Source organism: Idiotropiscis lumnitzeri, chromosome 5 (genome assembly GCF_059441095.1).
Source record: "Idiotropiscis lumnitzeri isolate Australia: NSW breed Sydney's pygmy pipehorse chromosome 5, RoL_Ilum_1.0, whole genome shotgun sequence".
NCBI classification, from domain to species: Eukaryota; Metazoa; Chordata; class Actinopteri; order Syngnathiformes; family Syngnathidae; genus Idiotropiscis; species Idiotropiscis lumnitzeri.
In genome coordinates this window covers 19826732-19970910 of record NC_142395.1, presented here as the reverse complement: position 1 = coordinate 19970910, position 144179 = coordinate 19826732, and the positions used below count along the sequence as shown (strand labels likewise).

Genomic DNA, 144179 nt, shown 5'->3' with positions numbered 1-144179 from the left:
TGAGGCGATGACTGTGGCCATTTTTCTAGAAACGACTGAATTCTTCCACTCATCCTGCACATTTGGGTTATGTCCGTCAAATGCTGGCTGAACCTAAACGGCCTTTTATTTTTGCGGAATATTGTTAGTCTGGTAAATAAAACACTCCTCAGAGTGTTCTCGCATATTCCTGCAGGGGCGCCGAATCATCTGCCATGTTTGAAGGCACAGTCACCTTACAAAAGACGTAGCATGGCCATTATATGCATGTACTGTTTACATAATTTTGACAGGATGGGACGTGACCGTGTGCAAAAGATTGACACTGCTATTCTTACTTTAGTAATTACTTTTTGTTTGTTTTCATTGGTTATACATTTAAGGTTTCGAACTGGCTGGGGGAAATGTCGCTTCTGTGAATGCTACTACTATGTCGCGTGCTCACAAAAGTAGTTTCGACAAGCTATTTGATGTTAATAACAGCGATGCTACTGAAAAATGTGGTTGCGCTCGTAATGCAGCTATTTGAAACACCACTCCTGCTCAACGCAGCAAATCAGGATACGCAAATGTCAGTGTTGAGTTTCCGTCACCTGGCTTGTCTGCCACTGATGTTTGAGCCGTTAAGGCATAGGTGGATGCCATTCTGCCCGCCCGTAGGGCAAAAAAAATAAATAAAATCTTCATTCCTGTAGTCAAGTATGTTCAACATTTTTGACACTGATGAAATATTTTTTTTAATGAAAAACAAGCACACTGATTAAACTCAAACAATTACACTGATTTTTTTTTAATCTCATATATTGTAACAGGAGGAGGAAAGGAAACACTCTCACGTCATCTCGCTCACCAAAGTGACACAAGAACCTGCTGTCTTTTTGTCACTACATTATATTCTGCATGCTGGAATGTACTAATCATTCATACATTTTTTTTTTGCTTTATAACTATAGCAGAAATAAGCATATATTAGGTATAGTGTGTAACAAAACATAATTTTGGCGATATATATTATTTTTTTAATAATATTATAATTATTTATTATTATTATTTATTTATAATTATTTTTCCATGTACAAGTTTGTGTCTATGTTCAAGGTCACCAGGGAAGCTTTCCCACTAGACTTTGAGATAAGAGCTGGCTGCACCCTGGAATGAATAACAGTCAACTTGTAAAATTTGGGAAGAAAATGAAAACTGTAATTGTTATCATTACTTTCCCCTGCAGACAGCTATTATGCGATGTTTCTAAAAAAACTTGCTAACGACTGCCAACATTTATTAATTATAGAGTTATTATTATTGGCACTGCATGAAGTTATTGGCTGTGGAGGACTGTATACTTGGACAGTTGTTGTATTTGGCATAATGTTGTGACTCATTTGGAACAAACACTTTTTTGTGGTTGTGGGAATGCTGAGAGTATTAATCATCCTCACCGCTGTTGTTCTCCAACAACACAAACACACAAATTCTCAGGGCTAAAGGTTTTTACAAAACTAAATGAAGTCGCTGAGATATTATTACCCGCCTGACAATTTTCAACGCATGTCCAAGCTTTTGGATAGACGGTTTGCACCCAATTTCCAAAGGAATTTCTGAATATCACAGTTCTTTATAGTTGAGGTGTGATTAAAATGTCCTAAGATTGAAGAAATTGGAATGTTTGTAGAAATGATTTCATCCATCATTTAGCAATACAGTACTCTATTCAGCCCACATCAAAGGTTTAACTCATACACATTTATTGATTTATTTATTTATTTGTTCGTGCTTGTAAAACGCTCACGCTCACTTTTCTGCCGCCGCGATACTTATAGCTCGATCCATCAATAATGTATATTTATGGAAACCGTGCATTACAGTATTAAATTATTTCATTTCGTTAAAGTTGTTGTGGTTCTGTCTGATGTTTATTTACAGGCACAGAGTCTTCCTCCAGGAATATGGCACATAATATGCCAGGAGAGGCTTTAATTATTGTCTCACCAGAACGTTGCATGTGCCTTGTGTTGTATCTGATTAGTGCTAAGGGAATCAAGGCTGTAATTGTTTGTGTCAAGTGTGTGCGCAAGCGTGTTGGCGTGTGCGTGTGTGTCCGCGTATGTGTGTGATGAGTGGTTGTTCACCCATAGGGCTAATGTTTCTACTTTGAACAGAAGAGAAGTGATTTATTCGCTGGGGGCCTCGATGTGCATCCAATCAGCCCCTAGGACCCTCGGTGACATCGTCACGGTCATCTCTTCTGCAGGAAATGATGCAAGCTTCACAGAATTATATAGTGTGTGAGAGCAACAAAACCGGGCCTATTCTTGTCACTGCATCAGATAAGGACCGGCTGCTGGATGCATCGTAGCAATTACTGCGCTCTTCAGCTGTGGGATTGGGAAATGATCATCTGTGAAGCGCAGTGGAGTACCATCGCCTCAAGCACAATAACTCAACATGTCCTCTTGGCTATGCCCTGGGTGCATGAGGTCCAAAGGGGAAAGTGACTAAAACCAACGGAGAAAAAAAAAAAAAAAATATTTGTATGAATCTAATCTGAGCAACGTGTTAAGAAACACAAGTGAAAATGAAACACTGAAGCAATGTGATGCCGATGTGGACATCACACCTAAAGAATAAGGCAAACAGACAATTTATGTGCGGCAGAAGCTTGAAAGGGGAGGCGCAGTGGGAGGAATGGCTGAATATGAAGAAAAATGAGCTGTTTCGGCATTTATGCAGTGGGTTGGATAAGCATTGTATTGTATCTTAATATAACAAGTAATATAACAATAGCCAGGCTAAGGGAGGTCAACATTAACAAAAGCATGGATTACTCTCTGCTCAGTGACACTTTATCCATTACTTACAGTAAAGACACAAGTCACATTATTCATTGAAATGCTCGAATAGAAACCGTTGGACCGATTCCCTCTTCCCACCTGACCTGAATTTAGGCGTCAAAAACAAATGAATAATTTTGCTCCCTTGTCTTTGCTTTGGCCCACTAGATAGCATCACTGGCAGTGTTTTAATTCGACTTTATGCAAAGAGAATTGCATTTCTAACTGATTAGTCATCTGACACGTTCATTTGTTCTAACGTTCATTCTAATGAGCTCCACTGCATGTTTTCTTTTTTGTAACGTTGCCATTATTAACTATAATAATGAAATAATGGCAAAGAGGTTTTAAATAAACAATATGTTAATCGTGTGGCGTTGTGTATTTATTTAATTTTTATTTAATGGTGTAAAACTGTGGTGGAAGAAGCCTATCTGGGAAAAAAAAAGGACTGACCATGTTTCTTTATTTATTTATTTTTTCAAACACCTGAAGGTCATACAATTTGGAAGGAAAATATGTTGTCAAATTTCTACAAAAAGGCCCACCAGAAACCCCTGGCTCAAGAAGTGGAGCACTGTTTGCGCACACACTTCACATATCTCCAGCATGTGTGTGGGATGCAAAAAAAAATAATACAGCAAAGTGAAATGAATTTGGCTTTGAGAGATGGAAAAAAATCATACTGAAAAGGGGTTTCTGTCATTTTTTTTTATTTCAGTTTCTGATTTCGGATCTCCTAACTATGTATTTGGCTCATAAGTTCTGAACATTATACCAAATGGAGCTGCAAGTAGAACTAAACCGAATGTACCAAGACTTGGATGGATCGGCTTTTAAGATTTCATGATGTCGAGTCCCGTGTGGCACACACTATCTCTAAATTGTGACCATTTCCGAGTCTGCTTCACGTCTCGTAAGTGAGAATGTCTGCTTTGACTATGTTTGGTTGATAGGACCAATGTGACGCCGCGTGAGTACTGATGGCATTTTTGTGTACGTTTTCAAAACGGGTTAGGGAAACGTAGCAGAAACATTTTGCGCCACTGACAGTAACAGATCTTTCTTAAGGTTTCAAGAAAAGAGGAGGCGTACAAAAAGATAATTTCACATGATTTGATTGCGCGTTGTAAAATCAACCATAAAGTACACTAGTCAAATAATTAGGATCTAATTAAAGTTGCATGTCATGTCGCTTATGTTTAAATTGACATGCTTTCTGCTCATGAGGGAACATTTGTTTTATATAATTGCTGGTTGAAAAATATAAAGAACTCATTATCAGTCTGAATAAATCAAATAGTATCGTTATAAGTAATAAAAATAAATGGGTAAGTGATAATTCATAGACATTTTTTCCTACTGGCTCTCACTTGATCATGCAGGTGAATCTAATGTGTTGCTTCAATCAATCATATTGATACAGAATCTATTTTGGGAGCTATTTAAAATGATTTCCAAGATAAATGCAGTCGAGGCATCTTCTGTCCCCTTGCCTAGCAGGTGAAAGGTGATATTTTGCTGTTACAATCGCTCATTAATTTTTGAGGTAGAACCTTGGAGATAACCTTGCACCGGAATTCGTCACATTAGCCTTTATTATGAAAGCTCATTTATCCCTCTCTTCACACAGGCCAGAAAAGGCGAGGAAATACACCTTCCAAGATTTTAATTAATTTTTTAAGGAATATTTCATGGTTATTTCTGAAAAGAACCGTGTGGTTTCTCACTACCTGACTGAAACGCTCTCCCTGTCCCTCCCTCCTCCCTCCTCGCTTGTTTGGGGTCCCACCGTCGGGAGCTGTCAGTTGTGCGATCTTTGATGAAGCGGACAATGGTAACGCCTCATCAGCCTTCCGGCATGCCCTGTGGCCCCTGATGGCGCCACAGCTGGGTGGACGGACATGATCATTCACTCACAGAAAGGATTAAGCCACCCCTACTACATCTGTCTTTGCCATCCTGTTTCTCTTCTCTAAGCCCTTGTACGTCCTTACATGGACTTGTCGCTACACCTGTTTCATGACAAAGCGGGGTTAATTGCAAAAAAAAAAAACGGGCATATGACTAGTTAAAAAAAAATTATTTCATTGGAACCAGTCAGTTTACAATACAGTTTACATGTTAAGGCAGTGTCCTTTTGACCAATGCTGGGTATATATATACATATATATATATATATATATATATATATATAGAGAGAGAGAGAGAGAAGCAATATGTGCAGCTGTGTGAAGAAGCAATTGAGAGCCAAAATAAACAACTTAAGTTTCGTTAATTTGAACAAAAGTGACCTGTGACAATTAGATCAGCTACCTCGATACAAATGTTAAATCTTGACTCAAGACAGATTTTTACACTCTCTCGTTAGTTGAATCACACCTAGTATGTTCACTGTATAGTATACTATATATGTAACACAGTATATATATATATATCATATAGTATTTCCACAAACATCACAAACTGCATCTTGGCTGTAAGCGAAGCTGAAATGGAGGCACACATGACTCCCATTTACGCACTGCCATTATGCCATTGTGCAGAGTCAGACTGAGTGACTGACTGAGCAGTGTAGCAAGCTTTTCTGTATTCCGCTGTCACCAAGGCAGAAGAAAAAGTGCTGCCGCTCCCACAGGATTTAATAGTTTAGTTACTTTCCACTGTCTTCTTGTTAATGCTACACGTTACCTCAAATCCTGTGTCTAAAGTATTGCTTTGTTGATTTGAGAATTGGGTTATATGTAACATGCGTGGCGGTTCGAGACACTTTTTACTGAAGGGGAAAGGTGAGGGTCAGTATATTTTTGGGGCGTTTCCCCCCCCCCCCCCCCCCCCCAGAGGGACACATTCAATAACTTTACATTACCATTACACAAAACTAAGTCAGACCGCAACAGTAGCCTAACATAATACGAGGTCCTCTCGCTTTTGGTCTCTCGTTCAACATGGAGAAAAAGGACATTACTTCCTATTTCTGCACTGTGAGGATGAATAAGAATGAGAGCGCTGTGAAGAGATGAAAGTTGAGCGCGCCACAGATAGCGAGTTGGAGCACTTGGGAGACAATGGTTTTCAGACAAAAAGAGTCAGATGAAGAGTCTGACAAGTGAGGAGTGCTGAGAGTGAGATACGAGCAGATTGAAAGAGTATACAGCTACTGTATGTGCATTCACAAGATCTCGTCCATTACGTCTACGATACTGTGAAAACAAAACAATTGCCTGTTAATGTGTTTTTCTTTTGATTTTGACCTTCTTTGCAAAGTACAGAGATCTAGAAAATCCTTTGTAACACGGACGAGTCTACGTCGTACTGTATTTATCAGTTTACATAATATATTGTTTCAAAAGCAATACAATTGTTGCCATAAACATGAGACTAATACTTACTATATCCGAAAATATTTATTAAATAAAATGCTATGAATCCAGTAATTGCTTAGAACTATTTGTGTAATTGTTTGAACAACGTACCGTATTTTTACGGCCAAAAGTCGCGCTGTATCAAAGGGCGTAGCACCAGTTGAGGGTGCTATTTCTGTATTTAATACTTAGACTGTGTTAGTATGCTAGCTCGCGCATGTTAGCTCGCGTATGCTAGCGCGCGCATGCTAGCTCGCCCATGCTAGCTTGCGCATGCTAATGGCTATTAGTAGCAGCACTTCAGCACAGACCGATCAGGGATGGCAACACATCTATTTGACTACGTCAGGGGAGGGATGTCGCTGGTCACCACACTCCTTAGGGTTTCAAATCAAAACCATAAATATCTCTCAACACCATACAAGCAAATAATGAAACAAAGAAATACAATTAACACAAAACATGCATCTTTCATGCCATTCCTATCACCAAAAGAAATAAAAATAGCACTAAAACAGTACTGAGGCATTCTGGGATCTTATCAGCCTTATCAGGTTAGAGAGATGTGAGAGGTGCAGTCGGTTGTCTAAACATGTGATGTTTCTTGCTTGCAATAACATGAACGATAAGACAGACTATGACATTGTCGACAACTGCCCTTTTGTCCAGCTTTCTCTTGCACCGTCACTGAAAAAACATATTCACATAATGTATTTGTTCAGTCTATAGCGTCGCATGACAAGGCGCATAGTTTGTTTTGGGGGAAATTAGAGACTTTAAAGTGCCCCTTATGGTCGCGAAAATACGGTAACATTCACAATTACGGTTCTTACTTATATCTACATATTTAGGATTTATTTATTTATTTACAATAAAATCACACAATGTATTGAATACGATAATAATAACACAATTAACAAATTGCAAGAATAATTAAACATGGTTAAGCAACTCAATGTTAACTACAGCCAAAAAGCAATGAAGAGGAATACACAACATGTCAGCAATCCAGTATATAAATAACATTTAACATAATAGGCTACCGCTGCGGGCTGGATTTGCTCTTGTGGTGAGGTTAAATTTGAGTTACCTCGAAGCTAGGAAAGGTGCACTGGCCTTGCTAACACTGAACAGCAAAAGGAAAAAAAAAGTGTGAGAAAGTGAAAGTTTGACAAATTACCTCTTAAGATTCTGCTGCTGCATTATTTATTTTTTTGCCATCTTTTTTCCACTTCCCTTGCATACATCAATATCTATATGTTTGAAACAATGCAGCTCATGTAAGGCTCTGGGCTTGTTTTGACAGAAACACAAAAGAGTATTATTTGACATTCATTGGTTTAAAACAGCTCCAATTATTATCTGCAAGACTGCGATCTGACACTTGCTATCAGGACAACTACTGGAAATGGATTTCTTAGTTTGAATGTTCCTTTTTCCATGATAAATGGATGTGAACACGATTTAGACGATCCTAATGAGACGGGAGAAAGGCCATTGTCTTTGAATGAGATCTGAACTATACCCAAGTCATAAAATTTTCATTGTCTTCCTGTCACATGAAAGGAACCTGCATATCCCTATCAGTAATTATTAGTCTATTGTGATAGACAGTTCCCCACAATTTTATGTAGAAAATTGTATATAACTGAACAATACACTGTAATGACGTATAGCGGTGACAAGCGAACGTAAATTGAAGTTTCAAAAAATGCGGTTTAATCATAAATTATGAGATCTGGCAATTCCCGCTGAGCACAGAGAGAATCTTTAACTGGATTGCAATGTGATATGCGGCGCAGTCTTCAAAGCTTGTAGAGTTCACCGCAACGGTCGTTAATACTTCCTGCAGGCAGCGCTGTAGCCCGACAGGCAGGAATGCATCTAAAGCTGCCCTCTACCATACGAGCTCTGCCTACGCTAGCTGAGCATTTGTGTTTAGCAAAAGGGCGTTTGAGGCTTGGACAGATACATGTTTCACACTTGACAAAGGAGTTTACGAAAAAAAAAAAAATGTAGATCAGAAGTGACTAGTTGTGCACAGTCATTGTCTGTATCCCAGATTTTTGTCATTGAGAGAAATGCTTCAGTCACTAAGGTCTTGACACAACATATTTTTTTTCTTAGCCCGCAAAGTTTTTTTTTGTTTTTTTTTTTTTTTACTTAATCCTGTTACCAAACTAACATGCTAACAAATAAAATGGCTGCTCCTTACTCGGGGTAAACATTGTTTAATCTCACATTTTGTGGTGTTTTTCTGTTGTTTTTTTTTCTTGCTGACCAGTAAGTTTTGACAATTAAGGTAGCGATTGGTAAATGAAGCTTCAAATCGACTTCATGAACCAGTTGTAGTTGTTTTGGACTCCAGTAGATGGCACTCTCTGTTCAACATTGGGCTGAAAGCACACTGACTTGGCATTTGGCATTTTTTTAAACCAACAGTGCCATCTACAGGACTCAAAAATACAACAACTGGTTCATGAAGCAAATTTGAAGCGTCATTTTTCGCATCACTAAATTAAGGATAAGACTATTACGCGAACCGCTATTCTTGGGAAATGCCTCGGCATGCCACCCTGCCTCTGGAATGATTATTCTCCATTGTAATCAGAGTTGTTTGGCACCCCCGAAAAATTAGATTAAACTTGTAATTCCCCCAGACGTGAACAAACAGCATGACTTAAAGCATGGAAGCATCCTTGCTCAATTTGTTAGTCTGAATACATCTTGTGATGTTTTTTTTTTTCCCCCCGCAGCACCTTCTTGAGTTAAGAGGTAGCAGATGTGCAACGTGCACGGCCAATTATTGGACGACTGTAGTGAAACCAAGCGACCAGCGAGATGTTTTTTAACAGCAGGTGTGATACAGCGCGCTCATTAGATGCACAAAGATGAAATCCCGACACAAAACAACAGAGGCACTATTCTAAAGTTAACTGGAGTCGATTTGAGTTGTATAACATCAAAGAATTTTGGACTTTGTTTTAACTAATGCCTCTCCATTTTCTTGGGTGATCATTACGCGCAAAACTCATGACGATTCCCTAAGGAGGCCTCATATGATTTCGATAGATCTTATGTTTTACTCTGATCCCAAAAGAGCGATACAGCGTGAAAAACAGGCCAGCAAAACATTATTATTCTCAATGATCTCGATCATAAACACATTTGTCGGAAAGAAAACACAATTTCATTTTAATTTCATAAATGATCAGTTCTGAGTCAAAATAGTTCTGTATTATAACTGAGAATGCCCTAAAATTAATTTGCCAAAATTATGTTCAACTTGAACTCAAGTTGAAATGAATAAAAAGTCAGAATCAAAATGCCCTTTCTTGTCATTGTACTCAATGTACAATGAGATTGGAGAGCTTCCTTCTTCAGTGCACTATAACAAATAATTTAATGAAACATGTCAATCTAATTAATTAAAGATCAAATAATTAAATTAATAAATAAATATAAAATGAAATAAATAAAACCCGTAGTTCTACAAGGTAAGGGTAGTTGTGTGTGTGTGTGTGTGAGTTCAGCATGGAGTTGGCTCTCGGGGAAGAAACTCTTTTTCAGTCTGTTAGTCTTTGTTTTCATGCACCTGCCGCGCCTGCCAGAGGGCAACAGGTCCAAGAGGTGTGAGCTCGGGTGTGTATTGCCCTTGATGATCTTGTGAGCTCTGCTGAGGCACCGGGTGGTGTAGATGTCCGCCAGGTATAAACGGCGGGTAGATCTTACCTGGGAGTTGTCTTTTCAAAATGAAACAATATTGCGGTATCAAATATTCATAAACAACCATGATAAACAATCCAATACGCCATCACTGATCCACGTCGGCCAAACTGCAACTGCGGGTAACGTCTGCACAAGGCATCAGCGGCATGTACAATTACGATTGAGGGATGTGCAATCTGACAGCAATTTCAAAATCATACGCAGACGCTAGACGGATTTTATGGTACGTGAAGGTGAAATATGAAGCACCTATTTGTGGCATTGTAACAAACACTGCTTTTACATAAATATGATTGTTGCACCGGGGACTCTTCCAACCTGACATCTTATTTTCTGTGGAGACAGATGAGTGATGTTGCAGGAGGTGCGACAGCAACAGGGATGCAATGGTGAGGGTTTTTTTTTTTTTTTTATTATTGTTGTTGGCGGGAGTAGGGGTGGGGTGGTATCCGGAGGCAACTTGAAACGTTCTAAAGAGAGAAAAAAAATTCAACCGAACACATGACAGAAGGCACAAGGATCCTCTTCCGTTTACTTTTGTTTGCTTGGAAAGCAAAAGCCCATTTATTGCTATTGTGAAGCGAAGATTCAATTGTGCATTCAATGATGACATCTATGTGACAATGGGAATGGAATGGTACGAAGACATAATGTGCCTTTTTCCCCTCAAACAAAGCTTGTCTGCATCTTGTAATAAACAGACACATGCTGAGAAGAAAAAAAAGCTCAGATGTCCTCTCTTGTTGTCCTTTGTTTACCATGTCACATGTTTTTTTTTTTGGGTGAATTTTATTGTACTGATAAGATGATGCATGCCTGTTTGCCTCACAGCAAGACAGTTCTCGCTTTGAATCTCCGCTCAGACTTCTAAGCGTTGTGGTTGCTTGTTCTCATTTTTCTGCTCGTGTGGGTTTTACTGTTGGGTAATTGATCAATTTCCTCTTGCGTTTAAACAATATGTATATGTTGAATACTTGGAAGTAGCCTTAATGTAGGTGGGAATGTGTGTGTCAATGATTGTCTCTCAATACTGTTTATGTTATAAAAAAAAAAAAAAAAAAAAAAAAAAAGAAATGCCCATGCGATGTGGATGCTATTAGTGGCATGGCTTTTTTTTTTTTTTTGGTTCCCGAAAAGTTGTCAGTTCTGTGGACCAGTGCACCTACTATAGATGCAGTATATAAAATCATTAAAAATCTTCTAATAACAAATCATATAATTTCCATTCTGAGTTGTTTGAACAATCTATGATTTATTGCAGTCTTAAAACAACAGTATAGTGCATTCATGTTAAAAAAAATATACCTACCTACTAGGTGTCATGATCCGTTTCTGTCATGCCTCATGTTTTTGTTGTTGCACGCACCTGTTGCCCATTGACACCATGATTACCTTGCCATTTAAACGCGCCGCGCTGACGTCTCAGCGTCGGATTATTCCCTTGTGCTCATGTCCATGTTCCAAGTGTTTACTCTCGCCATTCTTCTTAACCTCGTTTCCGCCCATTGACTATGCACCCAGCCTTTGTCCTTCTCGGCCGTGTTTGCTCGCCAATTGGCTCATCTTACCCTTTTGTGGTAAGCGATTTTCGTTCGGTTTTTGTTCCTTGCCTTTTGCAAGCCTTTTCTGTTTTCCGCGTTGTTTTCCTGGTGTGATTTTTCCACCAGCGATTTATGTTACACTTTCGGTACCGCGTGATTGTTTGTATGGATCTGTTTTTTGTATATAGATTTTGCTACTGGAGTAATATATTCCTTGATCACGAATCTCTCTTCTCTGAGCCTGCGTTTTTAGAGTCCACTCCTGCTTTTCTGGAAAAGAAGACCCAACACTAGGAAAAAGACAACAAATAAATAACAAGGTTGCTAATAATCCAAGGATGAGCTTGTAAACGCACTCCAAAAGCTATTTCCGTGCCTCTTCAAATTTCTCGCAATTGAATCTAGTGTGGTATATGTGAATATACATATCTTAGTTGACAGCCAAAATGCAGGATCAGTTCATAAAAGAACCCGTAGCAATGCAATTCCACATCACTACAGACAGCTTTAATAGACAATGCAACTGTGACAGTGACTGCGCACAGATGTTTTGTTTATTTCATTGTGTACACAAGTCAGTTCCAGAAAAAAGTGTCTCACATTAACTTCAAGCAGATGGATGCTTTGTGAAGCGTATGAAGGGTCAAATTACGTAATCAAGATTGTATAAATTGAAAATATCATTGTTTTGCTAACCGTATAAACGCTTCCGTTTCATGTAGTTAGGCAAACGCTATCATCCAAGTGGATCAATCTACTCTTTAGAATTCCACATTGTTATCCATATTAGATTTGAGCTTCGTTTTTGTTATCTTATACACGTTAGTGTTGCCAAGCGTGACTTGCATGTAGCCAAAGGGTATGTCTTGATCACAGTTGGTTAATTCATGACTTAATTAGAAAGATTCTGCAAATACAGCAGATGGGCCAAAGAAGAACCATTCAAACAAGTGTACAAAGGGGAAATGTAGTCGTAAAACGATTCAAATGCTGGCGTGTAGGAAAAAAAAGCAGGTTCCAACTTTGTGTAAAATGGATGTTATTGACAAACGGTTCCTGTCAGAATAAGATGCATAGACTATATAGAGATATTCAGATAAATAAAAAATAAATCATAAATATGTAAATAAAGCAGGGAAATTCTGTTAAATGCTCATTTTGAGAAGAATATTTTCAAAATCATAAAGTTGCATCATGGGACATATTACCAAACTTCCCCCAATGGGAAAAACAGCATCAGTAGCTCACCGTAGAATTTCAAATTTGTACAGGGCACCATTCAAGTTTATTTGGAGAAGGTGCTTCAAAATCTATCCAATATTGTCGCTCTTATTTCAATACCTTTGTTTATTTACAGTTGATATATTCCAATTTAATTAGATATTTCAAAATGAAGCAGTAAAATAATAAACTTAGCGGCTTGATCAAAATAACATCAACACTGGATTAAGTGTTTCCATAATGAGGACCAGAGTGCCCCAAAGGGACAATTAGGAGCAATGAGAGAATTCTGCTGACATTGCTTATCTGTAGAATAATTAACACCTCTGCCCTTTGTGTTATCCCTGAGGAAGGCCCGTCTTCATCCCTGCTGGGTAAATCAGTTGGAAACAATATAGTGGTGATCTTAGTCACAAGTTCACATGAATACACATCACCTTGAACAACACACTCGGAGCAATGCGTTTAAACGGCATCAAATATGCGCTTAACGTACACATTACAATGTAAGGCAATCGGGCACTCTACATTCCAGCAGCAGTTGGTCAACATTAATTATATACATTATAAAAGACTGCAGTGAATGTTTGCAAAAGGTTTAAGTTGTGTCTCCTTGGTAATGAGGCAGAGCCTCCAGTCCAGCCAGTCAAAGATGACCCCATTCCTTCAGTGACTAAGAAATTCTCACAGCCATTAAATTGAGTTGACTGTCTGAAGATAAAAAAAAAAAAAAAAAAATGTTTGATCACTGAGAAATCTCAAGCTGTTTTCCAATCCCCCCAATACACACGTACTGTAAATTTTTAAATAAATAAATAAATGCTTGAAAATGCTTAAATTACTCGCACAAATCATTTGCCTTGTTTTTCCGGTCCTTCACTGTGCATCGATCATTTTGCTTTGGTAGGTTACCATTGAGGTTGCGCTAATTAACAATTAGGTAAGTGCTGCTGTGAGGGACACTCAAATTGTTTGCTGAGCACATGTGTTAAACTTTAATCATAAATGCTAATTTACTTTCATTTGAACATATAAAGCCTAAAAATGTTTACATTTGTATTCCTATGAATGAAAAGTCATGAATCACAGATAAAACAGAAAAGATAGTAAACCTAATGATTGATGAATCGCATACAATTGGGATCATCTTATTTTACTGTTCTCATTTCTTGTTTGTGCCGAAGGCCCGTAACCCGACTTGAATCTGATTTAAACTCTAAAGCTGAAAAAAAATGCAGAAAAAGAAAATTCCCTCGTTGCTGTTGAGGCCTTTTTAAAGTTTGGAGAGAAAAAAAAATATTTACATAATTTTCTTTAGAGTGATTTTAGGTCGTCTCCACAGTAAAATATGTGCTTTGTTGGGTTTAAGTCTGGAGATCTACTACCAGTCTCACTCTTTGACCACAGTGAATTTGTTCGTTTTTTTTTTAAAGAGTGTTACGGGTTATCATCTTGCATCACAATGTCAGATCTTCTAATCAGTTTGGTTGCATTCTTCTTCAAATTGGCATTACCCATACTGATGACATACCATCAGGAGCAACTGGGGCCTCAGTATCTTTCTCTAGGATACTTCAACGTGGTCACAAAGGCCGGGGATCGAACAGACATCCTCTCTGTTGGGAAACAACCACGCTAACACTGAGCAATGTTGCTCGATATGCTTTGACCAATTCTGATGATTGAGATTTTATCTTCTCAGTCTGAGCTATAGTGAATCAATCTTTTCCTCGAGTTGACAAGTCTTTTAGTCTTTTCAGCCACAACCAATAAATGAGCACTAACAAAGAGGAGTGACAACAGTGAAACTACAATAATGCATTGATTGTAAAAATCACAATTCATGTCTAGGCTGTGACTAAAAACTTTTAGACGTGAGCCGGTGGAAGACAGCCTGGTTAGTTGAGTCTCAGATACAGAAAAAATCGCTTTAATAAGAAGCTGAAATATTTATCTCAATTTTTTTGACCGGCTGAAATCTGGGACGGGTAATGGTTTAAATCTGAGCACGGGCATCTTAGCCTGGGTGTTCGTCATTTTGCTAATGCACACAAGTCACTACATGTAACAAGAGGCAGTTTGCGCTGTTGTGGGTGTGAACATCACCAATCAGTCATTCCCTTAAAATGTGGTACACTCATGTCCCACATTGGGACATTTCTGTAGAGAAAAGGATGCAGCGATTTGTGCACGTCTGGGGTATTGTCCATATTTTTAGCTGGTGGAAGCGGGTACAATCATTAAATACAGGATGAGCTACTAATCACCGTTTGCAACATATTTTTTCCCGCAGATCTCACGTATTTAGCATTTAGACAAGGGCTGAGCAGATTTAACTTTGGACCCATTTTCTGCCACTAAATTGTCATTACACTTGGCACGAAAATCAGAATACGGCTGCATCGTCTTTCAAAATAGAGCCCATAATCGCATTTCCCCTGCATTCCTTGTCAACTATTTAATCACCTAATTATATCAACTGTTTCCTTTTGATTGTACGCAAAGTATACTTTAGAGTCACACTTAAATAAACTAAAAAAAAAATGTCACAGTGGGCTTATTTTCTTATGGCTCATCGTTTGCAGCCTTGACAGACACAGTAAGGAACCAGAGGAATTAAGTAAAGTTCTACTGTATGTTGGCAAATGTGTGCAAAGCTAAAAGTTGTGGGGTGAGTTAAGAGGACCCTTGGCAGTAGCGCTAAGAGCCATAGATAAAAGTGAGTAGGTAATGTGACTAGGCTGTGCTAGGTGAGATCAGCCTAAAGGAGAGATAATTACACAGGAGCAGAGGGATTATCGTGATTCTAGATGAAGTGGAAAAGCTATGCAAAGCACATTATTCTGATGAGAGGAAGTCAAACTAGATCTTTATATCCTTTATCCTGTGTGGCAGAAAGCAGGTAGAGGGGATGAAGAAACCTATTTATCTTACTGAATTCAAAGAATTCAGGCCCCAAAAAAAACATACTTAAATGAAATCAATGTCACATTTCCCCAAAACATGACTGAAAAGCAGAAACATGAAAACATAATTGCTTTCTGCTTTATATGCTTGCATTGTATTTCAAATGTATAATCATTTATTCCATTATTTGAGTCAATCGCAATTTAAGGTTCTTCCTTCTGATCTTATACAGTCGAGATGATACGGTATGAAAATTACAGAGCGCAATTACACTGAGCAAAGATATCAGTTGTCAGTATAATCACAATGTTGGTTAAAGAAATTTAGATGACGGATTGAACAAACAGCAAACTCCCTGCATTAGTGTATCATTTTGTGAGGTGTCGCGCTACACTAAATGGCTGCGAAATGTGATGAGTTGCACCCATTTACTGCACCTTTCGTCCCGCGCACACTGCGGATAGTAATTTTCCCTCAGCATCTTTAAAAAAAGAAATTTGGCATGACCTGTGTCGCTCACTCCATTAGAACTAACGCCCTATTGCCCCTTTTTAAGAATTTCTTTATCTTTATCTCTTTTATTGTACATATTCTGTTGCATTTATTTGTGGCATTTTTTTTGTTCTCAATGAAATATTCATGTCTAAATTACACATATAACCGGCAATGACAGCACTTTCTTTGTCCCGATAGACATCAGCGCGTGGGCTTGCTCGTTAAAAAAAAAATGTTGCTGTAGATGGGGAACAACGGGGGGACTCGGATGTGTTGAGCAAGTCAGCCACTATACTTGCTTTGGTGAGGGGCGTCGAACCTCGTCTTTTTTTTTTTTTTTTTTTTAAACAAACGTTTCACAATTGTATCAGTGATGTATCGTCAATGTGCAAAGGCAGCTACTTGCGCCATACTGTAATGTCTTTCTTTCCTGCTGTTTTTGTCACCATCTAATTAGCCATGGTAGGAGGGCTAATTAGTCTCCCAGGAGTGTGCAGAGCTTTAGCTTAGCATGATGTAACGCGTGTTACACCGAAAGGCTCCCACAAACAGATATTTGTGGTGATTAGATCGAATGTTCTGCCTTGTCAATCCACCCATTAAGCAACTATTTTATTTATGACTTCAGGTGTAATGACGTGATGATTGACTTGGTTTGAGAATATACAGTTTATGTACGGTACTAAAGCGAGGTATCAAAATAGCACTTGACATCAGAATAACAAGAAAAACCCGACCCTTACCAGAAAAAGACACCCAATATATCGGGTGACATACATACAGTACCCTTGAGCTGTTTGATGGCTGTTGAATTATTGATGAATCCGTCATATTCTTTTCAGGTAAAAACAAGAAAAAAATATTTTATAGGTGAATATAACTATTATCAACAAATTTGATCAGGAATTTATTCCATTGCCAGGTGCTGCTTCAAGAACATTTTGATTGTGGTTGGTTATATCGCACGTTTCACATGCAAGCTTAATTGTGCTTCACACAACCAAAAGCACTTCTAAAAGCATTAAGAAGCAGTACAACTGTAGACATTTGCAAAGCAAAGAAAACAAAGGTAGCTTATTAAAATTATTAAAAGATAATTTACGCACTTTTACAATCAAAACATTTTATGACATTTATAATAATAATAATGCCTTTATTAGTCCCACAATGGGGAAATTCGAGATTCGAACCCAGGCCTCCTGGGGAGACTGGGTCCGGAACGCGGCGCCTTAGACCACTCGGCCATCCTGGCAGCCAAAAGCAAAGCGAAGAAATAAAATTGCTTTCAGTGGGCCAAAAATTGTATGTCCTTTTCTGTTCTGGATCCTGGCGCATATTACACAATGTACAGCAGAGTCTCAAAAGTTAAACTACAACTGTGGGCTCATTTTTCATGCTGTCCTGCTCAGACACATTTAGTTTTAGTTTTTTTGTTGTTGTTGTTTTTTTTATTTTTTTTACACCTAATCAGCCCACTTTCAAGTTCCTCATCCTGACAAAAGATTCAGAGAGTTCACAGTTTAAACGCAGACTTTTGCACGGTTAATTGCATTGTTATATGTGAAGTATCCCCCACTGAGAGAGAGAGAGAAAGAGAGAGAGAGAGAGAGATGGCTTGTCATAGAAAGACAAGAACCTGAATGGCAGAATTGAAGAAGAGGCAAACATTGGAAAAAAAAAATAATTGAAGTTGGTTATCATGTAACTTAATAATTGAGCAGACAATTTTAAAGGAGCTCTCATTTGAAGTTGTCTCTAAATTCAAGTTGGCTATATTGAAGCCTTTAAAAGCCCGGCACTTTATCCTGAGCAAAAAACAAAAATGTTATTACAATTTAGATTAGACAAAGGTGTGACAAATATTCTTGAATAACATTGAGACAACAAGCCAATTTTCCTGACTATAACTCCGAGTCAATTTTTTCTGCTCTTTCAGACAGTCACTCAGACAAATTTGGCTTGCTTTTATCGAACAGTTGTTTTCCATCCTTAGCCCTGTTGTTCGCGCTTGCTGCAACATGGTCGCATTTAAATGATATCATCGGCTTGTATTGTTCTGCTGATAAGCCTTGACGCTTTGTTGCACATGACCATTCTCTTCTCCGTGAGCAGGAAAAAAAAATATCATCCATGGAGTCAAGCAATTTGCTTCCTACATCCCATTCTCACTCACCTTACACATCGTAGAAAGTCTACACATGCACAACACTGGAAAAAGTTATTCCGTTACTTAGTTATTACTTTAATTCTTGTAATATTATTACCAGACGTTAATCAAAATTGGCGTGTTAAAAGTCCCTACAAATTCAGGAATACCAGATGATTTAAAGAAATCTACAAGAGTGTAATTACATTGCGTCAAGTCAGCTGGTTAACATTGCAGTTCCCTCTCATGCTAAATAAATCAGCAGACTACTGGGACCACTCTCCTAAACGGCAAGAAAATGTCATTGCCAATAAAGACAGAAATTTGATACCTTAAGATAACAGAAATGATATAACCCACAAAGCAGAACCGAGAGCTGTCAGAAAGGAGATGGAGTGAGTGATTGCCCCAGTTATGCATAGCTGATGTATCCCATTAGACTTTGGTGGAGGCGCAAGCCCGGAGCTTGTGCTGCTGAGGCTCAGGACCGGTTATTGGCTGACACGAAAATTTATTTATCAAGCGTAAAATGTCAGAAAGTAGGATTGATGCTGCTGCTCATTAACGCCCCAGCATTTTGGATGGTTCAGCTTGAAATGAAAACGAGTTAAGAGGCAGCCCGATGTTTCAACTGATAATCGGAAATTATTACTTCATATGATCAATTCATTGTAAAGAGAAATAAGAATGTATGAGTAAAATGGCTTATGGCCAAAGAGGTTTTTGTATCGGACAAACATCTGGCACATTTTTCCATGTACAGTAAGAAATGGCTGCAGGCTTTTGGAAGCTTTCTGGAGTGTGACAAAATGCATCCGCTCAAATATGATCCAGCCCTCTGTGGCACAAATCAAGATATTTTATAAGCTGCACTATGAGGACTAACCTCAGAAATGTGCCACCTCCTTCTGTTGCCAAAGGAACACTCAAACGAGCCATATTGAAGGGCACAAAAGTAACGGGGTCCATTGCGGAAAAATTAGTTTAGGATGAGGTTTACACTTGAGTACCTATATTTGAACGAGGATAATATATTCAGTCATGACAGTTTTCTATTGAAAAATCACAGAATTGTTTTTGTTGGATGGCTTTACATATGAAACTTGACAAAGAAATCTAACTAGGGCTCCGTGAAATCACAAATGCAATGAGAACACCCACATCAGGCTGTGATTTCTGGAGCGCTTCTGACTTTTTTTTAAATGTGATTCTTTGTCATGGAGGATCATTATTTTTGGGTTACAGCAGGCATGAAGTACAGAAGTAGGCAAACCATGGGCGTTTAGATGGATTTATAAAATGCCATTGGTGGGAGAAGAATTACAATTTATGGAGTTTGGTTTTCCAGTATTGTCTTTTGTCCATTTGAAGATAAAGAGGAATTTGTGCTGCAGTTATTTCTTCTAAACTTCCTTTCTCCTCTTTTTTCACTGCAGCCACAGTGTGAGCTAGGGCAGGTTTAAGTGCATTTTTTATGACGCAAATCATTGCTTTCAAAGTAATTGCTTTGCTTATTTGCTTTGTGGAACTACTCCGCTAAAATTATTAGCGTGCTGTTCCTGAGGTCGAGAGACCCTCAAATATGGAGACCTATTAGGTTAAAAAATCATGAGGTGAAACGCTCCATTGTAAACATTTGACCCTGTAAGGAATTAGTGAGTTATCATTCATAGAATCAACATTATCTCACATGAACACCAGAATCAGTAGACGTTGTGAATAACAATTTGTAATATTGACTGCCCTCTGAGTCGTAGGTTGTGGTCCAAATAAAAATTGTAATGAAGGTAGTGATTATTTTTGTACTACAATAGATGAACATGACTGATTAGGTATAAAAAAAAATTTTAAATGTAAAAAAAAAAAAAAAAAAAATACAGTCGCTTTTTGCACTAAAGGGCATAATGTCACATACGTTGCATTTAAAAAAAAAAATCAGTTTTGCTTGATAGGACCGCCATACTCAAAATAATCACGATTAAACAGCCAAGTGTGTGTCTTAAAGGGGTAGTCAACCCCAAAAATGTCTTAACAGGGATATGTTCTATGCAGCCCCACAAGCTGACACACATCCATCTGATTCAGTCATCTAAGTTATACATTCGCTGAATTAGCTGAAATACATCTATATAAATACTCATCTATTAGTCATCAAATGGTCACAACTGTCCGTAAATTATTATTAATTAGTTGCGACAATTCCAGCATCTGTGCTGAGTCTTTCAGTCGTGCTCGTAGGAGAATGTCCATCGTGCATGTGACGAGAGGATTGTGTCATTTCAATTTTCGGCCACAGGTGGCAGTAGCAAACTCAAAGTCCTGCGCAGTGCAGCTTTAAAGTATTGCTGTTGTCAATGAAATGTTACTTAATTTGCAATACGCTGATTGTTAAAATCAAATATTTGATGATTGTGGGCTGAGGAGCCTTCCGTTCTAATCCCTGCCAATAACTCCCCCTTGCTTCACACTGTGTCAAATGAGACAATTGTCAAACAGACAAGACAAGCACCTTATTGCAAGATCTTGCAGACAGATTGGACCTCCTTTCCCAACAGGTGATGAGGTTTCTTCATAATACTGGGTCTTTTTCAATGATTCAGTTTTGTTTATAACTTCTTAAATTGGGACTCACAAAGAGCTCTTAAATGCCATCACATAATACTTACAAATATAAAATGCACATTGCCTGTTTACAGGCATTATGCTGCAGGCTTTAAAATATTTTCCTCCAGCAATTTCTATACAACTTTGTGAAAAGAAGAAAACACTGATTGGCCTACCAGCGACAGGACAAATGTGTTTTCCTATGTGCTTGCTTTTATCTACACTTGAGCTTCCATCTCTGAATCGATTAAATAGTTTGAATTTTTGTTTCTCGCTTGCTTCCAATAACACTACCATTATTATTTCAGATTTACTTAAAATATTTTTGGCCATTTTGAAGTTCTGTATTTTTCTTTTGGAAAGTTCGGGGAAAGCCAGGAGTCAAGGCATGATTTATTGACTGCAGGAGGGCAACTGTTAATTTCAAGGCCGGGTCTTGACAAGGCATGTATGAGGAGGGGGCAACTACAAATCTTGAGGCGGCATTGTGCTGCATTGTATATGTAACCTCAGAATGACCAGCAGAATTTAATGCAAGCAATCTCTGCGCGAGTTTTCTGTTGTATGTCACTTGTTTACAAGGCTGAGTCCCTGAAAAGAATGATACACGAGGTTGGAGCAAGTCTGCTGAAAGTTTTGCAGGAGTGGAAAAGTGAAGATAGGATTGTAAGATTTCAGACAGATTGCAGAAGCTGGGTGGAGGCGGGGCTTTTTTTTTTTTTAGGTGTCTGCATGTACAGATAATTTGTGCTCAGTCTGTGGCAGGGAGCGGACATTACTCTCTCCGTGTGCTGTGACACATGACAGGCAAGTGAGCACATCCATCCTGCAGTTTAGAAACAAGAGGAATTTGGTGATTTGGTTTTGGTTGTTGTTGTTGTTGACTGAACAAATAAAGATTTTCAAGAAAAAAAAATACAGTTTTTATTCTATGATTACCAATTAAATATTTAACTATACAAAACAGAATGAATAAATGTAACATAGCTCATCGCTGCAGACAGCTCTCCCTAACCGTGAGCAGGCCGATATTCTGAGCAGAGTGAAAAGGGGAGATGGAACGAAGTCGAGAAACACCACGCCAGAAACAACTTTAGCTATTTTATATTTGAGGGGGCAAGCAAGACATTAATCATCATTTACTCCCAATGACGGATAAAGACGTCAAAGATCCATTTTTTTTTACTCGGCTGGTATTGAATGAGTTAAGACAGTAAAAAGTGGAGCGGTGGAGACTGGCATGAAATTAACAAAAAATATGGGAAATAATATTTTTTAAAAGATTTAGTTTGAGGGGGCAAAATATGTATTTGAGGGGGCCAGGCCCCTTCTTGTCCCTGCCTGCACCCGGCCCTGGTTCCTTTCATGCAGGATGGCAAACGTGCCTTTAAGTCACAGCCATCCTATTTTACATTTACTTTCATCAGTCAGCATCTGCTTCAGACCTTCCATGGAGAACAGGGGGTGTTACCCTTGTTAATTAGGACTAGCGGGCAGGTGCTTGCAAGTAACAAGACTAACCTTTAAGAAGTAGTAATGAGTCTGATTTAGATATTTGAGAAAAAGGAAAATGCAAATATATTGATCAATGCACTGTGAATAATTTGCGATCTACAAATAGTGATCACTCTAGATCACTCGTAATTAGCTAAATTGCAAATCTTGTTTTCATACATTTGCATGAAATTAATATTAACAATACAATCTCAGTACTCTTAGGTTCTTAGTATATTGATTCAATAAAAAAATCACAAGACTTCTGCAATTTATTTAACGAAACACACTACAGTGCTTTATTTAGGCTGTGGAAAAACAAGTTTGTTTGTCCTGTCAATCTGTTTCCAGACTCCTATTGCAAGAGTTAGGAGATCAAATGTGGATATTTATTTCAGCAGGAATTTGTCAACGCAGAAAAAAAAAGTCTTGTTACCAGTGTGTTTTGTTTTTCTGTCACCAACGTAAAGTAATTCATTCCACGTACATCAATATCCTATTGTGTTTGCCCTCACGAGTGTTGCATATCCCAGCTCTATTTGGATGAGAGGCGCTGTACATTTTGGACTGGCAGGCAGATGGGCTTTCCACTTTACTACCCTGCTGTTTACAGACCTTCAAGTGAATAGATTTCCATAAATCCCTTCCATTGATAAAGCAGACAAATCTAGGTAACACATTGCCTTTCCAAATTTGGCAGGATTTATTCACTTTTCTCCTTCTCTGAAAAATGCCACGGCGCATTGAAGTCTATAACCTCAAGGCTCAAAAACTGCTTCCGCCAACAAACCACCCACCCACGGTATGAACTTCACCACCTTTACGCATAAGTGCAGTGTCATGAACAAAACTTGTGCAATATTGTCCAATCACATATTTGTTGAGTACTTCAGTGTCGATAATGGCCCTCCTCCTATATCACAATATGGACATTTTCCCAAATGTGAGCAACCGTGGGTTCTCGAAACAAGTGTGTCCTTTATTTTGTCTTTGATTATTCTGTGCTTATATTTTTTTACCTCACAATTACAAATTCTGAGATGCATGACTGATTTTTAGGTTTCCTGCAAAAATATTCTCTTATATTTTAGTACATGCCTGCCGGTAATTAAATTGACTCTAATTTACTTCTATAAAAGTCAAATGATATTCTGTTTATCATGGTTCCGTGACATGAGTTGCATCTAAGAACTGTTGTGGTCCACTCAGACTACATGCGTTATTGCGATCTTGACACCATTTGCTACATCGCTCTACATAGACAACATTGTCCCTCAAGTGAAGTATAATTAGTCAGACGAAAAACTTTGTCAGAGAATCAGTGGAACTGAATATTATCTAACACGATATTAATTTATGATGTTTTGAGGGCTGGTCTTCTGAGATTTGTGAAGGATTAGAAAGGCAGGTGCTTTGCTATGGCTTAGGGTAATGAAGGTTTGTTTAAATAAGCTTTCCGTTCTTTCGTACCGGTAAATGAGACGTACATCTTAATTTAAGTCGGAGGGTCACGTGGGTGCCACCCAAATAAAAGTGATGCCCATCTGTAATTCAGAACCAAAATCTGTTAAAACCTCAACCAAAATGTTAAGTCGCACCTTGAGATCTTAAAGTTGAGCGATAAGAAGGCGAAGGTATTACGAAACAGAAAAAGAAATTCAAATGTGTGTTCTATTTAAAAAAAAGTCATTAAATGCAAGTGTCTAACTCATAAAAAATCTTTAAGATGTGCAAGATGAAAGTCGTAACTGCAACGTTATAGTTCAAAGGTTAAACTCTCAATATAATCACGACCAGATTAGTTTGGTGATATATCCTTTAATTCATATCTTTAATCACCTGTGAATGGCTGCCTTTGTTTTGTAAATGTGGCAATCACTCTCAGGCAAAGAGATCTAGTTCAGTGGCCCTCAACTTTTTTTCCGTCGCAACCGGTTCAAAGAAGTCCATAACCGTGCAGTCTGTTTTTTTTGTATTTTCAATTGACTGTATGCTACCAAAGTGTGCAAAAAACTTGAACACAAAAGGCTAAAGAAGCAATAGTAGGCATCAACTGTTAAAGTAACTCATACTATGAGAAATCAAGATTTTATTTTGCTCTTCTTTATTCAACCTACGCGTGCAAATGAGGTCATGGACTTCAATTCCCTTCGTGGTTTGTTCAAAATCTGGCTTTAAACATTTTACCATGTATATTATTCGCAAGAATATAATTGGCCGCATGCCCTTGAGATATTAGTGAGATTATAATTAATTCTAAATGTATGCCACATTTGAAAATATCCCACCCACTCATTCTTTCCGTATACTATTTTGCGTACAATGCATTTTACTCCCTCTTGCAAAGGACAATACAGGCAATACAACTGGAGTAAAATTGGAATTAATTGGAAACATAGTGGTCTAACTTGTACTCACTTGAGTTGCATTAAAAAAAAAAAAAGAGACCCAATACAGAAATGTGGCTTAGGATAAAAATGGGGCAAGAGGTGGACGGCTAGCAACATGCTGGTGCATTTAGTTGAAGCAGGTTAGGCCAGCAGTTTTAAAACTTTTCTTGCAATGCCCCATGGTGTACGCTAAAAAAAAAGTCAAACTGTTGTTTACTTTAATGATTTAAAAAAAAAAAAAAAGTTCCAATGCCCCATCAATGTTCTTTGACAACTTTCCCTCAGACCAATAGAAAGTAATTACATTTCCACCAATGACCTTTTAACCTCCTCCTTAAAAAAAAACCCTTTTGGAAAATAATTACTTTTAACGGTAGAACTTGCCCCTCCTCCAGTGGGACTATTAACACCACCCTTTGGCCCATGTCCAAAAGTGTGTGTGTACGCCTATGTGAACACACGCACTCGCGTGTGTGAGGCACGCTTGCAGATGGACAACAATAGAGAAGAGTATAAAGTGCGGCTCAGCCCACTTTCAGAATGATTTTCTTCGCTAACTTGGTCAATAGCCAAGATGATTTTATTCCACTTAATAACACAGCTGCCTGCCTGTTGACACTTTATAGTACGTCGCATTATTTATATTGTTATGTAATGTCATGAAAGCTTCAGTCCAGCCTTAGCAGTAAAGTAAATGAGTCGCCAAGTAGATTAATTAAAAGTTGATACAAAGAGAGCAAAGTGGAAGGAGAAGCTGAGTACAAAAAATAAAATAATGAAGTGACTAACATTTTTTTTTTAAAAATATTTAAAAAAGTTACATCCATAAATGATCCTTGTAACATCTTAAACAGCTAAAATATAGGTCAAATTAGCAAGTAAAAATATTCATGCATGTCTCGTATTCTGTTGCTATCAACACAGTACGTGAGGTCACAAGATCGTGATGCGATTGGTGGATTTTTAAAGCATCACTTTCATGTTCCTGTTTGAATGATGCAACTGCCAGACGCCCAACTGACTGGGCCCCCCCTCTTTGAGCACCGGATTGCCAAGGAAACCTCCTCAACCGTTGAAATACTTTGAGGCCCCCGTCACTCAAGATCAATGGTGCTAAGACAGGATGTCATGTTGTTTTCTGCTCAGCTGATGCTCACTGTGAGGGTGAACAATAGCAACAATAGCGAGCACACGTGCTCTATTGTTGCAGTGAAACTGAGACGCAAGGCTTTTCCCCTGGGCTTCCTTCCACCTCCCATCTGTCAATGTTTGTTCAACACCATTTGGCTCCAACGGTGTGTTTGAAGCAACTTGAAGATCAATGGAAATGTTTTGGTTTAAAATCATCTTAATGAATGTCATATCTTATCATTCAGATGCACGCACTCATTCACATTCTAACGTCGTAATAAAACAGTAATAGCAGCCATTATGTCGAGTCAGTGAGTTTAAGCTTGAACATGAAAAACGAAAAAAATAATTACATGTATAATAAAAATAAAATACTAACAAACAAGAACAATGAGCATAAAACCACATAAGCGCACCCAACAAAGTTTTCCATGCTCAAAAGGGATAGGGAAGAAGTCTAGATTTATTAAATCCCACCCCTTTTCTATTTTTCTTCATTTATAGGTCTATAATAGTAGTAAAGTAATAACACTAATAATGATTATAAAAATGTGTAATCTAAATTCATTTTGGTTACAAACGAGTGAAAAAAGCTTTTCTTTTTGGAGTTTTGACGTTACAAGTGACGCATATAAAACTTGCCGGGATGAGAATTAAGCCAGCTACACACATAACGATAATCAGTCAGTTAATATCTCACTGATGTGTTGGTTGCGTGAATGATTTTTCTTCCCCGATCTGTTTGGAAAAATGGACCGGGTGACAATCGTAAATGTTAGTCATTAGTGGGTGGTGAACATGGAGGTCTGTCAATCCTCATCGTGACGATGAGCCATTTACCACCATAAAAATCACAAAGAGAAGATCTTACTACCACGATGTAGTTACCAGTTGAGATTAGAGCTAGCCTTTCTTTTTCTTGCCCTGGGCTACGACACTGCCTGTCACATGCGAGTCTCGATACTATAACAGACATCTAGCGTGGTGGAGGAAACTCGCAATTTTGTGGTATGCAGATTTCGTCATTTCAAGTACACCACACACAGCAAACACAAACGTGCCAATTTCACTTTCACGTATTAAAAATATGGTTAAAATGCTTGCTTGGGCCACATTGGCTGACTCTGTAAGGACTCGGGCTTTGGAGTCAGACGGCAAGGTGGTGAAAACTATTTGTTGGAGAGTTGCAAGTCTGCTTGCTGGCTATTGATGAGTTGCCCTTGAGCAAGGCCACCACCACAGGTTGTGTGTGTGGTGCAGCGCTCTTTGCAAACCCCAAGCCAGGCATTCATCTTCTATGCCGCTTAGCCTCGCGGGTGTGCTGGCACCTATCCCATCTGATTTTGGGCTGGAGGCGGGGTTCACACTTCACCCGTAACATCCACACTTAATGCAAGGACAATTTAGTCTTCATTGAACCTAAGAGAACGTAACATGGGGCGAATCTTTGCCCCCCCTCTTTTAATCTTAATCTCGCCTCTCATGCCTGCATTATTGCGATCTGCTTACGACACACGGGGTGTGCAACGCAAAGAACACGTCACATTGTGAGTTGAAATCCCCTTTGAGGGAAAATAATGAGTGTAATGAATTAATAGAAGTTTCTTTTAGAAAAAAAAAATCAAAATTGTTCTTTGTGAACCAGACTTCAGCTGTTGTTGGCTTTAACTTGCTTCTTTTCTCCGTTATCTGCAAACCAGCTAGAGACCGAAATAGAGTTGCTACCATGGAGTCCAATAATAAGCCCTCTGACAAGATGTGTCACAAACAAGAAGAAAGAAGAAAGCCAATGCGTTCTCATAAGTATATCACCCAGTTTTGCAGTTAAAGAAAAACTCACCTTGCTGTAAAATGTATATAGTACAGGTTTCCCAAAAGGCTTGTGTGAAACACTACACACACACGCACGTACACTCAGATATTTATTTTTTCCATTTTGATGGCAGGAATAATCTCTTCCTTAACCGTCATTCAAACCTACATGCACAGATTGGAAACTGTCAGTTATTATTATAATATCTCAGTGATACACGTTTCCATCACTGGGATTTGAATCCAAGGACAGAATGCAAACACATGGCCATGAATTTTTGTGTGACTGTGATCATTTACAGGTGACATGCATCTTGACATTCTCTGTTTGTTTTTTTACCATTGTACAGATCACAGATGGATTAGCGTTGTTGGAGGTTGTCATCGATGCGTTTGGCGCAGGTGTTTCCAACTGCAGTCCTTGAAGGCCTCTATCCAACTGCTTTAGATATTTCCCCTCTCCAACAAATAATCAGCTCATTAACAATCTCGGGAAAGCTCGATAAGGATCCTGATCATTTATTTGATTCAAGTAGGTTGGAGGAGGTAGACAGCCCCTGAGGGCCAGAGACGGTTACCCCTGTTTTCCAGCATTCATTTCTTGTGATCTAATTCAGGAATTGTTTGGTCAGACAGATTCCTATCTCTAAAAACATGGTCAGACAAGTAAAGTACCGTACATTCATTTGTATCTTTGATCCCAATTCTGTTTGCACAGGTAAAATTCGCGCAATGGATTCCTAGCCTTTCGGACGGTCTATACAACTCTACAACTGATGAATCGAAGGCTTCCTGGTGGATTTTGTTTGCACAAAGGAATAGCCCGTCGTAAAGATTTATTGTTCCCAATCCTAATTTTAACACCAATATCTCACATTCGTCACCTACAATTATTCAAAAGCAAGTGTTTACTTCATTTACGGACAATGACAGCTGCGGCAGACGTTTAATGTGTGTGTGTTTTGAATGTGTGTGTGCGAAAGAGTGAGGGAGAGAGAGAATTCGGCCAGTGGACACCCTGGACTGGTTACGACCAATCGTGGGGCACACATAAACAAAAGACCACCTATAAGACCAATTTAGTGTGTTCAGTCAACCTACCTAACGTGTTTTTTGGGGTATGTGGGCGGAAACCAGAGTACCCAGAGAAAACCCACACAGACATCAAACCCTCTGAACCGGGAGGCCATCGTGTTAACCAGTTGTCCACCGTGCCGCCCCTTGAAGTATCTTGAGGTGTGGATCACGATTGAGGGAAAAATGGAGCAGGAGGGTGTAAGGCGGAGTAGCGCAAAGTGAACAGTGATGATTCCTCCGAATCTGTCTTGTGGAAGTGAAGAGGGAGCTGAGGTCCTCTCAAGGTTTCTTATTTTTCTTCCCATTTGGGATTTTTGCGTTTTTCCTTTCCTCCTGGGGAGTTTACACGTTTACGTTGAAGCCCTTTGAGACTTGTTTGTGATTACGGGCTATATAAATACATTTGACTTGACTTGACTGAGCAGAAAGGGGAATTTTTCAATTTTCTGGTCGATCACATTCCCACTCTCGCCTGTGAAAACTGAGATCGCGGATACGAGTGGCAAAAATGTGTTTCCCCTGCGAGAGTGTCTGGACTCCCCCTTCGAGATAGGGTGAGAAGTTTGGTAATTTAGGAGGAGCTGACAGTTGAGCCATTGCTCCTCCACATCAAGGGGAGCCAGATGTGGATGAAATGCCACCTAGACACTTACCTCTCGTAGTGTTTCCGGCTTTTCCCACTGGGAACAGGCTCCAGGGAAAACCAATGACACACTGGAGACACTAAGTCTCTCAGATAGCCTAGGAAAGCCGAGAATATCTAGATGAAGTTTCTGGGAAAAGGGAATTCTCTGTTTCTGTGTATAGGTTATTGCCCCCCGACCCCTAATTAGCAAAAATGGATGGATAGATAGAGGCACTAATAAGAACAGAGGGCTTTTTGTTAACTAAAAGGATTTTTCCATTCAATTTGAATTCCCATGCACGCTAAAACCATTCTTAAGAGGTACATAATGATAAGAAATTTGGTTTCTCAGCGCAAAAGCCCTCCCACTCTTATTTTATACAGATTGTTCAGTCTGGCGCGTGGAATTTGCCTGCCATTCACGTCATGAACTGCGTTTAATGCATTAGGTGATGTGTGGTGTTGAATTCAAGGTGAGCAATAGAAAGGCTGCGACTTCCAGAGAGAACACACGATTGTCGCCGTTCCTCCTCTCTCTGCATTAATGACTGGATCTTTCCTATTACCTGCTCTGAGCCCTGAAGATGGGATTCCTGCGGTGCAAGCCGGGAGCTGCGCTGCCGTGCTGCATTGTGATGAGGTCTCTGCTCATGTCTTTCCGCTCATGCTTCTCCAGCTCTGCTGGTTACACTTATTTCCCTGCCTGTCTGTGGCCAGTGTATAGTCGTTTTTTTTTTCAGTATGTATTTTTTTTATATATATACACTCATCTTTTTGTGTGTAAATGTATGTGTGTGCGTGTGTTTGTGGCAGAGTGCATGTTCTACTGATGCACTCTGCCAGGTGTGTGTTTGTGTGCCGCTATGAGTGAGGGGAAGCTATATGTATCAAATCAAACAATGATTACATTTCTAAGTGCACAAAGTGAGATCACTGAGCGACTCCACTCGTTTAAAACGGTAACTCAATGTGGAATATATGTGCGTAAGACAGAAAAGAAACTGCCACCCCCTCTTCACATAAATCTGATTTTCACGTTGTTTAACTATTACTGTTACAGTATAAGGTGAGTTGAAAAAAAGTAAATCCAAATTGTCGTGTCAAAACGTCACAATCTGACATATTTTAAAAGAAATTATTCTCTAATGGCTGTGGAGGTGTGTAGGCATGATGGATGGGATAAGAAAAGAAAATGATGCAGGCATAGTGGCAATTTGGCATAATTTGAGCATTTTCCCTCCCTTTTTGTTCAAAGAGAGCCAGGGCACAATTCTCCGATTCCTTTATGATATTATCCTGAAAGATATAATGTGGTGTAGGGGGGACAGAGGTTTAATTCTCTACGCGAGTGTGCTCGGAAAATAGCCCACATTTTGAACCTGTTCAATATTTACTAAATCACAAATCCTTATATATGAAATAAAAGTTAAAAAAAATGAATACATGATAATAGGAAACAAGCCGAAGCTTTTGAGAAGCAACTGTTTGTGTTGAGTGTTTTATAACTTGTCACGCAAGACAAACTGCCTTTTGCCACAATCTTGTCTTCTTTGTATTTCCGTGGCTGCCTGGATGCTTTGTGGCAGATAAACAAGTAAACTAAAGTTTATTTATTTTATCTATTAACGGAAGAAAAATATTGAAAGTTACCTGGCTCTGTGTGAAAAGGTACTGCGCCGTACTCTGTGACGATATCATGATCCACTCTTCCTTGCAACTTTTTAAAAATCAGCAACCTTGGAGTGTTGTTCAAGCTATATAATTCCAATCACACTCAAGTAAAGATTTTGAAATGTGCGTTAAGCTTCAGGATGAAACTGATTGATGGACATTCTCCCTAAAACTGTACCACTAATGAGCAGAATTCATGGCTGCATCAATCACAGCAAGTTGTCCAGGTCCTGGAGTAGGAAGCAGCCCCAGATCATCACGCTGCCGACATCATGTTTCAACTGTTAGAAAGATGAAATGAGCCTTGATGTTTTTGGTCAGCAGTGATTTTCACCTTTCACCTGCCATGCCCGCCGCGCCGGATCATCACGTTGTCGTCGTGCGGTGGCAGAGTACCCATACGGGGAAACCAAGAATGATCCAAAAACCCGGCGTCCGAACCGAAACTCTGTTTCGCTCCCGGACCCACACCTCTATGAATAGAGGTGTAGCCATACGAAACTTACTTACCTGCCATGCTTCCTTGTTGTTGATTTATGAACAGTGAGTGACCTTAAGTGAGGTGACCAAAGTGTACAATTCTTTGCATGTTGTCTTTGTTGGTTCTCTCTTGGTTTTGCCGTCTGTTTTCTCTTGGGCTAATTACTGTTGGCCGGCCAATCCAGGGAAGGTTCACCACTGTCCCATGTTTTCTCCATTTGGGGATAATGGTCCTCACCAAGGTTCACTAGAGTCTGAAAGTTTTACGGATGCTTATCTTACCTATTCTTATACCATATGGCCAACTTTATTTTGTCGAGTGATTTCTTGTTGAACAGGTTTGGAGGCAACCCGGCTCAGGTGTGGTCACTTCAAATGAACTCAGCTCGCCCCCATACTGTGATTAGCTATGTTAAATTAATGATTTAGCAAGCTGGGCTAGTTCTTTTTCATTCAGGGCCAGGTAGCTTTGACTATTTTATCCCCTTGATAAATAAAAGCGGCATAAAATAATGCGTTTTAACCTGGGTCATCGTTGTCTTTAAAGAGGTTTGATGATCTTGAACATTTGAGTGGGTAAACTATGCCAAAAACCTTTTTGCCTAACATCTTAAGCATCAAATTTCCATAATATACAAAGCATATTAATATGTAAATCTAAGAACCTTTTATAAATAGTATGTTTAGAGGTTTGCCACAAGTCAAATGACAAAACCGTTTGGTTATAAACTTTAGTGACGAGGGAAACTGACACTTCTCATCCAATTTTCACGTGTCCGCCCCATCGTTCTTCTCTGTATGTTAATCACTCCCTGTGTAGTTATTCCGCATCCTCCTCTAAAACAATGACTGTTTCATCTGTTCACACCCCCTTGGGAAGCCCGTTTGTCTGCTTATTCCATCAGCGTCAATCTCCTCTACCACGGCCTCATACTTTTGCTTCCTCTCCCAGGAGTCGCCTGTCGCTTTCTGTGCCCCCAGTGGTTTATCTTTGCACAAACAACTTGGAGGTGTCTGAATACTGTGGACAGAATTAAATATAAAAACTCACAATGATCTATTATGTTGTATCGTTTGCGCAAATAGAGTGTGTATGTTAATTTAGTGCATGTCCCACAGATGGACTCGATAAAGCCACAATGAAGTCCATATTCCCCAAATGGCTTCTGACTGCTTCCGCGGACTCCGCCCTCCCCTACTTTTTCACTTGATCTCTGGGTAGTCCTGACATGGGATCCTTTTCTGTGGGGACTGACAGGATCCAATATTTTCCCCATTTGGGTGTGTGAAGTCTGGCTCGCTCATCACAGAACTGGCTGCCTGACAGCTCATCCATTCAGGCTGGCCCCGCAAGACTTTGCCCCACTGCTCACTGCTTTAACTGGGCCTCCATAACAAACCTCTTCGTATTAGTGACTGCGGGAAGTGTGGGGGCAAGAGGCGGAAAGTTGAGCGGGCTGTATGGCACAATAGCCTCGAGGGCTGTACAATGGCTGGAGTGGAGGAGGGAGGGCAACAAGGGTGAGAGAAAGAAAATGTCAGAATGAAGAGAGATGTTAGAGTCAATAAGCAACCTAATACAGCAGGGGTAGGCAGAACGGGCATTTCTCTTCCGAGTCCCTTGTGCTTTGCACAGAGAACAATTTTTCAAGCAAAGAGAAGGATTTGGGTTAGACTTGGAGGCCCATGAGAGTCAATGTGGCATTTGCACTATACATTGCACCTTCACGAAAATACATTATTTTTTACCACAACTATAAACTTAAGCACAGTACAGAAGCAAAATGGGAAAATAAATAAATATATCTGATGAAATAGAGTTAGCGCTCTTTGGTGTATGGGCGTCATTAGAATGTATCCAACGCAACACCATAAACACACCATATTCCTGAGGAATGTCACTGCAAGACAGTCTTTTAATCACTTAGACCTAGATTCTGAAGAACTCCACTAAAATAGCTTGTATTCCGCCCCTCTTATTCCCTTATGTCTGAGTGGGTGCACCGTTACTGAATAACCTCCTTCACGCTGCCATGGTGGCCAGCGTTGACTAGTGTTGGAGGGAAAAGGACAAGGATGTGTAAAAAAAAAAAAAATGGTACAGAAATAGGACAAGATTGGCCTGCAGCAAATAAAAGAGACAAACAAATCAATTTATTAATTTATTATCAATGATTAATTTGGCTTGACCCCTCTGCACTCAATATTAGTAATTTCATTACTGACTGAAGTTTAATTAACCTACATACTAAATAGCAACAGTGCATAAAAACAGAGATAAGGACTTTATCTGATAACTGCAAATGTTGTTGCACAATAAAAAAAAAAATCACCACATTGTCTATGTCAGGGGTGGGCAAACTTTTTGATTGGTGGGCCACAATGGGTTCTAAATTTGAGAGAGGGGCAGATGGATGTAATCTCACCTCATCGGAGAAAAAAAAATCATTTAATTTTCAATGAAAATGAACAAAAGCATTACAACAATAAACATTAATTTGAAAAACCACAATTTTTACAAAATAAAACATTAACAAGGTTTATTCATTCAATTTTTTTTCAAGTTTGACGGGCCGGATTAAAACGTTTAACGGGCCGCATTTGGCCCCCGGGCCATAGTTTGCCTACACCTGGTCTATGCGGTTCTTCTTCCTCATAGTTTCACACTCAAATTATAATGCTTTTATAGAGAAACACACACTGCATTACAATGATTTGACATGTTACTTTTAAGTGCCATTCATTCATTAGTCATCATCTAGGGTGCATCTTCGAGAGGGTCACAGATGATGTTACATGAGAAGGACGGCAAACTCATGACGGGTCGCTAATGACATGAAGAAAGCATGTACGGCTCGGGGTCATTTAGCGGCACGTTTACCGCTTTTTTTGCCACGTAAATGAGAAGAAGCCAACAACAAAACAGTGTTGCCGCTTAAGTTGTGCAAGTGACCTTTGCAAACAAGACAGTGTTCGGTGCAAGTGATGCCGTGAACCAAAATATACACATGTAGAAACGGTACAAGTTTAATATTGTGAAACCCTCTCAGTCTGACATTTCCATGCATGTGTTGCGTGTTCCGTACAAAAGTAGCCACATTTTTGTTGACCTCTTAAGGACTCATGAGTTAAATTCATGTAATTTAGTGCAATTATGTAAAATAGGTTGGAAAGGAGGATTGTTTTTGATTAGAGTGAATAAATACAATGCATTACAAAATAATTGATCAAATCATCTACAGTATTTATGTGAGTAAGAAACAGAATGGAATAATCAAAGTGGTATTGAATAACGCCATGAATAAATCAATGCAAAGGAAATGCTAGGTTGCCACTGAGACAGCAAATGGAAGGATTCCTGTTACATTGAGCTAAAAAAAAAGAAATCAGGAAAACATTGGATTTAATTATGGTCCTCTGTATATCCTCCCCATACATATTAAGTATTGTTGCTTTTTCTCCTCTTATCTTCTCTCTTAAATACATATATTAGCCTTTCATTATTAATGAAATATTTCTGTCGGTTGAAATCCACTTGCTCAACATCTGTGTTTTTACTCTGTGCAATGTCGTTTCAAAATAAATGTTACTGTATGTGTACAATACATGTTATTGATCACATCGATACAAATGGTGTTGAAAAATGCTCAAATATTATTTCAGAACCCGTTGGCTTTAAGTGATCTCAATATAATTGGTCCAACATTTAAAACAAAAATATTATAAGTCATTTACAAAAGAATGTAAGAATTGTTTTCAGAACTCCAAAACAATGTGGAAAATGTGACATAGTATGGCACTTTTTTCTTCCGAAATCGTGCGGCTTTACATCTAGCCGAACTGCCATATGCTAACTTTTAGGGATATTAAATTAAATTAGTTTAACAAAGAATTCATAAAGACAATATTTTCATCAGGCACATTTTAGCGTTTTCTACCTGTGATCATTTTTAGGCAGCCGTTGGCCCTGACATTAAGATGTTGGGCCTCCCCAAAAATGACAGCCACGTTGACCAAAAGAGATGGAAAATTGTTAGCGCAGTCATCACCTTCCTGAGACAAAAGGCAACCTGGAAGCAGCAAAGAAACCCACATGCAAAATATACTTTACATGTCACATCTACCTTTTCCTATAATGGATATGAATATGCAGTATTCATTCATTCATTCCGTCCTCATTTTTTTTTTTCACCACTTGTCTAGTTGAGGGCTGGAGCCCATCATCGCTGAATTTTTGGCCTGGGGCAGGGTACACCATGGACTCGTCACTAGACAATAACAGATGAGGGAAATATTGTCAATTTTTAATGTTTCTGTCATCATAAGGCATTTAATTGGGCACAGCAGCCCTGGTTAATGAGATAAAAAATTGTATTTATTTATTTTTTTATTTTATTTTTTTAATAAAATGCTGCCTTGACTGAAATAAAAATGCAGTGTTGAATTTCGACAAGTGGCTGCCCAACATAAATTCATCTCGATCCAGATGAACTTAATAGATGTATAGTCTTCTTAAAAAAAAAAAAATCACCTGCCCCTTCCTCCCCAAGGTATGCATAAAACTAAGCATGACCCAATGCGGATCATGTCCAACAGCCACACTGCTCGCTATAGTCCGATGAATATGTTTTTCGCTCCGGTGGGAAACACAGTCAAACCCTCTCACCCTCCTCACTTGAAATGTTGTGACAAGCCCTCATGAATAAAGTGAAAAGTGATGTCCATTTGTCATATTGTCAGAGGAACATCATCTTTATTTATATTTTACAATCCTTTTTTTTTTTTGCAAATGACCCTTTTTTAAAAATGTAATGTACGGTAAATCTTTTATTTTTTATATTTATAGCATGATGATAGGTCAGTAAAATGGAGATTGATGCAGCAGTTAAGAACCCGACTCAAAAAGTTAGCATTTTCAATTCAAAGAAAATCAATTGAGGAGAATAAAGTGAGGACGGCAGAGTAACATGATATTTTGTCACAATTGCATTCCTCTGCCAATTACTGTAATATCAGTATATTGATAATCTATTAAAACCAAAACTTCATCCAGAAGAGATGCCTAATGCCTTGCTAACTTTCCGATGCCTCACTTTGCTTGGATAAGTGCAGAGTCAGCTCATTGATGTGTTTTATGCGGCGCTTTAATTCGACACAATTGCTTCCCAGTAGCTTTGAGCACATTACCAGCACGTTAGTGTTCAGATGTTGGCGTTAGCCATTTCCCTTAAATGGGCGTTCTAGTGGGAAAACATCCTGTAAAATTGAGGTGCCAGGTGTAAATGTCATCAGCTTTTTAAAATAAATAAAATAAGACAAACGAAAATGTTTTCAAATGACGCTTCAGGAATTTAGACAAGCTTAGTGGCTTTTTTGTGCACGGTTCAATTTAAAAATCCCTCTCACAGTCAGTCACTATTTCTTGTTTACAAAAGTACCACGCAGGAAGGATTACGTCACTTTCTTTTCAGTCAGTTGCCGGCTTTGACAGGAGATCAATAAGACATGCTGCATCTCCTCTTACTGCGTTTGGGGAGCTTGTCAGAATGGAGTGATGAATTGCTGGAGAACAAGCTCAACGGTGGAGGAAAATGAGCTGGACACGGAACATGGAGGTCAGCCAGGTTAATGATGTTGGCCGTGATTATTTGCAGGTGAGAATAATCCAAGATTAATCATTTAGGGTTGAATGACAGGAGGTGAGAAATGGCGATCATCAAACGGGTGGAAACATCCATGAGCTCCCTGCAGGACATTTAGTCAAGTGGAACACACCGAAGAAGTGATGGAAAAGTTGCTGCAAATGTCAGCAGAAAGAAATATTCCAGTAAATAAAACTGTGAAGGTTTTTCTGCACCACTGCACACAGCAACGTTTACATTATATTGGTCACTCTTAATCCTGATTATGGAATCTCACACCCCTAATAACACAAAGCTATTCATATTTTGTAGGCTGACTATTTTATTCGGGACCATTTGTTTTAAACAAAACAATCTATAAGGAATAGTCTATTTAAAAAATGAATCAAATGAGCTTTGGTGCACTCGAGGACAAAATTGAAAAAAAAAAAAAAGGTAATCCACGAAAGCTGTCGCACGTCCCTGCTCGTGGAAATATTGGAATACTTTCTGAGAATGTGTTTATAACAGTTGCTTAGAATTAAACACACACATGTCATTGATAAATGTATTTTTTTACACATAGAAATCATTAATAATGGCTGTAAATCGATTAAAATTTGTAATTGAGATTAATTGCATGGGTTTTGAACACACGCACACACACACTCAAACACTTATTTGCTTTATTGATACTAGTGATGGTTAAATGAAGCTTCAAATCTGCTTCTTGAACCAGTTGTAGTATTTTTGGACTCCAGTAGATGGCACTCTCTGTTCAACATTAGGCTGGAAGCACAATGAATTGCCATTTTTTAAACCATCACTCCCATCTAGAGGACTCAAAAATACAGCAGCTGGTTCATGAAGCAAATTTGAAGCTTCATTTTCCCATCACTAGTTAATCCATATTCGGTAATGACAAACTACATATTGGATTTCATCATACATACAAAAGCTATATAAACTTTCAGAGCCATAAGATTATCAAGTTGTGAACTGATCTGGATTCCTTTTCACGGATATAATTGTTGATCTAGTTTTTTTTGGGGGGGGGGTGATTTCACCAGATCTGTAGCTTTGAATGCATGACACCTTGAAAAACATTGTTTGTGTGATCCTAATCTCTCAGCCATGGTGTACACACAAACAAAATAATTAAATCCATCGCTCTCAAAATCTTTCAACATCGTTCAACGTTTTAGTAGGTAATGCGCTATTGTAATTTCAACATCACTTCCTGTTTACAGCTAAAAATAATGATTATCGAATCAAAGCACACATTCGCACTTTTGACGAAAGGCCTGCGAGGAGGCTCAGTGTAACCAACTTGTGATCTGATTGGCTATTGCAACTGTCTAACAACAGTAAAAGCCCGCTTGTCACTGCTGGCTGAATTGTGATTGGATAAAAACTCTCACCTAATAATGCAACATGAATGTGATTCTTAACCTAAATATCACGATTTCTTGATTGTTAGGCCAGCAGAGAAGACCTTGAAGGCCTTGACCGTCCACCACTGGGGTTTAGTTACCCTTCAAAGTAACAAGTAAAGGAAATCTATGTTGACACAGAAGAGACAGATACAAACAATTGTCTGTTTGGTAACTTGCGCGGCAGTCTGACATGACTCATGAACTATACACTCACCTGATTTATTCCGAATAAAAGGTGAGTACTCAGCAGAGAGTACTTCTCCGCTCATTCGCACAGACTCTGGGTAAATGTACAGCACCTTAATTAATGAGCTTAGTGGAGGATAGCACATTTGTTTTCACCGTTGCTCTTCCAAGGTGAACCCTTGCTCTGTGATACATGCTTCCTGCAATAAAACGGCCCTTGCGTCTGGCGCCAGTCCAATGAACAGCTGTCTCCAAAACAAAAGGGAGGGTTGACACGCTTCAAAGCAAAGCCACAGTTTAGTTCATAGCAATGTGTCTAATGACAATAACGCATGAACAATATGGAGTGTTTCACTGATAGTGGCGTGGTTCACTCATCGGATCTGTTTAGGTCACACTCAGCGACTGTGTGAAAGCGAGTGTAAATTATCTGTCTCTGCATGTGTCTGGTGGTTGGCTGCAAATAAGTTCAGGGTCTACTCCATCTTTCGCCCACAGTCACTTGTGATAGGCATTAGCCCTCTTCGACCTTGCACTAGAACATTGACGGATGGGAAAACACACTTTTGTGTTTTTCACTTCCAGAGAGTTCAGGAAGTAAGAAAGTAGTACAGCACATGCAGGAAGTGTGTACACACACTTCTTCGGTTCGGCGGCTTCTTCTTTGGGTCAGTAGACTAAATTCACAAGAACAGTTCTTGAGTGCTCCAAACATGCTATGCAATGAAGACAAAAGACAGTTGGAAATATTTAGAAATGGGTATTTGTCCCTGGGATGAAAAGGAATATTTGCACTCGGACTAGAATGAAATCTTATAATATACGGTCTGTCACTCTATCTCGCTCTGTCTCGCATGCACGGGCTCCAGCAAGCGAGCGAACTGGAGAGGGGGCTGTGTGAAGAAGCAATTGAGAGCCAAAATAAACATTTTTAGTTGTGTTTAATTTGAGCAAAAGTTCATTAAATAAAGCCATCTCTACGATGTAACCCCGGTCCGAGCGTGCACATCTATGGAAACGTACATCCATTATCCAAGCCGCTTATCTTTATGAGCATCCCGGGCGTGTTGCAGTCTATCAACTGTCTTTGGACAGTAGGACGGGTACACCCTGAAATGGTTGCCAGCTAACCACAGGGCATACAAAGACAAACAACTACACTCGCTCGCAATCACACCTTGGGACAATTTGATGTAATAAACCTACCACATTTTTTTAATGTGGGAGAAAACCAAAGCACCCAGAAAAAACCCACGCATGCTCAGGTAGAACACGCAACCTCCACAAAGGAAGGCCGGTGCCGGAATCCAAGCCTGCATCTCCGTACTGTGAGGCGAACATGCGAATGAGTGATCATCGTGCCACTCCTGTTGGAAACAAAATCATACATTTACAATACAGGTCAATGCTTTTGATCATGTTTTGTCCAGCAGATAAGGCTTTGAAGGCTCTTGGGGCATACCACGGGGTTTAGTCATGATTGAAAGTTGAAGGGTTTCTTTTGATATGCACGACTGCCTTCCATTCAGTCGAGCTCTGGCATTGAATATGATCATCTGATTTCTGACTACATACATAAACAAATATATATATATAGTAAAATGTCAAATATCTTTTTGGTGGTTTTATTTTTTTTGGCGGGGGGGGGGGCATATAAAATGTCCCTCAGTTGCAAACCAAATAAATGGTTATGGTGTTTCTTTCTTAGTTTTTCGACAACAGGAGTGGAACAAACATTCCAAACAAAATGATGTATTAGTATTCTGAAGGAAAATGCAAAACAAGGGCAAGTTTTGAATCTGAATGAGATGTTTACGCTACAGAAATTGTGAAAGAAATGTCTGTTTGTGGTAGATTATCAAATCCTCATGCCAATCAAAACATTTATTAAATAAATTATCTTTGCAGAATGTTTGATGTAAACATTGTTTTGGTTCTAATTACCATGTGTAGGTGGACTAAATACCCGGAAAATTGAATTTTTAATGTTGTTAATGACCAGACAATTTTATAAAGTATAGCAATTGCCATAGGCATTTTTTTTAAGTCGCATTTGTGAAATTCAAAGTTGAGCTCACTGGCCTATTTTCCCTCCAAAAGAACTGAATGTATACATTAACTCAACTTCGCTTTATTTGTAGAGCACTTTAAAAGAAACCACAGTTGCATACAGAGTGCTGTCATAAAATAAAAATCAGACATATAAACTGAGAAAGTTAAAACTGATTAATAACATAAAAACACTAAGCACAATAAAACACTAAAACAACACCAAGTCGCATTTTGAGTCCAAAGCCAAAGAATAAAAATGTGTTTTGAGAAGAGTTATAAAATTGGACAGGGAGGGTGCTTGCCTAACGTTTAGTGCGAGGTCATTCCAAAGGAAAAAGGTTGATCCCCTCAGAGGCTCCGTTTAGTCTTTAGTCTGTCCAGTAGCATCTGGTCCGCTGACCTGAGGTGGATGAGCTCAGAGCGCAAAGAAAGGGTAGAGGGTAAATGCATTTCAAGTTTTACAGCCAAATAAAATCATCTTAAAATTAACTCTAAAATATACAATGGGCCAGTGAAAGAAGGCCAGAATTGGATTTAATTGATCCCTCCTACGAGGTCTAGGCAGCGAGGAGTAGCGATGGGAAAATGAAGCTTCAAATTTGTTCATGAACCAGTTGTTGTATTTTTGAGTCCTGTAGATGGCACTGTTGGTTTAAATAAAGGGTTTAAAAAATGGCAAGTCAGTGTGCTTTCAGCCCAATGTTGAACAGAGAGTGCCATCTACTGGAGTCCAAAACAACTACAACTGGTTCATGAAGCCGATTCGAAGCTTCATTTACCCATCACAAGCGAGCAGCATCAATTTGGACCAACTGGAGACGCTTGTCGGAGGGCTGGCTGACTCCAAAACAAACGTCCATGACAGTAATTTACTTGAGATGTAACAAAGGCATGGATTACACGGTCTAAATGGTGTTGTGAAAGAGGAGTCTATACTTTAGCCAGCTACTCAAGATTGTTTTTAAAAAATGGATTGAACGGCACCACCAATTTGCTTGTCCAATTTAAAATGCAAATTGGAGATTTTCCCATTCTAATAAGCATGACATGAACAAGGGGAAACTATTGTCTTAGTCTATGACAATAGAGGGCTTGGTGCATGTTGAAAATTAAGTATCACCTTAAAACACAACCTTGCACAGACACATTCTAATTTATTCTGGTCGGAGTGCCAGCAGTACATGCAGGCCCACACACTCTCCCCTCATCCCACTCTAACTAATGAGAAGCAATAAACGAGGAGGTATGGGTAGTGTTTATCTGTGTGGCTCCGAGGGGGCCAAGGTGCCCTCACACACTGGAGTGAGTGGAGAGCGGGTGACGGCTCGGTCTTCCGCTTCACACATCAGCTCCCGCTCACATATGGCGCTTCCAAGCTCTGCTCCGGCCTTTCCTATCTTCGTCCCGTTGCTTGTTTTTCCTGGGCTGCCTCCGAGTTCTTCTCATGTTGCCACATCGCATCTCAAGCCAGCAGTTTAGTCATTCCATGCACCACTCTTTATTTTGTGAACAAGCCCAGTCATCTTCTCAGCCTCATAACCTTCCCCTTGATCCCTCCCCCATGGATAACTGCCCTTGTCCTGCCAAGCCTGCTGTAGGGTCACATCTGGAGTGGAGAATTATTGCTGCTTTTCCTCTATCCACAGATGGCCTGTTGATTTTAAGCCCACTAGAGTATGGTGAAAATGGAAGAGGTGGCGGGTGGCAACAATGACTTTTTTTTTTTTTTTTTTGTTTACTTGGAAAATAGTTTATGCGAGAGTCTTCGAAGTCCAGTTGGAATAAGAATCAGACTTTGCGTTTTAAAAATGGTGTGCTAACTTGACTGGCATTGCTGGTCTTCTACCGTTTTTTTTTAATTAAATCTTTGAGCAATGGAAGGACTGATGGATGACATTTTTAGCCATGTCCTGTGCTTCTTTGAACACGGCAACAGCAAAGTCCTGTATGTGACAGACAAGCCTTGACCGTCGGCTTTGGCGACGATAGCAATGCCCCGCCCACCCATCTCAACAAAAGGAGGAACAATCACTTCTTCCTTGACATGCTGTCTAGACGGTGACACGGGTGAAGATTTTTACTCCCGTAATATTGAATTTTTAATGTCATTGAATTTTTTTCCCCACGTTTAAATAAACATTCATTCACTCACGATGACACCAGGTGCAAACAATCCATGTTGATTACTTGTGGCAGCAGCTTACTTCTAGTGGCAACAAAAGGAACTAACAGGACAAAACGCAAGGAACCATGACAGAACAAATGTCATGACAAAAGTCCAATGAAGACCGAACAGAAAAGACGGAAGTAGCTACATGCCGACTAATTACTGGACCAGACAGCTGAGCAGGACACAAGGGAAGTAACGAGCTGATTGCATGTGACACAAAAGGGGAAGGGCAAGCAAATGAAACCAGGTGAAACTAATGACAGACATCGAACAGGCACCCAAGGAGTGACACGAGAGGCTTGGCGGCAATGGATTGGATGGATTTACGAACAGATGCTTTGGAAGTAATTGAACAACTGTGACGTGAGAGTTACCAGCGTTCCATATGTTGGGCTCACATATGACGGAACAAGATGACAATTTTAGAACATACTGCTAACTGTAATGTTAGAATCATGAGGTAATCATGGATGCTGTTTATTATTTAGTGATCGGGATTAATGAAAAAAAAAGAAGGTAAAACGAGTTGCAACGTACCTGACAACTACTAATTATAATACATAAGCCTTATGGAGCTTTTCTAGATTTGCAAAGAAACAATTTACAAAGGAAATAGTTTCAACATTTGTCTTCATAATGTCTCATACATAAATACAATTTAGTTTCAGGAGCCAAAATGTTATCCTCCACTCTCGGCTGTAGGTGTCAAGGTTTGATTTGTGAACAGATCATATTCATGATTAATTAAGATCCTCAAGCAAACTCAGCTTTAAAAATTGCCGTCTTATTACAGATGACTTATCGTTTTGGTTCTAGATGTCCAAATCAGAACAGGACAGTTCTAGTGGAATACAGGGCTCCAGACCACACGAAAATCATGAAAAATTAAAAACTGATCTACTACATAATTCAATACACAATTCCGTCACAGATTGGTTATAGCGTGTTTCATAAAGTTAGAGAATGTCAAAGTGGCTATAGGAATAAAAATATATATTTTTTTGTGAAAAAAAAAATCAGCAAATAGGGAAAACTGCAGGTGCAGAATAGTGAGTATGCAGGCATATATATATATATATATATATATATATATATATATATATATATATATAGAGAGAGAGAGAGAGAGAGAGAGAGATAGATAGATAGATATCAAATCCCCAACCTCTGAGTTGGGAGAATATCACTCTACCATGGAGCCATGCCACCCCTCGGCATAAGTGGCTTGCGGCATCTTTTTTTTCCATAAGCTGTAAGATTGCAGTCAAACAATCCTGACTCAAGCGGTGCCCTCTAAGTGCCCCAACCTGCTGCTTCCATAATTTGATGTGTTGACAGGTAAGGAATAGTATGTTGAATCCAACACATATAGCCTTGTGGTATGTGACATTTCCATATTATAAAAATGAGAGATGAATTCATTACTGCAGCCAGTCAGCTATTGCAGTGTGCCTTGCATGCATTTACTTTGACGTGAATCATGCCCTACGTCAGCATGAAAACAAATGCATGATTGCAGGATTCAAATTTATGTTCCTACAGAAAAAACACTAATCATAATTAAAAAATATAGAAATAATAAGCTTAATGCCTCCGATGCATTTCGGGTCGATCCTAATTTTAACCCTTGGATGCTGCTTCACCGAAGGGGTGTTGCAATAATCAGAGGACTTGGCATTCCAAGTGGTAACAACACCGAGCTATAGCCGGGGAGTGAACGAAAAGAGGCCAGATCTGAGACCGAGAGCACCTCTCTGAAACATTTCTGTCTCTGCCACTGGTGAGCGGCGAAAAGAAAACATAGAACGAACAAGAAATCACAATCAATCAAATTACCATGCGGACAATACTTCACTTTTTAATTGAAAAAACGATCAAATTTGATGCGATTAATTTAAATGTTTCTATCTTGCATTTTTATGTACAAATACATGGACTCCTGCAGATTATACACAAGTGTGACCTCAATAATGTTTGCTCTTTTATTTAAATGTCACGGGTGTGGCTCACGGTCAGATTCGCTTAACAACCCAAAAATGACCATACTTCCGAATTGTTTGGTGTCTGTATTAGTTTTTTTTGTTTCAAACATGTACTGTGGCTCAGTGGTCCCCAACCACTGGTCCGTGGCCCGGTAGTGGTCCAGTTTGGTTATTATTGGTTGAAAAATCTTTGCATTTATCACCAACTTCTCTCCGTTACATCGATAAATGAAGGACCATTGACGCATATCAAGATACAAATTGTCTCGGTAGCACTACACTAATATTCATCCCACAAGCTAGCAAAATGAATAAAATACAAATCACGTACAAAGCCCGCTGTTTTTAGTCAATCTGCTCTTTACCACCACCTAGCTGGTTTCGGGTTATGGCACACACCCCGTTGTGAAATTGTCACCTATCAATTGATTCTATAGTGGTGACAAATACCCTATAGTCAATAAAGTGAGTCAAAATTGTTCCTAAAGCAAGATTTACCTGATAACAAACGTGCTACCAAATATTGTATGCCAGTATAGGCTGCGCTACAGCCACCAGCCAAGTTGCTAACCTAATTCGCTATTACTTGGCACCGAGTTTGAAAGTGCTTTCCAAAACAAGCTTTGATAGTTTTCTCGGTGTTGCACTCTTGACTTGAGTAGCAGCGTGGATCATAGAAAGAAAGAATAATCTGTGTGAAGATTTGCCAGTCCTGGAAAGACAACAAAATGGTGGGTGAATAACAATCTGATCCTCAATGGTTACGATCTTGAGAGCCGTTGTGCAAAGTGCTGAACTATAATTTTGTTTGGGAGCAGCACGGATGCCAACAAGAAAAAGTCATGATACCGGGCAAATGTGAGTATAAAACCTTGTGTGGGTGAAAACAAAAACTGGCATTAGAACAAAAATATTGTAATGCCACACAAATGGATGCGTTATTGTATTGAGGTAACTCCAAAAAAAACAACAAAAAAAAAACACTTACAAGTGGATCTGCCCAAGAAAAATATATGGTAACCATGGAAGCATGATTTATTATTCATAACATCACCTTGCCTCCTTTTGTATCATTGTGCGGATGGAGAACGATGTGAGCCGACTACTGATGTACCTCCGTTTTTCATTTGGAAGTCACAACATTTTGTGTTATAACAGCTCTCTGAGGCTGATGGAGGGGGGGTGGATGGGATTCCTGCATGCTTGGATGTGAATAGAGGCAAGAGCCTTTTTTCTCATCAACACCTGGGATGAGTGGGTGCCATCGGCTTTGACTGACAACAAAATGCTGAGGCCTGACATATATGTTGGGAAGGGAAGTGACGTGATTGAGCTCAGAAAACAGCGATCCATGAAGCAGAGGAGTTCAAGCTTACTTGGTTATGGGAGGAAAGGAAGAAGAAACATAAAAGGTGTGGAAAAGCAATGTGGATGTGAAAAACAAGAGGAGAGAGGAATGTAAAGTCAAGAGGAGCAGAGCTGGAAATAATGAAAAGGAAATGTTCAAATGAGGACGAAAGAATGCAGCAGACGTTCAATGCTATGGTGACTTAAGCTTGCACTTATATGGACATTGCGTAAATATATATAATTTCCGACATGTTCTTCTTGATGTTGTATTTGTTTGTACAAATGTTGACATAATTTTTAATCAACCACTGCAAGCAAAGAAAAAGACAATGAATTATGGCTTCACCTAATGCATTATAGAGTACATTCGCGTCTGTCGGCTGCAGAGGGATGCGTGATGGATGTAGGTTACTTTATAATTCGGTAATGCGGATAATTGACAGCCAAAGAAAGGAGGACTTGCACTCTCTAACGTGTGTGAGTGCGTGTGAAAAAGAGCGTTTGAAAATGATGAAGCCAGGTGAAGATGACTGAAGTTATGTTCCAGCGATGACTGCTAATTTACAGCTTAGCCTTTTACATCCAATGTTTCCGCAAGATGCGTAAGAACTTAGTTTTTTTAGTTTCATCAATCAATGCACTCAACTACAGGTTTTTCCAGGCTAGAGTGGAACAAGGGATCGAACCGTACAACAATAATTTCCAAATAGGGTTGGCCAACAAATTACCTTGATGAAACGAAAAATTACATTTTTATTTAGGAATGTGTTTATGTATGACTAGTGGCTGATCCTCTTGTATATAACATTAATTACATTAATTCCAAACTATTATTCAAGTAAATATCTATTCCAAACAAAAAAAAATATTAGTTGAAAAGTGTGATTAATTGCAATTAATATATATAGTTTTGAGAAATGTTTCGAAAATATATGTCAGCAAAGATGTCTCCATTTAGATCGTATTCAAGAATCCAAGAAAGCTATTAGAACAGTCTTTGAATTAAATATACTTCATATTTGGTGATTTTGCATAAATTCCAAGATATTATTCAAGTAAATATCTGTTGTAAGCGTTGCAAAAAATAGTAGTTGAAAAATGTGATTAATCACGATTAATCATGGAATTATTTTGTGATTAATTAGTTAAAAAAATTAATCACTTGACAGCACTAATATATATATATATATATATATATATATATATATATATATTATAGCAAGCTGTCAATAGCAGTACAGCAGTTGATGAAGTGTCGTGGCAAGAAATCCATGCACAACTCGCCAAATTGACAAATAAAAGCCCTTGAACCTAGCTGATTCTCCATTTTGTTTACATGTGGTATTGTGACCTCTTTTGAATAAGGCAGCAAAATCACCAAGATTACACTACACAAGGCTTAGAGAAAATGCATGTTCATACTCCTTATGCCTTTGTGAGATATTTCAAGCAGCAATTTGTATGAGTACCTGTCACACATATTGCCTCGCTTGAAAGAAGTCATCCATTGGCAGCCCCCCCTTTTGTAACAACGGGCCTTCGGTTGTCATTAGATCGCTTCCAGCTTGTGATCTGAAGCAAGAAAGTGTTCAGTCTCACAGGACGGCTTGGACATACCTTGATGTGTCAAGTGACCCCCATCCTCCCCACACCCATTACGGGTGAAGAAAGAGCTACTTTTTTTTTTTTTTTTCTGTGTAATGTCTCAGTGTGCGCCTGGTTCATACAGCATCTCATTATCTTTTGAAACTATGAGGTTCTAAATGCATGCATGGCTTTACATTTCCGTCGTCACGTGCTGTACCGACCGTCAAACGCTTTGGGTTTTCTTACTGTGTGTCTCAGACTGCTTTTACCGCTCGCAAGTGACACCAACAAAGCTAAATCTGACTAATGGGATAAATAAACTCCTCTAATCTCAGCAAGGAGACTGGCGCCCAAAATCAAAGGTTTTATGCAAATTAACATCTTTATGGGGTCTTACAGTCATCCGAATATGAAGTCACATCAGGTAGTAAGCTGGACAGCTTTGAGCCTACGATGTAAACAAGTGTCAGGCTGTGTTGCTGTTTGCTGAGACCCCACCGACGTTCTCGTGTCAAAAGCAGACTTTTTCTTTTCGGCGAGCACCTTTTGCACTGACGCCTCATCTTCTGCAAAGGGGTTTAAGTTGTTAATAAAACGTGTTGGTTGAATAAGTCACTTGCTCAACTTGTTGGAGCTGCTGTGACCTTAAAGCGCTTAGTACACAGTCCTTACTTCCCTTCTTGAGCTCCATAGTCTAACATATATATTTATACAGCATTATTAAACCGATATCTTTGCACATTTATCATTATTTGTTGCAAAATCCTACAACTGGACTCACACATGACATGTTTGTCATTTTTTTTTTCAGCCTGGTCAATAGTACTCATATTTTCTAAGCATTGCATTGCTTTATTTATTCATCTCTTACTAGCGCGGAAGTACATTATTATGTTTTTATTAGCAGTAAAAGCATTTAAACATTAACAACAATGCATCAGGCTATATGGGAGCTGTCACCGTGAATGCTCCAAGTTGGTCTTGGGAACACATCACCAAAGCACAGCTGTCTTGTAAGCGAGATTAGGTTCAGTGCAGCAGAAAGACAAAGCATCACTTTGCAGTATTTATGAACAGTTTTTAGAGTGGTGGCACTGAGTGCTCTCCTTTGTATTTGCCAGTCTGCATATCCTGGCCTACATAACTTATGTGTGACAACAACAAGCAGTTGTCTGTTGAGCGCTGTCTGCTCTCCAAGCGGAAGTCCTGTTTTCCCCGGCACAACACTCGCAGCACTTTCCACATGTTAAATATGCCGTCGTTGATTCATTGAAATACACGCACGCACATCTGCGCACGCACAAACACGCGCTTAAAGGAAGAAACGTTTATTCAATGTAATTACATAAACTGTTGTCTGCTTCATGCTCCTGATTAATGATTTTAGGATGTCTTCCTGCTACATTGCAGTCAATTCTCAGTCAATTGACTGCCCATCAACATATACATTTACGTACGATTTATTCAGTGTCTGTCATTTTTATTTATTTTTTTTTTCGAACGCGCTGGCGCTTAAAAGTGTCTCTACGGGCCATAAGCATTCGGATAAAATGAAAACTGAAAACGCATCCCTGTAACCAAAAACCATGGGTGACAGAAGCACTAAAGATCTCCACTGAATGTAGGTCAATACATTTGCATAAGTATAATACATAAATGTGTAAACATATTGTTCCATTCTGTATTGCTTTATTACAATAACCAGATGATTCATTTAAATATTGGGCCATGTGATAAACTGTATTTATGTGATAATATGATCGCTAAGGCTATAGCGCTAACCTCTTAATATTAAATGCGATTAACAATGGAACACGACTCACTGTGGTGTTGTTCCTTTTTGCAAAGGAATAAAGGGGCGGGCAAACTTTTTGATTGACGGGCCACAATTCGAAAACCTGACAGAGGGGCCGGACTTGGAGTGTTTTGGTAACCTCACCTCATCTGAGAAAAAAAATACATTTAATTTGAAATGAAAGTGAACAAAAGCATGACAACAATAAATGTGTCTTTGAAAAACCACAGTATTTAGAAAATAAAACATTAACAAGGTTTATTCATTTAATTTATTTCAAGTTCGGCGGGCCGGATTAAAACGTCTAACAGGCCGCATGTGGCCCCCGAGCCGTAGTTTGCCCACGCCTGGAATAAACAAAACTTGTCTCAGGACTCATGAAGCATGACAATTTTAAGATGGTGTCCGTAATAACGTGAAGATTCACTGCCATTTTTTTTTTATTTAAATTTTAAATTCAGTAACTGTGTCCCACCTTCTGTATGTGTGCTTTTGTTGGAATTTGTTACATCTTGAATCGATAGGCACTGTCATTGTGCATCACTCTTTACCTCTGGATTGATGCCATCAGGGATGGATACGGTCTACATCTCACACAGGCCTCACAACTGCTTGAAATTTCACGGTCCACCTAAGATGGTTCTGAACCATCTGGTGCATTTTTTTTTTTAATCAAACTGAATTGCCAAAGAGTTTAGTAGCACTAGCGCAATACATTTTCTAACAATATTTTCAGGAAAACCTCCTTCCATCCTTGCATGTTGCGATCCCAGTCAAAAATATGACCACCCATAAGAGAACTATAGACATGAGAAAATACAACCCTGTTTGAAAAATTTCTTTCATGCTTCCTTCATCTGATACTAACAAACTCTAACAAGAGTTGGAGACAAAAAGAAAAAGAAAAAAACGTACTGAAACACGTTCTTCTCATGGTCAATATAATTGCTGCTAGAGAAATTTAATATTTTACAGTACAGCCCCAACGTGACCTTTATGTCTTTGTTACTTTGTAAATTGTTAGCTCCTGAATACATGAAAGAAATGCTGATTGAATATAAAGTCAATGGGGATATGAGATCGGCCGACTTAGATCAATTAGTAAATCCCGGAGTTCAGAGTAAACATGGTGAAGCTGGATTTAGCTGTTATGCTGCACTCAAATGAAATAAACTTCCAACAGAGATAAAGTCAGCTCCCGAGTGTAAATGTTTACAAATCCAGATTAAATAAAAACATGACTTTTATTCATACCTGTGATGAAGGTCCTCTAAACTATTTTAAAACCATGTTTGAGTTATTTTCAAAACCTACAATAATGTCTTTATTTTACTTTTAAATGTTTTTAAAGATTTCCACAAATGTGTTTCTAATGTCATTGTACATTCTTTTACTTGTTTGTAAGCGGCTTTTGTTGTCTCTGCTTTGCTTCTGAATGTCCCTAACTCTAGTGTGAGTAAATACTTGTAGGTGTTGTGTTGCCTTGTGTATGACATGGGCTCTAAAAATAAAATGAAATAATAATAAAAATCATTCATTTCTCGTCGTTTCAATTCTAAACATTGCCAGTATGCATTCAGTTGTCATCCTGACACGAAACATCTCTTCAGTCCTTGACATTGGTGACAAGAGCATCATGTGTTTAGTCAATTGCCTGATCCGTTGAGTAGGCATAAGCTCAATACATTGATTGGTGAATAAATCAGTCAGAACACGCATCATTGTCAAAGACTCTGTGACCGAAGCCAACTTCACATCCTTCATGGCAAAGTGAAAGCTTATTGTCAAATGGTGTCAGGCATATGATCTGACACAGGACTGCCACGGAACTGACACTTGAAAAGAGGGTGTTCAGATGTGCACCGGGCTGTGATATGCGCTATGACACAGGCCAAGATGCACAACACGTGCACGCCGACACACTCGCTCGCGCACGCAACCGTGTGCTGAAAGGCTGGGTGGTCCGGAAGAAAGGGGAGGAGAGGCAGAACGCGAGCAAGATGTCTGAAGGGCAGAAACATGAAAAGAGAGACAGAAAGAGACATAAATGGAAATGGAACAGCATTTTTTTTGTTGTATAACCCAAGGCTAACATGATTTCATGGTGACTCCAAAAGCTCATCTGTGGCGTCAAAGTTAATACATTCCGTTTATGCAGGTTTGAGTCAAACGGAATGTATCCTCTATAGTTTGTATTCATATAATGTGGAGGTGACATTCACTAACTTAGGAAGGAGACGGTTATAGGACAGAAAAAGCAAATGCATACTAACGAACAATTTTACAGCCATATCGTCACACCGTAGCGTTGAAATAAAACGTGAAGACTAAAAAAAAGAAAAAGAGAAATCTTTGTTGTCAGCACGCAGGTCGGGCGGGCCGTGCATTTCACATGTAGGCCTACACTGAAGTCGTACTTTGTCCGTCTTGAATAAACCCCCCTCGTATTGCCATCATTTATGACACTACAGCTGGAGAAATAATATATAGAAAGACACTTACACAGTACTGAGAGTTGGACGACCTCGCTTCTCTTGAAAGGTCCGTCTTGAAAATGGCCTCGCAAGTTCCTGGCATTAAATCTACACTTTTCCCTCCTTCGGCCATTGTGGTTTAAAAACGCAAGAATATAGTTTACATTTTCGAACGGTCGCCAGTTACGACTTCCGGGTGAGATGATTTCGCATAGCACTGCCCGCTAACGAGTGAGTATCCAATCACAAGATGCGTTCATCACCTTCGACGTAAGGCCAGCGTGAAAGCTCGCTGTAACCAATTCGTGATTTGATTGGCTACCGCAAGTGTCTAGCGACTCTGAAAACTCGTTGACTTTGACAGAAAAATGCCCGCACGATTGAATCTGAAGGTCTCGGACGAATAGTGCGTGCTACTGGTATTGTGAAATCTGCCTGGCAACACGAAATAGCTGAATTCTGATTGGATAAAAACTCTCACTAAAAATACACTAGGATATAATATGACATCAATGTGAAGAATATGATCATGATTTCTTGATTATGTTAGGCCCGCAGAAGCCCTTGACGGCCCACCACTGTTAGCACATCTCTAAGGAATTTGTTATTGAAACACTCGTATTCCACCCAATTCAGTTTTGTGTGGATTTACTTTTTTTGACGACAAGGCCCAGAATGCACTAAATGCTAACTGTCAGACACAGCTTTTTAAGTTGCTCAAGGTAAAAAAAAAAAAAACAGATATTTCTGAAGCCATTATCTAGAGATATAGGCAGCTTTGTTTGTTTTATCTTCCGTTTGATCATTCGCGCTTGAGTCCAAACATTTTTTCATAGCATGTCAGTGTTAGGGAGAAGGCGTTCAAAGCTCTAATGGGCAGTCTAATTGTATGAGGGCAGCATATCAGAGTCTTTAATCGTCTTTGTCTGCCATGTCTGAGTTCAGAGCAAGGTCGGTATCTCTGCATGCTACAGGGTGCTATGCATCTAGCGGACATACAGTACATAACTATCAACGCAAAGGGTAGGAGCCGAATTCACCACTTTGATCAGACTTAAAGTTAGCAGCTGCCACTGATGTGCCTTGAACATTTCACAAGGTCTGTCGTTGACCAAGGCTAAATGTTTGAACTGGTGCCAAAGGACAAATAGCTCAAAGATTTTTTTCTGTGTGTGTTCAATGGACATTAAAGTGACTTATTCTTGAGGAAGAAATCCCCCAAGCACAAAACTTCTTCGCGTGCTACCATCATTACCGCTGGTGCAACACCAATTTGAGTATTAATGCAGGGAAAAGAAAGTAAAACTGGCAAAAATGATCGTTGAAAAACGGCAATAATGGCACTGATATGCATTTTGTACAAAGTCTACCTCCAGATTCTTTGACATGTAAGCAGTAATACAAGAACTGCAGCCACATTATAAAATGAATATATTTCTATCATCGTCAATCAGTACAGAGCATAATTAACTCCATGTGATTATGGGACGTCGCACTCATCATGGATCCAGCAATTGCTTGGAAATGTCATGTGCATCCTCATTCTTTTAGGGAATAAAGTGTAGCAGATAACGGTACATTTAATTATTATCTCCACTAATTCATTTCTCCAGTGATGGTCTTAACCATGTATGCTTTGAGCATGATTTAAGTATGTGTTAAACTGTAGTTTGAAGCAAAAAATGAGTGACCGCTACAGTTTTTGACAATTTGGTCGAGGGATGTGTATTTCTTTGAATGTAATGGCCAACCATTCATTTGTTTTATTGATACTAAATATGTTGTTTTGATTTGTACAGCCCCAAGGCAAAAAATATTTAAATTTTTCTGAACGATTTTATACACACTTTCAGTAATTCCTCTTCCAGTCCCTTCTGCTTCAACCTTCAAAAGTTGAAGGTCATCATTTTTTTAAGCAATGAATATCAGGAAAAAATAAATAATACAATAAAAAAAAATATATAAGGGGAATTAACCCCAAGAATAATCAGAAGATTCAGATTATTTCCGATTATTTACAAGTTGTACCGTAATTTGTCATTTCTTGAGAGTGACATAGAAAAAAAAATCCATTTTGAGGGGTAGTACAACAACAAATTCAGAAAATTCATCACATTAAATTTACCCATAGCTAGGGGTTGTAAAAAGGTGAACATTCATTCCACGGTAGTGCGCGCGATAGCCGTTGAGTACATACCGCAGTCTTGTGAATTCAAACGTACAAAGTTCCATTGCATGGTTTAAAATACATTTTCTAGAATAAATAAGTAAACAGACGCTGATTAATAGGAAATGCACATTTTAAATACAACAGAAAGTTGCAACAGTTTGCAGCAACAACAGGTCCCCTTTACCATTACGGGGAATGCAAAATATAATAATGCTCATGTTGCAAATGTTCAATGTATCAAGTATCTAGGAGGCCTGTAAACAGCCTTCGCAGTGATGTCTAATACATCTGGAAGTGATTCAGAAGTTCACTGATAACAGGTCACATAGTTGAATCCAATTGGTTTTGAAGTCGTGGTGGCATTTCGTAAAATGTCCTTTTAGCTTTTATGTGTCCAACCACTCAGACATTGGCTATTAATTGATTTAGCAGCACCAGTCATTCTTGCACTTGCCCCGGGGTGCTAATCCATAGGATGGAATTCATACATCTACTTCATATTAACTGTCCTATCTTGCTTATTGACCTTTTCATCTAGCATTTCCATTCACTGATTTGCGCAGGCTCTTCACAGTCGTTGATGAGAGAGATTATTTTGCTGCTTCTTCGTCTGCATTTGGTGAGAAGTACAGTTCAGGGGCGCCTGACACACAACTGCTCCTAAATGTTCCTAACCGCTACAACAAGCTTGACAAATAAATCATGAAGGCTAATGCAGGCATGTTATTTACGGTCTTTCTGGTTTGATGAACTGCAATTTATCCCGGCACACTTCACTGGCCCGACTGCCAAGGAACAGTTCCTGTTGGTGGGCTGTTCCTCTGCGTTCAGCACCATCATCTCGAAGCTTTCCGCTATCTACTAGTGGATTTACAGCTTCATGACTGGCAGGATGCAGCAGGTGAGGTCATAAAAAAACCACCTCATCCACACGCATCATCAGCACCGGGGCACCCCAGGGATGTATCCACACTCCACTGCTATTCTCTCTCTGCAGGAACGACTGCACCTTAATCAACGAGCTGTCAAACTCCAATCTAGAGCTGAACGCGCTCAAGATAGTCGAGACGGTTCTGGATGTCAAGAAGCATCCTTTGCCACAGCTGTCCCTCACTGTCCTGTGCAACAGTCAAGACCTTCAAGCACCTGCAAATTGTCTCTTTGGGTCTGAAAGGCTATGTTAGCCAAAACTCCATACTCAAAAAGGTCCAGCATCCAGCCGCAAGGGGTCTGGTCACGGGGCAGAAGCTTTAGCAAGGAAGTCTAGACTTCCCTCTCCCCAATCACTTGTTCCAGCTCTTTCAGCGGGCGACATAGTCTCTCCAGCGTGGCCTGCATTTTCACCGTGGGGTCCTCCCAGTAGGACGTGCTTGGAAGGCTCCATCAGGGCATCTGATCAGGATTCCTTTCGGATCAGATGGCCGAGCCACTTCATCTTCTCAATGCGGAGGAGCCGCGGTTCAACTCTGAGGCCCTCACAGATGACAGAGTTTCTCACCTTATCTCTAAGGGAGAGCCGGGAGACCCTGTGGAGAAAACTCATTTCGTCTCTTGTATTTGGGATCTCACCACTCGTGGCCATAGGTGAGGATAGGGACGTGAATCGATTGTGAAATCGAGAGCTTCGCCTTTTGGATCAGCTTCTTCTTCACTACGGCAGAATGATACAGAGTTTACATCACTTCAGATATGCCCGTCGTTTTCCTGCTCTGTTTGTCCCTCACTCAAGAACAACAACAACAACCCCAAGATGCTTCACCTGTTCCACTTAGGACAGGATCTCATCGCCGACCTGGGTAGAGCATGCCACGCTTTGACGACTGCGTTTTCTGAATTTCTAGGAATCATTGCGTTTGAAAGTCAATTTTACCCTCAAAGATTTTTGAATACTTCACTTCATTCAGCAGACACTTTCTGAGTTATGTCTTGATGAGTTACAACCTAGACTGTAAACTTCAAACAGTGGGCAATGTAATTGTGACAGTAATTATTTTTATCTTAATATAATAATCCTCTCCAGCAGTTTTCAATCCTGTTCCTCGAGGGCCACTATCTCTACCTGCTCCAACACACCTGATTCAAATGTTCAGGATCGTTATCCAGCTTCTGAGGACCTTGCTGATTATGCGATCATTTGAATCAGGTGTGTAGCAACAGGGAGAGATGGGAAAACAGGCAGGACAGCAGCCCTCTAGGAACAGGATTGAAGATGCCTGCTCTTAAGGTTAAAGTTATTTTTCAAGGGATCAAGGTTCCCTTTGTGACCCTTTTTCAAGTTATTTATTGAAAAGAGTTGAAAGCTGGGTGGAACATGCAACATGATGTTCTGAAATTATTTTGATTGGAATCAGATAATTTTCCTTACCGTTTCATGTCTGTAAAAGTAATTCCTGTAATTTACATCTAAATATATTAAAATGAACTTAAAGTGCTCAATTGTTGAGAAATAGTGATAAACTCAGTTTGATTATTTCAGATTTCTATTTTTCTTGGTATATTGTATGCACTTGGGCTTTCTGGCAGAAATCGTCCCGCCCTCACTTTATAAATACTGAAAGCTGTCATTCTAGCAGTGGCTGTTCGGCACAACTACAAGTTCCTTATTGATAATAATGTGGCCCATTTCTACCATCAGCTAGGTAGCAAGCCATACCTATTATCCGAAAAATGCTTCTTCCCTGGAATGAACAGTCCCGTTTTGTGATTTAAATTCCCAAGTATTATTTATTTTGTGCTGTTCTGTCTTGGACAATCCAAATCGTAATTTTCATCTGATTTCCAGAGTGTACCAACATTGCTTTAACATTCCCTTTCCAGGAAATTCAAATTGATTATATTTCTTGAGGCTTTTTTTTTTTTTTAATTGAATGCATTTTATGTAGATGGTGTCACAAGAGTTCACATTTCTTTTAACCAGCATTTCTTAGTTAATAGGGGAAGGTCCTCACGGTCAATTGTTTGCTTCACCGTTTTTTTGCTTCCTACACAGGCCCACGCTACGGATAGTTTTGCCTATTCAATGTTTCCACTCATATTATTAATGTGTAAACCTCCCTCTCACACAAACACACGCACACACTGCTATCTATTATTATACTCCTTAAAGGCTAATGCAGAAAGAAAAATATCCTTGGCCCATATATTTTCTTTAGAAACCTGTGTAGGGGAGAATATATAATCAGCTGGGGAAGGTTAAAACATTGGTTACAAAAAAAGATAATTACATGAATATAATAAGAATAAAAAAAAATAAAACGATAAAGACAAGAGAAGATTATTATTAGTTTTTTTTTATTTGAATTTTTCATCTTTTTTTTCACAATGAACAAAGCCTTTAGACAATAGCGGTTGAAATAATCCACGTGGATTTCTCTGGTCTTCACCAGTTGCCTGTTGTAGCGCTGTGCAGTGCAGGATTTTGGGGAGCGGGCAAAGATGACACTGACAAACACTGGATGCTAGCTGTCACTGACCAACATGACCTGTTGTGGGTGTTTTGTACCTGCAACGGTGTGAGTGAGACTATGGCGGTGGGCCACATTCAACAAGGCCTTGCCCTAAAAACTTGGGAAAACCAGACGGTGCGCTAAAATAGCCCATTTCGGATTGGAGAAATACACCGCCAGCCGGGAATGATAGCATGGCGGGAGAGGCCTCGCATTATGCTGCATCTCCTATTATGTGCTGACCTCAGCATCAGGCCTTGCGCTATTAGACAGCAAATAGCCCAGGAGAGGGGTCATGGCTTTAAAGAGTACCTTCCCTACACAACAACCAGCTCCTTTCCGGCCTGTCGTTTTCACATGAACAGACGGTTGCCGGACCGAGGAAACACCATTAGAGGGGACAGCACTCAGCTGTGGCTGTAAAACTCGCATAATTTTTTTTTTTAAATCTTGCAAATGATCCCCCAGACAAGAATTGCAGGAAAATTATGTTCAAACCGTAAATAAGTTTAACAGCAAGAAAAAAGATGTTTTGTTCATCTTGACATGGAAATGAATAAAGCAGAATGAAAATGTTGGAAACAATACCTGATTCTGCATAAAGATAGAGCACAATGAGATGAAAAGGGAAGAAATACGACAAAGACAAGTTCACAAGAAGTGCCACAGTTGCTCTGCCCTCCTTTTCACCCTTTATTTTACCTTTAAAGGCCTTTTGCATTTAAATGAAAGGCAGTGTGTTGCTGAAGTGGTGGCTGCTGTGTGCGGGGGTAATTTGAACAGCACATTTGAAGTGTTTCTAGTGTGCGCATGATGCAAAGTTGTCAGGCTTACTTGATTTACGAAAAGAGGCAATAAAAACTCCCATTTTAAATAACCATGAATACTTTTCTCCTAAGCCAAATCCTCCAAGCCTGCGCTGATATCTCTGAGTTAGGTAAATCACAACTCAAATACTTTAGGACTAAAAACAACTTTCAAATGCAACCTGGTATTTTTCATAGGCAAGAAAACAAATACCGCAACAGAAGGACAAAATAGGCAAATAAAGAGAATGTGAGGAAAGCAGCATGACACGAGGATGTTTAAAACTAACTTCATTAAGAGTGTGACAGGGGGAAAAGAAATCTATTCTTACGTGGCTTGCCATGCAGGATGGAATGTTATTATTCTTGCTGTCAAAACTCACATTACACACTCCCTAGTATGACACACCAGGCGGGAGCGAAATAAATACACAGGAAAGTAAGTCACCGTTCCCTCTCATTGATGCATCGTACATGGATTGGTGGTTAAAACACATGCTTCGTGTCGGGCTGATTTTTTTTTTTTTTTTTTTTTTTTTACCATCGAAGAACATTAGAAAAAGCACCTCTCATTTCACAGCATGGCCAAAAATTTGCCAAGATTTGAAAAAATAAATGTCTGTCATTATTCTTAAGAAAGCCTCAATGTGATTCTACGACTGTGTGATGTACCTAAATAGCGAAGACATCAAGTTCAAAGTAGAGAGAATTTCAGATGTCCAGTTTCTAGGAGAATTCTAGCATGTGTTGAGAAGCAGTACATACAATAAATATCAGGGACTGCTGAAGGGGGACCTCCTTTGGTCCTTTATAGAAAATGCACATTCTGGTGGACCGGGGTCTCATAAGCAGTCATAAGCTCCGAAGATAATGTAAGCTCTCCGCAGAGACAGTAAGGCAGTTTGATGATCACCAAGAAAATCACTCCATTTTCATTATGGCAGGTTTCTTTTTTTTTTTCTTTTTGGGGGGGGCAATTAAAAGTAAAAACAGAGTGAACACAAAAATATGCATACGAGCTCTTGTTAAAGAAAATAGCTGCCCGGAAAAATCGGCTTCGTAAAAATACCCCAATAGTATTTTGTGGTCGTTGCTTTTTTTGTGTTATTGTTGTTGGTTTTTGAGTTGTGTTGTAAATCAGCTGGCTGGCTCATTAAGCGTTCAACAGTTATTGTGTGGGATCCAGCTGAATCTCAGGGAAAACATCTCGAAAGCACTGAAGCCGGTCGGCAAAGATGCAGAAACGGGAGGAAAACAAATCACCAACAAAAACCCAAACTAAAGCAAACTCACAGAGTTCGACAGCTACTAAGGCAACTTTTGCCAAATACAATATAAGCCCATGTATATTGCAACACAACTATATATTAATTTAATAAAATACACAATATAGCTTTTGTACACGTAACATTTTGGCTCAAATGCACAGAAATTGAAATGAAATCAATAAAAATATGTCTTCTTTTTTTTTTTTATGACGACACATTTAACTTGAATACATTTACACATATAATGATCGTATGTATAGTGATAATGTGAAGGGACATTTTATTTATTATTTTGGAATATTCGTCATCAAAACAGAAGCTAAGTCCTTTGAGTTGAGTTCTTACGCCACTCTTGGCCTTCACTCAAGGACACTTTTTGCTGAGATTCCACATTTCTTTTTCTTAAATATAAAAATGTATAAATATTTTATTATTAGGACATTTTACATGGAATCTTACATATAGGCATCTATATAATCATATAGATCTTTTTTTTTTTCACAGTTGAGGAAAAATGTCCCTTTTTATACAACTTGTGATTGCCTTAAGGCGTTGCCACGCACACACACGGAAATTCACTGTACACAAGGGACTGAAAGCTGATGATGTACATGTATACGACAATTACACATGTGGCCAGTAGTGTGTGTGTAGTGCAGGGCGTCAGTGCTTGTGAGTGTGTCGGCGTGTTGTGCTCGTGTCGAAGTGGTGCGTGTGACCATCGTCATGAATGTTTGAATAGAAGCGTGAGACGGACACAGCTTACACGTGGCTACAAACGGTAGGTGAAAAACATGGTTCCTTCGCAATTCTTGATCCATGCCCGCTAATCCTGAGCGGTTCACAAAGATCGCAAGGCCTGATTACCAATCCCTTCAGGTTCACACAAATAATCCATCAAGGTAAACACCTACATTAAAGTCACCAAACGTTCAGGTCGTTTTGCGCAATTTGGCCAGTTACTGTCCCGATAGGATCCATTTGTCTCTCATCGCATAGATTGTCATGTCTGACCTTATTGAGTCCTTTCTTCTATGGCCGTCACACTTAAAATAAATTCACCTACAAACACAGATGTAGGATTTCACGAGGACTCGGGGAAAAAACAAACTCATGAGCTGGTGGGCACTTAGATATTATCTTGCGAGGTGCCAGAGGCTCAATCCTCTGCTGTTTTCTTGAAAATCCCAAGCACAAGGAACATAAAAAAAAAATTCAGCAGATGTCCCTGCGGTTTTTTTTTTCTTGGTAGGGGTTTTGTCATTTGAATTGCTGCCAAACGACTCATAATAATTGTTCTCATAGTCACTTCAGTGTGGGTATTTTTGCATACCGTGAGAAAAGCTCATTTCAATGTTTGTATTACTTTTGGTGACAGTTTTGGCATGAGAGTTTTTCGAGTAGACTCCTATTCCGTACTCAACGTTCCTTTTCTCCCTTCCTATTTTGTCTTTTCTATCACTTCCTCAGTGTGCCGGCGGCCTCGCTTCCTCTGCAGTCATGCAAAAGCTTGTCAATGTCTCTCACCACCTGGTCTGCATCCATTCCATCACGGCTCACATCAGGCTCCACCTGCTCCAGCACACACTCCATTTCACCTCTGCTCTCTTGACTGATTCTGGAGCGCGCCTCGGCAAGCACCTTGGCCACAGGGTCTGAGGGAGGCAACGGCGGGTAAACCCCCTGCTCCCTATTTTGTTTGGTAGGTGACAGGTACTGGCCATCAGGAGGTCCGTAATAGCCGGAGCAGGTGGCAAGAGGAGGCTTGCCTTCAGCCCCGTCAGCCGGGCTCTTGACTGAGGAGCATGTGGTGGAACAGCCCTTGACGGGGCTGCTTGACGCCGAGGGAACCTCCTGGAGCAACGGACTAAGGGCCCGCTTTGCCTTTAAGTAGGGCTTGACGTTTGCGATGAGGATGGTGTGATCACGCCGCTCCTTGCCAAATGTACAGAAGGTCTTTTTGCCATTGGGGTTGACAGTCTCATAGGTGTCTGACTCAGGCACGCTCTCCATCCCCGCTGGCACAAACACGTTGTTGCGGTAATCAACGCCCTCTGCCTGGTTTCCACCGGCCGGGAACTGTGGCATCCAGCAGCGGTCAGAATGGCCCAGGACTCGGCATTCCTCAGTACAATTCAAACAGTCCTCATCTGCAAAGAAAGAGGGGAGATGAATTCATGTAAGGCTCATGAAACTCAAAGATAAACTCAAGCAAAATTTATAAAAGTCAAAAAAGTCCCAGCAAAAGGATATCACCACACACACACACGCCTTTCGACAATACTTGGAAGGGGACACCAGCTAGCATTTTCCGAGCTCTGAACAAGGAGATGGCAGGGTATACAGGCGTGATGGGGATGGAGTGAGAGAAAAACAACAACAGTTGAGGTTTGGCAAAGGCATTGTACCGTTATCATAAATTCATGTCAGTGGGCTTTGAAGCCTTCCCTTGACAAAAAACGCGTGCCAAATGGCTTGCATTTTCCCCCATGTTTGGTGTGTGCGTGTGTGTGTGTGCATTCTTTTCTTTCATTTCTATCAGAAGGATGCACACTTTGGCTGATTATGGGAAGTGTTCATGCCCGTGTCAAATGAATCCAAAAATTAAAAAAAAAAAAAAAAAAAAAATTTTTCTCCTCCTGGGTTTAAAGAGAAAAAAACAAGATGAAAAAGCAGATGGCGTCCCACAAATATTTTTGGGATGGGATGGAAAGATAAGAGAGAGAAAACACACCAGTGGGCAATAAATGAATGAATTTTGTGTGGTCAAATCGAGATCAGATTGTATTTTTCTGAAATTGTACCTTTATGGTTTGTACCAAGATGGACAAAAAGTCTTAAAAGCGTAGTTTGCTATCTTTTACGCTTCACCATTCAGGCAGACACAATGGATCCCTGTTATTAAGGGGAGTCAGTATGATTACAGACAAAGCAACATGCTTCACAACTATTGATAATATACAAGACGTCTTGTTGAGTTAAAATCTATGTTTTTAAAATAAGTCATTCATTTTGTGAAAAAAATAAATAATTGAATCGAAAACGGCAAGAGAAAATCGAATCCGGGCTTGAGTGAATGCTTAAATCCCTACTGCTGAGCCATCTTAACATTGTTTGCGAGTGATGTCAATTGCTTTTTCTTTTGTATGTAATTATTACAACGCAATACCTACTTGTGTACAAAATACACGCGCACACACATAACAATAAAGTCCACGTTTGAATAACGGATAATTTTGTTCTCAGTGGCACAATTAGCACCGAACAATACGAAACAAAGAACATCCAAAGAATAATTGCTGTTGAATTAATATTGTTGATCTCCATGAAAAGCCTGTTTGGATGCTTTGTGAGAGGTGTGTCACCTGATGAATTTGAGAGGACTTCAAATGTTTACACTTTCCAATCCAAACTAATATGAATTGGGTGCCTTTGAGCCTAAAGCATGTCCGCTATTGTTCTGGAACAAATGGAAGACTACTGAAAATCAATGACATTTTGCAATCTACAGTAACCTCCACCCAAAAAAGTTGCGTCTAATACTTTTTTTTTTTTTATTGGCGCGATGCCGAGTGAATGTGCTTGAGTGCACGTGTTGAGGTTGTCTTTGCTGTGTCGCAGGTCAGCAGCGAGCAGTCCTGAGAGACTTGGCCCCGAAGGAACGTATAGAGAAGAGCTTAACACTTTGCAAATGATTGAAGAAGCCAAATAGGCCTGGCAAAGGGAGCCTGACATTTCCCATGCTGAAGCAGTCATCTGAGGAGGAAACAAGGTGGGCTGCTAAGAAAAGGTCAGCGTGGGTGCATCTGAAAATACTGCAAATGCCTCCCACATTTCGTGGGTACCTGTGTTTATTAGCACTTAATTGCAGAAGCAAGAAAAGAATGATCAACATGTTTTATAGAGAATTTGAAAAAAAAAAAAAGGAAAATTTTGTGTATTTGATTAACCATGACTGCAGTCTCAAATTGAGATTCAATCCAAAAACACTATCACTGTTAGGAAAATGTGTTAAGCACTTTAACAGCATGATGCTAAAAAGGACTCAATTCTGCAATTTCACTTCACAATGAATTCTAAAGAATGCTTTCAAGAAGTAAAATCAAAACAACTTTCCCGCATAATGATAATGTAATTCAAAGAAAAACAGGAATTAAAAAATAAGCCATTTGTAGTCTGAGTTATTTGTTAGCTAAATGCACGCAATGTACCTATTCAATTTAAAATGGAACATTTTCTTTCTTTCTCTTATGTAGTCCTGTAGAATTCATGTGGCTCAAAATTGCTTTCCATTTTCCAACACATTCAAATTAAATTGAATGATGTTGCTATTAAAAACAAACAAACAAAAAAAAACACTGAATTGATCAAAAAAGAAAAAAACAACAACGACAAACATTTTGTTGAGTGGAAATTTGCAGTAGAATCATATTTGAGCATGCACAATTTAGGACGAGAATCATGTCATTACACAGCATACAACGGATTTTAACACAGTTTTAAAATAGATTTTCATCTTGCCAATAGATTTGTCAGTATCTGGGTAAAAAAAAAAAAAAAAATCAAGCAATTATTCTACTGAGTCTAATAATGTCTCTTATCTCTCTCCAGATTATACAAAATGATCCACACTTTCCCTTACAGAATAAAAGGGGGAACAAAATCAAAGCTTAATTAAGAAGGGCCACATGCCATGAGAATCGCACAGAGCTTTTCCTCAACACACGCACACACACACAAATCCCAAAAATCTGGTCCCCATTCCCATAATCCCATGATGGTTTTTCCTCCTCAACTTGAGTCAATATTTCCAATTTCTAGGTCAAGCTCTCAATATAGTACGGCGAGCTTGTGCACATCCACCAGTGAATTTATCAACGTGTTTGTGTATCAAGCGTGTGTCATAAAGCGATGTGTGATTTCCCTAACCACACTTTTTTTTTGCCACCATGGCCCTTCCTCCCCAAACCTCTTCGCGTTATTACCCATCCATGTGATTAATGTCCCTCTGTCACACGCTGCGGTTCATGAGCAGGGAGTGTGGGAGTAAACTGCGTTACAACAAGGTGAGCATGGGACGGACTGGTGGGTTTGTCAGGATTGAATAGGAAATGGGATGAAAGGTTAAACATTGTAATACCATAATCCCTCGCTTAGCTTCACTTTTTGCGACTTTAGTGATGTGCGAATTTTTCCAAAATATTCATCCAAAAAAAGCCATTTTGTGGAAAGACACGTTGTTTCAAATAAGTGAGTTGAGTCGGAGGATTTTTACATACACACGGGCACATGATTGGTTCCAGGCGCGAGATGGAAAAATGAGAGCACGATCCTGTGAGCTGATTGGCTGCGATGACTCAGTATCTTCCTTTGTTGTATCTCGCCAGTCTCGCCCACGTTAATGAACTAGCAGCACTTTTGAGCTACGTTCTGTTCGGAAACTCATGCGATTCAAACGTCTAGCGGAGAGTGAACAGCTGTGTTCAAAAGCTGTGAATGGACCGTTCTCAACCATCCGATAAGCACGCCTCGCTCAGCACGACGAAACATCGGAAAATAAAATGTTAAAAGTTTGTCTTAAAACAGCTTATCTAGAATCCTGCATTACATTTTATCCAAAGGTCCTTGTTGATGTTATTGTGCAAAGTTAAGTTAAGCCATGATTAATTACTTACTTATTACTTAAGTAAACATCAACAAGGGCCTCTGAATAAAATGCAACGCGGGATTCAAGTTAAGGAAAGCCAATTTTAGGATTGAAAATGACAACTTTTAACATAGATATTAGCCAACGTTCCGTCGTAATCATCCGGCAGCGTATTGAAGGCGTAAATCCCCTAAAAAAAAAAAAAAGAAGACTATTCTACCATCATAAGAATTGTTATCCCTGGGTGAGTGTGATCCCCAGTGAAGCACTTACAAAAAAAAACTAGAAAAAAAAAAAATATGGAGAGAATGCATTTTAAAGTCACCCCAAAAACAGTTTCCTTCCGACTTTTCATTCAGAATTATCAGCCCCATCATAATATTTATATTAAAAAATAATATATTCTGCTTTCCAGGCTGACACACAAGTGTCCCAAAACACAGCATTATCGTCAAGCGTCATATGAAAGTGGAGGATGTGTGTCAGTTAATACCCCGCCCCACCACAAAGCAGGGTGGACAGGAGGAATGGCAGCTGACAAGTTGCAGAGAGCATCTGTGACAGACCACGGACGCACCTGCTCACCTAAGGGAGCCCATGGAGTGTGTGTGCGCGTGTGTTATTGTCTTTTTAATCTCTTCGCCTACTGCTGTTTAGCCCATCTGATGCATGCACGCCTCTCTTCTTCTGCGCCCACCAATCAAATAACTAAATATTTGAACTGCACAGATGAAAACGTCCAAGCCAAATGTTAAATAGATAACAGGCCTCAGTTCACCGGTTGATAAAAAAAAAAAGTGATCATTGTAAAGTTCACGGCAGACTATACACTTTATTTACAGAGTAGACCAATTAATGTCCCAGCTTGAAAAAGGTCAATTTCTAATGCATTTATTGAAAATGTCTGAATGTGTTTCATGTGGAAAAAAAAATACTTCCAAAAAAAAAAAAATGCAAAACGGTGAGTGTGAAAATACAGGCCAAAAATAATGTTCACATTTATGCTAAATAAAGGTGAAAGTTACTCCCATTAAAGTGGTATTCAAGTACGACCACTTTGTTCTGATATTTTTCACCACATAAGTATAAATAAGGGTTGTGCTCCTCTTTTGTTTGAGGTCATACAAGTATATTTACACTGGGCTGCGGATTTTCTGTTTTTGTTTCACTCTCTTATGTGGGAACTGTCCCTTTTATAGTTAGACCTATGTCAAATAAATACAGTGCCGCATTTATTTATTCATACTGCTTTTTAGAAGCGCACGCAAAAGATGCGGGAAAATGCCGCCGCATCAAACAATATTTGTGCAAAGTATTATGCCAGTATATGTTGTTGCTTGACAATATTAAATAGATAATCCCAAAGTCCTCGAGAATGTGGTCAAGTATAGGGGGAATAGGATTGTGGGTGGTTTAGCCGGGAATTAAGAAGAAAGGCATACATTATTTTGGGTGTGCATAATAGCTTTTATCACAGTGGGAGGCAAGAGAATGGCGATGCAAAGCGGGAAATGCTTGGCAGCAGCAGTAGGGGAGCCTGGCGGTTGGTGATACTGAAACGCAACCAAGGACATATATCTCAGGATCAAACATGTCCTCTCATCAGGCATTCCGTCACAAACCACAGGGCCCTCCATCAGCTAATGCCCGGCTAAGTTGTTCAAAGAACACCCTGAGGAGAAAGCATTTACGCAGAGCAGAGCGAGGGATACAAACTGAAGAGGAGCAGGACAGGGGAGTGTGAGCTCATATTCAAACAAAAACAAACACACAAAGCCTAATCAATGATGAGCAAGCAGTGCTGTCTGCTGCGGGTGGCGGGACGAGGTCTGTCGGTTGTGGGGAGGTGGCGGAGGTGGGCTAATTGCCACACAATCGCTCATTCTGCTTTTTGCACCGACCACAAATGACAACATTAAAAGCACAATGCGGTCCCTGAAAATCAAATACTGTTTCCATGTTAACAAAAAAGCCGAGGCAGATCTGTGGTGTGCATGCGGATGAATCAAATGGCGTCAACGGTTGCTTTAATATGACGTTAAAATGTGTCGGGTGAAATATGAACGTCTGATACAACCCATTTTTATCGGCGTGTGAAATAATATTTAAAATAGGAATAAGAATCCATATCACAACTATACATCATGAGTTGTCAGGTTAGGGTCCTGTCATGTTTGTTTTCGTAACAGTTCACAACCCAAGGTGGGAAAAAGTGAAATCTGAACAAACCGGTTTGCTACCCATGGGAAAGCGTCCACGGCTGAAGGCGCTGGGAACAGGACAACTTAGCGTTTATCTGAAAACGACATCAGCGACGTGTGGCAACAGACTGGAAAAATTCCCACTGCTTTTTGAACGTGCGCACAAAGAGAACAAGCCAAAGTCACTAAAATAACAAGGAACTGACAAAAGTAATATTCAATTAAAAATAGATATCATCTACTTAACAGTATTCAGGTGTTGCTTTTGTGGTCCAACAAAATTAAAAACAAAGAATTGCAACAGGTCAAAAAATAATATTTTTAACATTTTATTTTGTTGCGCAATTCTGCAAATAATTTCTGTAACTCACCATGAGACTTGTTCAGCTGACGACAGATATTTTGTCTGACTCAACTACTTCAATTGTCTCAAGTTTCCACAAAAGATCAAAAGGATTTATTTTGATCAGGAACAAAAGGTGAATAGTGATGCACAACATTTAATCTCTTACATCTACTACAACAACTATTTGGATACGTTGCAATCTATTCATCAGAGTAGCGCTTTAATTCACATGCTTTTTATTTATACTTGAGTGTTATTTTTTTATTATTATTATTATTTTTTTAATGAAGAAGCAATACTTCTATTCCATTTTATTTTTGCCCTGGACTTGCAACTACTTTTCTTTCGCCCATCTTGCGCAACCAATTTGCTTTAGTTTGTTCGAGAGATTTCCGTCTCGGGTGCTGTCACTGACAATTTGACCAATCCAAAGTAACCGCTAGCAACATTCGACATGGCCGCAAACAAAGTCTGCGCGGCCCCGGGCTAAGGCAAAGTTTTCAAAGTGGCTAATTTACGTGATAAATGTCAGAAACTACGAAGGAAACGATGGTGTGTGTCTCACAGTCAAAAAAAGGCAAGACACCCACATGGAATCTAAAAACCTCAAATTAAATTAGATTCAATCTCCCATCTGAAATTTTGGCAATGTGAAATTGAATCTATAGCCAAAAATCAGGTTATGATTTGAGAAAAATATTTCAGACGGCACAGCATTAATGGCTTTAGTGTCATGATGAAGCGTACAGTCCAATCACATGCCAGTTAAGCCATACCACATGACCTTCCTTAGCCTAACAAGTTTATCATGCCGGACGAATCGCATGCGATGCACACAGATCAGACAGAAATCCTGAGTAGGGGTGAGAGAAAGAGACTTAGTGCGGAAGATCATTTAAAGATAGAAAAAGGGAGAGCGTTCAGAAAATTTCAAAGGAAGAGAAAATTTTAGACAATGTGCTCCAAAAGAGAAAAAAAAAACAAAAAAACTAAATGTTATCCATTATTTTTGCTCTTGTTTAAGTTCTCACAGGGAGTTTTTATTTTATATTTATTTCACAAATTCTTCCAGGGTATCATAAGCACAATGGTACATATCAGCAGTTTTACTTCTGTATAGTCAGACAATAATACAAGCCAACATGTTTTTGAATTCATTCAATTTGACTGAGAGATTGATTCTCAGCAGACGTTACTTCAACAACAAGGTTGCTTCAATATAGATCACAATTCACAAACACTATATGATCTTCCAGACATTTGCTTCAAATTCTTTTCTTACTCTGGACCTTTTGAAATTATAGCTCAATACCCGTGAATCCCCGATCTCCTACTGTAGGGCTCCACCAGTCACCTGAATTGGAAGGAAGTGCTTCAACCTTTTATACCGAATGCCGAAATTGGTGGCACATAAAAGCTATTATTTAACAGCAAAACTGTTCCTTGTGAAAATGCTGAGTGGCTACAAAATTTCAGGGAAACCATTAGGCATAGTGGCTTGTGAGCAAAAAAAAAATAAAAAGTTTAAATCAAGCTCTGATTGGTTTTGTGGAAGTGACAACGTTGGGTACTATGTGAATTTGTAAATTCTTATTTAAGATTTTCGTGTATTTGATACTGCTCCGATAAAAAAAAAAAAAAAAAATCAGAAGTTACTAACTCAGTACCTGAGTAGTTCTTCCCACTGGATAATTAAACTAACTCCAGTAAGTTCCATGCAGTTTCATCAACTGAATTTTGAATGAAGTCATTTTTCTAAAGTAACAAAAGTGTAATTTTGTACAATTTTTGGCAACTCTAACCATCTCAGCTCAGAAATGACCAGTCACGTTCAGAATGTTTTGTTCTTTGTTACGGGACCATCAACAACAATCTTTTTTTCCAGGTGTAGCAAAGCAGCCCCAGAACAGAATCAAGCTTTTATCCATGTTTCACAATCGATATCGTTTGTTTCTTTGGATGCTTTATTTTTACATCGATAAAAATAGAGCTGATGTGCCTTGCCAAAAAGATTCCATTTTGACTCATCTGTGCGAAGGACATTCTCACAGAAGCTTTGTGGCTTGTCATTCTACATTTTGGCAAATAGCAGTCTCATGGGTTTCAAGTTATTTCAATGACCAGAGTATGATTTTCTTTCGAACACAGAGGGATGACTAATTCTGTCTGCATGTAGAAAAAGCATCTCAGTACTTCACAAACACGAACTTGATAAACACAACAAAATACATTCCAGGAACATGGACGGCATCTTCCAGCGTTCACAGTGGATAGAATTTTCTTAGCTTCATTTTAGAAGCACCGTTAAGGAAGGGTCAAGCAAGGATATCGCTTGGTTTTAAGTCACGTGACGAAAAAAGACCGCGTGTCCTCAGGCCATGGCTCACTTTTCAACTCCTCTTTCTCTCACTCCTTGAGTGTTTTAATGATGGAGCAATTTCACGAGAGCAGCCACGGGCCAGCTATTAGCTGTCCATGTCTGAGAGGACCAAAGTTTTCTCCTGGCGCCATGTTGCTGCTATCAAACATTATCTAGCCATAGTTGGTTTAACTTTGATATAGAGTGCACATAAAGTTAGTCATTTTAAAGTGCACTAATTCATAAAACGACTCATTGTGCAAGAAAACCTGCTTGTTGGAATTCTACCTCTAATGTCACATAAAACATCAGGTTCCATCCAGCCATTATCCGAGCTGTTTATCATCACGAGGGTCGCGGGCATGCTGGAGCCTATTCCCGCTATCTTCGGGCAGTAGGCGGGGTGCACCCCGAAGACAACCAACCACTCAAGCTCACAATCACAGCTAGGGACAATTTCGAGTGTCCCATTAATCTGCCATGCAAGTTTTTGGAACGTGGGAGGAAACCTGAGTACCCGAAGAAAACCCACGCAGGCACAGGAGAACATGCAAACTCCACATAAGAAGGCCGGAGCCAGAATTAAACCCTGCACCTCCGAACTGTGAGACGGACGTGCTAACCAATTGTCCAACGTGCCGCCAACATCAAGTTCCTGTCATGAAAACTTTTTTTTCCCCACGGTCAGGTTTAACCAAAATGAAAGCAGAGTGTTTCTTAGCAGGTCTCCTTTAAAGTGATGCCGTTGTTTCTATCTAGTGTTGAAATATAAATTATGACTGCGTGAAAATGCTTCAATAGCTTAATAGTAGTAGTGGTTTGCTGTTTGGTTTTGAGCTTCTTGAAGCCATCCCTGTATTTCTCTCAGAAGCTCCAAGTTGTATGTTATTGGCCTAGATAAGTGTAAACATTGAAGAACGCACAAAGCCAGCAAAACAGGGTGAAGCCGCCGGTTAATTGTAACCTGTGACTTTTACCTGAGGCGAGACATGGGGGTGGCACTAAGGATGGCGACAAGGGGACAAGAAGGGGACTTATTAAAATATGAGGCGAGAAGCGTGGTGAATCAGTAGCTAATCCGTCGCTTCCTCTAAGCCTGTGTAATTAGGACATGGGGGATTGCACCGTGACAGGGGATGCTTCTGGACCGCCTTGCTCTTTTTTCTCCTCTTTTTTTGTGTGTATTCATCCCTTTAGCTGGAGTTTATGGCAGATTGTCATCTTAATATAGCAAGGGTGCATGTGCCTCGGCTTTATTGTGTGCAGCTCAGCGTGTTCAGTCATAAGCAACATAAACAGCACAGCTTGCCCGCATCATGACTTATTTCTCACGACTACTGTTTACAGACGTAAATGAGAGAACACTTTCTTTTTCGGCTTTGGTCACCGCGTGACACCCTCACAGTGTATATGGGTATATTTAGCAAAACCAAATGGGCTGTCAGTCATATCGCAACCTTTTATGCACCACGTAGACACAAAACTATTTTAGTCTATGACAAAAGATACTCAAGAGAGCTAGAACGAGAGCGATAAGTATGGGCCAAGCATGAAATAGGAAACTATACAGCACATCTGCCTGTCTTACAATCCCCACATGGGGTTTTATTTAGCCAACCCATACAAAACGAAGCTCAACCAGACGACATGCAATCCTGTCACAGTGAGTGAATTAAATCATTTTCTTTTATACTTGTTCCCCGTCTGCCTCTCTGTTTGTCGCTCTCTTTTGAACAAAAGGATTTCAACAACTCCGGGTGCCATGGCTTTGTGCAAGTAATCATCCCCATGTGTACTGCTTTAGCAGGATTACGAGGAGTGCTTCATATTGTCAGTTCCAGAATCATCACTGTAATGCAACCCCACATAGATGCAGTACGCTATAGAGCGGGCACGTATCAATATTGCTCAAGTATAATGCATGACCTTCAGCAGGGATTGAACACACACTACAACACGGTTTCTGTTTTATGGTGTCAGGAATAACCAACAATTACTTCAGAACTTAACAGAATGAAATGAATTACATTTTCTTGATTAAATATTCAATCCTTATACAAAAACAGGTATAAGCAGAAAAAATAAATAAATTATTATTGAATGACATAATACATCATAGTTCCTCTAAAAAGAGAAATCTTTGAATGAAATATGCTGGATAACATTAAAGTCTAAAAATTCTGCTATCACTGCCAATTTAAGCACACCTGCTTTCGCACCAGATAGATAAATCCAGCAAATCTGTTTCAACGAGTGTGCCAATTAATGCATGATTTTTTAATAATTAATTTTTTATTTTTTTTTTGCACCCCAATCGCAGTCGAGCATCTAAAATGCCAATCAACATTCCTCACACGCGGCCATAATAAAACAAGAATGCATGTTATGTAGCCGCAAGAACATAAGGGCAGGCAATTTTTGAACTGGTAACCTTTCAATTTGCAGAAGGTCACTTTACTTCCTGAGACATGACGCTTTATTTATTTTCAAGAGTGAATTTTTTTTCCAGCGTCATAATATTCTACCACATGCTCCAGTGCAGCTAAATGGCAAAAACCCTCGATCAATCACGTCACAAAAAAATGACCGGCCACAAAGAACACATAAAACAAATACAAATAAAATTTGCCTTGAAATAGTAAATTACGTTTACTGATTACTTCGGGTTTAAAAGTAACTCGGTTAGATAACGAGTTACTTCATTAGTTGCGCAGCGTTGCCAGTATTTTATTGGAAGGCGATAAAAGTAAAAGAAGCCTTCATCCTAACAGGGCAATTGATTGTGGGGAGCTGAATATCCAGTTTCAAAATTCAATCTGTCCCCAAATCTCTACTCTGAAAGTGTCATTGTTTGCAAAGGCAGAGCCGGCCGGGCTCCCTTTCTTTGAATTGACTAACATTTTGTTGTCAAATCCGTTCAAATCCCCATCAGTCCATAACCCTTGGATTTTGCTTTTATAGCCTCCATCTTGTCCTGCCCGGCACTCTGACACAGCGTGTCAAACAACAGACCACGCTTGTGGCACCCTCGAGCGTGAATAACTGAACGGCACATTCCAACAACGTTTTGGGTTTCCGAATAGTGCAGCAGAGAGGAACGTACCCTATCTCTTGTTTCTAATCATTTTTATAGTTTTTTTTTTATTATTTTTCATGCGTGGATTTTTTTTTTTTTACATGGAGAAAGAAAAACACACATTTTATTTACATTTCAGTTCAATTAGTATTAGAATAAAAATAAACAATATTTTTGGTGATTTAAATTCCCATCTGGTGTGGGAGTTTTCTTCCGGTACTCCGGTTTCCTTCACATTCCAAAAACATGGTAGGTTGAGTGAAAACTCTAAATTGGCCCAAGGTGTGATTGTGAGCACGAGTGGTTGATCGTCTTTATGTGCCCTGTGATCGGCTGGCAACCAGCCCAGGGTGTACCCCAACTACTGCCCGGAGATAGCTGGGATAGGCTCCAGCACCCCCCACGAGCTCAGTGAGGAGAAGCGGTACACAGAATGGATGGATGGATGAATTCAAGTATTCATCCTTTTTGTTTTTAAACAATGGAATTTCATCAATCATTCAAAAAAATACTAAAAATTTGTCTGCCTACTTTTAGCTACGGCCTGCCCCCTATCGCTTCTGGCAGCCGTGTGTACCTCCAAGACTGTGTAGATCGGGGGTGGGCAAACTTTTTGATTGGTGGACCACAGTGGGTTCTAAAATTTGAGAGAGCGGAGTAGCAGATGGATGGAGTGTTTTGGTAACCTCACCTCATCTGAGAAAATAAATACATTTAATTTGAAATGAAAGTGAACAAAAGCATTACAACAATGTCTTTGAAAAACCATAATATTTTGAAAAGAAAACAATAGCAAGGTTTTCTTTCACTGAATTTTTTTCAAGTGTGGCGGGCCGGTTTAAAACGTTTAATAGGCCACATGTGGCCCCTGGGCCGTAGTTTGCCCACACATGTATTAGAATAACGTGTTGGTATTTATCGCATTACTGACGACAACATCCGGCAAGCATCATCATTAGACAACCACGAGTAAGAAAACAGAACATTGTGTTGGCATTTGATAATTTTTTTTTGCCCGTGAACAGGAATGTTGGTCCCTGAAGGATATTGGCTGAATTACAACAGAGGTTAAGTGAAAAGGTGGCGAGAGGAAGGTTGAGTCGATGCTGTTGGCTTTCTTAACCCTGGGGCCTAACACATTTAGAGAGCTAACTGACACACTTTGGATGTATTAGCAACAGTGAGCTCTGCCAACCTGTCTTTTCCCTGCTCCTCCTCCTCCTCCTATCGCCATCTGTCTGTCACTGCACTCTCCACTCGCTAAAAGACTGAGAAACATGCCTGGTGTTTTAGCAACATTGCTTTAGCATTGATGTTTCTCTGCGCCGCAGCCAAATTGGTGTTTGCAGTCTAGACACTGGTTGCTTGCATCTCTGGATGGATAAACATAAAACACTCACACACTCGCTCGTCTGCTTAGAGGTGTGATTAGATTAAAAGAACGGGAATGCACAGGAATGCAATAATGGTCGATTAGTCTACCCACGAGGGGGTATAATCATTTCAAATACAAATGTATTTTCCATCTCCCTATCTAATTTATACTTTCTTTGCATCTCTATCTTGCTTCACTCTGGAGATCAGAGGCTTTAAAATAGGTTGGGTTCAAGTCGTAGCTGCTGCGATAAAAAAAACACCAATAAAAGGAAATGGATAGTAATAAACTGAGATCTAGCTGGTGAAAAGAAAGCCCAAAGGCGTGAAGACGGTCATTTCCTCCGACAAATGAATGCATGGAATATGAAGGTGAGAAAAACAACCGACTTCTTTTCGTGCTGTCCAATTCGATGTGATGGTTTAAGATTAGGGTCAAAGATTATAAGGCTTACATAAAAGAAGAATGGGATTAAAAAGGATCAGCGATGTAAAATTACAGATCACAGTAGCAGTGGTGAAAATCCAGGTGTATTTTGCATCATAACATGGCCGGACAGTCGGAGCCAAAACTAAACAATCAATTCCCGTCAAGAGAAAGGCTAGTGAATATTCTGGAAGCTGCCTGCAGTATACCAGCGAGGGATTCGGCACACATCAAAAGCTGCCTATGCAGTAAATCTGTTAGATTTGGGATTAATACACTCCAGAGAGGCCTGGAAAACACACACACACACACACACACACGTACATCCACACGCCCCGATCACAATTCTGAAAAGTTTCACAAGCGAAGCTTGCAAAGTAGCACAAGGAGTAAATGTCACGTAACTTGTCCTAATAAAGGAAATACTGTGTCGTAGGAACGTGTTACGAGTGTATGCGAAATCAGAGAAATGCTAAGACTTTTTTCAAAAGTAGCACAGTCTCCGTAATCCATCCAGAAATTTGTGGGATGGCTGAGCCTCTCCCAAATGGCACAAGCACATGCCAGCTGCATGCAAGTCAGATATCGAAATGTCTACACCTGTCACGATAAGGTTTCAGGAAACTATCACAATAAACAATGATGTTTGTCTTTTTATTACGTCACTGATATCATGATTGTAGTGCATGATAATCCAAATAGGATATTTGGCATTTAACTTTTTATTCTCAAGAAAACTGAACTTTGGTGTTGAAATTTAGACCGATGAATAAATTATCTTAGATACAAAAATAAATAAATACATAATAAATAATAAATAAATACATTAAAAAAAGTTAGGCTCTGTTTAAAAAAAAAAAAAATTATATAGTTAAATATTAGTGTGTATAACCGCTAATCTGTAGTGGCAGAGAAAAAGCTTTTTTTTTTTTTCTCTTTCACCTTGTTGTAAAAGGCTGGAATGGCAGTTGGGGGAATGTACGGTTTTCAAGGCAACTTGTACGTGCATCAAAAGTCTCTTTTTCAAATGCTGATTTCTCAACTGTGTCAAATCGCTGCTTTTCTTTTGCTATTTGGAGAGCAACTCTATCTATTAAGTTTTATAATAGCAAGCTGTTGGGAAATTGACGTGTTTTTTGTTACCGGTTGAACAAATTGTGACATAACGGCTCGCTGACGTGAGCGGGCCTCTCCGCATTCATCTGGCTTGAATTCAAACTGTTCCCACTGTGGCATTAGGCTTTGAAACTAATTACATTTGTGCCGATCAACTTTCTGAAACTAAAGTCGTTAGAAAACATAGCCTCGAGTATGCTCATTCTTTCTCTCTGCTTCAATGCCGGTTGCACCGTCTGTCTGTGTTTTTGTGTGCATGTGTGTGTGACAGTCCCACCACCCACACGGCGAGCAAGTTGACTGATGTTGACTGTTCAGAAACGTATGTACACAAACACGAACATAAATGCCAGTTTATCAAGGTTGGGGAAAAAAAATCTACTGTGTCCCTTTTTGTTTACCAAACACGTCAATATAGTACTTATCATGACAAGTGTGGTAGATTTTTTTCTTCAATAAGCAATTATCAATTCAACTCATTCACTACCAGCCGAGTTAAAAAAATTGATCTTTGACGTCTTTAGCGTCAATGGCCTAAAATGAGTTAACTCATTTCTTCTCTTCGAACTTCATTGAAAGGGAACATTCATGATGAATAAAACGACCTGTTGGAAAATTATGAAAAACTGGTTTAAAAGGTTTAACACGGTGAATATTATTTGAGAACATTTTTGATATATCTGTACAAGGTGTCATTTCTGATCTGCCAGTTTAGCCTCTTGGAGAAAAGTGATTTGCGATTGACTAGTTATGTCTGCCAAAACCAGGAAAAGGGAGCTCTCGGTCCTATGCTTCATTCTCGCTTGAGCTGTTGGAGAAGAAGCATCTGATTGATATCTCCCTCATCCAGGCTGTAACACATCGATGGACTCTTTCCAGACAATGACACACCCAACTCACCTCACGAGCATACAAAGCTAGCCACCGTCAATCATGAAATCAACACCATATTCATCAACTAAATTGTATTTCTACATTCAAAGTGCACCCAACGAATTCCTCATTTGTAATGATAGTTACGTTCCAGAACCCCGTGTGATCTGATGATATCTGCAAAGAAGCATATATTTATTTTATCATTTATTTATACATAAATGTTTATGAGCCTCTCCACACTCTTATTAACTTTCATTATCCTCTTAGAAACAAATTTGGCATAATACAAATACAAAATATACATGTGAGATGGAGAAACAATTTAAATTAAACTATTACTCAAATTATTTCGCCATCTCAATATGCGAGGTTTTAAAAGGCGGGTCAAGTGTAGAGTAGGCTAGCTGTTAACTGGCAAACACGTCGTCACTCTGCTTGTGGCCATGCAGATAAGTGTATAAACGTGCTTGTTATCTTTATTTTGGAGCTACTTTATATTTTATTGTTTTATATGCAACAAGTCATTCTATTCAATTCATTTCAATTGCGAGCTAAAAAATGTCATTTAATGTGCACTGACTGTGTCTTTAATGAATGGCAAGAAAGCAAGTCGAAGTTTATTTTGTTAACGTTTGTCCAAAAGTGATTGAAGGCACACTGGTGGTTGTGCGCATCCTTGACCACCTATGGGGGGATTACAATTCACTCTGACGAGCAGGGGTAGGCGTAGACATGCGGTTCTGTTAGCCTGGTCTGCTTTTATTTTTTGTAAATGTGAAATGCCCCCAAAATTTGATAATTCGGTCTTTTATGTTCTCTTTCATTTTGGCTCGCAGATATTGCTACGTGAGACTATGTGGGGAAAAAGAATCATTGCAAAAAAAATAAATAAATAAATAAAAAAGGAAAAATCTGCGGACAAAATTGCAATATTTATTATTTAAAAAGAACAGAGTGAGACCGCTAAAACTGGTCTGTGACATGGTGAGGGACGACTGTACCTAAAATGCCCTATAATATTACTTGCAAGGCATTTTATTCTAAAATGGGAAATTAATTCTATGCCCCTTCTATGGAAATCTAAATAGTTTTGGTGATTAAAACACAACCTCTGCAATGGAGGTAAATAAATGTTCTCCCTTTAAAATTCAGCCAACGTAAAAATGCACTAGTCCATTTCATCACAGCACAGCGAGACAACCTCATCCAAGTGGCGACTGGCTTTCCACCTCAATGGCCACCCCTTACCCCACCCTACATACCCGGCACCAAATCATGGGTGTGGAGAAATGCAAGTCACTGGGCAGAAAACGCCTGTTGACAGCATTCTGGTTAGTTTGCAATTGGTCACTGAACAATGAGGCACTTTCCTGAAGCACTTGTCGTGTTGATGAAACAGCTGGACACCGACATCAGAAGGAGATCAGCGTGTGACTGGACACCAACATCAGAATGAAATCGTGGACCATGGCGAACAGCAGGGCATAGCATCGGATTTTTCAAATTCTACTTTAAACTGATATATATGTATTGATCAGTATTTTGGCACGAGTGGTGATGGTTTGGCAGCACAAAGACCGTAGGAAGATTGTGCTAATTACCTGCTGCTAGATACTGTACATCCAAATTCTGATGCGGTTCCTTGTATACAAACAAGAGCCATCAAATTGTATACTAATTCCTTTTTTCTCACTGAATATTTTTTTCACCACATGCAACCACGAAACGAAATGCTTTCACAGGCATTTGTTGACCCCCCGCCCCCAGCCACAGCGCCCAAACCCGAAGTCATCCTCCTGATCATCCTGAGCAGCTTTATCACAATCTAGGAAACTAGATTATCCCTCAGATGAAAACTTCATCCCGGTTGATCCCCACTTGTGAGCTGATAAGAGGCAGGGGCACCCTCACCCAGATTTCCGACTTGTTAATCAAGTCAGATTTCGATCACCTTCAAGGCCAGATGGACTGCTGTTTTCAAAACATTACCACAGACAATGCTGTCGAGGATGCATACTCCGGCAACAACAATAACACTGTGTTTTTAAGAAACAATGTCTACTCGCAGGCGTTTTATGAAAAGTATATCAGACAAAGACAATACAATACACTGATATTGCCCTAATAAGGAAAACATGTGAAATCTGAAATTAAGTATAATTTGCGTTGCTTAAATAAAATTAAAAATTCATAATAAAGAGATGCACATTTGTGAAGATTATCTGCATGTTTGTGTGTTTAAATCAAATAAAAAAGCATCCCAGAGAGCACTTGTACATGAGGAACACTGGCACAGATCTAAGTCGTGGTTTGAGCTTGGATGAGAGGTCATGCATTAATTGGCTGCTGGTAATTACAGATGCATCTCAAGTTAGCTAACATGTCCAAAGGGTTTTGGCGGCCTATCTTGCAACCACAGAGATTAGTCAAATGTACAAATTCAGAAAAAAAACCTCATTCATGAATAAAGAAACACCAATTAAAAGTAGTCACATTTGTGAACGTCTCACGTTTCATCTAAAATGTATTGATTGGGTTACAGCGATGTTCTTTTTTAAGATCATTAATTACTGTATGGCATCAACATGTTGGACCTAACCCCCCATATTCAAACATTCACACTTGACATTCCCTTCAACATTTGCCAGTAGCAATGAGGGTGTCGTTTTCTCTCTCGGGGGCTGCTACCCTGAGAAAGGAGGCAACACGGGGACAATATGAGTCACCCAATTAAAGTTGTGTTGGCCTTGCAATTCCTCAAGGGATTGCCTTGTGACAGTTTAATTAACCAAGTCCCTTATCTTAATTTAGCAGGATCAAAAAGTAACCAACTGAGGTTATCTGAGAAAAACATTCCCTGTTAATATCTTTGCATCCTCCATATCACTACACACATTATTCTCCGAATATCACCTTGATGAAGGGGGCTAATATCTACTACAGTGTTATTGATATTTAATAACAGTCAAATTACAGCCACCGCAAAAATGCTTTTTTAAACCCAGCTAACTGACGTCTTTTTATGCCACCTCACCATGTAGAGCAATGCCAGTTAACAGTGAGAGAACGCTAGACTAAGTGCAAGGGTGCCTTAGCAGCCCCCGTGTTTATTGTCAGGAGGCTTTTCTTTTAAATGTGTACTGACAGCAGCAGGGGGCCTTGAACCATGCTTCTTAAATCCTCTCATGAAGCTGGCCTGGTGTCTTTCCATCCACCAATGTAGCCATTCATTTACCATTTGATCCCAGTTTGACGGTCTTTTCCTGCTTTAGAATCTCCCTTATTTTTATTATCCATACCAGGGTGAAGATTAAAGAACATTCCTAGTGAGAGCTGAAGAAAAAAAAGTTGTTCTTCTTTGGACCGGGACCATTGATCTTTTTGTGTCTTGATGCAGTGGAACAACGGGAAGCAATGCCCTCGGGTACGACAAATATTCATTCCCATTCGAATGAAATAGGCTAGACAAAGAGCCCTTCGCTTGGATCCTAATGATTCGGTGAAAGTTGTGTTGAATTCAGTTTCGAGGTTGTTTTTCAGCTTTTGCGGCGGCATAATCAAGCGGAGCAATCCTGCTAGTTTGTAACCGTCTTTGCAGAATTGATTGAATAATCTGTCTTTGTAATTAAGAATGTTACCTCATTTATTAGAGTTGAATTGAACTCACAACCCAACCAAGCCGATCTATGTACAAATAGCATGACTTCACACGTGCAAATTAATATACAGAAACGCATTATTCATCTCCCCTGCTAGCTAGCAACCAATCAGCAGAACGAGGGTCCATATGAAGCACCAACAAGCTAAAAAACAAAAACAAAAAAAAAACGACCCATGTTGGACCTTTGTCCAGATCCTTCACCGTGCCGTTGGTAAAGTCAGCCACGTTAAACTAAAAACAAACAAAATAAAACTTTCACAAAAAATGTGCCAGCGTACTCGATTCAATACATCATTTACAACTGCGGCGCTTTGTAAAGTGCTTCGGGAACCATTAGCTGGAGATAACGAGCAATATACATGCACTCTGTTTACTATTTTCATCAAATTGGATTTTTCAATTTGCTGGACTTTCCCATAATTTTCAAAAAAAGTGTGATGAACCCACTCACAAATCATTCCCTGGCATCACCACCAATAACAAATGGAGATTTAGGGGATGAGTCCAAGCTCTAGTGGACATCCAAATTCTGTGGTAGAAAGTAACTGGTTTCCATTAGAGATTATACAATTCAATATAATCATACATGCTATAGACAGTATTCTGCGTTATTTTTTTTAAATAACCATTGGTAAATAGGTGAATTCCAGAACAGAATGCTAAATACGGCGGGATCCACTGTTATCGAGCCAATTGGAGCGATAGAAAAGAGTGAGGTAAATATCAAAACTAATTCCAACACACAAACATGCACATGCAAAAATGCCCTGCTGTCTTTGGATCGAGGACAGATGGCAATGGAGTGGCCCAGGTCCAAGAAGTGACGATGTTCTGTATCATTATAATCTACCCCTTCATATCCGCCCCACTGCTGCGCCGGACAACATGTTTCACCCACTGAGAGTAAAAACTAGAACAGCGCTTCTGTTGCTCTCTCGCACAATCTCTTGTACGGCTGCGGCAACAAGCTAAATGGCTCAATAAATGCTTCGACATTCAAGCCTCTGAAAGCTGAAAATAAAGGTCATTTCAAAGAGAATATGCAACAATCATTTCCATAATGTGAGACAGAAATATGCATAAGGACTGCAAATGCACAAAAGTAATGCATTGTAAAATCCCATCTACTCAGCCTTTTGCTAATCAATCCTGCGGTGCATACAATTGCTGCTTCTTTCGGTTTTTAAATGGATGAGAGAAGAAAAAAAGAGGGATACGTTCAGAGTAATAATTTTTTTTTTTTTTTAAAGTTTGTGCTTAAAATTAAACCTGCAACACACCTCTAAACGGCGTGTAATTCCAAATGTAGCCGTCAATGCAGGACCAAGAAACACCCTAATTAAATGTTCAAACCACTCTGCCAGGTTCATGTTTACAAAGGGATTAATTCAACAAGAATTGATTGCTTTTATTATTCATTATACAATATGTTACATTTCCACAGGCCAATTATAGAATATATAAGACAATGTGAACAAAAACTGCAGACTATCGAATGTTTACATCAAGGATAGCCGTGTTCGCAAAACTAATTCAGCGAAACAGGTGACGCACAGAAAACTATAATTTACCCATTTTTACAGTGACAAAAAGACGAGAGAACCATAGCAGGAAATATGAGTGAAATGTAATGGGACAGAAAAGAAAAACGATCATATTTTGGAGACATCTATCATTCGCTAATGTAATATTTCCAACAATTTTCCACCGCGGCTGTCAATCACTCACAAACGCTATGATACATACTTCTCCACAGAGAACAATCACGAAAGACTTTTACTTGATTATAGGTTTTGTAAGGTGACATTTTCTGTTAAAATTAAGATTTCATGTGAAATTTTAAGACGCCCAAAGTTGATTATGTATGAGTATGCAATTGCCAGACCACATTAACATCCCCACATCATCAACCTTCCCGGGGCTGCGTCAGAACGATACGGTTAAAAAGACATCAATTTTTGGATCATTGTAACGAAACACTTTTGAACACCGACAGAATTTTTTTTTTTTAATTTTTACTATTGCAGATTAAAAAGTATGTAAGTGTTTTAAAGTGCATGGAAAAAAAATGCAGCACCACGAAGCTTCACTACCAGTATAATTTAGCGGATACATACAGTCATGCAATGATGAAGCTTTAATGGTACGCACAGTGAAATAAGATGTATTTTTGACTCATTGCTTGCATAAACGCCCTATAATTATTCACTGCAGTGACCTAGGAGAAAGGATAATGCCAGAGATTTATAGCTGAAGTCGAAGGAGTCGGAGAGATCCATCAATTGTTCCCCACACTGCAGTGCCACAGTATTTGAGAGTGGCTCCACTGGCTGAATAAGAATCATGGGGTGAGCCTCCAAGCTGGCTGGCTGAGGCTCAAAAGGTTAAAACATCCTCCATAGTCAGCCAAGGCCAAATACACACACACACACACCCCCACACACACGTGTGTGCACCCCTACACGCAACACGAAGAAAAGCTCAAGACTGGACATTAACCTTCATGGACTTCAGTCACAACAATAGCATTTAAAACATCTTTGTGTATTTCAGAAAAGTAGACTAATCCGTCTAAATCTTCCATAATGAGAGAGAAGGAATCCTAAGACTGTGATATCTTCCATCCCTTCACCCCACAAGATTTTAGGCTTTCCACAGGATTCAACTAGCTTAGCCACAAATCTCCTCTCTGCTGTGTGATACCACCATATCCTCTAAGAGACCAGTGACCACACAATCTGGCACGTGTGTGGGCACACTATTTGACTAGGAGAGGATGCAGTGTCGACAATTGAGGACGGCTGATGATTCCTATTTTCCACCACCAGTGAAGTCGTTGGCAATGCCGCCATGAATCAGGCTATCGGTCTAGCCAGGGACAGGCCACAGACGGCTGAGAAGATGAGGAGCCCGGACAGATGAAGGGCTCAGAGACAAATCCTCTGTCCAATGCAAGAAACATGAGCATCTGGATGCTGTTTTTTAGGAGTTGATTTTCTACTTTTATCTACTCTACAAAGCAATTCCGGACTGTTTCCGATTGATTGTTCAGCAGAGTCTGAGATTTGATCATAAACGATTTCTAAAAATAAAAGTAAAAAACTGAAATAAGCAGTCAGTACGGCGACGGCAGCAAGGAGTTAACACACTCCTCAATTAATCATGTTTTAAACTGACAGATGCAATAAAATCTCATAAAACCTTGACTCCTCCATATGCTACCTGTTTGAAGCAATGTTTGTAAACTGACTAATTATGATGCTCTCTCAGCAGATGTTTACCCATTAACATAGAGAACAAGGACTTCAGCGAGAATCTCACGTTAACAATATCAATATCAAAATCCTAAAGTGGTCATATTTTAGATCTGAAAAATTACTGATTGATGGCATAGAAAATAAGCATTTGCCACACATGTGTGAAAAGTATTATTTGCATTATTAATGATAATGATATGTTACATTTGTAAAGCACTTTTCATTTAGCCACAATCTCAAAGTGCTACCATGAGTGCTAAAAATCAAGGAAAACACCACAACAATAAAACCTGAGGAAATAATAACGCATCAAAAAATGTTTGTAAAAGCCTGAGAGAACAAAAATGTCTTCAGGGCCTGTTGAAAAGATTCCTGAGGCTTTTCCGGGAGGGCGTTCCAGACGCGGCGGGCTGTTGCGTGAAAGGCCCGGTTTTCCATGGTTCGGAGATTTGTTCGGGGGTTGGCGGAGGAGGATGGAGCTCCGCGACCGGAGGTGCCGCGAGGATGTATGCAGGGTGAGGAGATCTGAGGTAGATTGGGGCATTGCCATGGATGCAGAGGCAATTTTGTCGTGGAGCCAGCGGAGATTCTGAAGAATAGGATACGGGCAGAACTGTTCTGTATGGATTGACGTTGTTGGAGGCTTTTTGAGGAAACACCAATGAGCAGACTACTGCATGTACATGATAAATAGTAGGGGGCCTAGGAGAGAACATTGAGGGACTCTACAGATGACGGAAGATTTTTTTGGACTGGGCAGATTCAAGGGAGCTTGGCCGGAGAGGAGATTTTTTTTTTAGAAGGGGTTTGCTAACTGCAGTTTTGAGTGAATGACTACGCAACTTCTATCTCACTGAGTGTCGACAGGTGGCAAGTGTTTGCACATGGCTCGAATGTTGATTTTTCGCCAGTGTTCATTCAAGGTCGCAAAGGGTCGTGAAGACATTCGCCAATGGTTATAACGGTTTTGGTGACCGATTGTGTCCTTGAACGAACACTGACGAAAATGCAACTTTCGGTACGTGCACACACATTCCCAAAGCAGCACCATTCAATGAGTAAAGGGCTTCATTCTTTAAACACATTCATGCAAGATACACACCCTTGGAAAAGCAAGCCTATAATCCGTTTCAATTCGAGCCTTACAGACTAGTTTTACGAGAGTCAGGATCTGTAGTAAATCAATTGTTAACGTTAAATATCATATTGCACTTAAATTTTGGATACAAGTACGTCACGGCACATGTACTCAAAATATCGTAATCAGGACTTCCAAAAAAAACCACCAAATGTATTAAAACCGTCACTGCTACAAGGTTTTTTTCTTTGTTTAGGGTTTTAGCTTCATGATGCAAGCTTTGCCAACATTGGCATACATCTATATTGATATTGAGGCTTAGCTCGGCAGCCAAACCAATCACTCCTATGCCTGACTGTAAAGTTAACAAGCTAATTGATTTCAATCACCCACTGGAAAGCAGGGTCCCAACCACCGTGAATGATATAGCACAGACTACGGAGGAAAAAAACAATTTCACCGAGTCGCTGTAAATCTGCGATTACAGCATTTTAGATGTAAGAATTATTGGCGGGCGGCACGGAGGATGACTGGTTAGCATATCTGCCTCACGGTTCAGGGGTGTGGGGTTCGATCCCAGTCTCCGCCCTTCCTGTGTGGAGTTTGCATGTTCTCCCTGTACCTGGGTGGGTTTTCTCCGGGTACTCCAGTTTTCTCCCAAATTCCAAAGACTTGCATGATAGGTTAATGGAACACTTTAAATTGTCCCTAGGTGTGAGTGTGAGCGTGGATGGTTGTTTGTCTTTGTGTGCCCTGCGATTGGCTGCCAACCACTTCAGGGTGTTCCCCGCCTACTGGCCAAAGACAGCTGACAGTTGAGAAGAAGCGGATTGGATAATCAGTCAATGGGTGGATTTAGTGGCAGTTGGTTTGTTTACGACGCAAGCTAACTTAGTATTTTTATTTTTAAATACAAAAAATATTTCCGCAAGATGTGACCGGCGTGTGCACAGTGGTTTAGAATGATGCCGGAGTGTGTCTGAACGGAGCGGGAGGGTTGCTGTTGCCTGCGGTTGGGAATAAAAGCTTGCATTGTGGAATACACCTGGCCGCCTGTTTGAACCCCTTGATACACAATACAACAAGTATGATCAAAGTGGAAGGAGAGTAGAGAATTATTCCAGTGCACACAAAGAGGTGTGCGATTATTTGCAAACACATCAAATTCCCACAATGCAGACCTGCTGCGGTGGTGTGCCCAGAACGAGCACGAGGTGGTTTCTTCATTTGGCCAAGTTGTTGTGCAAACGTTACCTGGCTGTCCCAGTGGCAAGCAAACAGAGTGAGAATTTTTTTTTTTCCTCGGGCTAGATTCATGTGACAGCCTTCATTATCATCTTGCATATGTTGTGTGTAAAAATATGTATATGAATTGTAATAGATACTATTTTAAAGCATTCTCTCTTCCTTTTTTTTTTTAAATGAGATTACTGTTCAGCAGCAATGGGATGGCTTTTAACATATTTGCGTTGACTTTAAAATAATGACGCACCCTTTAATTAATCGGGAAATGCCATATTGTGAAAAGTTCATTTGGTTCAAGAAATTGTCATGATTAAAATGGCAAAAAAAAAAAAATCAAAGGTGGGTAAAAAAGTTCAACTTGGTCACATCCTCATATCCTACACATGGGGGTGAGCAAGTTAAATACTGGAGAGTGTCACAATTTTTCCATCAGTGCTCCTGGAGGACCACATAGGACTACAGACTTCCTAATTAAGTTTGTGACAAAAAGTGTATTTTATTTAAATATGGACAAAATACATGCATACGTGCTCTTTTTATATTTAATTGTTGATCAAACAATTTTCAATGCAAAATGGGCCCAAAAAATATTAGGCCAGGGGCCGCATGCAGCCCGATGACCGCCAGTTGCCCATCCCTGTTCTACACTATATCAGTGAAATTTTTTGGTGTGCGCTAAAAATGCACCAGCGGCTGTCTATATATTCCCACCATCCCGAATATCTGTGAAGGGAATACAGTTTGTCCAAACTCACGGTGGAAAGCAATATTAAATTAGCTCGGGATGTTTACCGTACACATGCACGTGTATAACTTAAGACAGGTCGTACTTTGCATTACGCACATTGGACTTTAAGCATCTTTTATGAAGCGTGAAATAATCTCATACTTTGTAAATTCTCTGTGGTCTTTAGAAGTAATACTAACCATTGATTATTTATTTACCCTATTTAAAAAAAAAAATCATTAATGTGCACATCCAACACATTCCGTTTGTGGACAACACAAGAGCTCTCTAGAAAGCAGAGCAAGCAAGAGCAGGCAGGATAAAAAAATAAATAAATAAGTCGGCTAGAAATAACCGACTGAAACATTGCATGCAAAAACATCGCATGCCAAGTCCAGCTTATACGTTACGTCTCTCACTCAATTACTGAATGTGCTTTCTGCTCAACTGATCATGTGCTCAAACACTTCAAAAAGGGAAATCCTAACGACTGACTGAATAGTGTTTTCTTCGATGAAAACCCCAAAGTAGATGAAAAAAAAAAATGTGAAAGCAGATTTTAACAGTGCAATAACAGACTTGTTTTTTTTCCTCAACTCATCATGCGTCTTGCATCATTCATGATGTCACAGCATAGTTGAAGGCAGTTCGACTCCGAGACATACAGTGGAAGACAAAGCACAGTAAAAGACTGAAAATGAGAGCTGAAAAAAACTGTAAGTAGTGACGTTTAAGAGGAACACAAATTTTAAACAGATTTTTTTTCTGTTTTGTCAACATTTAGAAAATGCATTTAAAATGAAGTATGGAAAAAAGCAAATTATACTCTACTACATTTAAAACATGGGTCCCAACATGGGTCAACCAGAAAGGCCTATTTTTTTTTTTCCAGGAGAAGTGCTTGAGAACCACCAAGATAAATCCATTTATTTTAGAAATTGATTCTACAATTAAATTTTTCATTGACTTTTAAAAATTAAGATTATTTGAAGCATCACATCTTTGTTTGTTTTCCAGCCCCTTTTGAAATTACATGGTTGATTATCAGCAATGTTGTTAATGATGCATTCCAGCAGCTGCTGGATGAATTACTATGACATTTGCCGCACATATTCATCTTGTGCCAGTATAAGGTCAAAATTTAAATGTACCTAATCAATAGAATTATCCCCAGCAATGCTAACGACATTCCCTATGAGCTTCACCTTTGCTTAATGTCGACACCCGTAATCTCACAACATACTGTAATTTTACGCATGTTTGCATGATGACGGTAGCCTCAGAGCCACAGGCTCATGCTTGTCATCCTAGAACATGCTTGAAGATATTCACACATTAAAAATGCTTTATGGACCGGATGTGTCACATCCATCAAGCTTCTGAGAACTTCACACTGCACATTACACGTCAAAAAAAAAAACTTGCAGCGTATATAACCTAATAAATGCTGCGTGACTAAAATTCAACATCATAGATCGTATATGGATGAAAGTAAAAGCCAATGGCAAAGCATGAATTTATTTTATTTAAGCTATTCAAGAGCTGAGAACAGGACGTGGAGCAAGGGGGAATTATTCACCCTGGCAACAAATAAGTCAGAAGTCGATTACATTGCAATTGCTCGGCGCTGTTACATGCACACGGATCACACGCATCTCCCCTTAGTGGTTCCAGGAAGTCCTTGCTTTGTCACCTCGACGCTTTTGTTATCTCCTACTCAAACATGCTTTTAAAACAAAGCCGGAGGCAGTTTGATTATCATACTGGGATCATGGCTAATTAGGATAGGCCTTCTGGCACACTCACTCACACCGCCTATGTCCCTCCTAACTCCTCCTCTTCCCTCATCGCGCTCTCTCATCATTTCCTTGAAAAGCGCTATCAGTGGGAAACATCTCGCTAAACCACTGCTGCCTGTCTGTTTGTGATAGCGTCTCGGGCAGTCATTTCTACAGCGGCAAGCAAAATCTCTGGCAGCCACACTGCTGGAGCCAGACAAGTCTGTATCCATTTCTGCTGGAATCACGTTGGAGCATCAATTATTCGCTAATTATAACTAGCAAAAGACACATCTGATAAACTTAAGCTTAATTAATAAATTGCTTCCAATTTTGCAGGGCTAATTAATCAATTTTGAAAATGAGCCGTGATGTGAAGCGCTCCAGGTTGTAAGGGTACGTCTGGAGGAGAATTGCGGAGGGGAAATATTTTGCTCTGCGGATGACAGTCAGATCAGATGTCCCGTCCCGCTAGGCAAAAAAGACAAAGTCTCAATGTCGTTGAATTTAAAATAAAGCGCACATCTCTGAGTTCTTCCACAGCTACGCACCTGCCCGATGCCTCAGGTCTGCGGACCAGATGCTACTGGAGGTTGCCGGGGACTAAGCGGAGCCTCAGAGGGGATCATGCCTTTTTCTGTTCCCGGTCCTTCCCTCTGGAATGTCCTCGCATTAAATCTTAGACAAGCATCCCCTCTGTCCACTTTTAAAACTCGTTTGAAGACGCATTTTTATTGTTTGGCTTTAAACCCAGCATGAGACTTGTCACTGTTCTGCTTTTTTCTGGTGTCTACTATGAATGTGTTAGTATTACTAATTTGTGTTTTAAAATACTGCTTTCACTGGCTTTGTTGTTGTATTATTGCACTGTATGTAAAGTGCTTTATTACAGCTCCAGCTGTTTTAAAATTCACCACATAAATAAAGTTGCATTGCATTCTATTGTACTGTATTAGGCAAGAGTAGGGAGATGGTGGTTAGCATATCCGCTTCAAAGTTGAGAGGTTCTTGGTTTTATTTGAATATTATCCACAAACGCAATATTAATCAGTATGTCATGTTCAGACTATTGAAGGCACATGTGACATATTATTGAAAAAAATATTTTAGGGTTACTTCCCCTTTAAATACACTTTTCAAAGTCAGTTTATTTATTTACATTCTCATTTATTATGTTTATTTATTTTTTACAGTGCCATTTCTTCCTCAAAAAAAACGTACCAAAAATTGTAATCATTTGAAATATGAGTAAATTGAGTTACAAGCTTGGTAATTGAACGAAATACACTCTCAAGTCAAGGTATAATTTTAAGATAATTCTACGCTTTTATTTAAAAAAATTTTTTTTACTTTTAGGAAGTAGATGTTTGACAGACTGTGCCCCAGTGCACAAAGCAATATGCTTGTATGAATGACTTAAGTGTGGAAGAAAACGTGAAAGCCCAGACCTCACCAACAACAAGCACACAGAGATTGTGATGCATCAGATCCTACATCAGTGAATTCTAACCTCAAGAATGTTCTTCTCGATCAGTAGCCGGGAAAATAAAAACTAAAAAAAAAAAAAATCGTTATAGCTGTATATTGGGATAAACTGAATGACATAGTGTAACCGCCAGACATACATGCAAAGTGTAAAACTGTTGAAGCACTGTTTAGAAAACACGCCTTTACTGGCATCGCTTAAAAAAAAGAAAAGAAAAAAATAAGCCAAATCCCCGCTTTCTATTTCCCCCATCTGAAAGTCGATGTATACTGTATATGCTCGCTGGTATGCATGCTCATGCGCACACAGGATTATAGACGCTGAATGCAGATCATGTAACACCATATTTGTTTTGGCAGCTCCCATGGCCATTTCTTCAAGTCATTTTCCTCTTGCTAAGCCTCATTAATTTGCAAATTAAGTACAGAAGTTGGCCTGCTTGAAAAGAAAAGTTTACTTTAACAGGCCCAAGGTGATGGATTTGATATTCATCCTTGACAGTAGGATGTAAATCATGAAGCTGGACCTCTCTCTGAAAATTCTACACTTTTAACAGGCAGAAGATTAAAACCTGAATCAAAACACACTGAAACCATGTGTTGTTCGCCGCACATTCCTACTCCAAACTGCTCCTGCGCCTTTGTTTCCTGGTTCACCCAACACCACCGTCACACACGCACACACACCTTGGATAAGATCATGTTATTGGCTAAACACAGACAGCTGCAGCAAGTTAACTGTCTAATCTCACATCAAGCAATTTCCCTAAACAAGGACTGAAAGTCATAGAGTGGAGGGGGTGAAGGCGCTGCAGAGGAGGAGAATAAATGGAAGCGCAGTGAAGAGTGAAAATCAGGTTATAGAAGGCAGGTTATAGACTTGTAGCACTCGTGTGTTTGATTGGTGCATGGGGGCAGCATTGTCTTATTAAAGCAGCCCAAGAGTATTCGGGATAATACAAAGAAACTTGGATGAGCAGACTGGGGTTGGATCTTGAATGCACAAGCATCACACAAGAACACAAGGGCACATTTTATTGACTACTTCCCGAGACACTTCTTTTGTCATATGTGTACGAATTCTTCTGGTTCATCGCAGATAATTGAACACACCGGCACATTATTTATCTAATTTATATATTTATCTGAATTATTGTTGTATTGCACTAGAGAGGGGAGCTCTCTAATCTCGTTGCACACTTGAGTACAATGACAATAAAGGGATTTCTGATTCTGATTCTGATTTTATGGAGCTTTTTAATTAGCCAATTTCATTTGCCGATGTTTAGTGTCGTCTTTAAATTGTGAACGCAACATGCATATTGCAATACAATGTTGCACAAATTGTCATTGTCCTTCCGCAAGGAGTGAAATGGCCCTTCTGTTCCTTGGATTAATAGCACCATTACAAAGAATCCATGTTCGATATACTGTACTGTAGTACAAAATCCCGTTAGTAAAATTACTACTTGCTATAATGACATGAACGGATTTCTCTGGGAATATCTATTGTTCTAAGCAGAGGTACAATGCTGTTTGGCACAATAGTGAGACTTTAGCACACCACTTTTGCTATTAAGGCTCTTTATGCCTTTTTAAGACGGGCTTTTCTGCCGCTTCTCAACATGCAGTAACCATGCAAGCGGGCTGCAGTCAGGAGGGCTGCAACAACTCATATCTGGGGAGTTATTGTTCAACACATGTCATGTGTAATCTGCCCGACCCACAGTGCTTAGAATAATTATTCATATTTCATCACCACATCGCAGCGTCACATCGCTCCCTGCTCACTAAGTTAGTTTCCATGTTCCATTATCAAAATTTCAGAGACGTGCGCTTAGGGTTGAGGGACTAAATGGAGAGGCTGAAGTAGTTGGGCTTATGAAAACATAATGGGCTTGTCGCCTTTGATAAAATAGAGATGTGTATAGAACGTTCGTGTCACACACACTGAAAGGGAAAGGTGCAGAAAAGTGGAAGGAAAATTAAGGAGCTGATAATGTAGCATGTACAATCAGAGACCTGGGTGCTTGCACAAGAGTTATTACAGATAACAAGTTGGTAGTCATTTGCAGTTTATGCATAGTAAAAACTGGAACCATAACGGCTCACCTTGTTCCAACGGAGGCGGTCTAACACCTGTTGCTTTCAACTTAAGTGCTTCCTTTGCAGACATGTCACAGCAAGAGCCTTTGTTGGTGTCTTGGTCGCTGTCAGCCTGGTCGCTGTCGCCATGGCCGCTGTCTCGGAGACTCGCTCGTTCTGGATCTTTGAATGTTGAACTACTATAAAAAGACAGATAAAAACAGAGCGTTAGCATCGCTGCTTAAAAGAAAATCGATTCATAGGACACGTTCCTCCTGTACGCAATGGATAAGAATTGAGAAATACGTGCAATTTCTGACTCATGAGGAATAAATTATGTTGCTAGAGTGTTTTGGTGGGGCTAACAGAGCGAAAAAATAAAGTCTGAGATGGAGTGATGGTTACAAGTAGCAACACCTACCTTTGAACAAACTGTTGTCTGCTTCCCATGTAATTAGGCTCAGTGGGGAAGCTGTCCGTCTGAGGAGAAAAGAGTGGGGAAAAAAAAAGGTATGTACAGGACATTACAGAAACTACTCCTACTGTGAAACGAGATCTCCAGGTGATTATTATTATACAGGAAAATTGTGCTTCCACAAAATAATGAGAAATTAAGCTCCTCTTTAGTCATGTTCAAGCATTTTATTACCCATGCAAATTAGCAATGATAAGCTACATCAGTGCACAACATCAAATGTGGCAGGAAGTATGATATGAAAAACTGGGCGGATATTTATCTTAGTCACTAGCGGTGATATTAAAGGCCTCTACACACCAATCCGACGTCGGCTTTCGTGGCCGACTGTCGCCTCAGCCTAGAAGTCGGCACGTCGGACCAGAAAATGACCGAAGAACACGCAAGCCAACGGAGACGCTAACTACGCCGGATCTTCTGTGCATGCATGAGAAGTAGCACCCCTCCATGACATCAGCGGTGATAGTCAGTGCATAGCCTTTGACGGTAATGTCGAATAACGGCGGACATTCGTGGGTGAAAATGATAACTTTGCTTTCTTACTTTTCTGTTCAGTCAGTCATTATGTCCATAGAGGAGCAAAAGTTCGTTAAGTTTTTGCGAATTAGCTTCAATTTTCACCGTCTTCTGCTTTTGTCACTTCCCGTTCTTGTCCGGTGCACTGATTCGTTATCTAACAGCTAATCACAGTTCTCATTCAACCCGACAGACCGACCCGATTCTACATGTTGAATCGTCCGAACACGCCTGCCCAAAGCCCCCAACAAAGGCTCAGATTTTACGGCGTGTATCGACTTTCTAACGGCCGGCGGCGGATTGGTGCTTTTAAGTTGGGTAAATCCCCACTAAAGGCCCGTCACTACATACATGCAACGTCTTGTATGTGGACATACCGTACATGCAGTGTTTTAATTGGCTGGGTACAAGACAACCTGATCATGCACATTGGGTGTGAGGGGTGAGCAAATGCAACTGGAATTAATACGAAGAACACATCCAAAAAGACGCTTCCTGCATTGGATTCATTCAATTATAGAAACCCAATGACATGGAGTAACTGACTTGTAAACTCTAAAGTCACTTCTCCTCAGCACTATGGACTTGATCTCGGCAGTACTTAGAACAGCTTTCACTCTCTGCCACTAATTACAGCAAAGTGTGCTATGCGAGTTTTTTTAATGATGGCTATTGATATAAAAGGTCACCATTATCCTGCAGCGCTGACTGGCCTTTCGAGGAATTCCCGTCACCCAGATAAAGAGCATAAACAACCAAAGTTTAAAAGCGATTAAAAAGCAAGGTGTAGACTTACAGGAAGGATGCGTTTACAGAGTTGGTAAAAATTGTGTAATTATGCGAATGGACTAGTGGATGCGCATCACAGTAACACAAATAACCGTGACTCTGTCTTGAACTGATAGCGGTGAAACGATCAGAGAGCAACGTCTCCCTTGCTAAGGTTTTTCATATGCACAGCTTGGCTCACAGTCGATAGACTATTTCAATCTGTGCTCTGTGGTGGCTCTGTATGAAAAAGAGCGTTTGAAGGTCAGAGATGAAACCTCAATACTTTGAACTTTCCTCGCGTACGCTAACGCCTTTGCCACTACGCTGAACACTCCATTCCTCCATGGGCTTTATTCAAAGAAAACACCCATACAATATATCAAAGGTCGGACACAGAAGGAAGAGTGGTTGTTTGAAATCATATGGCATTGAAATGATAGTGAAAAGTTTTGAGGGAAAAAAAAATCTTTTGTAGGCATCCAAGGGACTCATCCTTGGACACGGTTTTTAATCAGTGTGACACGGCTCAACCTGAATCTGATCAGCATAGAAGGACGTTTACAGAAATTGTGTTCCTTCCATCTGTAACTCTAGCAACACGGGCAACTAAAAAGCAAACGCTGACACTGCTTAGAAACCTTGTTCTTGATTTTTACAGCTGGGGAAATCTTAATGCTCCATCTTCCTGTATGTGTATTCTGTTTGACCTTTTTCAATTAACGTATCAATACCAAGTTGGCAATGTTTACACAATAAATGCCATGCAACTAAGTGAATGCATGACACATAAACCTTAAAAAATAGTGGTTCTCAGTTATTGCTTCACAGGGAATCGGGGGATTGAATTTCTTCGCCGCCATGGTTGAGAATTGAAAAAGTGTGTTTTCAAACGTGCGTTTTTTTTTTTGGTGTATGAAGCAAGGGCGCAGGGGTCAGAGGGATACTGAGTACAGTAAGGCTGAGTATGTGCAAAAAGCTTCGCTACACTCTCTATTCCCATTGAGGCCCTAAGACTGACCAAGCAGACAGAAGAACGATTGAGACAAATGGGACAAGCACATCAGACTGTTATTTCACTCTCAGACCATGTTGCTGCATTTTGTTCGTTTTCACAGGGTGAGTGTATCGAGAAGTGTACGTGTGTGCGTGCGTTTTAAGCTGTCAGAGGAATGGTCAGTGAACAGAGAAAATGGCAGCTTCTCTTTTACACATGATTGGACTGCAATCGTTCAGTCAAAGGAAAAAGGTACACCTTCACCTACTCTTTAGGGTATGATACACCCGTTTGTTCCTTACTGTCTGCATGAGCACATTTGAAAATGGATTCATATCAAACCACAACATTGTCAGTTCGCCAGAAAGAGAGAGAGATCGTGAGTGAACGAGAGAGAGAGATTCTACCGAGGGCAAGAGAGAGAGAGTTTCTACCAAGGGAACCGTTGTTTATTCCTTTTGGAAAACTGTCAAAGTAAGCATGCAGGCCAAAACAGGAAGACTTGGTAAAGGATAAAACACAAGCAAAATGAGGTTAGCAGAAAGAAACCTCAGTGTTGGGTGGGAAAGCAGCACATATAAATAAATAAAGAAAGAAAAAAGAGGAAAGAAAAAGAGCAAAATTAAAAGATATACTGGACGGGGGCTTTTGGAGACTTGACAATAATTAGACCACATTGATTACTTGGTGACTTCAGAGCAAATTGTAAGTGATCAAATCTAATTAGTGGGTCGTACACATCTTCCAAGAGATAAAAGACACCTCATTGAATGGGCTTAAGTAAACCAAAAGCTGCCAGTGCCTACTGTCTGCCTTTCTTCCGGAAAGCCTTAGAGAAGTCCGGCTCAAATGAGTTCACACAAATTTGACCATTGTTGCTGACAATGGGAAATGGAAAGCAATTTATTTATCCAGATGAAACCTCGATAGGTGATTGATTCTTAAGAATATTTAATTATACAAGCCAAGTAATATACTAAACACATCTATTAAATATGTGCAAGTGTGCATTGTAATGTAATTAAACAACAAATGCCATCAATATAAAATTACTCTATTGATGACTTTAGTAGAAGTGATAATTATATTTAGTACTGTTGGACAATGGCATCGCTAGCCCCCTTTTACTGAGGCATGTGGGATTCACAAAAAAAAAAAACTGTAGCGGCTAGGGTCCTTGCTCTTTCTTGCATTATTTCCCTTTTTGCATTATTGATTCTGCGAATATTCGCTACACCGGTCAGTCTCTCTCCAACTGGCACCAGATAGCCTTTGGTGCAAAAAAACTGAATTCCAAGTCATTCATATTATGCACCAGAGATAAGTAATGCTAGCATGAAGCTGATAAGTAATGCTAGCATGCAGCCAGTCAACCGCTTTAAAAACTGGGAGTCATAGAAACAAACTTTTGTATTTTCTACACCCTTCACCAGACGTGGATGTAAAATTTAAAGCTGAAACACGGTATTATTTTTTTTTCTCTGCATATTTGGACCACTATTAATAAGCACATGACAAAACATACTCTGGAGCTGACTTTCTTCAAACAACAATTACTGCTACATAGAGTAAATCGTCCTTTTGAGGAATTGTCATGGTGAAAAAAAAAAAAATCGAACAGTGTTTTTTCTGTGATGATAAATTACTACTTTGGTCACATTTAAGGTACCGTGTCTTCAAGCAAAATAGGCATCAACAACAACAGTATTTGTATTTGTTCTCAGAAAGACAGCATTATTGAATTGCTTTTGAGGGAGCGCATCTATCCTTTGTAATATTGTTTGTCATTTAATTTTGGAAACTAAATTACCTTTCAAGTATATGAAAAGAAAACACTTAAGGGATAAACAGAAGTGAGCCTTAGTTGGTCAACGAAGCCTGTCATCATTATCTTGAGAATCAACTCACATAGAAATAATGAAACGCAAACCTCCTGAGAGTGAATACCCTTGAACTCATTCTATTTTTTTTTATACTTCTTGCTGCCACTTACGCAGTAGAAACACATACATTAAAAAAAATAAAAAGGCTCAAAAGTCTCAATAAGCAATTTTTTAACAATACTCATATATAAAATGTTGCTTGCATGTGTCTTGGCAAATGCATATTTCCGCAAGGTGTCATTCATGCAAATCCTGTAAGAAGGTTGACCAAAATTGAGTGAGTTTCCGTGACTAACCTGAATGCTTTGAGACCTGATGTCTGCCAAAATCCTCTACCGGACCGGGTAATTATGTGCATGGGAGTGGAGCGTTAACGTGACACACGAGATGGTGTGTATATAGTTTTCAGTGAATTTAACAGTTTCTGTGTAGACATATAAAATAGACTTCTACGTCTTTTCATTATCAATACACTCATACATAAGTCTGTTTGACTAAAAGTAGGGAATGTTGTGATCCTCTCTTCAATTTCTTCATAAGCTCAAATTCTAGAATGTTCAAATGCAACATGATGACAAGAACTCAGCAGTCAACTTAGCTCAGAGGAAATAGTCTGCTTCAAAAAGGAGCAGCAACACAACACATCGTGTGTACTATATACTCAAAATCCACATCTGTGGCAGTATAGCCCCTGGAGCGAAGGAAAATGGTTGCTTCTGGCAAAGATATTTACTTAAACACACTTGAAATATCAAACACAGCCGTCAAACAGTTCAAGTAAACATATTGACACATGACATATTAAACCATTTGGTTCAGATAACAAGGACAAGCCTCATAGCTACTGATAATCTGAGAACAGGGCAAGATTAATACCGTGGAAAAAAAATGCTGCCGGATGCTTAATTGTTCAACCGACCTTGTGAAAGAAAGTAGTAACGGGCACAGCATGCAATACTGGGGTAGATGCTGCTAATCATTCTGCACATCCTCATCAATACTGCGTGCGTCTTTGCCGTTAACTTAAGTCTTGAGTCAGCACTGACCTTGCTTTACCCTCATTTAAACCATTGCTAACTCAGCCCAAAAAGCAAAGCTGCTTTAGAGGGAACCAACTTATCAAGTTTTACATGCATCAATAAGCATTCATGAAATAACAGCGAACATACAACATTTTAAAGTTTTTTTTTTAGGTATAGTAAAACAGACTAAAAACAGAGTTTGCTGCTATACTCAAAGTTAATTTAAGAAATAAAGTGAAATGTATTAAATAATAATACAGTTTATCCAAATACACAATTTTCAGGAGGATTCTCGAATGCTGAAATAGAGTATTGGACAACTTATCGTATTTTTATTTTTTTTCCGAAAAACCTTGTCCCTAAACTTAATCAACAAAAAAATGCTCCTCAAAATTGCTCCTCAAATGAAGTCATCGATAAGCAAAATTGCTGGCCGAAGAGAAAGTTCTATTGAGGCTTGGAATGGGACGATTTAAGTTCATATGTGAGAGAGGCAGGTGAGATAATCATTTTGGCACTGGAAAAATGTGGAAAAAAATGGAAAAGAAAAAAAAAAACTAAAGAAAACCAAATGCGCGTATATGCCAATGTGTGTGTGCCTGTAGTTCTCACCATTCACCACTAGTTGGCAGAGATGGCTTAGTTGTGCTTACATCAGGTTTTATACTACCGAAGCGACATGAATACAACATGAGTAGGCCAAATATTTTTTTGCCGGTTTTGAAAGTTATGCAGGACATAGTACCTCAAGAATATTAACATTTTTGAGTGAGTTGATTTTTGTGAAACAAATGCTATGCAGCAGTTTTGTGCTGTCCTTGAATAGTAATTTATGCAAGCGGGCTCTTTGCACTGGAAAAAGAAATCCCAATATGTGGTTATTGTCTAGCTTGCTTCAATATACATGCATTGACAAATGCATCATGAAGATCAAGGGTATGTATTTTGCACACATGCACATATTTTGTCCAGATTTAAAATTGTATTTTTGTCTTATTACTGGTTCAGAAGTGTGTGGTCCTAGGTTCCCCCTCCACCGAGTCGCACGGATAAATAATTGAGAACCCCCCCCCCCCCTCCAGCATTTGAGTCGCCAATCCCTGGTCTTCATCATAACTTTGGTAACCTATAACTTTGGCATTTAATAATGACTTGGAAGTAGCTGACGCAAATGCATTTTGTTTGAGACTGTATTAGTATTTCAAAATGAAGGCATATAAGGTTTTTCTCTATCCTCCAGAAGCCCAGAACCAAGGCCAGATCGCTGAGAACATGCGCTCTATTGATGCATGCAATGGTTCACATATGCGCATGTACCATCCACCTGGATTCTTTTTGTTCCTACTCTATAAACACACGCACACACACAGCTGCCGCACACGCACTAACAGTATGTCCTATTTCAGTTCAAGGTGACCTATTCACTATTTGTATTGGGTCAGCGGTGATGAGATTTCTCGGCTAATAGGAAACGCAGGAAGACAGGGTTACACTTCTGTTCTCTCAAAGAAGGTTCAAGGGGCAATGCTTTGCTGTGCAAGCATGAGATGGCCTGTTCCCCTCTGACTCTTTTAAGTGCGTCCGTGGTGCATTAATAATCTGTCAAACCGGATTTAGCAATAATCAGCAAGAAACAATCAAGTATAATCTCTGACTCTAAAGCCCAGAAACCTCAAGAAATTCCTTGATATAATCGTCCAAATAATACCTCCAAAAGAGTGACATTTCAAGATACATTCGATGGACTGCCTTGCTCATAATCGTCTCCCACCCTGCACACCCACACTACCACTTACGCCTCTCCACCTGGGAGTACACGGACTCAAGATGTCAGTGTGACACATTTCCGGCAATGTGTGAGGGAGCTGTTTTCGCTTACTAATCTGGACAGGGGAGGAAGGAGAGTTTCGGAAAGGAAGAAGGAAAAGAAAGGCACAGCACTTCACAATTCCATTCATCATCTACGCAGTGTTGAGTGTGTATAAATAGCAAGATCTGCTCAGAGTTAACATTGAGCCAGTGCTTCTTGCGTGGTACTTTATTCATTAAGACTGCGCAGGGATCAATATGGCAGACATATACACTGTGCTGTTGACAAGATAATCTAATCATTATGAATTTGGCTCGGGTAGTCAGTAACATGAGCAATTGCGACAGTTATTAGCAATGACAAGAGCTGGGAGAGAGGAAGGAAAACGGTTGAAACAATAGATTGGGAATGAGAGAGCTTTCCTTTTTTTTATCAAAGCTCAGAGCAAAAGACGATAAAAAGTTGCATTTCACGACAAAATATCGCATAGTCAATAAGATACAGAACGTAGGAATTGATCGGAAAGTTAAAAGCCCTGTAAAAGAATTCTCTTTAAGATATAACGCCGGTTTGGGACCAATTGAGTGCATCAGTGTAATGCAAAAGAAAACGAAGAGACATATCGCATTTTCATACTCCATTAGCATCTGGCGTCATTGCTTCAAACCAAAGGAGCAGAAAATAAAAGAAAAAATGTTTTCTTCCGAGCCACCATACTTAGCGGGCCTTTTGTTTTGGCAATACCGCATCGGTGTGCCGACTCAGGCCGCTTTTGTTGCTGTAAACACATAACAGTCACAGCAAAGCAGAGTGGCTGTCATTTCCCTTCAGACACACACAGGGGTTTAGATGTGGGAGTCACATTTCAAACTGGGCTCCACAATGCAAACGGCGGGGTTACTACCATACCCTCGTCACGCAATCTTGATTGAGACCACCGACTTTATGCGGGCGAAAACCATCATTTTTACAGCCATTTGTTTTGATGCGTACTTTGCTGAAATTACAGCAAATGAGATGATTTTCATGGTTACAGTATGTCCATTCAATCAATTAATCACATTAGTGATGTAGCTGGAGAAGTGCTTAGCAATAAAAGACAAGGACAAGGACGGACAGAGGGATAAATCATTTCCCTTCAACTAATGAGAGAGAAGGTGAGAACAGATCCACATAATTCCTTCTTGGAGCTGCATGGTGTTTCGGTAGCACATGTCTAGAGGGCAGAGTGTAGCTCTCGCACGTTGGATCGATGCCAAAGGACTACGGAGTGAGATCCACTTTGTTTGACTTTGAAAGTGTTTGATTTACAGCTCGCTGCCCCGGCTACTGGCAGTTCAGAGACTACATTGTCGGCATATTTGGCCTTCTGTGTGCTGGACACATTTTTTTGCACGAATATTTTATGTTTGTTTTCTTGATATCACAAAATCATTCTTCCTGCGCCTCATTTTTACGCTTGCCCTGAAAGCTAGTGCCAGCCAACCACAATCACGATTTAATGTTTACCATGCAACCTCTGAAGCCGGCCAATGACAAACATCCGAGGGAGGGACCATGAGAGCAATGAGGGCGAAACAAAATGAGGGTGTACGACAGGGAAATTATAAAGTGTGAGGTAGGCGAGTCCGGTGGGGAAATCTACACATTTGAGGGATATAGCGGGAAAATAATAAGTCATCTTCCATTATTTTGGAGGCACAAGACAGGAGTGAGGTGTTATCCAAGACTTGCTTAGCTAAAAATTGTAACAAAGCAAAGCAGCGCAACAAACAAAACCAAACCTTGTTTTAAGTACATCAAGCAACATTATAACTGGTGAGGGGTCACGAGCACATTATTAACAAGCTGGTGTTCGATTCAATTCAAGTTAATGCTTTGAGCCACACACACACAGTTATGTTATCTTTTGAAGATTATAAGCACCGTATCTCTTATTTTTGTTGAAGCAGAGCTGTCGTAAAATGTTTGATTTCTACTTTATTGGCGAATTTATGTTAATGGTGATGACTGACAGTTAGTCCTAAGTGACAATTTTTTATTTCACTCACAGTGGCTTAGTTTTCCCGACACCATAGTCCCATAACGTATCAATATCGAGTTATCTGTCGTGAATACCAAGATATCAGCCCTATTTAGCACCCCGGCATCAAATATCATGCAGCTTCATCATCTGGCTTGAGAAGGACCGAAGAGTCCTCAAGGAGAAAGGCCATTCCAATTAAACAAACTTCAACTTTGCACCTCTAGCGATATCACCTGTGTGATTGTAGCCTATATGTTGCATGTCAACACACCTGGCAGCACAATTCAAGATTCTTGCACAATGAATGTTTTGTTCTTGTGATTTATGTGACCTTTGTTGGCGCTATTGACTTCTTGGCTGCCTTGTTCCAAACAAAATGCCAGCTGTGCAAGGGTAAATGCCTCAGGTCTCCAGGGGATATAAACATTTCATTTGGTCACAATCATCTACTTTTTCGTATGAAATTGCAGAAATAGCACGGGGCTGAGGGGTGTTTGTATTAAATAAGATGACAAAAGTGAAAAATCAGCAGCTCAAGTACAAGGATACGTAAACACAATGCAGCAAAAATAGGAAGCAGTTAAAGAAAATTCAAATCACACCGACACCAAACGGCCAAACGTCATTGATTTGAAACTCTGGTGTCAATAAATTAGACAGCGCCGCCCTGAAAATCCACTTCCCCTCCTCCATGGATACACTGCCAATGCCGTTATTATCGTGGCCATGTCATCTCCAATAGGCTGCTTCCTTTTGAACTAAGCTAATTGCTTTAATGCGTCCGGCCCCGTTTGAGTATCACAGAGGCCAACTTGTGTTCTCATATCCTGTCTGTTTCTTGACACTTGTAAACCACAAAGTGTCTTTGTTCTTAACCTTTGCCAGATCAGGAGGTCTTTCATTTTAATGAAATTACAAAATGAATGCATGGCAAGCCCAACCTCCCGAAAGAGGATAAACTCACATGCATTCTAATGATTCAACGATCACATTTCATTAAAATCACTAGCCTTTGGGTTGCTGGAATTATTTGAAACATCTTTTAGTCAAGAATTGCAAATCTACCCTGACATAGCGTGCAAAACAAATCATACAGAAGTTAGCTTTCAGTGACGATGTATTGCGGAGGTTTTTGTCGATCAATTTCAATCTAATGTCGTGACACAATACCATATATAGGATTTCAACCTAAAAGGTAGTAATTTTCATCACAATAACCATTTTAGCCAAACACAGTCAATTATAGTCCATACTACATGTGTGTACATTACTTATTTTATTAGATTGATTTGCAGTCATCTTTAAATAAAATAAATTAACATCTCACTCCTTTATTCACACTAATTGCATTTCTGATTCTTCAAAAAACGTTGAACAGGCAGATATAGATTATATAAATACGGATCAGATCAGTGATTTTTGTGGCCACTTCAAAACACACACAAATAAAAAGAGAGCAGCAAGTCAAAGTAAATATTAAACAATACCTCATACACTTTTCTCACAGCCATTCTTAGAGTAGCTGCCTAATTTACACTGAAAACAAGCTTGCCTGCTAGTGTGACAGGAAAAAAAATCTAGTAATAGGAAAAGAGTAAACAAAACATGAACTGAAAAAATTATTTATTCTTTTTTTTTCTTGGTTTTGTTTATTTAACAATGAGTAAATGTACCACTTGTCCCCAAGAAGCATTCTACAGCCTCACAACTATCGTAAGGGGTTTTCGGAATGGAGAAAAGAGAAATGAAGCTCTTTTACTACACGAGCCCTGTGGTTCTGAACAAGGCGACTGTGGGAGTACACAAGTGACTTTGAAACAACTGCCAAGTCTTTTCCAAAAGTACACTTAGTTTTCCCAGGTAAAACCCCCTCCCCATCCCCGAACGCCTCCATTATATTTTATCCCATCCCACCAGAGGCTCGAAAGGAGAGCGGCTATCTCAAGATGAAGGGGAAAAGAAAAATTAAATAAAGAGTGTTTTTCTAATCCATTGCCTCAGTGGTCTCTCAAGTGTGGGAGCAATTTCAATATAATATATGGCAGAGGATGTGATAAGACACAGCCCTGTTATGCACATCAGAGTGTTTGCGTGCTTGAGTGTGTGTGCCTTTCTCAGAGGAAGGGTGTTTCAAGGTTTGGACAAATGCAAGATTGTCACGCTCACAAAAGAGAAGAGGCTCTGGCTCGAAAGGACTAAATCCGATGCCTGGAATACACAATGAAATTACACCCACCCACACACACACATAAATCTGCCTGAATTATGCAGACTGAGACCATTCCTGAAAGAATTCATTTTAAACATCCACTCTCGCAACATTGTTGATATGCATCCGCACGACCATAACAAATCAAAGAGGCCTAAACAATAGCACAAATTCACGCAGTTCAAATTATTGTATTTAATGTCTTTTTTTAAGCGTTGTGGCTACCACTCATGAAATAAAGGTATAATCATCATAAGATGTTGATTTTTCACGCACTCACATGTTGAAGTGCATTTACTAATAGAGAAGACCCATCTCAAATAGAAAAGGATGAGAACCCCGTTTGCCCTTGGAAAACGTATCTCAAACTCACAGCAGAACGCTGCCACCTAAAGGCAGCGTTAACTGACTCCGTGTGGCATCTGTCACCGTCTCCCATTTGGCCTGCGTACCACCTGCAACCCATTACCATAAAATTCCGGGGCAAATGTCTGTTCAATTAAAATTACAATTTATTCAAACAACTGATGTGATCATTTATGGATGACTAAACAACATCTCGACAAGCTTGGGAGAAAATGAGTGCAATTTCCCCCAAAAGTCAGCAAGTGCTAAAACGTTACAATGACAAATAAAATCTGCACCTGTATCCGACATAGGGCACACGACCTGACTTAGGACGCGCTCTTACGGCACAGCAACCCCTCTGAGCATTGAGGAATTTCACAACAGCTTGGTTTTAACCTTCATCCTGCACTAAGTAATTCCCTTCAACGCTTTAAGCAGTATTAAGCATCATTACTGTGCGTATCATTCATCTACTTATCCCAGGAATTCTCCTCGCAAATAAAATGAAGCTCTCCGCTTGGTTGGTTGCTGGCAAAGTTGTGACAACGAACGAGAAGGGAAGCTATGCTCTGCTGATATGTTCGTGTTATTCCTCTCCAAGCAATAGCCCAAATAGTGCCCGTAAACATCATGAGAGACCAAGAGCTGTGTTCTGAGTCCTTTGCAGGCGTGTAGAGTCATAGTAGGCATGCAGGTGCCTGAGAACACACCTACACTAAGTTCTCTTTGTGAAACTGAATGAGCGCGGCAATAAGCTCTTCCAGCTCATAAATGTATTTTTCCTTCACTTGCAACTGTAGTGACAGATGGGCTGTGGGGCCTGAGGATCGATGAAGGAGGAATTTTGTCTTTGTTTCCTGACATCTTTCTCCGTTGCCACTTTGCTCTGACTCGGGTTACTTACTGTCCACATAAAGGGAGAACGGTGGAAAAGAAAATGATATGCTTCTGTACAGCCTCTGAAGAAACTTAATGCCTCAAGGCATCTCCCTCTACATTGGTTTCTCTTGAATAATACAAAAGAGCACCCTACATAGCTCACACTTTCAGGGGACCCACTTAAAACAAGATACCAAGGAGTGCTTTGTTGCTGCTCCGGCTAGTTTTTTTTTGTTTTTTTTCCTATGACAGTCGGAAGAAGAATGAGAAAAGAGTGCACACACAATGAGTGTGCAGAAATCTAAAGCACAACAATTCATCCTCACTAAATTAGAAAAGAAACAGCCACAAATGACCCTGTCCCTCTGATGAGGAAGTCCTACTAATGCTCTTTGTGCTGGCCTTTGCCCTTTGCAGCTGGCTCATAATAGAACCATGGTTGAGAGTGAGAACAACAGACAGTGGCTTTCCTCCCTGGTGGGAAAACGTCACAATTGATCGCAGTCAACATCACAGAAATGTCCAGCTCATATAGGGGGTACAAATGACTACAGACAGCTTAACTAAGAGACAAACGGCATCGGCGAACCGGACAATGCAAAATGAAAGAAGTCGGCTAACAAAAGGAAGGTCGAACATTTAGTTTCTGGAAGAAATCTCACATCCAAAGATAGCTATACCTCAAGTTAACAACACAAACCATGAAAATACTAGACAAGAAAAATGTAAACACAGCTAGAAAGCCGTGATCTGTTCGAACTGACCATTGTCCTAGCACACCACGTCGCGCTACAGGTTTTAATCCCCGTCTGACACAACAGACTTCTAATGAGCTTAAGGCCAAAAGACTCGGAGAATTTCACACATTAGAGACTTATAGACCTACATACCCCTCACAAAGATGCTTAACGTAGCTGTAAAAATATGTTCAATCTGCTAATCTCTTCATGGTTAATTCTAACAGTATTAATTCTAAATCTTAACAACTTCTATGAGTGGAAATTACAATACAAGTAGTAATTAGTACATAACCGTTTCTGTCAGTCAATGTCATTGTTTTGAATGACGGCATTCACAATTTTATATTTAATTTTTTTTGGTGCATTTCGTTTCGCCGCAATATCAGCAAAACATACTACTTAGGTTGTTCGTCTCAAAATGTGCTTCAAATAGACTAGGGTGTCTCACCCAAAGTCAGGTGGGACCGATCCAATTACCCTCAACCTAATGAGGACAAATTGTCTTTTAAAAAATGTATACATTGAAAGATTGTCTTAACTGAATTTGGATCATGCAACTACTGAAAATGTAAAGCTATTTTGTTAGAGTTGGTCACAAATCAATCACAAATTGCTGATTGTAGGGGAAAAATATTTGTAGCTTACAGTGACGTATTTCAAATGCAAATAATTTGTGTGGATGTCACTACATCTACTGTGAGAGGGGACGGGAATATTTAATCCTTCTAATGCTTTCTCCTCCCCTTCTATTTTTCTCCTCGGTACTCTACTGCCTTTGCTTTATTTATCTTTCATTTTACAAGACAAGCATTGTTGACGAGACCTGGATGCTTCATGGAGGTAGTCACGTGGGAGTGGGAATAACAGTGTAGGAGAGTAGGGCAATTCCCCTTACCTGTATGATGGACATGCGGTTAGTAGGTGTGTCTGTAGTGCTGGTGACTGGGCCTGTGAAGCTGGTGTGGCATCCCATGTGGCCTTGGGGCACGCTGAGGTTATTGGAAGTGGGCTTAAGGTACATGACCTCTGATCTTGGTGAGCTGAGTGGCAGGCGTGTCTGATAGTCAAAGTACATGGGAGAGGTGGCCAAGGAAGGACTGCTTACCACATTCATCACATTCATGGCATCCCGCTCCTCCACCTCGCTTTGCACCAGCATGATGTCGTTCTTGTTAATCTTCTTTTTCTTGCCTTTCCCCAGCTGTGGATGGGAATATTCTGCAATGCGACAGTTATACGTTCGTATCTCCTTGTTTTCCCTCTTGCACTTGACTGCTATGGTGACCATAGCTGCCAGAAGCATGATTGATATTATACTGAGAGTTACAATGAGAGGCAGTGACATGTCCCAGTTCTGATTGTCGTCGACATGCAGCAGTCCATCAGAAGGCTGCCCATTGGACGCCTTAATGATAAGCCTAGCAGCAGCAGTGAGGCTTGGCTTGCCGTGGTCGGATACACGAATAATCAGCTCGACGATGGGGTTTACATTGTCCCAGAAAGGGTGGGCCGTTCGCACTTCGCCAGTCACAGGATCTATATCAAAAAGATGCTCTTCATTCCCATCTGAGATCTCATAGGTGAGCCGCCCGCTCTCACCATAGTCATTGTCCACTGCTCTCACTGTGGTGACAATGTAGCCAACACCAACATTCCGTGGCACATGAATTTCCGCTGTATCATTTTGTAGCAGGGGTAGAACAATGACAGGTATGTTATCGTTGACATCCAGAACACTGATGCGCACTGTAGCGTTACTCTCTAGGTGTGGCGATCCAGCATCTCGGGCAAGTACCTTGAAATCAAAATATTTGATTTGTTCATAGTTGAACGACCTCACTGCATAAATGGCTCCATTGGCAGCGTTCACATTTACATAAGTATTGACATCACCACCACTCACGTTGGAGTTAATAATGCTGTAGTACACTGTGCCATTCTGGCCCAGGTCTGGGTCATGAGCAAGAACTGAACCTAAGAACTCGCCAGGAATGTTGTTCTCTGGTATCTGGAGAAGGTAAACTGTCTTGGTAAAGCGGGGGACATTGTCATTCTCATCCAGAATCTTTACAGTGAAGGATTTCGTAGAGTTTAGGGGTGGGATGCCATTGTCTTTGGCCACGATGGTGACATTATACTCATCTTGTGTCTCTCGGTCCAATGGCCTGTCTGTCACCACTGTGTAGAAGTTGTCGTAGTTCTCCTCTAATTTAAAAGGGACATTACCCAGCACTCTGCATTGAAGCTGCCCATTCCTGCCAGAGTCCTTGTCTGTGACACGAACCAGCGCAATAACAGTGCTTGGAGGTGCGGCTTCACTGATGGCTCCCTGTCTTACGGACACAAAGCCAATAGAGGGCCAGTTATCATTCCTGTCGAGCACTTTAACAGTGACTTTACAATGGCCGGGGATCGGATTGGGTCCGAGGTCCTTTGCCTGGACGTCAATCTCAATAACTGGACTCTCTTCATAGTCTATTTCGCCCTGAATCTTTATGACTCCTGTTCTGGAATCTATTGAGAACAGCTCCCGGATTCGCTCTGGGGCATAGCCACTAAAAGAATAGACTACTTGTCCATTGTTGCCTTCATCGGGATCCGTGGCGTTTAAATTGATCAGGACTTTACCGGGCGGTGAATTTTCGGGAATTTCAACAACATAGGAGGGTTGATCAAACACCGGACTGTTGTCATTTGAATCAATAACTTTAACATTTATCTGCATGGTACCCGACCTTGGATATTCCCCACCATCGGTGGCTGACAATATAAGAGTGTGATGGCTTCTTTCCTCCCGGTCCAGTGGCCTTTGAATAACCAATTCGGGGAACTTAGTTCCATCCCCGCGGGATTTGACCTCCAAGGAAAAGAGATTGTAATCATCACGCGTTATCTGATAGGTTTTCAGGCCATTTTCCCCTGCATCTGGATCATGTGCACTGGTCAAAGGAAAGCGCGTCCCTGGAACTGCATTTTCAGATATGTCAATATCAATCTGATCCGAAGGGAAAACGGGCGAGTTGTCATTAATGTCTTGGATGTCTATTTTAATCATGCAGATCTCCTTGTCATTGGCGAACACTTCCATGGAGAGCTGGCACTTGGGGTTTCTCTTACACAATGTTTCTCTGTCGATGCGTTGCTTTGTATAGAGTAGTCCACTCTGGGGGTCAACATCGATGAGATGCGGCGCTGAATTCTCCAACACCCTGAAGTTGGCTTTCTTTCCTTGCCCTCCCTGCCCAATCTGTTCCAGTCCAAGTCTGGCATCTTTGGCAATGTTTCCAATTACTGTTCCCGGACCTTGTTCCTCTGGGACAGAGTAATTCAAGTTTTTCAAAGTCAGGGCTTGAGCCCATAAGAGGAGGAAAAAGAAAATGGAAAGATACATCCCCACTCTGTAGTAGTGGCAAAAAGATGTCTTGGTCTCTATTCTGCCTATGACCTGTTGATATTTTGTTAAAACTGGGTATTATTACTTAGGTTCAAATGAAGAGTCCTGTTCATCATGTGCGGTCTTGACATTTGACTTGGTAGATTGTTTTTGATCGGTTGCGCTCCTCCTCTGCCTCTCCCAGCAATCTGTGGTGCTGAATGCCTAATTCATATTCCGCGCAGCACTCAGACTCATCTGAGCAATAATCATGATCCACTCTCCAAATTGAATACTCATTGTGAGCAAAAAAATGACACCACCTAGAAGAAAGCACAAAAATACATACGTTAGGTGAATGTGAGTTAGATAGTCGAAGGTAAACAGAAAACAACAAAGGAAATTCTATCTCGGAGCAATAAGATCCACCACTGAGCCCAAATTGAATCAAGGCTCATATGTAATTCATCTCCACAATCATGGGTGGAGCTTGCCAATTAGTTAACCTTGGGAAGACACTGCACAGTTCAGATTGACTGATAATGCTTCCTCTTGAATTGTCACTTACTACTTAGATCACAAATCAGTAAACCTTTAAGCCTGGCCATTCAGTATGTTGAAAGAAAAAAGAAATCAGGATCAAAGCCGTCTAACTTTAATGATACGGTGACTATGCGGGCATACAACAAGAGATGGCCTATTGTCATGGTTATTTGAACAAGTGAGTATAAAATGAGCCTCTTACACGCATTAACAAATCCGCATAATCCGGATATTTAAAATGAGCCTCATAAAAATTCAAAAAACGAGCTGCCAGCCATCAGCAGAACCGTGTAATTCTCTCCTCTGGTGCTCCGTCTTTCTCTGCAAGACTCAACTGTAAAAGCTGTTGCTCCTCATGCTCTCAAAAAAATGATAAATCCAGGGAACACGCACACACACATACATAGAAGGTAACTTACCCATGGAAATTGTTATGATAATTCCAATAAGGGGGAAAAAAATATAAAGATCCAAAGTCACTTCCTAATTGGGATTGGGTGAGTTTGACCCCTCTCCCTGTTGTCTGCAAGCTACAATGCACCACAGTGTAAATAAATAAATTAAAACGGCTTTAGAAAAGTCTGACTGTGATGTCAATGAGCTGAAGTCCTCTCTCTGCTGTGTGATTAGGATGCAGAGGCTCGCCTTCTGCGAACAGTGAGTCACCTTTGTTCAAGAAACGACGGACATCCAGATGCGCGTCAAGGTAAGATCCAAAGTGGAAAAGGCGGCCGGTGAGTGGGTTGGTTCTCCCCCCGGTTCGAATCAGAAACAGCAACAGCAGCAGCAGCGGCGTGGTGTCCTTGTCCGGCGTCCTCATCCAAAGTGCGGAGGAGCGGAGAGGCAACAGTTCGTCTGCATTCTGGATCAACTCAATAAGCCGTTGCAATAGAATTTGTGAGTTCTTGGCTGCGCAAAGCACGCTGCTTCAAAGTGTGTTGCGCACGTTTGGACCGGTCCTGAGTATAAGAGCGCTTCCGAGCATAGAATGAAGTCCGTGCACGAACACGCTGCATTAAAATGTTGTCTGCGCTCATGAGGCAGCCAATCGCTTTGAGGAGGTGGGGAAAGGAGGAGGGATTCAAACGCAACCACCAGCCCGGACTACAAATGATGGGCGGCTCGTTGGCCACCCGCACTTCATGTTATTTTTCAAAAAAGGGAAGGAGGAAAAAAACAAAAAACACCTCACTGCTCATTGAACTTCATTGTTCTGATCCAGGAAGCCAGCAGATGTGTGTGACCCGAAAAAGAAATGTCCGTTACGCCGTTAGGCAACAAGAAACGATTTCAGTTTTTTTTATTATTATTTGTAAACACAACCTCGTTAAAAAAAATCCCAATTAATTAGATTAATCGCTCAGTATAAACTCTTTTACGATATAAACTCTTTGAGATCATCTCAATTTGCGTGTTTTATTTTCAATAAATGAATGTAAATGTAATTGTAGGCGGGGAATTGATGTGAGATTGGTAATTCTGAAGTGAAGAGTCTACCTTAGTGAAATGTAATTACTTTCACCAGCTCTTAATGGTGATGAAAGGCACTGAATCTTTAGGTGATCATTTTACTATTATGCAGGCAGCCATATTACTACTCGGGAAGTGAACATTCTCCAACCAGACTCAAGGAGTAAAAGAAAAAAAATAAAAGAGAGAGAAAAAGCTCAAAGGAGCGCACATAAGATTGCTCTTACCTTCTTTTATGGTAATGGAAAGTATGCACGCTGTATTGAAGATGTGGTATACAAGTGATATGAGGTACCAGTAGCATCGATAGGTCTATTTTAGGGGGGCTTTAACTCCCCAGGAGAGGAAAAATAGAAAATGGTGGGCCTGTTCGGCCAGTTTAGAGGCTTTTTTCTCGCTCCTAATTTTGAAAGGCCAAGCAAGGTTGGAGGGGATGGGGAAAATGAGGCGCAGAAATAGAAAATGTCTCTATATAGACACTGCAGATGTCATTTGATGTACAATGTGTAATGTTCTATGGTGTTGAATTGGTTCTTTTTAAGATAAAATATGAAGCAGCCACAGCAAAAGCTCAAAATAGCGTTTCATACCAACTGTACCCCTTTTTTATTGTTGGGAGTTTTTGTTTTGCATTTTACACTCATAAAATCTCTTACCTCAGCAGGTCAAGTTTGAGATTATTAGAGACCATTTCACGTTTACTATATTAGTTTAAAGTTGTTAAAAAATGATTTAAATGTTTACATTGTTTTAGCCCTATTTTGATGCTTTGTTTACTTGTGTTGAGGTCAGCTTGAGAAAAAAAAATATTTGTGTTTCTATTTCTTAAAGGGGATGTCAACCCCAAAAAATTCTTAACAAGAATATGTTCCATGCAGTCTCACGAGTCTAAATATGGTATTCTGATTAATATTGCATTTGTCGAATATGAGTTAAGCAGCAAAATCCACTTGTTTTTCCACATCTCAGGGGGCGGCCATTTTGCCACTTGCTGTCATCTGAAAATAAGTCACAGTTGCTCAGATAATGACCAATCAAGGTTCATTTTCAGAAAACAGCTGAGCTGTGATAATCAAAATCAGATCAGAATCAGAATCCCCTTTATTGTCATTGGACTCAGTGTACAACATGATTGGAGAGCTCCACTGTAAATGTACATGCTTGAGGTTTTAGGATTTGTTACATTGGTCCTGCATTATCTATGCAATTCAGCAAATGCATTTCATGACTTTGTTTCATTTTATTTGGCAAAAAAATAATAATAACAAACCCTGAATTTTTTTGCAACTGGAAAGTGCAACACAAAGCATGGTTAATAAACTTCCGGTCCACGACTTATGGCTTGACTGTATCACATAGGTGGATGTAGTATTATTCTAAATCTGGGCTCTTCAATTACATTTCGGAGGGGTCCAGTTACAAAGGTTATCTCAGGGTAAAGCCAGACCATAAAGCCCATCCATCCATTTTTTGTACCGCTTATTCTCACTAGGGGCACAATTGAGCTGGAGCACATCCCAGCTGACTTCAAGTTCAAGGTGACCAGCCAATTGCAGGGAACAAGAGAAACAATATTGATCCTACTAAAGGAAAAAACAACACATGATCAATAGAATAATAAATGTACTCCCCAAAACACGGAAATATAAAATGCTTTTTAAACACACATTACCTCCTGGAAAAAAAAAAATAACAAAACAAAACAAAAAGAGATAACGGAGCAATATGTCTGTTTAAATAAATTACTTACTGTACACAGTGTACCGTTTACTGCTTATCAACAAAAGTATTCTTTGCCAATGATAAAGTATCTTTGCCATTCATCGAGGAAGGAAATGAGAAAAGGGGGGTGGGGGCTGCTTTCAAAAACGTACAATACATAAAATTACAACTTAATGCTTTAGTTGAAAACGTCCTTGAAATATTTTATGAGCCTGGGTAGATCCCGCATGACAGTATGAAGTGGGACACTGTTGCTATATGACTTGATACTAAACAACACCCTTCAAGTGCTATTGCTATGTTCAACATTTATCACGTAGTCTACCCATCAATAAACATGGATCTCAACCTTTTTGACCTCGCAGTTTGACATGAACCACTGACAAGTGTCGGAATCATTCATTAGTCTGATGGTGACTAACACGCATTATTAAACAGCATGTTTGATGTACAAATGCCACGTTGTTGATAAGTGATGAAAGTAAATGTCACATCACTGTCGCAATCTGCATAAAATGGCTGCGCTGTCTTGTCGGTTGAAACATGATGCATAACGATATGTTCCCTGCGTCTACCTTAAGCCCTCTGCAAGTCATTTGGGAATTTCTAGAAAAGCATAAACAGAGATGAGTTGCAAAACACCAACATGGTATTACAATACAATTAGCATCTCGTAGGGGAAAATCAGTCAATTTAACCTTCAATGAAATCGGGTAATCCCATTTCCTTTAAACCACATAGCTGGAAAATACTTTTCAAATGTGGTCCGTTTTTCCAATACATTGATTTGCAGTAAATTTGAACATGATTTTTTTTTTCTCCTCAGATATAAACCCAGCCATTCGCAGATGTTTTTTTTTTTTCATGCAACCAATTGAAATGACAAATGTGATTGTGTTCAAATACAAATTCCAGTTTCTTTCATTTTTGTTTCAAAATATATTTCATAGAAGTATATGTATCATTTCATGACATATGTTCCATGCTGCTTAATTAACCTCAACAGGGGGGTTTCTAGACCCCCTGGGGGACCATGTCACACGCTCCCAAAACATGAATAAGCAACGATATATTTGATCAAACAATTAACTTCATGAATAACTCCATAAAAAGTGTTTGTATGTAAGTACGGTATGTACTCTATTTATGTATGCATGAGCTATAGCCTAATATGTGTTTCCAAACACAAATTCGCACCAGTTGGGACAGACCAAGGTTGGTATCTATTTTAGCATTTGATAGCAAAAAGTATTCTGTTAATATGCCGGATGATAGAATTACCCATGTGTCTGGTATATGACTGCATGTCAGATTTTTCTAAGAATGACAATCCATGTCAAAAATGGTAAAGAACTGGTTGAGTTCTGCCTGTTGTCATTCGCCAGGAATTGGTGGGAGTCGTACCGCTACGCACTCAAATGGCTTATGAATATTCAGTATGGGGGCAAAGTCGGGACAGTTTCATTGGTCCACTGTGACGTGTTTGGTAATTTCATTGGTAAACTGTGACAAGACGAAGATAAATCTATTGATGGCTTCAACTAACCCCCCCAAAACTCATGAAGAAACTGCGTCTGAATCAAAGACACAGGGTTCAAAGAGTTGGGAAAAAGATTTGTGGCTTTTGTTCCGGGAAATACGGTACGCTAGTATTGCGCAATATGAGTTCATGGAGTTATGTAATGTAAACCGATATAAAGAATTCCAAGTATATTTCTTTTATTTTTCATATTTGGTCCGCAGAAAAGAACCAAGCTTTGAATCCCAAAGTTTAGAGCTAAGAGGCAGAAGTGGTACACTTACACCATGCTGTGTCCTTTACATGACAATTATGAAACTTTTTCCACAAGAAACGTAACCATAGAGATGGTCAATGCTTAGCCTGCCTCAGAGGTTTTCATTTATCCACCACTTCAGACAAAACACAGCACAGTTGACATTTCCACTGTGATATTTTTTCAGCGGCAAAATGTCACCTGACACACGCTCACTACATGTTTGTCACGTAATTATTCCATGTTATAATCTGAATCTGCTTCTCTCTCTCCATTGTTCATCTCCGCGAGATATGTTGAGTGTACATTAAGCTTTTGTTCTGAAAAACGCTTGGCACAAAGAGTATTTTAAGCTGTTTCTCTTCATGGTGTGTCATCACAAGCGAATCTTTGGATAACGGTTTGGATGTTCTTTCATGGCAGGCTGACACTGCATACTGTATTTGACATTTACAGCAGCAAAAAGAAAGTACTTATAATTTGGATGTGTGTATTATTGGCAGAGGAAGCATGAATAAAACAACAACTTTCCTCATTTCTTCATTTGCACCCCGTCTGTCTTTCTATGACATTTTTAGACTCCTTATACAAAATTCCAAACAGGGTTTAAATAGTCTTGCAAAAACATGCCTAACGTTAAAAGTGAAAAGAAAAATACCCACACATAGTATGGCACTAAATAATTTCTGCTGTAGAGATGCCATAAAAGTCTGAAGGTGTGAATATTTTGTGCTCCCTTTATGACTGTTGTCAGTTTTTGTGTTGGACTGTTGACAGGGAAAAGGACAAAAGTAGTTGGATGAAGATATAAAGAGAGCTTGAAAGACAAGTAAGTTTGTTTTGAGGTATAGGCCTCTCAGGTTCATTGCAATTTCAACCTCAATAATAACATTTCCACACATGGTTGATGGATTTTACTGTGTCACTGTGGATGGAAAGGTTCAATAAAAAAAGTATCAAGTTGGATGAGGTATAACACTCTTGCATCTTAAATCTACAATTCTGTTTGAACATTGATATACAGCTCATGAAGGAAGAATTGATCGTTCTTACTTGTGTCCTATTTTTTTGCTGCAAGATGCCTGTCTGAGTATTTTTCCCTCTCTCTTTTATATATATATATATATATATATATTTTTTTTTTTCTTTTCTTTCGGGGGGGGAGTAAGTGTATTATGCCCATGCATTAAAGCGGTTGTGAATGTCTATGCACATTACGAATAAATTATTTTCATTCCACGAAGATCATTATTTAAAAATATGAGGATTATTCTTAAATTAAATTAGTGCCCGTCACAGAAATGGTGGACACAAACCTGAGATATGGGAATGATAAACACAGAAATAGTTATGACTCAGTGAACATGAAAAACGAAAAGATTCTGCAAAGCATAAAAAGAAAAAAAGGGCGGGTGATAATCAGAAATCCCAAACCCAGTTTGTGTTTTCTCGTCTTAAAAGTTAGCCAATGGCAATTTCAGAAATTCCTAACACAACATTTTTTATGACACTTTTCAGGTCGAGAAGTGCGAGGAAAAACATCGCTATTTTTTTCTAGGAGCGAAAAAGCAGTTATCTCCTTACTGAAATGTTATCAGAGCACTGCCAACTCTATATGCAGTGTTGATGTTTGTGGCAAGTTAAACGGGGTATTCACTTCTTCATGTCCAATCTCACCTGGCAGGGGTTCTTCTGCAACCTTGCACAGGAGGACAGCATTTGGATTGATATCCATGGTACTTATTAAAATTCCATTTATCATGGATTAACAAGACGTCGATCGGCTGATGGTCATGGCTTAACCAACTCGGGCACTCACTCTGTTGACCGTACCATTCACATCAAAACAAGTCTACTGCATCAATTGAATTAGAATTTGTATTTTTTCTGCAGCTTGTCCGTTCATCGACCAACTCATGTATTTTCTATACCAGTGTTACCCAACCACCGATCATGCAAGGAGAGAGGGACAAAATTATACACACATACATACACCTAAATATATATATATATACACCTATATATATATATATATATATATATATATATATATATATATACACACAAATATATATATGTTTTTTTTTTGTGAGCGGAGCATATACGTCAACCCCCCATCCATACAAGTAGAGATTTGCCTCAAAATGATCACAATTTTTCAACGGAAAACGGGGGATGACTCATTCCTCGTTCAATGGAGGCAGCTAGCAGCCTATACTTTCCAGACATGAATATCTGAGATGAGAACTGTTTGTGTGAAGATCTTCTTTTATCTAAAAAATAAAAAATAAAAAAAGGGCACAGGCCTATACACAAACCCACGTTCAACAACACATATGCAGAACTGAATATTTAAAAATTGTAAGTTTTAATAAATGCACCTCCCAAAAAATATGCAAAAAAACGGATGTGTTTGTGGATCTGAAAAAAGACATGAATATCGTGGATATATTTGTGTGAATAATTTTGAGACAAATCACTCCCCATACATCCACACGATTACTTTCCAAAAGGGCAATATACGTTTACCGGGGCTGGGTCTCTTATATATGATATGATGATATGATATTACAGTGATGAGCTGTGAGTATATTTACCCGATTAGACGCGACAAAAATGTGCACGGAAGCACCCAATCAGTCGACGTTTCCTCCTCCAGATTGGTTTGCGAGTTGAAGTCAGTGTTGCCAACTTGGCTATATTTAGTGACTTTCAGACCCCTCTAGTAAATCTTAAGCGACTAGCGACAAATCTAGCAAATATTTCTGGCGTTATTGGAGACTTTGATGTGAAAACACGTCTCGTTTTTATTGTTCTTGACATGCAGCAGGTGCTTCCGTCGGCCTCTTGCACTCCCAAGCAGTCACGACACAAGATGTTCACCCCTCCGTGTCCAGACTGAAAATGAATCACACATGCGAACCAGCCGCTTTTTCTCCACCTTGGTTTACAGTCATGGTGGGAAATATGTGATTTTTTTTTTGTCTAAATAAAGTTTACATTTTTTTTAATAATTTACAATTAAAATAAGTAACATACAAAAAATAAGGTGAAATTGTTAGTTTCATCGTGACCAGACCAAACACAAGAAACATTATGAATAAAAAAAGAAAACTAAAGTAGCAAATAAATAAATAAAGAGATAAATGTTTGTTTTTTACAGCATCCTGTTTGAGTGCTTATTTGGTCACTATATATTGCCGTTTGGAATTGTGATTAAAAAAAAAAAAAAAAAAGGATTCCACAGTAGAATATTCATTTGTAATTCCAAACATATTTAGGGGGTCCTTTTTTTTAACTCACTCACTTATTCTTGACAACGTTATTTCTCTCCTACAGCATCCATTATAGCATGAACATGGTCAAAATCAAATTAGGCATTCAACAGTTACTTTCCTTACTTTGGAATTGGCAACGCTGGTTTTCGTAAACAGGAAGTAAACAATGACCAAACATTCAACGCTAAACGTGCATTTGATTGAATCAATGAATTGGCGTTACCCTCCAAAGATGAAACAGTTTAGACAAGAGAAGACCTTACCATCGCGCGTGTGTGGAGTTGTGAAAAAAGCATGAAAATGCAGCCGAGTTTGCACAGCCTCCCTACGTAAACATTAGCCGTTCGTCCAACGGACCAATGCAGTTATAAAAAGTGTCATCTTTCGATCATACACACTTGCACGTAGCAATAATGGTAATCATAGAAAATACTTGAGGATTTTTTAAAAATAAAATAATAATAAAATATTTACCTTTCTTGAGGCAGTGATACTCCGCAGCAGTTATATCCGGTCCGACTGTTTCATTGATCACCAAACAGATAATGTATTGCAAAAAATTGGCAGCGGAAGAACACACATCCTGACAGGGTGGAAGAACTAAGAACTTTAATACAAAGCACCAAAGAAACAAAGGAACACTGTTATGTAACAAACATAAAACACAGTAGCAACACTAACGACCTCACACATCTTAACACTTCCGTATCTAAATATCCTATTGAGAAATAGTTCCATGATGTTTTAAACTTTTAACAGCCTCTTTCATGTCCGTGCATTAAAAGCGTAATAGCTTTAAAAGGTTTTGATGGTATGTTGCAATTTTCTCTCATGTTTGTCAATGTTGATGTGCGTAGTGAATATTGCACTGAAGCTTGAGTTGATTTTCTTCAACTTCTTCAACGTGAATTGAATTGAAATCACAATATCTGTCAGAAAAATCCAATTTCAATCTTTTCCTGAAATCGTTCAGTCTTATCATATACTGAATGATAACAGAACTGGTGCTGGGAGAAGCCAAATGTTTATTCAGTCCTTGCCTACTTGTCAACAAACATATTGCTGCCTACCTCCAATAGAATCACTTTTTGGGAGAGAAAAAACAAGAAACATTTTGGATAAACCATTAACATTGCATCATCAATGCCTGTAAACTATTTTCAAGATTTTTATTAGTCAATAATTAAAAAAAAATTAAATAACGGACACATGTGGACAAACCATTAGTATGGATATTTGAAAAAAAAAATATGATTTCAAAATGTATTTTAGAACATCACGCAGATTCTGGAGTGGCTTACCTGGGGCTACATTATACTAGTACACTCACTATCGCCTCTTTAGTGCCATCCCTGAGCTCCTTTTAATAACTATTATAGGTTTTGTACAATAAATCAGAGCCACAAAAGTTAGGAACACTTTTTATTTCCTACTTTCACATTCAACAGAACATATCTTCTTACGTTTGTCATAATGGTCACCGTTCGATTCATTGTTTTGCTGTGTCCTTGATCAAGACACTTCACCAATCTTGCCTCCAGTGCCGCTCACACTGGCGTCGACTGGGTGTGAATATTTGGTGGTGGTCGGAGGGGGCGTAGGTGTGCTTTGAGTGTCTCGTTTTTTCAGAAAAGCACGGAAAAACTCTGATGCATTATTATTATCCTCAAAAGTGGTGCATGTATTAGTCAACTACTTCTTTCCAGTGTGATTACTTCACTAAATTATTCCCCACTGTCTGTCCAGTCATGCGTCTACACCGACTTACTTTCTGTAATTTGTACATTTAGCGTAAAAGTAAAAAAAAAATCAGAACGTGAACTACTTTGCATAGAAATAGACCAAAACAATTAAATCATATAGGTCACTACATTATAAATGGAAATTCCGAAAGAACAAGAGTTACGGGGTTGTTGAAAATGATAAAAAACCATTTTATATAGGTGACCTAGTAAAGTGTCTATATTTGATTTGAGCTCTTTCTATACGTGGTGGGACTTGAGTCATTTCCACATTTTTATTCTCATCCTACTTGTTCATATACCAGCCAGTCCCCCTGCCTCTTTCTTGAGCCCATCCTTCTCGGTACCATCCGTCCCAGTCACCCTGTAGCGAACAGGTGTATCTGTCTCTCCCCTGATGAGTTTATTACTCTGAAGTGTCTCCATGGTCCCAGTGGACCCCCTGCCTCCTAATACGCTTAGGCCTTACAGCTTATGTCAGCCCGAGTGGGTGGTCTGACAGCGCTCCACTTGATCAAACCATCCACATCTGGCCAGTAGTCACTCTGGTCAGCCTGGATGTCATGGCGACAGACATTTCATATGAACCTCTCCTGTCCTCCACCACTGCACTCACACACACTAAAGAGGAGCAAAAGACTGTAGACCTGGCAACAGTTTTCTCTGGGATCTCTGCATGAACTTGCTTTTTGAACCACAGTTGTTGTCCCAACAACTGAAATTAATGAAAAGTTACTGCAGAAATTATCTTTGGGACCCCCTACCGACTGTTGAAGACCTGCACACGGCAACAATTAAGAAAAGGCGAGAACAATTTTCTTGGCCTCACCTAGCCTTCATTGCGACTTTTTGGGTTCTTCACCTTGGTTGGCGCTATCGAACAATGCGCACCAAAACCGACAGCAATTTGCAATAGCTTCCTTCTCCTTGTTTTAACAACTGACTGGCAATTTGCAGGCGGTGGGTAGATGAAAATGTAAATGTACTCAAGCAAGAGTACATTATGTAATATAACTCCAATAAGTGGTGGGTAATGCCTAAATTATAATAATTATTAAATGAGAACTATGCTAATTTAAATATTGACGGACAATACAACTAAAAAAAAATCACAATTCCTTCATAAACTAGCATAAAGTCAGGGAAATTGAATAACTGGCTTGTTTTACTCTTGGGAAATATGATAATCTTGTGATTATATTGAACTTTGACAGCGCATTCACCCACATCAACAAAGCTGACATCTGTTTCATTACTCGCACACAACGTGAGTTTTGCCAATTTAAATCTTTATCTCCAGTCCTGCGCAAACATTATGGATTGCTTTTTCTCCCGCCTCCTTTGGAATGTGCACAACCACCTTCTATTGCAAGGGACAGAGAGCGCAAACAGGTCTGAGTGGGTCGGACGAACGGCAATTTGCTTTCGTGTTGACCTGCTGGTTTTATTCCGCGGAGCATTACACTTTGCAAACGCAGAGCAAGACAGCCACTCGTAGGGTTCTTCTCAAGTTCCAAGTGAGGTTCTTGTAGGCTTAAATGCTAACATTTATAGACAGAGTGCGTGACATAGCTTTTCTTTTTTTCACAGTAAATCCATCTGAAGCAGAGACAACATAAAGGCCTTCGCAATACTGAGTGGAGGCTCATGGCATGCGTGAGCACACACACACACACACACACACATATATATAACCTGTAACAAGACAAATCAACAAGTCAACTGTATCAACTGCGTTGTTTTATTTTACTTCTAAGATGATTTTCTTATATGTATCGCTAATATAAAAATACATGAGTATGCGTTTGAACACACCTGTGGCATATTGATGACATCTTGATTATAGGACGCACTCAGGTGGGGGACTCATGCTTGTGCTCAACAATCTCCTGTCTTAGCTTTTCTGTACTGCATTCAAGCCTGGATTGACGTGCTCATACTTTTCAAATAAACCCGATTTTAGATGTCATGTGTGGGATTTTCCTTTTGGTGAGTCTGTGAGTCCAAGAGCAGCATCGTAAAAAGACCACGCAGATTTCGCCATCCTGGCTTGACATCCTGCAGTGGAAAGCCAGAATTTTCTGATTAGAATTAAGAGGATACACGACCCAATGCAAAAACCAGAAAGTAACACAGCTCGAACGGTTCTGTATGTTGATGAATTCATTCCATTTGAGATGATGACCATTAAATAAAGCCAAAGTGTATCCGACATATTGACAATTATCACACAAAACCAAAGGATGATTTTTCAGGGAGGAGACAAATCAAAGGTCTTCTTTTTTTTTTTTCTTCAGTCTTCTACTTGAGTATTCTGACACCACACACACACGCACACACACAATACCTCCAGGTGATATCAAAGCAGCGGAAAGAAAAACAAAGACTGCAACCATTTTTTTTCCTCACAGGAATGGCGCCATGCCTTCCCTATGAGGCGAATCAGAAGCAATGGAGATGGAAATCAAATCCATCACAGCTGCAATCATGTTCCTATGATCTCAGAGGCGAGGCGTACACAACAGCTTTTTCTATGTGTTGCGCATGGTGGTGTTGCCATGTTTTTTTTACGAGCCAAACAACATCCATGCTTCCTTTATTCATTTCTCTGCCCAGAAATGGTTTTTTTTTTTCAATATTATGAGTGATATTATTATAATTATTAATATTTTAGAAGGTGAAATATAGTAAGGAATATGCAAGTACACTGTTCCCATGATCTACTTTCAGTGTTCGCACATCTCCATTGGGACAATCATTGCATGGGGAAAATAAAAGCCCAATCTCAATCGCAAATGAGGCTCGACATGGGTATAGTGTCTGAGGTGCAGGCGCTTCTCAAGTCACAAACTCAGGAACATATACTCTATTGGATCTTACCAATGGACTCCTTCATTGATTTATGCATTCATCCATTCAATTTCAGTCCCCTGTTCAACATAACACAAAAACTGTTTCCACTTGCCTCTTCATCATCCTCACGTGCATCAACAACATAGATTTGTCCTTTTTGCAACTATAGCGAAGCCATGTTGACATAATCAAAAGGGGCCGTGATTTCTTATGCGCATTTTTACAATAAATTTATTGCATTCACTCATGATGTTAGATGGTGGTAGAATTCAATAGAGGGGGTAAAACATTAACACCATCTAGTGGTGGGTAATCTGCATGTGTGCGTGTGTGTGCATGTCATTTTGCATCATTACAACTGAAAATAGCTACACTTTGAAAGTTACAATGGAAATTTCTGACTTGTCTTGATCAATTTAGATGGTTAGGAGGGGAGAGGGGCGGATCATGGACATTGCCGGAGAGTAATAGATTTGAACAGGCCAGCCCCCCCGGGAGAGAACAGTTTGCCACCGTGGCACGCCAGTGTGTCGTGAGAAGTCCAATCTATTTGTCTGAAAATGATCTTATAATTACGGATTTTTTTTTTCAAATCTATGTCAGTGACATATAGTGGAAGACAGAAGATTTGAATAAACGCTTTTCCTTTCGGTGGCAGAAGACTCAACAAACGTGTGTATCCACATTGCCATTCACGCAATAAAATAGGTCATAGCCTCCTGTGGGTATATTTTTATTGCTTTGAGCTCAAATGAACAGGCCCCGATTTCGCACAGTGTGTATCAATTTGTGAGTAAATTGAGAAGAGTTCATTCTTTCATTGTTTTCGTTTGGAGTGCTGCTGTGCAATTTTTCTTATGTAAAAAAATGGGTGCAATGGTTCAATAAAGGTTGGGAAATGCAGTATATATATATATATATTTATATATATATATATGTAATGATGTTTCGATAAATTTGAATTTTCAAGTTTCAAAATTAGCATATAAAGAAACTTTTAAGCTGTATTGTATTTATGTACGATATTCGGCATTGAATGAACGTAAAAAATTGAAATATTGAGACATGGTGCCCAGGAGTGTCGTTTATACAAGTATATAAAGAATGATATCAAAGATTACCTGAACCATTTATTCCGGCAGTGAAGTTGAAGAAGTCTGTTTGAGAAAGAGTTTATTTTCTGTTGCTGAGTTTCGTGGAGAGAATGTGAATGATTGTTGATGGAGAGAAGTTTGTGCAGTGATCTCTGGTCACTCACTCATTCAAGACGTTTCCATCTTTAGCGCAATGATGTCACCAGCCTTCTTGATGAGTTTATTGATTTTTGTTTTTTTTTGTTTGCATCCTTAGCATTGATGCTTCTCCCTCAGCAGACAGCTGCAAAGTAGATGACACTCGCTACCGCAGACCACTAGAACGTCTCCAGCATTTTGCTGCACACTGGAGGATTTTAGCTTCCTCAGGAAATATAGTCTGCGAATTAATTTATTGTAACCAGCATATAAATTGGTCCACAACTAAAGTATTTTCACAATTATTATCCGAGAGCATATGTTGCCTTGATATTAGGCAAAGAATGTTTACGTATAAAGAGTGGCATATTCTAGGTTCCAGTTGTAAATGATGAATCAGCAACAAACAAGGTCAAAGAATTCTGTGACATATTTATTATGCTTAATATTTTATGATCCTAAAAAGTAAACACCCATGTTAAGGCTTGACTGAAACAGATTACTGCAGACACCTTTCCTTCGTTTACTCAGAAGAAAATAGAAATGAATAGAATTGTATTATTTATTAACCCTGGCCCTTAAGATTGCTACCTTGGGTTTATTGTTCGTCAGAATGTAATTATTACATCGTTTTTGTGAGCATGCACGTGTTGTGTGCGCAGGTGTGCTCACATGTATTCGGTTGTGTGTTTCCACAGAATGCTCTCACGTGTGGCAGAGTGTAAAGATATTCTAAAGTACAAACAGTTAACATGAGTAACAATAGCACTGGGATAAGACAAAAGGCAGTGTGGGAAAGCCTTACAGAGAAAGAAGATTGGCAGTGGGTGGAGTGGGACTTTGAAAGGTGCTTTTAGTGTTTGAAAATGATCAAATGCGAAGCTTGCCAACTGTCAATAAAAGTACTGGAGTGGGGACTTTTCTCCGACGATGAGTCAAGCACCAGTGCTTCCCCTCACTAGGGTCGCTGGAGCCTATCCTATCGGGCAGTAGGCGGGGTACACCCTAAACTGTTTGGCAGCCAATCGCAGGGCACATATAGACAAACAACCATCCGCGCTCAAACTCATACCTAGGTTCAATTTAGAATGTCCAATCAACCTGCCGTGATTTCATTCTTACATGCGAATTTGAGGAAAAATAAGATGGATAATAAACTGACTAATATGAGGGTTGAGAAGAGCTTTGCACAAGGTCCCTTTCATAAAAACTGCTGGTGGTTGAAGGTGACACTATTAAGAAAACGAAATAGTGCTGACAAGTCAAAGGTCACACCAGCAGGCTTTGTTCTCAATTACCAGATTGGTGCTGTGTTCACTGCCGCGTTCACATTTACCTTGAACAAAAAGGGATGGATTCTGTGTCATTCTCTTTTGCGGCTAATGTGAGGAACCAAAGCTTCAAGGGGTGTTAAAATGTTTTGTTATAATGCGTGATTTCCGTTGCTAAGTAACTGTCAGGAACACATGTCTTTTTAGACCCTTATTAGGATTGCTTGCGCAAATTCGAGAATATACTACGATACCACTGGTTATGGAAATAGTTACAGGGCTCCACACAAGGTTTTCTTTTTTTTTTTTTTACTAGAAGCACAGTAGCCCCTCACCCCAAATTTTAGGGGCGGAATTGGAAAATTAAGGGGTGCACAATGTAGGTCGATTTTCCTAATAAATATTCACTCATTATTGTTGAGGTTGGGGCAAGGCCTACTAAATTAGGCTCAGACGATACATTTGGCGCATGCTTAGTGCTCAGTTATGCTCTAGTAATATGTACAGCTTTTTATCACTTGAATAAAAAATAAAAAAATTTTGTATTGTATCCCTAGTTGGGGGTAGTTTTCATCGTCCCTAAAGGATGGATGCCGAAAAGTCTTCTCCATTCGTACACCTTTCCAGTTTATCGTTGAGGTGAACACCCAGGTACCTGTCACTACCTGTCCACTCTCTCTATGTCCTTGAGTTAAGCGTGTGTGTCTGCACCTTTTCCTAAGTCTTCCCGCATTGATCAAAAAGTGGTTCCACTGGTGTCTGTCCACAAAGTTCAGAGTTTGTTCTCTGTACTCTTCAACATCCTTTACAAGGCCACGTAGAATCTCCAATGTACAGTGTGAAGAGGAATGGTGGACTCTTGAGGACCATGTCTGAAACATTGCTCCTGACAGCTGTGGACTGTCTGTAATCTAGTCCAGTGCTTCTCAATTTTTTTCTGTTACGCAAAGCAAGGAGAAAACAATTTGCGCCACCACCCCTATAAATAATAGCATTTTTATTGCAAAACATACCCATACCGTTGAGTCAATGCTCGCTGTGAACAATGTGCAATGGGAGCACCACTGCTAACTACTGGTGTGGATGTGCAATTACACTTTATTGTAGTATGTTCAACAGGGTCACACGCGCCCCCCTCAGCATTGCTCCGCGCCCACCCTAGGGGGGCCCGCCCCACTATTTGAGAGAAGCACTGATCTGGTCCAAGATTTAAAATTGAGTTTTATAAACGGTGACGGATTTGCATGCCACAACAATGTTGGAATTTTAGAGTGTTTTGTATTTGTGTCAGCTTACATCCTGCGTGAAGGTGGCAAGTGTCGATAAGAGAGAAATATGATTTGAGTACACAGAGATGAGAAAGAGGGCATTCGTGTTCTATGTTTGCAGCGTGCTCATGGTGGAGTTCAGAACATTGCAGGTTGTGTTGTCATTTGCAGATGGGAGAAAATACGAAGGTCAACATTTGAATCGTTTCGTGGCAGATAGTATAGCTTCTTACATCCAGAAGCTCAATGTCCCTCCAGCAAAGCTTTTCTTCGACAGTGATGTGCCTGGGGTCATACCACTTATCGTTCACAAACACAGCCAACCTCACTCTTTTCCTCTTACCATTTCTTGGAATACAGTCTGGCTGCTGCAGCCGAAATCCATTCAATGAAATGGCCTTGTCCATACACTGTATCCTCACTATGTACAGGATCTGCCTCTCAGGTAGTGAGCTTGTACTGTATAATAAAAACTAACGCCTGTAGTGTCTACATACCTAGAACAAAAAAAATGACGAGAGATGTTTTTCTGCAGGGGCCTTGCATGTTATGTGTTTTTTCTGTCTTTCACTACATCAAAATGTACTGCTCACAGCAGTTCCATTTTCTACAGTTGCACTATTGTACTCTTAATGGTTGATCATTGGCGATTTTGCTGTTTAGGTTACAATCACTTTCCTGTGCAACATTAATGTCATAAAAAAGTAATGTTTCAGGAGACACAAGAATTGTAACACAATGCACAAAATATTTTTTTGAATGATAATAGAATGCTATTATTAATTACTATTATTACTATTAATTAATATCAATTATTATTAATAATTAATACATTAGTTATTAGTTGTTAATAATTAATTATTAACATAAACAATTATTAATAATAATCACTAGTATTAATTATTAATTAAATGATCAATTAATAATAATAATAATGAATAATATTAATTATTATTAATTAAATTGCTATTGTAGAACATCAAAGATCACATAATCCATTTCAGGTCTTTAGTGATCACCGTACTTGATAATATTTAAATGTTACCCTTAGAAAAATGGAAGCAGAAATCCTTGGCTCTCTGGTGAACCTGTTTTCACCATAAAAATCTTTATTAACTGTACGTGCACCATTTGAGCATTTTCAAATGTCACGTGCAAAAATTAACCACAGTTAATATCAAACTCCTAAATCCAAACACTCTTTCAACGCTGCCTAAACATTAATGAGTGACCAGGGTGTAATGTTCTGGTGTGTCATGTTTCAGATGCGCCTCAGGGATCAGGAATTGCGACTCCAGTTTAGCCCCTTTGGCAGGTGCGACGGATAATGTTTGATCCGTGGTCCATATGGATTTCCCCCCATGCACGGTCTGGAATGCACGTGTTCCATAGATTGGCTGGTGAAATAAAAAACACGTTCACATGACGGCGGCATGCTTAATCCAGACTAATCTATACATCCACTAACACAATGTCTTGTGAGCAAAAAAGTTTATATGAAGACCTGAAGACAATCTTATTATAATTTGAATAGTTGGGGGCAGTGTAGCACTTTATATACTTGCATGCAATATACTTCACGGTACTGCTTAAAAATAAGTGTTTCAGCACTACTCCACAAGTGATGGTGATGATTACGCAGGCCAAAATGAAATGTTCCAAAGACCTTTCTCATAAAATGTGTGGCGTGTCTGGCAAAGCCTCAGCTCCTCCTCTTTGGAATATTTCACAGATGAATAAATTAATTGGAAACAGGTGAGTGACATGATTGGGTATAATTCACAAGCAAGGATGGTGTGAGGTTAACCAATTCAGATTTGGGGATTTCACCATCTATGGTCCGGATTGAGAAAATCTGGAGAAATCTCTGCATGTAATCAACAAGGCTAAAAACCAACATTGAATGTCCTGCAATCCCTCACTGCAATAAAAACAGCATCACTGGCTCTGGAACACTTAAGAAAACCATTGTCGACACAGTTTGGTGTTTTAGTGAATATATTGTACGATAGGTCATACTTTGCCAAGAGGGTTAAAGATGCACCCTGCTTCTCAGTTTCAAGATGAAGCTATTCAAAATATACGTGTCATTTACATATGGCAGGTTCAATATGGTGACATTTGTGGTTGTTTTGAAAGCAAACTATGAACAATTATTGAAATGAGTTGCACAATGAGCTGACTTTCAGCACATAACACAACGCGTTGGCAAATCTACCTGTGAGAAAAAGAATCCTGACTTAGCAAGGTCAAAGCTTGATATCATGTCACATGCAGATTGGTTTACTGTAGCTGCATCTGAATGACAGCCTCACCTCACCAGATGTGAGTTCATGTTTGTGTGGGTTTCTCTCAAATCTGAATTGCATTCTAAATAATGTACACATTACCATTTCCCGGAGCCCAGGCATCCTGTTGATTTGCGTGCGGTGTACAACTCTTGATACTGATACATCTTAACTGGAAACAATATTTTACTGGCCAATCAAATACTGAAAAAGAAAAAAAAATACACAAAATATTTAAGTATCCAGCACTCTAAACATTTTATGTACTGCTTAATTGCAAAAATCCAATGAAATCATTTTGTGGATGATTTGTTTGGCATAGTTTTAATGCCAAAAGCCCTTTCTGTCACATGTTATCATGTATTCTTTATCCTGGCTCGGGAACAGCAATAGGTGGGTTTTTTCGGTATTGGCTGAGAAGAGAACCTGCACTTTCTGCACAAGGCACTTGCATTGCAGTGTGCTTTGACATCTAGAAGTAATAACCCAAAACGGATTGGCTGAGAAAGTGGACATTATCGTATCATCAACATAATCATCATTAATAATACCTATTCAAATAGTTGGTGGACAGTGGGCGCGTCAATATGTGAGATTAAAATGTTTTTATAACCGATGGCTCATGATTTCATGAATCAATATAACACTAACCACAACCACTTCTATTGATTTCTTGCTTCAGCTTCTTGCTCATATGTGAGATATCACCCACTGCAGCTCTGACAAAGTACAAAAGCCAATGAGGGAACTGCATGCAAATCATTCTATTCCACAAGGATAACACGACCCTTCTTGGTTGAAACATGTTTACAGGTGGTCCGACCGAAAAAAAATATCTTCAAATTATCTGTCTACCTAAATAACCAAGAAAATACAATATTTTATATCCATTATTTATTCCCCTTCAAAGTGAAAATCTGTTTTAATTAAAAAAATAATATATAATAATATTAATGTATAATAATAATAATAAATAAAATTGTAATATTTCAAATGTACCGTATGCCACTATATGTATCAAGATTTACACTGACTTGTCTTTTATGAGAGATGCACATCAGATATAAATCAGTAAAAATCGGTCTGATATTGCTGATGATTTTTTTTTGGTTTCTTTGAGTCTATTCCACTTGAACAGAACTGTGAGGCAAACACGCGAACATGCATAGATATATAGACATAGATGCATAGATACAGGAAGTCCTCAATTAACGAACGAGGTCTGGAACCTAAATTTACGTGTAAATCGGAATTATCCCTTTAATACGCCCTAAATCTCTAAATAAATATCCAAATACACGTTTTATAATCCATAATTAATAGAATAAAATAAATTAAAATAAGATACTGCACTTACAAGACTGCTGAGAAGTGGGGCCATCATGTGAAAAAGGTTTTTGTATAAACGTTCACATTACATTACAAATGCGACCTTTCATTTGCGTAACTGCATACCTTGCACAAGAGGAAGTAAATGTGGTCCAGTGTGTTGGGGAATTTCAATTCAATATGAGGTACATAGGAGATTCCAAAAAATGGCATACGTATCCAATTTAGGACCACATATGAAAGTGTCCCAAGTCGGATTTGAAAAAAATGTAATTGAGCCATTCAGACTGTCATCACAAAAACAGGATGGCCGAGTGGTCTAAGGCGCCGCGTTCAGGACCCAGTCTCCCCAGGAGGCCTGGGTTCGAATCTCGAATTTCCCCATTGTGGGACTAATAAAGGCAATATTATTATAAATAGATGCAGGCCACCTACGGGCAAAAAAAAAAAAAAAAATTCCGATCGGGGTCGCATTTTCCTGCAGTGTGAATCTAAAACGTCTCACGAGGCAGGTCGAGTACGTCGTAACCTCGGCACTTCCTGTGTATACATTCACCGCTACAGATTCTGCTTCTTCCTTGTCCACAAAATGTTGTATCCCAAAAAGAACACTCGGGTTCACAGTTTTACCATTGCCGCATCGGGAGGTGCGCAATGGTGAGTCGCTGGCTGTAATTGGCTTGCAATTGTTCAGTTGAGTCACAGATTTAGAGACTATTCAGAATATTATGCATGTAGTGGGCCTTATATACAACACTTTTGTCCTCACATTATCTGACCCAACAGAAATACCCTCTTAACTGTATGTGCAACTGTTTGGATTTAAGAGATTAATCTGGCAGCATTTGCACAGCCAACCCAACCCCCAAGTCAAATTGGTTGGCTGAGCTTGTGCATGACTTGAATCACAACACTGTACAAGGTGCCTTTATTAAACAGCTTGTAACTCAGTCAAAAGAATTAGGACTCTACGTTAGAGAAGTGGTATCCTGGCAACTGGATATGGCGATGTTGAAAAATTGTCGAGGAGGGAAGTCAAGGGATCCCATAAACTGGCCAGATAAACATCCCCGATTTGATTTGATGGCTGTTGAAGTAACTAGTTATGTAATTGTTGTTTTGGTTCATAATGAGCTGAATAAATGTTCAGTTGATTGCAGATTGCGGATTGGTGGTTGGCCCGTATTGCGAGCACAGGTGTGTCCATGGTGAGTCCAACTCAGCCCGGTGCTACAGGGAGATCATTTAGTATTTAGTATGCCCCATCTCATACTCGCACATGCGTGCCGATGTCCGGCTTTAAGTTATTTCTCTTGGTTTCTCTCCCAAATGCGTGCACAAATGCACAAAATCCTAGAGAATTTTTCGTTTGTTTGTTTTGAAAATGGAACAATTTACAAGTAAAATGTAAACAGATATTGGAGTTATGCTAGGTTTAAGAATAAATCATGACATAACATTTTATGTATTCTTCCTGTTTGCAGAAATGATCAAAAGTATTAAGCAGCGGGACCCCGTCCACATAAACAAGGGTAAATGTTTCCGCAAAATGTATTCCCAACATTTCGTTTTGAACTAGCATTTTAGAAACCTGTATACGATCATTTGGGAAAAAAAAGAAAAAAAAGTTCCAGAGTGAATAAATGTGAAAACCCTTGCCTGGAAGTCTTTCCTGAGACGCTAACGGAATAGCCCCAGTTCTTGCGTGACAATGCGCTAACACAGTCAACAACATCAATTTCAAGGCTAGAGAACCGTGTCTGATGTTCTTTACCTGGTTGGTCATCTGAGTGTTCGCTTTGCCCCATTAGTTGGCTCCAGCTGGTGCAGAGCAACTAAATCTGATAGACATCGACTCCAGGGAGATCTACGAGAATGGCCAGACACGCGTTCCACTTAACGTCGGCCTGTCTGACCAACCGACGATCGCACACAGCTGACACACACACAGCGGCTGCTGACCATGTCCAGCTTTTGGATCTTTGGCTGTCGGTGATTTGGATCATTACAAGTTGGACCTGAGTCACATGGCATCCACCTACCCATGGTGGGCAACACTGAGTGAGGATGCATGTGGCCCACGGGCTGCCAGTTGGCATTCGCGACATGCACCAGGGAGTGCAACGCAGCCATTGCATTTTTTCAATAAAAAGTCAGTGATTAAAATGTGTCAGAGAAAAACATTCTATTTATTGTGATTGCATGCCATTATGTTTGCTATTCTTATTTTAACCTTTCACTAGAGGGGTTGAAATAGATTAAAATCACATTAGCAAGTTAATGGACAGTATCTTTATTGCTAAATGAAAGGAATCCCATGAAAAACAACCCCCCTCCTCAGATGTCCTGGACATGCAGCCAATGTCTCTTCACATGCATGCACACACATCCTTGCAACCTTTAGGTACACGTCGTTAGCCACAGCAGGTTTTAAAGTGGCACTGTCATTCACTCGACTGACGTTACACTCGAGGATGGCAGGCCAGGACACTCAGCACACATTGCTAACAGCTAAGCAGAACCTAAGGTGACATTGACACAGTCATCGCTCAAGTTCTGCTTCCGCCAATTACGTCAGTGTCCTTGGAGAGGGAACACACGAGATTTGCGCTGCTAACTGAATCATGTGACCAGCCGGTGCTGTCTCAATTAGTCAGCGTTTTGCTGTAGTGGTGTACCTGGCCGTGTAGTGACTTAAACGGAGATGATCAAACTGAAAGAGCGAGAAAAGGGTCTTACTGCCAACTGTAGTTGCAGCATTACGCCTCAAGTACATACGCTTCATCTGCCATCATCCTTGGCTCGGCTCGCTTGACCTAAAAGTCTCAAAGGAATAAAGGGCAGCGAGAGGGTCATGTTATGGAAATGCTCATCACGATAATAGAAGGTTTTTTTTTCCAAGTTTCATCATAGAAACTATATAAAGGTCATTGGGGTTTGTAAAACTTGAAGGCGTCCCCGTGTGGAGGAGTTGAAGGAATGGCAATAATAAGCAGCTTCAAAGCTTTGATTCCTCACCCACAAGTTTATTTTTCATCATAAATGCCAAAAAATGTCTCCCATATGCCTCACTATGAAGCAACAGAACCGTGTGAATTCTCCCACCCAATCAATGATGGTGAGAAAAGTTAAAAAGTCATACCATTGACGAACATTATTAGCTTGTGTTCGGAACTTCCGCCAATCTTCCCTGATATTTTTCCATGAAGAAAATGGCGCGTGTAACCAATTAATTCAGTGTATATAAATTTTGCAATTAACAACCATTGTTCTGCTCTTATCTATTTAAATAGCCAAATAGCAGAATAATTGCGGCATAACTCAGTTTCCGTTTAATGTAGTGATGAAGTCAAATGCAATGTCAAATTTAATTGAGTTGCAAAGCTGTTTTCACAAGCAGTTGCAAGGCTGCAAGCTGCAATGATGCTTGTCAATAAAACCCCATTAAAATGAACACATAATAATTACTGCCTCTATTATCCTTCAAGATCTAGGACAGAGGCACCTGCTTGCAATTGGTCGGCTAACTACCCCATATGCCCGTAGCCAATAGAAATAATTGTCCTTGTCCCCATTTGCGTACACCAGTGACACGTTAACAGTCAAATCACACGTTGTGCCCAAAACAATCAATGTCGTGGTATGTGATCTACAATTTCCCCTCAACTTTTGAGCACAGAAAAATACACACATATTAACATTTATTTTTTAGACTTAAAAAAAGGGAACCGATGTCACTTGTTTTTGTTTTCTGCCTGCAAAAGGTTTATCTTCAAACAGCAACACATTAATACCTTTACAAAAACAACTAGCAAAATAACAAAACAAATCGCACACAATGAACAAGCAAAAACAGAATGTGGCGCAGACAGACTCCAATCTTGCCACAACTATAATCTCCTTGAGCAGATTTGATTTATTCACCATCTTCGCTACATAAGTATGTGTGGCTTAGTTGCACTACTCCTTTTGCCAATAATAACAGAAAAAAAAGAAATGAAGAGATTAAAAACTAATGCCTTTAGCATAAAAGTGGAGCTGGCGGTCTGTTGCGAGCCCCGACACTTTGCTCCTAAATCTGCACAAATGAATGCTGAAGGAGTAGTAATGCTCTCGTCTCCTAAAGGAATTAGCAGGCTTGATGATGAAGGAGGAAATGAATCATTGATTAATAGTTGGATAGCGCAAGTGATGATAACAACTTTCTAATCTCCTCATGTGCAACCCCCCCAACGTAGCCGTATGCACATTCTCGCACGAATGACATTCGTAAGCTAGCATGCGCGTGTGCACACTCACACACACAAACACACACCAAACACTTTCTTCTTCTGTGTACAAAACTTAATGAGGAGTCTAGATGGATTGTCCAACGCTAAAAGATAGATTGTTTGGCAGCCAACTGTGAAACTGAGATGATGTCTTGCATAACTTTCTCAAAGCCCAAAGCTTGGCAAACACAAGTAGTCCAATCCCCATTCTTCTTTATCTTCTAAGGAGATTAGATCACTGCTTCTCGATATTAAGTGCTTGCTCTTTTCTTTGCTTCAAACAACATCTTTATCGCCTAGCTTTGACCTTTTGACTTGATTTTTTTTCCTTTTAAATATTACTTTTATTCATTATCTCTTGCAGTGACCCGGGATGTGTCCACGGAGCCTTTTGCAGATAGTATTGTGGTACAGATGTTGAATATCTTATATACGGTTTGGGTAATCTTTAGGAAGAGTCAAATAGATAATAATAGCAACTTCAAAAATCTGATATAATATAATAATGAAGATAGGATTGAACATTTTTGCAAGCGTGGATAAATGGGTCAAAGAAAAAATATATATTATTTTTTTACTGAAAAGGGAGAAGACTTGTGGGTTTTAAAATTGCATTAAAAAAGCTTCTGCAAAAATGATGTACTTTATTTCCCACCCGAGTTGCTCTATTACATGCTATTTATTTTTAAAATGTGATAGAGAGGTACTAAAATTAAGGTGCAATTAAGTATAAATAAAATTCACTAACACTGGCCCAAAAAGGCCAGTACAAATTTAAAAAAATAAATAAATAAAATCAACGACTTGGGGGGGGGGGGGCAACAAAAAGAAAAATTCATATTCAAGTTTTACTCACTTAAATTGATCATTCACCATTGATCTTTAACAGGACTACACACAGAGATTAAATCCCTCCATATGAAATGGCTTGAACAATGTAAATATTCCACAAAAAAAAACATAACGTGCAAAAAAAACCAAAAAAAAAAACAAGTACACAGTTTAAAGACGTTAATTATAAAATAACCATTGAAACTTCCCATAATAGGATATATGATGAATACAGAGGGCAAGTACCGGTTCTGGCAAGGCCACCAGAACATGGCTCTTGCACCCAAAAGGCATATATTGAACTCTGTGAACTATAATAACGGATGACGATGACTATTATTTTGCTAATATCTGAGCGGTATTGTCATAACCCGTGACCCTGAAACGTGATGGCTGTATGTCTTTTCAAATTTGCACCAAAGTCTGTCAGCCGAAAAGCTTAATGGTTTCACAACTGGATTCTCTTTTCAATAAAGTGCACCTCAGAAAGGTCATTTTAATCATAGCTTCAAACTGGCGTGTTTCAAGGAAACTCAGTAACATAGCGACTGTTTGTCAGCTTCAAGGTCCCCAATGCAATCGCTATACTCCAGCCCTTTTGTGGTGCAGTGGTGTTTGAAATTCATTTTTTTTTTTGCATTTTTAATATATTGATTCAATACCTTCATATATTCTGGGTCAATTTTTGTGGACTTTAAAACAGCTACAATTCATGGGTTTAATGGAAAGTTCTGTATGTGTGAACATGTCTTTTGTTTTTAATTCTTCAATTATGTATGGTGTCATTTTCTGATTTGCCAAAAAGTGTATGATTTTGCACATTTGTCGTGACAGAGAAAACGTAACCTCTACGCCAATTTAGTTGCCATCTGTAAATATAGATCACGTAAAATAAACATTTAGCAGAGATGGGCATTTAATCCCAAGGACAAGCCAAACCAACGCCCTGTGACTCGGCCATTCATTTCCTGGACTCAATATGACGCGTTGCATCATGGATGTACGTTACATCCTTATTGATGTTCACAATCTTTTGTTAACAATTTGAACTTTTCATGTTCACGGTGTTTCCTCTGAGTGTATTTCTGTTAACTTCCCATTTTGTCAGCTGTTATTTAAGTACGGTGAGTTGTTGTTATGTTACCGGTGCAGCACCTCCTCACGAGTGAGTGACATCGAGCGTCACCCCACGCGCTCTTGTGAAGCAATTCTAAATATTTATTGTGCTTATTTCTTGAATGTGACTGTTTCATAAGCCACCATGAGGCCAAAAAGCCTTTTGATTCAGAAGCCAGTAAACACAAAATAATTCAAGAAATAATTAGTAGCAAGCAAGGAATTGTCGGATTTCCCTCCTAAGCAATGAATTATCATCCCTGCCGTCTTTCATAAGCCATCAAGAGTCTTAAATAAAGATAAAAGCGGTATGTAATGTTTATTTGTCCATTTAATTAGTCCTCGATATTTATTTCACATTGTGTTCTCTATTTTTAAAAAAATATTTTTGTTAATATTTTATGGAGAGTGAGAATAAATTTATTGGATTTACAGGAGTTTCTGTTAGTTTTATACAACTTAGTTTGACCAAAACGTTTTGGAATGGATTGAGAGCAAATACCAAGTTTCATTTGTATTTGATATATGTGCCTTGACAGTTTTTCTACATTTGTGTTTTGACCAATATTGAAATTTGGTCATGGTCACGGATCACAGTGCACAATATTACATAATAAATGAAAAAAAAAAAAGGAACAGTAGGTGAATTACCAGCCGGGCTCTTGTTGCTAATGCTAACAGCTAGCTGAAGACTTGTGATATACACTGACACTATACACTATACAATGACGACGTAATTAACTAGTGTTTTTTTAGCAGCCTAAATTAGCGAATATGAGCTGAAATTAGCTGAATATGATTTCTGGATGCCATTGTGTTGATATTGTGTACGGTAATATAAATGAAGACAACCCAAAACGCTGAAAATGGATGTCAAGTTAGCCTTTATGTCACCACGTGGGCCAATTTAAAAAAAAAAAAGAGTATTCTAGTGCTACTAAAAATGTACTAATGCTATTGCATTGGCAAAAATGACTCCATTTATTATTTGGTAAGATTTAATTAGAAGTTAGCCTTTGCGCAGGTGGCGTGTTTCTTGAATATGTTTGCAGCTTCCTCTACATGTCTGTCTGAATGAGGCAAAAAAAAAAAATCTATCATTAATTTGAGGACTCATGTCACCCCAAATTCCCAAAAAGCTCCCATACAAGCGACTTATGTGATCCATGTGGGATTGCAACCTCTTCTCCTGCTATTATAGTGATTGCACACTTTCTCATGTTGACTTAATGTGATCATGCACCGTTTTCATTTTTTTTCCACCAACCTTTCCGCAGATCGAGCCCACCTCTAACCGTGGTGCTTGAGCCGTTGCACCACTAATGGTTGCTGATGTGGTTTGACAAGACAATATGCATTGGAGACTGTTTATTTACACTAAAGACATTTTTCCGTCATTTCATTGTGGAGCAATTGAATCTGCCAAAAAGAGAAAAAAAAAAAAAACTTCCACAAACATGAACGGTAACACAATGCTGTGACATGCAAAGGTGAAGGGAATGTGTAATTGCCTCAGAGCTCAAACCCAAAGTAAATTCCTGCTCTAGACCATTATAAGTGCTCCCATTTGCTCTCGGTTGTCGTTTGTCGTTTACTACAATACTCTTGTACCTCTTTTGCATGTCTCAATTGTCCTCTTTGCTGCCATTCTAATACCTCAAATTGCATTTTCTAAGTATCTTCTTGATAGGTTCAGACAATAAGATTCTGATGGGGACCCAACCACTCATATTCTACCCTTCTTACACCCATGACTCATTGTCCTTGCATCTGACTGCTGCTCAAGTCTTCAATTTCTGTGCGGCGAGAAAGCCCATTTTAAATGGAGTGTCCTTTTGCATCACGTACCTTTCCCATCAACGACGGGTTTCCTCATACCCCTTTTAAGGCTCTCGCTCCATCAGATTTATTGTCATTCGCGAGGCTGAAGACTGCTACCTTGGTGGGATGTATTTTCATTGATGCCCTGACACTTGAGTGCGGGGAGGAGCTTTTACAATCAATAAATGCAGTTTTGTTGACAGACAAAGGCAGATAATAGGGTGAGGCACAAGGGTACAAAAACATTTTTCATCCATTGGTTACGTTTGAAATGTAGATGTTTAAATCCCAGCGAAGGTATTTTTTTTTTTCATTCGCATCACATGCATTTAGCTGTCAAAGCAAGTCAAAGTTATTTATATCGCCTTTAATCATAGAAAAGTCTCAAAGTCTTCACACGCCTACAGTTGACTAATATTAACGACATCTTGTGATCTTAAACTCCCTTAACCCCCCTTGTCAAATTGTTATTGGGTTTTGTACTCTCTGTAACAAACAAATTGTTCTTTTCCAAGGTTTTGTTTTTCAACAGAAGGTGAATATTGATTTTATGGGCTCTATTTTGTTAGACTGGCGGCCATGCGCTCGCCATAAAAACAGGCGCAACTTCATTTTATTGCCAACGCAAGTCTAGTCTAGCATCTTGTTGTGCTTCATCTGGGTGTGCCGCCGCATGAAGAAGCCTCGTCCTCAATGCTCCTGACAGAAAGTAGTTGGCGTTTGTCGTAAAAGCACGCAAATGATCATTGCCGTGCAGCGAAAATGGTTCGTTTTTCACGTTAATGAATTTTGGTAGAGGCTCTACGCCACACAGGGCATTTCTGCCTCGCCCCCAAATTTGGTTACAAAAAGTAGACGATATTTTAGACTGACAAAAAGCTGGTCTAATTTGAGGCGTAGTTGGGCTAACAAGAGATGCGTGCAGATAATTGGCGCATCGCAGGCGTGAGTGATGAATTTCATGACAGTGTGGGACAATCCCTCTAAATAATTTATTGAATCCTCAAGTTGGATTTGTTTTGTTTCCGCAAAAGCCAGATTGGCTGGGAAAAGTATTATCCCACAACAGTTGCACAAAAGCCCAAACGTAACGTTCTTTCCAATTCTCCCGGTGCAAAGTCTAGCAAAGTACCAACAAAAAAGAAAACTCCACCCATGCACACAGTTATACTGCGCTTTAGGGTAGACTTGCACCCGGCATGAAAATAGGGCCCTATGTCTCAGTCTTTGACAGACATCACACCGATGTTGCTTTTTTTTACCCTCCGTGACGTTACCCTTCCAGACTCATCACATCCTATCCCTTTTGCTGCAGTCGTTGTCCTATTGCTTGATGACTACTGTTATGTCTTTCATCCCATCCCCATCTGTCAGGGTGGAGGAGATCAATAGCAACTCAGCAAGGCCGAGCCCCTTGGTTACAATAATATCTTTTTTTCTCCCTTAGTATGGCAAGTTGTTTCGACACCTGATGAGAATAATTAACATTTTTAGCAGTGTTGTGGGTCTTAATTGATCAACAAAATACAGTGATATCTTGACGCATGAGTGATCAAACTTCAAACACGAGCCATCATTTGGCTGGTATTTAGCTTTTTGGAGATTGTAATTTGAGAGCTAAATAGTAAACAGTTGGGCAGAAATTTCACAATTATCCCAAAAAGCGGCGATTAGCGATTTGCTGCCACTCCAAGTTGATGTTTACTTTCAAATGAATAAGAAACTAAAGAGAGTTACATTTTTTAAAGATGAGTGTTTTGTTTTACGAACGGGGTTCATGAAACCAATTATACAAACAAACAAATGGCAAGGATCTGCAAGAAGGCGTTTCAACACCCACCTCTTCCGTGCCTCCTTGTTGATGTGGCCAACCGGAGCTGCGGCTTTAAGGTGCTCGGTTGCTCTTGTGGTGTCAATCATCAAACCTGTTGGTGGACACCAGTGGTGAGGGATGCCATCAAGCTGAAGACTGAGTTTTAGTTCTCAGATTCTTTTTCATGAGTCAAGGAAGAATGGAGCGGGAGATTGGCAGGCAGTTTAGTGCAGTCTCTGCAGTGATGTGGTCTCTCATGGTGTAGAAGTAGCTGAGCCAATTTACTGGTCAAGCTACGCCCTAAATCCTAAATATGATGAAAAACCCTTAACAAAACTCGTTACATGCGTAAAACGTTATGATTAAGAATTTTAGAAACAACAACAACAAAAAAAGCATCAGGGTGTCCAAAACTATCAAGGGAGAGATTTTCTTCCGCTCTATGTGCTGCAGCGATAGGGGAAAGAGCACCTGTGTGCGAGCCGGTCTTGGTACTGAACTGAAGCATTTTCCGATGTACATATTAAGAGACGATGATCAACGTGTTGTGCAATCCAAATTACTTAATGTCCCTGTCACCTGCTTATTTAATCAATGCGCAACCTGGTAATCACACTTTGGGTGGCGCAGCCCAGGGCCATAGCTAGTCATTTGGGGCCCAAGGTGTGTGTCTTTATAGTCATATATATATATATATATATATATATATATATATATGTGTGTGTGTGTGTGTGTGTGTGAAACTCCAGCAGCCGCCACCGACTGTGACACCTGTTGTAATTGAGACATGATTAAATTTGAATAACTCTATAGTGTTGAAATGAACACTTCAAGAACTGTAAAAAAAAAAAAAAAAACGAACAAAAAAAGTGACCTTCCCCCAGCAAATAAATTTTAATGACACAATAAATGTTGAAATGGTATCCTGGGGCCATGGTGAGCTTTGCTGGGAGAGCTCTGGCAGAGTGAGTTATAGTGGCTGTACTCTACAGTATAACACATATTTCACTTCCAAAAATGTTTACTACAATATTTCATTAACTTTTTTTGTGTCTTTCTCATAGGTTTTATTTATTCATGTATGAATATCATGTAAACAATCCTACAAAACTCATCGATTCATCCTGAGAATATTTCAGTAGAATTACCAGACTTGCGCCTTTGTTTCAAAATGCCAGAAGGAATGCATAAAACTCAGCTTATGGTCGTTTAAGGTCTCGGCTTGAATTGCTGACAAGATAAAACACGGAACATCCAAAAATCAGTCTTGATAAAAGTATATGTTCTCTTTCACCAAAAAAAAAAAATGAGCGTGAGGAAAGTGAGTGTGCGTAGGAGTTCGGCCTGTCCCCTCTTTTTTACACCAGAGACAGCTTTCGCATAATGATATATTTTGCAGACCTCTGAAGCCACAGTGCAGTTACACAGATATAACCGTCTATAATCCCAGCGTCACTCCTGTAACACGTTCGACCACCGTCTCACCCCCAATATATATATATATATATATATATACATACATATATATATGTATATATATATATGTATGTATATATATATATACATATATATGTGTATATATATATATGCACGGAGAGAACCAAACTCCAAACGGAAAGGCAACAGCATGAATACAACCACAGAACTGTTAAACAGAATAAAATAAAATTGACATTGAGAGGTGCTAACATTCTGTTGTGTATTGTTATAATGATAATTAATGTTTTGAAAGTATTCATTCAGAAGGGCTGTGAAAATCATAGTTACTAAATAATAATACTAAATTATGAAGTTAATTAACAGCCCAAGTCAGAAAAGAACAAGTAGGCACCATTCATTGTTTTGTCATTTAGTTTCATATGAGCCTAATGCTTTCAACCTTGTTTTAAACCGTTGTCTTTCAGCTCTCAATTACATGAATTTGAAAAGTACAAACAAAAGGAGTTGCAAAGTGCCCCCCCCCAAAAAAAAAAAAAGAAATCAGACCAAACGCACACGTTTAAAAATTTTAATTAAGGAAGAGTTTACGTCTCTTTGGATTTCTTTCCAACATTTAAGTTTCATTTCACTGTATATCTTGTGGTTGGATCGTGGGTTCAAGCCATCTTAAAGTGCTTTTTCTTACCTTGATGGGAGAAAAGCGCTTGGCAAGTGAAAGCCCATTTAGAATTCATCGTATTTTCAGAATCCCTTTACCTTATTTACAGATTTAATTTCATTGCTGGCAGGATATGTTTCTTCAAACAGGGAATTCTCTTGCATCATTATTATCATGTTAAATTATTCAACCCTTTTTCGGTCATGTTTTCTTTTACATCGTTTGATACAAAAATCCCCACAGTGGTCAATTATAATCGAACATGTAACCCTATGAGAATGGAGACACGGTCCGACTCTTAATAATGATGCCTGCATATTGTAGCGGCTTGATACCTATGAGTAGTGTACATGATATTGATTAATGTCTTCATCATGCTTCTGAGTATACTTATACTTGCTCGGAATGGGAATATATGTATATACGCACTGAGTCACCGATGATGTAGTGATACGCTCGCCTGATGATGGTGCAGGTAGCGTGGGTCCAATTCCCACTCAGGGATGATTTGATCGTGAGTGTGAATGTTTTCTCTTGACATTTACTCTTTGAGTGGCAACCAGTTCAAGTTGTAGTCTACCTTTAGAAGTCCGTTGCAAGAGCTGAAATCCCTGCAACTCTGAACAGGCTAAGTGGTGTAGATCGTAGATGATGGATAGATGGATGGGTGGATATACTGAATGTATAATTTTCTGCTACATATAATGCTGCTGCTCACATTCACGTCTGACATGTTGAATTAATTTGTAAGGCCCTTAATCACATTCATTCATAGCGATCCCACTTTTGACATCCGACTTCTGTGTTTATTTAATCCTTTACCATATGCTTTACTTCAGTACTCTTCAGTGCACCTTGCTGCAAAACTGGACACATTTGCTATAAATTTGCAATATTTGTTGTCACAGTAGAAAACGGTTTTGTTATCCTGTAGTTTATTGTAAAACACAATGCCCCATTGGAGGAAAGCAACAATAAAACAAATTATAGCACTTCTAACCTTGACTGTAAACAGTGCTGTATCATGGGAACAAAAAAAAGTAAAATAAATTCTTCGGGCCACCAAGTTTGTTCACCGTAATTGATTTATTTTTTCGTGTCAAGGCACCACTGGGCAACCACAACTCGGCCACCTGCATAAAACCTACCAGTTGGGTAAGTCACATTTTTTTCTAGCCAACAATGTTGTGTGGAATTTAAAAGTCTTACGTGGTGGCCGAGTGGAATGTGGTGTATATGGAATATCCCACCATATTATGAGAGAATTTGTACACCTTAACACCCTTTTCATTTGGATCATTTGTATATAAATTCACTTTTTATTCAGACAATATATATTCTTGGCAGTACGTTCTTTGCTGATTTAAAACCCAGACAATATGAGTGTGGCTCGTTTTATTTCATGATAGCCACTTTACGCATCAATAACTGAATAAAACCCCCGGGGGAAAATGCTTCTCGTAGTCGCCGGGCAACCGTGCTAATCCCCGTTGGTCTGGTCTGGCTCCTTAAGAAGGCCTTTCTTCACCTGGTTGCACTGCACTCTGTGATGATGACAAAGTCTATTTTAATCCATGTTAAGCACTTTGAGTTACATTTTGTGTTTGTACAAATAAAGTTTGGATGATTGATTGACTGAGGTGAGGAAGCGTATCTACTAATCGGGCACAATCAGGATTGTGTCTGCCAGATACGCTAAATTGCCAAGCAGTTCATTTGCGTTCATTGCGTGTTGTGGGCTGAGTCTATGCAAATAGATTAATTTAGCACACTCAAGGTGATTTATCAAAAGTGATGCGAGCTGCGTGGGCCGCTTGTGCATCTTCAAATAGC

At 39.5% G+C, this 144179-nt stretch overlaps 1 protein-coding gene across 3 annotated transcripts; it reads right to left on the bottom strand.

Moving 5' to 3' along the window:
- Positions 1-58198: 58198 nt before the first annotated feature.
- On the bottom strand, positions 58199-111169 carry pcdh17 (protocadherin 17). 3 transcript variants are annotated; one of them, XM_088296576.1, is made up of 5 exons: positions 110588-111169; positions 107148-109948; positions 93001-93059; positions 92607-92779; positions 58199-61991 (listed from the first exon to the last, which is right to left on the bottom strand). In XM_088296576.1, exons 2-5 carry the CDS (start codon positions 109641-109643, stop codon positions 61300-61302), a joined length of 3420 nt encoding a protein of 1139 aa, XP_088152702.1. In that variant the 5' UTR covers positions 109644-109948; positions 110588-111169; the 3' UTR covers positions 58199-61299. The 3 variants fall into 3 exon arrangements, with proteins under 3 accessions (XP_088152702.1, XP_088152704.1, XP_088152703.1); XM_088296578.1 differs by having other exon boundaries at positions 107358-109948; XM_088296577.1 differs by having other exon boundaries at positions 110835-111169.
- Positions 111170-144179: the final 33010 nt, after the last annotated feature.

Excerpts from the sequence above, each read along its gene's own strand:
- pcdh17 (XM_088296576.1), bottom strand. The coding sequence starts at position 109,643 with ATGTATCTTTCCATTTTCTTTTTCCTCCTCTTATGGGCTCAAGCCCTG. Across the intron at positions 92,780-93,000 it reads AGACAACAGTTTGTTCAAAG|TAGTTCAACATTCAAAGATC; the intron begins GTAGGTGTTGCT and ends GTCTTTTTATAG. Across the intron at positions 61,992-92,606 it reads ACCGCCTCCGTTGGAACAAG|ATGAGGACTGTTTGAATTGT; the intron begins GTGAGCCGTTAT and ends CTTTCTTTGCAG.